Raw genomic sequence first — 144179 nt, forward strand, 5'->3', positions numbered from 1 at the left:
AAGGGGAGGAGCTGAGATTCCTCATGACGTCATGAGCACATATTTCCAAATCAGCGCGCTTGAGCCTCCGTTTTTTCAAAGGCGAGCAGAACAGCTAGTGCTCGTTTTACACCAAACGCAAGTTTTAGCCACTGGGGGACCATAGGCAGGCTAGGGGAACTCATATTTATGTTAGAAAACCTCATAAATTGAGATTTTCATGTCATGGGACCTTTAACTAATAATGTCAAGACAAAATGCAGAAAATCGAATTATGGCTTCTACAATCTCTCTCTCTCTCTCTCTCTCTCTCTCTCTCTCTCTCTCTCTCTCTCTCTCTCTCTCTCTCTCTCTCTCTCTCTCTCTCTCTCTCTCTCTCTCTCTCTCTCTCTCTCTCTCTCTCTCTCTCTCTCTCTCTCTCTCTCTCTCTCTCTCTCTCTCTCTCTCTCTCTGACCTGGACGATTACCTTTGGCTAAATACAGAAATAAGAGAGGAAGGACTGGTCTGATATGGCCCCCTCAAACTCAGCCTGGCGGCGGATGACCTGCGCAGACAATTATTATATTGTCATTTGGCTGGAGGGTCTTTATCTAATATCATGTATTATGGTTGAGGATTCTGTAAACGACTGGTTTGGGCTCAGGCCAAAGAGTATGACAGTAAAACGTGAGTCATAGACTACAAAAATAATGAACAGCTTCTGCTTTCTCCCTAAAACGTTTTTTTCTTCGTCCCCAAAGCAACACTGCAGGGCTCTAGTTAAGGATTCTACTACTGGATTTATTATGTTTTCGTTTAATTTCATTGCATGTATGTCACCACCATTGGTAAATTGTAAAAGCGTTATCCCTTTGTTTTTCATTGATTCTTTGGTAACTGTTCATTTCTTTCACAATATAATCTTGGTTGTTGGTTCATTAAAGTGAGCATTGTTTTTTATCAGGTTGTCCAATCGTTTTTTAAAATTTGCATGAATAAATACATTTGGTAACTCGCCTGGGCTATCTGAAACCCTGAAGCGGAACAAATTACACTCATGATGTTGTTCATGAATCTGTTTCTCTTATAGTTTTTCTCCACAGTATACACACACAAAATGGAACTATGCACACAATTCTGAAAACTTGAAGCTCATGTATCAACTACAAGACTCCAGACTGCTAAACTGGTTAGTGAGGTCCCCCCTTCACTTTAGGCGTCTTTGAGTGTTATTAATTATTATTATTCTTCATGTTTAACCTCTGTTTTCCTTTTATTCCTAGTCTGTTTTACATAGTTTTGAATGATGACTATATGCTCTGTAAGGTGACCTTGGGTGTCTTGAAAGGCGCCTCTAAATTAAATGTATTATTATTATTATTGTTAAACTCTAATCACAGATCCATTGTTTTAACTCGTATAGAAATTCGAAATCACATTTTTGCAAACTGTTGTCACTAATCTCATCATTTAGCACACTTTGTTCTCCCGGCAAACACTGGTCTTCAAAACGCCACACCCAATTACCCATTGGTCTCACTCACTTCTCACCTGTTCAAACTCGACTGGCAAAACACTTCAATCATGTGTGAGAGCATAAAAGAGGCCTCAGGTGAGCTCTACTGGGTTGTAGATGAGCTCCTCTGGCCAGTGGCGACCGCCCCCCCTTGTGCCTCCGTGGTTGAAAAAGTGCCCTCAAGAGTGGTGAATACGAGAGAAAGTGCCTTATTGGTTGCCCTTTACTTGTGATTTTTTTTATTGGGTGCCCCTTCATACAATAAATGATGATGATGAGCCCTCTAGATAAGAAAATTCGATAACGTGCCTCAATGAGTGCCCTCTTAATACCCTTACAGTGCCTCTATGGTTGAAAAAGTGCCTTCGAGAGTGGTGAATACGAGAGAAAGTGCCTTATTGGCTGCCCTTTACATGTGAAAAAAATGAATGGGTGCCCTCTGGTGCCCCTTCATACAATAAATTATGACGATGTGCCCTCTAGAGTAAGAATGGGCCCTTTTTACTTTTTTCGCCCCTGCCCTTCAAACACTCTGAGTCCGCCACTGCCTCTGGCCCTGATCAGGATCGGAGGTGGGATGCAGACTAATTGACATGTCGATCTGTTTCATTTATTTCCTTATTGTTATTCAGTTCAGCCAAATCGTACAGATAGACAGTGGCATCTGTCATATGGACGTTTTGACGGCTGTGTTCTGCATACACAGTACTCTAATCACTGAGAAGTAGAATTGATAAAAGTGTTTATGGTTAACAACAGCAGTGTTTATCTGGTTCTGACAGAATTAAGTCATTTGAAGCTTGTGTGTTTCATATGGTGAGAAAATATGATTTTGATCAATTTGTGCATAGTTTTGAGTTGTGTATTTCATTTTGCAAAGGGACTCTAAAGTGTTGTGCTGATTGTGTGTGTGGTTGTGCTAATTGTGTGTAGTGTTTTGAAAATCTTGCTTACAGTTTTTCTCGATTGTATACACACAAAATATGGAACTATGCACACCATTCTGAAAACTTGAAGCTCATTTATCAACTACAAGACTCCAGACTGCTAAACTAGATATGTTCCTCTGGCCTGATCAGGATCGGAGGTGGGATACAGACTGATTTACGTGTAGATCTGTCACCTCATTTATATTTTTTGTTGGTCTACATAAAGCTTTTTATGCAGTCAGTTCAGCTGAACATTTTACTGTATTACCGTAACAAATAAATATTTGCTTTGTTATCTTTTTGCACTTGTGCACTGATTTCATCATTACATCCCCTGAAAGACAGTCTAAACATTTTCTTACTGTAGTGTTTTTCATTTTACTTATCAGTGCAATTACTGTACTGTAATTTGCCAAAATAGGTGACATTGGTGTATTGTCAGAACAATGTTGCTGTATCAACTACAGGTGTACAATATAACTCTGGGAAGCTGGGATTGTGAGTTTAGCCAATTGGAGCTCATTGGATAGACAAATATGCATTGTATCCTATTCTGATACGATTGCTTCAATGCAATATTTATATGATAGATTCACAGTATTGTATTACAATATGGCAACAGTCTTTATACAATATGTACCACCTATTTGCAACTTTAAAAAAAGAAAGCTATTTCTAAACAATTTTATACATTGGAATATGTAACATGGCCTCATGAAGCCGAAACATATGTAAATAGTATTTTGATGGAAGTAGTTTCAGAAAACCTGTTTAAACGATTAAGAAAAACTATAGAAAAGCTGCAAACCTGTTACACATTGAGTAACAGTGCAGAGGTTAAACCAGCCATCACCACATACACTCAAAGAGGAATCTCCTACAAGGCAACATGGAGCACCAGGCCATGTATCATTCTGCGTCTTTGTCGGGAGGAGGCCATAGAAGCCAGCTAGGTGGAGTGTGGCAGCCACCTGGCTGGCCTAGACTCTTGAGCACAGGTACTGTAGATTAGCTTTTGACATGAACACAGCTGAGGTCCATGCACTTGACATGTACTTGCAAAATCTCCACATTGTTTCCACTTATATCCCCCCCTTAAATAATGTGGTTGAAAGCCTGTTGATCGCACTTTTGTAGCTATTGCTTGGCATCATTAGTATATGGCATCATTATGAATGTACTAAAAGACACTTTGCCAAATCAAACTTGCACAAAGAATATGTAGCAAATATGTGCAAACATTAAAAAAAACATGTAGGAGTAACGTCTTGTGTGCCAATGGAAACGTATGATTGAGGCAAGTGTGGGTTTGTGTGCGTGTGAGAGGGTGTGTGTGTGTGTGTGTGTGTGTGTGTGTGCGCGCGCGTGCGTGCGTGCGTGTGTGTGTGCGCGTGTGTGAGGGGGGTGAGAGGGTGTGCGTGTGTGTGCGTGTTTGTCTCTCTCTGTGTGTGTGTGTGTGTGTGTGTGTGTGTGTGTGTGTGTGTGTGTGTGTGTGTGTGTGTGTGTGTGTGTGTGTGTGTGTGTGTGTGTGTGTGTGTGTGTGTGTGTGTGTGTGTGTGTGTGTGTATATGTTTGTCTGTGTATCTGTTAATGTGTCTGTCTGTAGGACCAGACTCTCGTACTTCATTTTATTTGCACAGAGAGTCTGGACCCACTCAATTGACCAACGTTAACTCAAACAAACCAAACACCCTGCGTGAAGATGTCCGTCAACGAGAGCTGACTTTAACGTCATTATTCTCAGCCACTCCCTCTGTTCGCTGATTGGACGCAGAAAACCAGCTAACATACCGCGCAGACCCAGACCTACTATTGAAGGGAATTCAAAATTGAGCGGAAGTATTTGAAAGAGGGAGCGAAAATGAGATGCGATAATAATGTTTGCATGACCTAGTGTCCCCTTTTTCCATTTCCGTTACAAACACCATGTATTGTTAATCCTGTCTGCAGTGACTTTACCTACAGAACCCAAAGAACTGAGAATTGGAAGGCATTTGACCAATGGAGGATACCTTCAATGTGTACTGTCTCCTACCCGAGGAATAAAAATGCAAGCTGCTGTTTAACTCCCGTCATTATTTCTGTCGATTTCTTTTTCCTTCTGTTTTTCATTTGCTTTCGGCCCACAGTTCATTATTTTTGTTGCGGAAAGGTCAGTGGTGATGCAGCATGACAAGCAAATACAGCTCTATAGAGGTTGCTCGTAGCGTGGCCCAAGCACACTGTCGCTAATTCAAAATGGCCCCCAAAGGTCTATCATGTGAACTCATTAGCATTAGAAGACTGGTCCTCTGGGTACCGCTCCTCTTCTAATCATTTATATTAACATCCACTCAATCAATCCAAGCCAATTAAAATAATATAAACGATGATTCATAACGTGAAAGGGAAAAAAAACTTCAACACACAATTAAATTATTAGGAATAATTCCATTATACCTTGTTACAATATCAAGAAAATAGATAAAGGTTTCCTATAATATGGCTTGTTTTAAACAAACCTTGAACCTCTGTTTTATCACCCTGAAGGGCTATCCTTCAATATTTTTCGATGAACATAAAAATATGTTTAAGTTTTAAATTAATAAAAGTTTTCACAATTCTGAATAGTGTATTTAGGTGATGCCACGCTCAACTATTGTTCTTTTTAAGGTTTATTCATTCTTTCTTATTCTCTACAAACTTTGGGACCTATCTCCATGCTAAATTTTTCTCCTAGAGACTCCATTCCAATTTGTAAATGTTCATATTAGCTTGGAATCGCACGCTTCTATTTCGATTTTTTTAATATTTTATACTTTTTAATGTATTCTACTTTTAAAATACTATTTTTTGAAGTCAGTGCACTGTCCGCCCATTTGCTGAAATGTACTACTTCATAACTTCGTAACTTCAGACTTCGTAACAATAATCTGAAATTTTTTCTTATTCAAGCCGACAAGTTCCAGCTTGTTTTCAGTTGGTCTCATTTATTTACGCTGAGGTTAGAGCGTGAGGACGTGCAGGCAGTGTTGCCAGATTGGGCAGTTTTTCTAGCTCAATTGGACTACTTTTTACGACATTCCGGCAGCGTTGCCAAATTGGGCGATTCTCCCTGCCAATTAGACTTTTTTTTTTTTTTAATGAGCTTAAGGCGAGTAAATACAATTTCAGCTATTTCAGATTCTTCAGTTCAATTCCTTTTACATTTCTGCATTTTTAGCAATGCTTTGCTAAAAATCATTCAGCTGTCAGCTTTCATCCATTTGTTTCTAACCGTTTACATTTTTTAAATGGTGTGCATTTTGACATTGTTTACTCCATTTAGACTATTGAACTCTGTTCAAATCCCTTCACTTGATTTAAGCCATTTACCATTTCTTTATGTCTTAATCTATGTGGCTTTATTAAATAATATTTTTCAACCTCACTTTGTACTACAACACTCAACATTGTTGTGTAGCAGAGGTATATATGACATGTGCAGATGTGCATGAATGCACGGTTGTGTCTGGAATGATCCATCTCTCCTAACAAGTACTAAAATAATCATGAGAATGAGTGCAGAGAGAGAGAGAGAGAGAGAAAGAGAGGGGAGCTTGGGTGAGAGAGTAAATAATGCGGAGATGCCATAATGGAATCGAGAAACAAAATTGTTGGAAAAATTGTTCCGGTTTCATAGCACAATGGAATGGACGGTTCAATCCTCAGAGACCCAGAACAGTTTTCATCTTTCAGCTCCGACATAAAACATTTATCGAAAAATAAAGGAAAGAGAGAAATCAGAGAAAGCAATGTCTGAAAGCATTTTCTTTTTAAATCTCGATGGATGTTGTGTCCACCTGGTGCTGATCTCTGCTGAGCCGCAGAAATCACTCCTGCTTAATATTTTTCCCCCTTCTCTTTGCTCCGTGTCTCTTGTTCTGCTACCTGCAGATGTATGTGCGCTATGTTACACACGCACACACACACACACACACACACACACACACACACACATAGTAAAGCCCTTTAAGTGAAGCAGTAAGGGCCGCTGGAAGGAACGGCTGTGTGAAAGGTTCTCAGGGGCCCTTGATTGCGGTCAGTTAGCTCTCAGAAGGCTCGATGCTGTGGTGCCACCAGGAGCTCGAAGTGTTATTTCAAGAATGTTTCTTTTTATCTCGATCTCACATGTAAGTAAGTAAGTAAGTAAGTAAGCTTTATTTGTACAGCGCCTTTCACAGACCAGGGTCACAAAGCGCTTCACAGTTAAAACAAAAACAATAACAATACACAGTTAAGAAGTACATACAAATTTAAGTTTAAAAGGCCAAGACAACTAGGTGACAAACATAGCAGCCCCAAGACAGCTAAGCAAAAGCATGAGCAAACAAATAGGTCTTTAGTTGCTTTAGTTGCACATGTCAGCTTTTCATCACTGCTGTTGACACCTGCTTTTAGTTTGGATGTTTACAGTTTTTTTCAATTGCTTAAGGACAATTTTCAAAACAGGGCCCGTTTTTCAAAACACTCCACACAATTAGCACAACCACACGCACTATTAGCAGAACACCACAGATCCTTTGCAAAACTAAACACTTGTCAAAACTATACAGAAATTTATTAAAACCATATTTTGTCACCATATGAAACACACACTTCAAAGAACCAGTTAAACACTGCTGTTGTTAACCTTAAAAACTTTAGCAATTCTACCTCTCAGTGATTAGAGTATTGTTTATGTAATACACAGCTATCAAAACTTCCTTATGACAGATGCCACTGTATATCTGCTAAGATTTGGCTGATGTCTTCATCTAGCCTCTCTCAGCTTTTTTTAAAAGGGACAATGCACATCAATTTACATTTTTAGTTTACACTCAAAATGTAAATGTGCCAGAGTTATCAAAAAAGCTGTTGTCCCATGGCAGGTCAACACAACATCACATTAATAAGGAAAAATGCAAGAAGGACAGAAAGAAAATAAGAAGAGAGAGAGAGAGAGAGAGAGAGAGAGAGAGAGAGAGAGAGAGAGAGAGAGAGAGAGAGAGAGAGAGAGAGAGAGAGAGAGAGAGAGAGAGAGACATAAAGAATAAATAAATAAGTGCAGTTCTTAGGATGAGGTAGATCAGCTATTGATGATTGCAGTTTTGGTTGTTTTTAATTAATCTCTTAAATTTTGTTTTAAATGATAGGAAACTGGTGCTTTCTCTAAGTACAGTAGGAAGGCAGTTCCAGTCATTTGAAACCCATACTGAGAACTTGTTTGGCCAAACTTACTACCCCTATACAGTATAATACAGTCTCCTCTGCTGGCTGCCCTGTTGCCCTGCCACTGCTGTTTTTCTGCTGTATAAACTCACCCAGTGGTGGATGTGCAAGCCCATGTAACATTTTGAAAATGAGAATGAGGCATCTAGATAATGTAAAAAACTGTCCATATTGAATAAGTTGTACTTATTTATGATATGGCAGTGGTGATAGCTGATATGGTTTTGATCTAATGTTTTAAGGTTTGCTTATAAAGAGTTGCTATTGGTTTCAGAGTTGTCATGTTTGCTTGGGACCAGCTTGTGAAACAGTATGATAGTGAGAAAAGATCATGGAATTCATAAAGAGTTTGGCTGCCTCTGTTGTAACACATGGCCTTATGTGTTTACAATTAGCCAGATTAAATCTGATGGTATTAGGCATCATATTAAATAGAGGATGAACCAAGAATTTTTCGCCTTCAATAAAAACATCAGCTTGCTGTGCACTAGATCTGAGAGAAGATCATACAGACTGTTTTGTTAATGTTCAGATGTAGACATGATCTTTTTAGCCAATCTGAAATGTGGACAAGTGCTTCAGTCAGTTTAGTTGCAGCCTGCTCTTTGCTTTTTGCATGCACATAGAGAACTGTATCATCTGCATACATTTGCATATTCACAGATTGATAGACTGAAGGTAAGTCATTAATGTACCGGCTAAACAAGATAGGGCCGAATACTGACCCCTGTGGTGCACCAATATTATAGTCAAGGTATGAGGAGTTATAATTACCAATGCGAACACTTTGTTTCCCGTAAGTTAAGTATGACTCTAACGGCTGGCTGAGAAATTAAAATAAGATAATTTTGTTAAAAGTGATGATTGACAGTGTCAAAAGCCTTCTTAAGGTCCAAAAACAATGCACCTACTATACCACCACCATCTAATTTTGACCTAATGTTTTCATGGAGGAAGCAGTTCACTGTCTCTGTAGATTGGTTAGTGCGAAAACCTAATTGCATTGGGTGTAAATTTAGATGTCTTTTCAGTTGTTCTGCTACCAATTTTTCTGACACCTTGGATATCACTGATAGGATACTAATCTACAATTTGACACCATTGTTTTTTCACCAGATTTATGGATCAGAGATACCACTGCTATTTTCCAAGTGCTTGGAAAAGTACTTTGCCTGACTGATAGGTTGATCAAATGAGCAATAGGGCTGGCAAAGGGCGTCCCTATGAGATTTAAAAAAATGTGGTATCCAGTCCATATGAATCCTTTCCTTTTGAGTTCCACAGGCAGGTTATAATTTGTATCACCTCTGATTCAGATATTTCCTTAATTTCAAAGATAGGTTTAGCATCATCAATGGGGATAGATGGCACAGTTTCAGTCATGATTCCTTGAGTCCGTTCCTCAACTGACTTTATAAAGTAATTATTAAATATACTTGCCATCCTATCATTATCTTGTGTCAATATTCCATTCACTTTGAGTTCAGGTAAAGATGTTCTCTGTTCTTTACTCTTACCAGTTAATTTATTAAGATTTCTCCATATAAGTTTCCCATTTCTTGTGATTCATTGATGATTCTGATAGAAAAAAATCTGCTTTAGCCTTTCTTAAATTCATCAATACCTTATTTCGAAGAGTTGTAAAGGTAAGCCTATCGCTACTATGTCCTGATTTTGGAGCCCTCTTTAAAGCAGAGTGCCAGAGAGTGTCATTTAGCCGAGGTAAGGTGCTCTTTTGTCCATATTTATTTTTCACCTTCCGTGTGAAGGTTGCTCTTATTTCATTAATGGTAGTCAAAAAAGTGCTGCAGATATTCTCAGTGTCTTCGCTGGTTAGTAGATCAGACCAGTCAATTTGGTTTATAGAATTTTCAAAGTAGATTATTTAATTTTTAGGAATTTTATCATAGAATTGATTTGTTTTGGTAAAATTTGGAAATCGTTTTCTGGTAAGTTTCCTTACCAGCAATGTGATTGTCGGACAGACCAGTCAGCATGCTATGCAATGTAGTTAATTTCCCAGGTCTGTTTGTAAATATCAGATCAATTTGTGTCTGGGAAGAATTTGTTATTCTTGTTGGACCTTGTATCAGTTGGGAAAGATTCTACTTGTTTGGTATCTCTTTACGTTTTTTTCTCTCTGTTTTTTTTGCCCAGTTTATACTAAAGTCACCCATAGCTTATTTTTATCACCACACTGCTTAAGTAGACTATGGAGATGTTCATAAAATATGTTATTGGATGATGGTGGTCGATATAGGCATATTACAGTGAAGGACATTTGATGAGACAGTGACATATTCAACCCAACTCCATATCTATTTATTGTGACCATTCAATGAGGTTACATGTAGGCTAATTGTGTTTTTAACATATACTAGCAATCCCCCTTCCTTGCCCTTGTTTCTATCCCTTCTAAAGACGTTATACGTTATACGAGTTTTTGTTAAGCCATGTTTCAGAAAGAGCAAGGAAGTCGAAGTTAGAGTGAGACATACGTGTTCTAACTGATTGCTTAAGAGACAATGCTTCGTATATTTAGATGTCCGCAGAGTAATTCATTGGGTTTGAATCGTGGATCCAAGATCAGTTTTGAGTGATTGAGAGTTTAAAAAAAGTTCGTTCTTCGATGTTTCCTAATCCTCGGGTTTAGTCCCCAATGTTGCCGGCTGAGAGGGGTGTGTGTGACGGGATTCGCAGGTTGATTGGCCCTGTTCTCAAGTGAGGGTGGAGCAGTCAAAGTTTGGAACTCACCGCTACCAGGTGTTCGTGAATATGAGCGTTCTCCATACTGCACCCGAGGCGAATCCTTGACAGCTGCCGTCGTTGTAGTATCCAGAGCAGGGAGAGCGCACTGCGCGTCGGCACCAGGGAAAAGGGAAAGCGCAACATCCAGAACGCCGTCCCAATCCATGGTTCAGGACATGGACGACTAGTGTTGCGCAAATTTCATTTCATAAATTTGGGCCTTTGTATGTGTGTGCACGCAAGTTGGTTTGTAGCTCTTGGTGCGTTTTTTTAGTGCTTGAACCTGATTGGTGTGTCTACAATTAACGAAGCATGTGTTTGCGTACCTGACGGCTGATTTTAACCAATTGGCTCATAAGTGTGCTCATTTGAGCACACTTGTGTTGAGTGTTTTAATCTATGTTTAGTGTGTTTAGTGTTTTTCAAATCACTGTGTATTGTTTTGCAAGAAAGTTGAAGCTGACACTGTGCTTATAGATGTGCACATCTGGGCAATGTTTTGTTCCTTTTGTGTAATCATTTGATAATTATGTGATACTTTTGATTTTAGTCTTTATGCAATCGTAAAAAAAATTAATGTGAGGCATATCGAAAGGATAACCTCCACAATTGCTGTTTGGAGTTAGCCGTTTCATTGAAATTCAAGTTGAATAATATTCAGACAGGTTTTTAAGCTTTGCCAAGATATCACCCGCCCATTTAAGCATATTTTGGCAAGTTCAACATGTACAAATATTTTTGGAATATTGACCCTTGATGTTTTCTAATTCAGTGTTTTCTGAGGCCTCGTGTGATGAGCCTTGTGGTGATAGGCAACACTGGCGCACCCCAGGGAACACAAATTTCACATTTTCTTATCACCATCTACATCTGACTTCAGCTTCAAACCTGGAACGTGCCACCTACCGAAGTACTCAGATGACTCCTCCATCGTGGGCTGCATCAGTGAGGACAGGGAGGAAGAGTTCAGCGGTGTGGTGGAGGGCTTCGTCAGATGGTCCGAGGAGAACCACTTCCAGCTCAACATCGGCAAGACCAAGGAGCTGATGGTGGACTTCTGACAGAGCAGGAAGCCCCCAACCCCCATTACCATCCTGGGGTTGAGATAGAGACAGTGGACTTGTACAAGTTCCTTGGAGTGAGCATAAACAATAAACTGGACTGGATGGACAACAACGAGGCCCTCTATCGGAAGAATCTGAGCAGACTCTTCATCCCAAGGAGGCTCAGATCCTTTGACGTGTGTGGCAGGCTAGTACAGATGTTTCATCTGTCTGTGGTAGCCAGCACACTGTTCTTTGCTGGGGCGTGCTGGGGAGGTGGCATACAAGGCTGGGGAGTCCAACAGACTCAACAAGCTGGTGAAGAAGGCCAGCTCTGTTGTGGGGCTAGAACTGGAAAGTCTTGAGGTAGTGGTGGAGAGGAGGATGAAGGACAAATTGAAGTCCATCGTTGATAACCATCCCATCCCCTCTGAGCTGTGCCAGATGGGGAGCACCTTTAGCCACAAATAAATTTCCCCCAGCGGAGCGCTACAGGTGCAGACAGCCGATAGTCTGTACAACAGCGCCTGATGTATGTATGTATGTATGTATGTATGTGTGTGTGTGCGTGTGTGCGTGTGTGTGTGTGTGTGTGTGTGTGTGTGTGTGTGTGTGTGTGTGTGTGTGTGTGTGTGTGTGTGTGTGTGTGTGTGTGTGTGTGTGTGTGTGTGTGTGTGTGTGTGTGTGTGTGTGTGTGTTCTTCATCACTGGGCCACTTCTCTTTGTTTACATTTGCATTCATACACTTTAATATACAGTGAAGTACTATACTTAACCACTTTGTATTGTAGAATTTATATTACTTATACCGTTTTGTTTGCAGGGTTTGTCTTTACTTTAGAATTTACTTTAGCGTCTATTTTTGTTTTCATTAATACTTTTTGTTTTTATTGTATTGTATCTAAACTGTGTTTTCCACTGCTGCTGGGCTCTTGTAACGAAGGAATTTTCCCTCCGGCGGATTAATAAAGTTGTTTTCTATCTATCTCTAAAGCATACAACCAGTAATTGGTATGATACTTTCATTTTTGTAAATAAACTTAATGCACATGCTTTGAACAGATTGGAAAGATTCATGGCAGTTCAAGACATTATTTTAATACCATGCTGCACGATGTCAAGATATATTCATACAAAAAGACATGCAGCATTGTCAAAAGTGCAAAACGTTTTTGATCACCTTACAGACCCGGAACCGCGCATGCGTGATAGGAGCAAAACACTGTGATTGTGATTGGGTTAATAAAACTGCATCCCCCACATGCCACTGAGTACTACAGAAATAAGACTTTTTGTATGTAACTATAATCCACGTCCATTACGTCCAAAGACATCATCTTCCGAACGACCACAGCACAATGCTTACCATGCGTTTTGAGTTTATGAGCTAAAAACATTCAATAATCATCATTAGAAATTTACTAAAATAGTTTGAGGTAACATCTTGTAAACATGTTCGTTGCTTTGTTCAAGTTGGCCCTATGGTTATCAAAACATACAGACCAGCCGATGTGTAAACAATTTCTGGCTCAAACTTTACGCACACTGTCCTTGTAGATATTTTGTTGCAGATTTTATTTATTTTTTCCGGAAAGGGTTCCTACTATTTGCATATCAATATTTTCCTTACCAACACACCGAGAGCGCATTTTCAATGTGTGCATGCAGATTCGACATGCCGAGGCATTCATCTCTCCGCGCTAACATTTCTATGCTCTCTAGCTCAGTCCGATCATCACCGCTTCCACATCTTTGGAAGGTCTCCGGTCTTTCACCAGAAAGTTGATCATACTCTCCGACTTGATCATCAGGTTGCATCCCAGGAAAAAGATCCCAAACATCACCGTGAGCGAGAGCACGCACAGCACGGCTATCTGCACCACGCGCATGATAAACAGTTTCCTCTCGTCCTGCTGCAGCACCAGAGACCCGCCGTCGCTGGTCGCCACATCGGTGCCGTTACAGCAGCTCGCCAGGGTACCGGCAAGAGTTTGGCTGCCGTTGAACAGCGCACTTTGGGTAAGCTCGAAGAAAGTGCGGTTCATGGTTGTTCCTCCTCGCGGATGTTCAGAAACTCGGAACGGAGGAGTCGGACTCCAAACACTGACCGAGAACGGTCCCTTAGAAGCACAACTTTCCCGCTCGGCTTTCACGTTTTTTGAGGCTTGCTCTGGTGGGTGTCCTTAGGTGTAAAAACGCATCTCTCGAGGAGCCGATGTAACACGAGACAGTGCCTGTACACCTGTGGTCGCCTGTGAGCTTTTGTGCCAAGTCTCTGGTGCGTTTCGAAGTGATGATGAGATCCCCGAGGAGCACCACCGCTTTTATGAGGGGAGGTACTCGAATGGCTCTAAGTAGATGGGTCTTTCAGCTAGTAGTCCATTATGATAGCCTACATATTCTCTTTTCTCGAATCCAGCAACTTGGTTTCTTGGATTTCAACCAATTAAGGGATGAAACATGAAATTCCGATCATCCGTCACAATTTTAAGATTCTGTTTAATGGAGGGGGGGACTTCTATAAATATCACATTGGCTACTTTAACATAGACATAAAGTCTAACGCATGAATCACTTGTTAAACAACATTTAATACTTGACAACTTAAGTAGAATATAGGGTCTACATTCAAGAAAACCTAAGAAAGAAAGAAATGATCATGCGTATACCCCATAAACGTCTAGCTGTTTCGCTTTGCTCTGGGAACTGCTTCTTCTGTGACTTGGTTATCTCATAAGAGAGCAATAAATATAGAATTCAAGAATTGAAACGTAGAAACCAAGGCGCAACATTGATTTGAAATATTGGCTCCTTTTTCTATCTTCACTGTTTGGGTTCAGTGTTTAATTATGCCTTCAACAGATCAGCTCTGAATGTGCCGAAGGCCTATTAAAGTTATGAGTAGGTCTGCCATTTAAGGAGTAGATTGTCAACACTTAAGGCAAAACCTAAATAATGAACACTGGTAAATTATTCATCACTTTAAACGCATTTTCAATTGAACAAAAAAAAATATAATTTTCATTTCAGTTAGCCTATAGCTTCCTTATAATAAAGCAAAACCCACCATTGAAAGTTCTATGATACACTTTATTTTATTATTATATTATATTGTACTAACCCAATGAGAAAACTGTGCTTGTCACCCATGCACACAATCACACAACCTCCCAGAGACATGTGATAAATCACATTCTGATTGGTGATAGCTGATTGTACAACATCAAAGGTTATATAAAACATTACTGTTAGTGTTAAAACAGTGAGAAGCTTCACATACTATTATGTAATTTACACGTTGACATTTTATGCAGTGGAGGACGTCACAAATAACTTCCTAAACTTCCTATACTGCTAACATGTCTATAAAACAATTCACCATGAAAACGATACCAATGAAATACTTGATGAAAAAGCCTTTAAACAAAATAAACAAATAAAATGAGCCTTGTCATAATTATACGGCGTTCGTGCTGGAGAGCTTAGAAATGTATCAGTAACTTTTGCTCTCCAATAAAAGCATGACATCCAATCTATGAGGCTCCTGTTGTACTGTCAGCAGCTCCCAGGCCCCTGACTGACATGTGATTAAACAATGAATACGTCTACCCACAGAATCCTTCCATAAGGTTGGGGACTGGAGATTACTCATTTATCAGTGTGTTTCATGCTCAATAAGAGCGAATAATTGTGTTACATTTTTTATTTGGTATGCTGCCGCTAATTAATGTGTAAATCCAAAGTGTGAAATTTGCATTTGTTCCTTGGATTTTCCAGTCCACAGTGTGTGTGTGTGTGTTTGTGTATCTGTGTGTGTGTGTGTGTGTGTGTGTGTGTGTGTGTGTGTGTGTGTGTGTGTGTGTGTGTGTGTGTGTGTGTGTGTGTGTGTGTGTGTGTGTGTGTGTGTTTGTCTGTGTGTGTGTGTCTGTTTGTCTGTCTGTCTGTGTGTGTGCAGTGTCATTCTAAATATGTCAGAGGAGACAAATCGTTACATTTGTTTGGAAAAACCAAACACAGGAAAGGAAAATCTTGTTTTCAAAGTTCACACGTTCTCTGCTCATTCTACAGACGGCAATAAGCGTTCCATTATCTCTGCATCAACACATCAGCTCTGGCGGCTTGTGTTTGCAGTCTAGCGCTTCCTTCGGAAATGCTTGTGTCCAGCTGGGTCAACCTACCGATGGCATCTCTCCAACCACAGACCTTAATGAGTCTAACTGTACACAGAAGAATATAAATATATGAGACACACATATAGAATGCGTGTGTCTCTGACTTGTTCCTAAGCAACCGAAAGACCTTTGAGCATATTGACAGATGGTTGCTGAAGTTATTTTGGTTTAGTGGAAGATAGAGGGAGGGATAGAGGGAAAAAGGGAGGGAGGATGGGACGAGGGACAAGGGACGAGGGACAAAGGGAGGGAGCTTGGGTGGGTGGATGACAGTGAGGAGGTGCCCTGGAAGGAGGAGAGGAGAAAACGTTTCCACTTAGCGTAAGGGAATTGCCAGCCTAGCAACACAAACTAAGTGAAGACGTCCCTAGCAACAAGATGTTGGTATCTGTCGTACACACACACACACACACACACACACGCACACACACACACACACACACACACACACACACACACACACACACACACACACACACAGACACACACACACACACACACACACACACACACATCACACACACCTATGTACAAATACAGATAGACACACGCAAACAAAGCATACAAGCGAACAGTCAATCCTAGCTGAACTTTCTGCCTCTCCAGGGCGTGGCATTACCTGGCCCTTCAAGCCCACCTCCTCCGTCTCCAAGGAAACACACTTCCTCGGATGTGTGTTTCGTGTTTGTGTGTGCATGCCTGTGTGTGTGTGTGTGTCTTTGTATCTCTGTGTGTGTGTGTGTGTGTGTGTGTGTGTGTGTGTGTGTGTGTGTGTGTGTGTGTGTGTGTGTGTGTGTGTTGGTTATAAATGGCAACAAATTGTGTCATCTAAAATGCATCTCTTTGGAATGTGGATAATGTAAGCAGATAAGTAAAATAAATAGTATTACCAGATAACTACAGTATAACCAGATATGACCACAGTAAACCCAAATATTACAACCAGGTCACCCTAGTATAACCAGATAGCCACCGTATATAACCAGAGTTAAACCAGATAGTATATCCAGATAACAACAATATAACAAGATATTATAACCAGTATGACAAGATAGTATAATCAGAATAACAACTCTATAACTAGAGAGTAAATCCAGAGTTTTACCAGATCACCACTGTGTAACCAGATAGTATAACTAGATAACCATTTTTAACCGGTATGATACCTCTGCATTGAGACACAAAATGGGCGGAGGGCACTAGATGGATTTGAGTGATTGAAACGCCTGTTTTCTTAAGTCAGGCCACCTAGTCATGAAGAACACACTGACGCCCCATGCAGCACCACCTTCCAGCAGACCATTCTGACTGCATCTACTTTGTTTGATCGCAATCATTTATGCTCCCTCTCTCTCTCTCTCTGCTGTCTTTCAGTCTTGCTCACTCTGTGTCTCGGATTTTACGTGTCTGTGTATGTGTGTCTGGAGGGTGTCTGCATGTGTGTGTATGTCTGTTTGTGAGGATGAATTGCTGAAAAGCCAACCAATTAATCAATAAACCATCATGAGCAGAGCTCATCAGAGAGATAGAGAGAGAGAGAGAGGGTCATGGATGAATATGTCTCAGGAACCTAAACACCTTCCCATCCAAACCCTTTTCTACTGCCCACTTCTTCCTCTTCTTCCTTCAGCCACACTTTTAATTGTCTGGCTGTTTGACTGGCTCCGCCACTGGTTCCTTCGGCAGCCACTTCATGCACGTGAATGCCATTTTGCTCTCAGAGAGCCCGTGAACCCGAGAAAAAGGCTACAGGCGAAGTCGATGGAAGTAATTATTGCCAACGCCGTCGATGAATCTAGTCTCTCCTTTAACCTCTCCCCCAAGGGCCACGTCAATGAGCAACTGGAGTCTGACGGCACGACGAATTTTTCGACTATTTTACAGTGAGATGCCACTGTGTCTGTTTCTGTCACTTTCTCTACTTCCACCACTTGTGTCAGACAGTAGCTTAGCAACCAACGAGAGAGAAGGAGCTAAGGGTAAGGGGGAGAGGGTGAAAGTATTCAATAAATGGACAAGTGCTCCGAGAGATCAGAGGAATTGTCTAATTTATCCCCTCCCCCCCCCCCCCCCCCCCCCCCCCCCCCCCCTCAACATAACCACTCTATTACAGCTAGACCAGAAGTTGGCATATAAGAGTGCTGCATCTTATTCCTGATACTTCTTCCTATGAATATGAATGAATGATTTAAATGTATTTAAAAACAAGAGAAGAGATGTATTTAACATAATAAATGGCAGCATTGATTTACCCTCTACAACATTAAGGTTGCTCAAGACAGGACAGACTTGTGTGTTTTATAAGAAAAATGCCTCTCTAAAACTTGAAGTTGCACACACATTTTTCTTCCACTAGGGGCCATTGTACGGCAGGTATTCCTAACTCTTCATTTGGAGATGCCTGGAGCAGCTCACATTTATCGTAAGGAACGAAATATTGCAATCTTTTTTCTAAAAATGGATTCATGGACTGGACATAAAAAAGAATACACATGTCGGTTATTTAATTCATGAAGCCATCTCGATCATTTTAAAGTTCGAGCCGGCCTATTCATGCAAGCAGAACTAAACTCGGCCCATTTAGTCACTCGTCAACGCGTTCGGACGAGCGGAACCGTTTAATGTTATGAGGAAAGACTTTTGAGCAGTGGTGCAATCGAAGGGCTATAGGTTACAGCCAACCGTCAAGCTTGCAACTCAAGTCTTAGGTTAGCGACTTTCCAACCATGGGAACTTCATTACACCGTTTAATAATTGTATTCCTACTCATAATGGCCGTATTGTTTGTTAATGGTAAGTTTTTATTTTATTACATTTATTTTAAATAATATACGACGATTTATTCAAACGATCCTGTTTGCATATAGGACACGATTAGTCGTTTTCAATACAACATTCTTACATGCTATACTTTTGTTCAAGGATCTTATCTTATCATACAAATAATAACCTGATTTTGTTTAAGTTAATCGTTTACGAGGAAGTTAGGAGGACACTGCCATATAAGGCGATGAAAACATACGGGATACAATTGTATTCCCCGTGGGACACGCCTGTAATATGTTTATACAAACAGAATGGCACTGGAATGCCGTAACTGCTGTTTCTGTTTCTGTTTTAACATAGTTGTCATCTTCCAATAAAACCTAAATAGAAACATTTTATTTTTATATGCATATTGACATTTATTTTTAATTTTAACATTATCTTTTGTAATGGATGTTACTACTAATTTAAAATATTTGTAGAATGTCGTATCGGATGTTGAAGGGATCAAACTCTCTCAGACTTTCAGGACTGTTGGTGTCATGAATGTCAACAATTTGTATTGTCAAATGGCTTACCGTGACATATTCTGTGTTCTCCTATAGGATCCAACATCTGTACATCGCGAGGAGTCAGTACTTGTCGACAATGTTTGGCTATAAACCCTAAATGTGCTTGGTGTTTTCAGGAGGTGAGAATACTGTGCTACACACACACACACACACACACACACACACACACACACACACACACACACACACACACACACACACACACACACACACACACACACACACACACACACACACATCATCATGGCAGACAGACCTGGACACAAACAAATACACACAGTCACTCGACATCCACACACACACCAACAGAGACCAGCGCACACGTACATGTGTGCACACATACAAGTGCACGCATACACTCTGAATAAGTGCACTCTGATTGAAGAAATCAACCCACAACGCAGCCCTAAAAGCTTATTCTTAGTGGTATTCTTTGGCCAGGGGTTCGGGAGAGGGGGCTCTAGCGTGTCCCGCTGTGACCTGAGGGACCAGCTCCTGGCGTCGGGCTGTGATGAAGCGTCCATGGAGTTCCCGTCCAGCTCCCTGACCGTTGTAAAGGACACGCCCCTCAGCGACAAGGCCTCAGGAGTGGCCGACGACGTCACGCAGATAAAGCCTCAACGAATCCACATGAAGCTGAGACCAGGCGAGGACATGTTTAATGATTCCATATGGTGGTGGTGTTGATAGTGGCGGTGGTGATGGGGATGAGGATAATGTGATGATGGTGGTGGTGGTGATGGTGATGATGTGATGATGATGGTGGTGGTGGTGATGATGGTGATGATGTGATGATGGTGGTGGTGATGATGGTGATGATGTGATGGTGGTGGTGGTGATGATGGTGATGATGTGATGGTGGTGGTGATGATGATGGTGATGATGTGATGGTGGTGGTGGTGGTGATGGTGATGATGTGATGGTGGTGGTGGTGATGATGGTGATGATGTGATGGTGGTGGTGGTGGTGATGATGGCGATGATGTGATGGTGGTGGTGGTGATGATGGTGATGATGTGATGGTGGTGGTGGTGATGATGGCGATGTGATAATGTGTTGGTGGTGATGATGTTGATGGGATTGTGGTGGGGTTGATGATGGTGATGAGATTATGGTGATGGGATGATGGGGGTGGTGATGAAGAGACTTTAGATACACTGTAGAGCCCTAATAATGTTTTAGAATATGCTTTTATCTAAACTAAAGTGACTTCAAATTGTATTTCGTTAGACACATCAATGAGCAGGTAGGGGATAAGGCATCTTGTTCCACAGTCCCCAGGTATATACTGTTGCATTTGAACCCACAACCTTTTGCCTTGACCTCTAAAACTATAGTACCAACCTCAAATTGGATATGTTCTTGTAACTTTGCAATTAATATCCAATTCGCTATAAGACCGTGATCCAAATACATACATGCATTCCATTTTCTTATCGCTAATTTCTTCTTCTTCCTGCTCTTCCGTTTCCTCTTCATCCTCTCCTCCTCCTGCTCCTCTTCCTCTTCCTCTTCCTCGGCATTATGACCGGCCAGACGACACCCAGCGCTTCACCGTGTTAGTGAAGCAGGTGGAGGACTATCCCGTGGACCTCTACTACCTCATGGACCTGTCTTACTCCATGAAAGACGATTTGGCTAAACTTCGCTCCCTTGGCAACGATCTCGCCAAAGCTATTGGCGAAAAGACAAGCAACCTGCGCATGGGCTTTGGGGCCTTCGTGGACAAGCCCATGTCTCCGTACATGTACATCGCCCCGGAGAAGGCTCTGAAGAACCCTTGCTATGGGTAGGTGGAGTTTAGTGTTTTGCTACGTTTAGCAGACTTTACTTTAATTAGGTGAGAGCTGCATTTCTTCTTTCTTCTTGCTTCTTTATTATTCTCTACAAACTTCATACATTTTTTACTTAAGGACTCGATTCGGTAACACTTTGTAATAATTTGCCATAAATAGCAAACTAGTCATTACCTCACCCTTTTTTAATATTTGTTAATTGTTACTAAAATATCTATTTGGCACAAGGTAATCGTTTTTTTTCACTGACCACAGAGTGTCGCTCGTTAGGCTTAGGGTTAGGGTCGTGTGTTAGGGTTAGGGTTGTGTGTTAGGATTGGGTTAGGCTTATGCAAACAACTAACATTTAATTAATGATGAAAAAACGATTAACTTGTCCAGATTAGCTAGGGATCACGCGCTTCTTTTCAGATTTTTAAGATATTCTACTTTTAATATATATTTCTTTTCAATCTAATACAATGGGAGGTCGCCGGAGCCGTCCGCCCATTCTCTGACGCTTTATACTTCAGACTTCGTAACTTCATATTTTATCGTTAAACATGTAACAAAAACAGAATTTCAATTACCTTTATACTTTTTTTCAAAATCCCAGTTTAAGTTCCATGCTGGCTTGTTTTCAGTTGGTCTCATTGATTTACGCTGTGGTGAGCGCGCGAGGATGTGCAGGCAGTGTTTCCAGATTGGTCAATTTTTCACGCCCAATTGGACTGCTTTTAATAACGTCGTAATTAACATTAGGCGAGTACATACAATTTCGGCTGGTTTAAAAAGAAAAAGTGGCGGGATTATTAGTAATTGTTATTGTAATTGTAGTAATTCTTTCTACAAACATCAATCAATACCATACCTTTCATAAGGCATATCCTTTGTGCAGCTAGTACCACTATTACTTCAGCTACTATTACTACTGCTTCAGCGAATACTACTACTACGACTTCTGCTTCAGCTGCTACTTCTACTTCAGCTACTATTACTACTGCTTCAGCGAATACTACTACTACGACTTCTGCTTCAGCTGCTACTTCTACTTCAGCTACTATTACTACTGCTTCAGCGAATACTACTACTACGACTTCTACTTCAGCTACTACTTCTACTTCAGCTACTACTACTACTACTTTAGCTACGACTACTACTACTTCAGATACCACTACTACCACCTCAGCTACTACTACCAGTCCATTACTACTACTACCTCAGCTACTACTACCAGTCCATTACTACTACTACTACAGCTAGTACCACTACTACTACTCAGTAGCGTACCGTGGGGTTTAAGTCAGGGCCTTCAGTAATGAACTCCACCAACGGCCGACCCCCAAACACTCAGACATGCACACAAATTTCATATTAGGTGCCGATGCAGCCAACACAGCCACAATATGCGCTACTGCATAACATCCACAACAACACAGTTGATCTTCAGCAACAAAACCAGCGCACAAGCACACCACTTTGCATTACCGCAGAGCTAGAGTAATGCAGCATCAGCATCAGATCTTTCCATGTGTCACTGCGCAACCAGATTGCACATCACACACATGATACAAAAACAAGTGTAATTGTTATTTTCACCGGATGCTTTCACAACTTCAACGAATTCAATAAAGTAGCCTATAGCGACAATATTACAAGTGCAACGCCAGTTCATTAACAAAAATGAAACATACAAGTAGGCCTTTATGCCAGATATCAGCTATTCCAGACAGAATATTAAGCCCACAGGAATAGTAGTGAACGGGTTAATTTAATATGCTTATTAAGCGGCATCCACACAAAGCATTACCATTAAGCCTACTGCCCAAATTCCAGCAATATATTTGTGTTTCAAACCATAAAAAAAAATGCGTTATGAACTAAAGTACCACAAGAACATTATCGCTCCTACACAGCGCAAAGTATCACCCATCACCCATGGCCTGATGTTTTAAAGCTGCCTTGGTGAGGCTGTTAAGACTGCTAAATCCGGCGCTATTCCATGTCCCCTCACTGATGTTGAACAGCAAACACGGCGAGTAGAATAGGTTGTTCTGAACGGTGCTAGCCGTTAGCCAGTCATAGCGGCTGTAGTTGCACTCTGTAAAGTGCCGCACAAAACCTTTACCGGCCGGGGTCAGCCCATCAGGGTTCGGTGTAGGTCTTCCTCTTGAAATAAAAAATCTGTCTTCTCTCCAAACGATCGCCTTGAAAAAGGCAAACGAAGGAGATCAGAAACAGGTGCTGTGAAGGCGGTGGCCATATTAGTTCACTATCAACACTATACCGCCAACTAGGGCTGGGCGACATGGGCCAAAATTAATATCTCGATATTTTTTTACTATATCTCGATACACGATATATATCTCGATATATTTTGAATCTCCTCTAGAGCACATCATAAATGCTCGATTCAACCATGTCTGGCATAATGTTACGTCAGTAATAATTCTAGTATTCCTGAAATATAAGTCTGCATGTAGATTACATGAAACAACATATTGTTTAAACTCATTAGTGCTTTGTATTGGAACAATTTAGAACTTGCACATAAGAAAAGGAAAATCACAGCAAGTTAGATTTACCAACACAGCATTTATTCAAACCGTTAATTATTTATTAACTGTTTGCATAATAATTATTATATATACACTGCCAGATGACGGATCCAATGCTATTCTTTTTCAAAACCAAATCCTCAGTTTCCATCCTTTTTTCTCTCTCGCTGTTCTCACTCACCGGTCGGAGGTACACACACCTACAGCAGCACGCCGTCCAGACTACGTCACACACGCGCGTCCATGAGAATCTCGCGGACTCGCAACGGGCGGGGGGAGTGAGTGTGTTTGTGCCATTGCATGTCTTTACCTTTTGTGGAAGAGGGAGAGACGTCGGAGGCGCACAGAGCTTTTGGCCGTGATATTATACAATTATATTATATTATGTACTATTAACAATCACTTTCTCCTCCATGCTGCATGCGGCAACAATCACTTTCTCCTCCATGCTGCAGTTCACCCCGGACTGCACTGCACTGAGTTTGACGGTTGAACGCTGATTGGCTGTTTACGTTACACATGTCACTCAGTGGCCACGCTGTTGAACGCTGATTGGCTGTCATCACGAGAAATTAAAATACATTTCAACTCGAGCGAATTTGTCACGCCACAAATACTCGTGAACACGCTCGCCTGTGCACGGCGATAGTGTGGTGCGACAAATCAAAACTTGTTGCCGGTTTTCTCTCGCGAAGAATTCGCCCGATACGCGTCTACATTCACTTTATATGGGATTTTGTCGCCCCGTCGCGTTTGGTGTGAACGCACAATGAGTATGCCGGCGGCGGCAAAAATAAACAGATTACGTGCCAATTTGTATTCGATGTTCGCGACAGGGGCATTTTATACATCCCCTGGAGAACATCTCGCGATACATCGCATATATTAGATATATCGCCCAGCCCTACCGCCAACGATTCAAAATTCGCTGATCACCGGGGGCCAGCACCGGCATATTGCTGGGACCTGGGGTTGTTTTATTACTACACATCAACATTTGATTGGCTGATTACACACGTCAGTCTAATTTATTATCCAATGGGAGGTGGCAGCTTCAGCGAAAGGGTAGCAATACTTTTAGTGCTGGCCCCGCCGGTCCATGTAACTGTGATGTGTTATTCAGCTGAGCTCAGCCGTACAAAAAACAAACCGTTTTCCTTCTGGAATTATGTTGTAAGTACTGAAAAAAATATGGAATTAAGATGCGTTCAGACACAAATTAATGTAATTTTGAAAAAAATAATAAATATATATTATTTCGATTTGGACAGGGCCAGCAGAGAAGGCCCTACTGGCCCTGACGGCCCACCACTGCTACTACTATCTTCAAGCTTTGACAGTATTGCAGTTTAGCTTCCAGCTTTTGTAACAATGTATTTCAGCACTTTGCTTCTTCAGGTAATGTAATTCAGCGTCAGTCAGTTTTCGACTTCAGCTTCCAGGTGCACTGTGCACGGCAGTACATTTGACCTTTCAGATTTTTCAGCAGTGCAGGGCAATACATTTTACCTTTCAGATTCTACAGTTCAATTAATTTTACATTTCTGTAAAATTAAGAAGGACAATACAAATCAAATATAAGTTAATTTAATTTAATTATTGGTTAAGAACATGCCAAAAACATGATTATGAGGGTTGCATTAGTCATCAGGGTGAGATGGAGGGCTTCTGTAAATTCTGTAAAGCGGGATCTGTAAATCTTATTCCCTTAATACTATCTACTATCTATTCTGTTGCTACTCCACTGCAATACTCAGTGGGGAAGTCCCATCATATGTAGCCCATATAGTGTGTGTGTGTGTTATGGCCCGTTCAGACTACACGATTTCAGCCCGATTTTGCCCAGATTCTTTTGTCGCGGACAAATTTGCGAATCGTACACGATTTTGACGGGTCGGCGACGAGACGAGGTCTTGTAATGTGACATGCTTGCGATCTGCGATGCTTATGTTGGCATGAAAAGTTTGGCATGTCAGAATTTTTTGGGGAATCGCATGACGTATCCATTGTTGACATGAGGGAACCACGCCCCCAGTTGCGTGAGGGAAGCCCGCGAACAGTGTTTACCAACTGACTTCACTGCACTACGCTGAGTAGGAGTAACTATACTGCAAAAATGAATGCGATCAATAGCAAGAAGAATGCTAATAAAGAAAACGATAGAAAATGGAGCAATATAATGGAGACAACTTTGGTGTAAATGTGGCAGCAACGTCCCTGCATTTTCAACCCAAGAACGAGTCCACAATCTTTTCTTCTTTTTCTTCCTTTCCGTCTCTGTGCAGAGGACCGCCAGCATAATGCTTACTGCTAGGTACTCGGGATCCATTGTTGACGCTTTGTTGCTAGGCTACGTTGTTGCTGCGTCTACTTTGTATAGTTCATGTCACACGCAACACAACTACTGTGAGGAATTGCCGCATTGAGCAGATATAAAAACTACTGGAACCTTTGTGACAAAAATGTAAAAAGCATTTATGTTAGTTCTAAATCTTAGATTTTCAAAATATCTTGCAAACGTGAATGATACAAAGTAGAGAGCATCGCACCCTCGAATCTTGTAGTGTGGCCAGTCTTACGACGAGACAAGGCCCGATTTCCTGGCTCTGAGATCGTATTGTGTGACATGTTAAATCGTGGAGGAATGTCTGAGAATCTTGTAGTGTGGCCAGTCTTACGACGAGACAAGGCCCGATTTCCTGACTCTGTGATCGTATAGTGAGACATGGTAAATCGTGGAGGAATGTCTGAGAATCGTGTAGTCTGAACCGGCCATTAGGGCTGAACGATTAATCAAATTCAAATCGAAATCGCGATGTAATAGAACGCGGTATGCAAATCGCAAAGGCTGCGATATATATATTTTTTTAAGTAATTTGTTACCGTTACTGACTGGAAATCGGTAGGATTCATTTATTTATTTTTTTATTTTACAATTCAATGGTTAAATAAAGAAGTTTATAATCTAAATTAATCTCAACACATCGGCCTGGCCTAAAGGAAAGAGCAGTTTTTATGTTGACTGCCTCCAATGTTGTGTTAGTCATACTAAAGAATGATTTATTTATATTTGGTGAATAATACACAACATAAGGAACATAATAAATTATAAAAATCGCACATTAAATCGCAATCGCAAAATTGGTCAAAATAATCGCAATTAGATTATTTCCCCAAATCGTTCAGCCCTAGTGTGTGTGTGTGTGTGTGTGTGTGTGTGAAAAAATTAAAATGGTAACGAATAACAAACCTAACTGTGTGTTCACTTCCTCCTCTCCTCCGTTCCCCACATGCCATCGCTCCCCTTCATCGACCTGATGGGTGTGGCCAGGATAAAAACGAATTGCCTGGCTCAGTTTGGATACAAGAACGTGCTGTCTCTGACGGAGCAGGTGGCTCGGTTCACAGAGGAGGTGGGCAAGCAGCAGGTCTCCAGGAACAGAGACTCCCCTGAGGGGGGCTTCGACGCCATCATGCAGGCAGCAGTCTGCAAGGTATCAAAAAACATACAGTCACGTGCACGCATGCATACACTCACGCACACGCGTGTATACACACACCCACACACACATATGACATCCTCATCTCATACCCCCGGGCATCACCCTGCGGTTCATCTTGTGTAGGAGAAAATTGGCTGGCGGCCCGATGCCTCCCACCTCTTGGTGTTCACTACGGACGCCGAGACGCACATCGCTCTGGACGGACGTATCGCCGGCGTGGTCTCGCCCAACGACGGCCTCTGTCACCTGGACAGGAGTGACGTGTACGACATGTCCACACTGCTGGTAGGGAGGAATGACTGGCCAAGGAGCAGCATAAACTTTAGCGCAGACATTCAAGCGATAAAAGAGTGCTCTAAAATGGAATAAAAGCAGTATAGTATACCTACAAACATTCTTCGTTTAAACGTCAAATTTATGTCATCCAAGTTATACATTGTCTTTGTTTTCGATTAGTGATCCGGAAAAAAGAATGAAGCTGCTGCTACTAAATGTGTTCCCTTTCAAACATTTGCAGGCTGTAGCTATTAAAAAAAAAAAATCCAGGGTGAGTCAGTTAGATAGCCGTTACTTGGAAATGCCTGCTTCCTTTGTTTCCCCTCCTCCCCGCCTTCCACCAAAAGATAAGGAGCTGTCATATCCGTTTTATTTTAATGGAGAAGGAAACTTTTATGGTTAAGGACATTTTCATCTCAGCCGCCGTTATTATTAGGAACATAGACAGAAAATAAGCAACCATCAAAATTGACACAAACAACAAGACAAAAAAACAGACATGTCTTCTTAAGCTTCTTACTTACTTACCTCTACTTGCTTGCTGTTATACTCAAGCTGCCACCTGGTTAACTAATCAACAGAAACACACCACCACCACCACTACCAGCCAATCAAAACCATCCAATTAATCCTCACACAAGTACAAAAACAAACACAAAGACCTAGAAAATAAAGAAAAGAAGAGAGAGGCGGGATTACCTAGTGACCGTTCACCCTAGAACAGCACAATGTGTTTCAAATTAAAAGATAACAGTCAGTGAACCAATAGCCACAGCCTATAGTTTGACTGCTGTTAATGAGGGCCTGACATACAGACCATATTTATTTGAGAAAAAATACATGAACATCACAATTGCACAGAGAGAAGGAAACTGGACATATGTTATTTATGTTCCATGGCCCATTTGTCTTTTCTAGACAATTTAAATAACAATTTATACATTTGAGTCCCTCCAAGTTAGTAGGAAGTGTTCAGAAACAATAGTGTGACCCAAATTTGTGTAGCTTGACTGTGTGGGTGGCATGAGTGGGAGAGGTTTTGGTATTGTTGATACTAGGATTACTGTAAACAAAGAGAGAGGTACAGGCTGGCAAGGATTTAAATTTCTAGTAGATTATGCGGTTATATTATGTGACCTTTTGATAATATTGAATCAGTCTCGATCAGTTTTAACGACAGATTTCCTCCGATTCTTTTAAGGTACGAGCTAGTTGCAATGTTACGCATTACATGTTACACATCTTAAGTTGCAATGTTACACATTGGAATTTAAATATTTGAGTTGCCAGGAAGTCCAATTTTAGATGTTATTCTTGAGAAATGCATCACTCTTTCCTTTTTTGTTTTTAAGTAGAAACATTGAGTTTGCTGTTTCCTTTGTGTTTAAGGATTATCCCTCTTTGGCTCTTTTGACGGATAAAATGTCAGAAAACAACATCAACCTTGTCTTTGCTGTCACCGAGATTGTGCTTCCACTCTACAAGGTAATACCTCTAAACCATTGGTTCTGTAATATCCATTCATTCTAACATTATTAAACCATTACTTACCAAATCCATCCACCCCCCTCAGAACTACAGTCAGCTCATTCCAGGCACGACAGTGGGAATGCTGTCCAGTGACTCTGGGAACATTATTCGACTCATTCTCGAAGCTTATGCGGTGAGATATATCAGTTTACTAATTCAATTATTGTAGAGTAGTACTATCAAAACCTTTTCTATGTTTCTATCATCAATAACATACTGTTCGTCCTCTGGGCAATGTGGTTATATTGTGGAACCTAATGTCCTTTCTTCTAAAGTGGACTCTAAGGGCGCACTCACGTTAGGCAAGTTTGCTTGTTCCGTGCTGCAGGAAGATTCACCACGATTCCCCCCCTCCCCACTCCCCCCGCTGGCCCGTGGTCACACTGCTCCCAAAGGCCGTGGCCTGGGCACGATTGCTCCTTCATACATACGTCATCACGTCGTAATACGATAAATACGTCATCACCAAGCGTGGTGTCCAGCTGCGACTGAATGCTGTCGTCGGCCCTAATTTCAAGTAAACACTCGACTCCACTATCGCACCAACGTAAACCCTCTCGTGAACCGCTTGCCGCCATTGTTTAAAATGATTGTTGTGGGGAAGAAGGGCATGGACCTATAAAGAAAGAAGGGTCGCGCAGGGACTACGTCATCCAGCTCACGTTGCGTATCCGCGCGTGTGTGCGTGTCATCTCATTAGCATCTGTACTTTGGCCACGGCACACCTCTCCCAAGTGTGCCGTGGCCAAGGGGCTGTTCCGTGCTGGAATACGGATGGCGTGGTCACACTAGCCAAACGTTCTAGACTTTAGTATGCAAATGAACTCGGGCACGAGGCCGCGGCCCTAGTATGAGTGAAATGTCTAAGGTTCCTCGAACCCTTGATCGGAACTAAGGTTGTTGCATCTAAAAAATGTGTTACATTAATTAAATACTTCCTGTTGAGGATTGTGTGAATTATTAGACAGTTATATATAGGCCCAATCCCATTTCTACCCCTTACCCCTTCCCCCTCCCCCTTGTTTAGAAAGGGTAAGGGTAAGGGGTAAGGGGAAGGAGTAAGGGGTAGAAATGGGATTGGGCCTCGCCTCTTGCTGTTTTCACCCTCCCTGGCCCGAGCCCCGTCACTGAACCCCACTGTTAGTTGAAGACACCTTTGCCCTGCCCTCACAAACCCTCCCTGCCCCCACGAATCCTGCCCCTGACCCCCAGTTTTAGTTGAGTAGTATTCACCTTCAGCCTATCTTGCGTGAGCCCAAGAATAAAGCATTATCCAAGTATTGACTCCGCAGCCTTTTGGAAGCTTCGGGACTTGGAATCTTGCACTTGAATTTGGAACGAACTTCTACATTCCATCTAAGTGGAACCTCATGTTCTTCCATCTAAGGGGAACCTAACTTCTGTGTGTCCATCTGCTTTTGGAGCAGAATATCCGCTCCAAGGTAGAACTGGAGTTGCTGGACGTTCCGGAGGAGCTGGCTCTGTCCTTCGATGCAACCTGCCTCAACGGGGAGGTCATTCCCGGCTTCAAGTCCTGCAGCGGCCTCAAGATTGGTGACACGGTAACTTTTTGGCTAACTTTTATTTATTTTTTTTACCCACCGCCATCACCAGCAGCACCACCACCAGTACCACCATGACACCCAATCAACAGACACACTCCTCCTCTCTCCCCACCCTCACAGGTGTCCTTCAGTGTGGAGGCCCGTCTGCGGGGCTGCCCCAAGGAAAAGAGCCGCACGTTCACCATCAAACCCAGGGGCTTCAAGGACGCCCTGGAGATCAACGTGGACTTTGCCTGTGGATGCGCCTGCGAGGCCCAGGCCGAGCTGGACAGCCCCCTGTGCAACCAGGGCAACGGTACGCACGAGTGCGGCGTGTGCCAGTGCCACCCGGGGCGGCTGGGCCCGAACTGCGAGTGTTCTGAGGGAGACTACAGCCCGACTGATGATGAAAAATGCAGCCCCAATCCCGAGGCCCTGACCTGCAGCGGTCGAGGGGAATGCTTGTGTGGACAGTGCGCCTGTCGCAGAAATGACAATGGGCATGTCTGGGGCCAGTACTGCGAATGTGACGACTTCAGCTGCACGCACTTCAAAGGGAAACAGTGCTCTGGTGAGTAGATGGGTTTTTGAATGGTGGCTTTCATGGTTGGAATTCACTTGGTTTTTCATCTTCCCAATGGTACTATAAAATAATAATGTATCTTTATTTATGTAGCACAAATTATCTGTAAAAGGAAGTTCAGAGGGCTAAACAAAAATGCACACAAAGTAAATCTAATAAGAAGATATGACAAATTAGTTGTTAAATTGTGATAAAGAAACTAAATTAAAGTAAAATAGTGAAATCTTAGATATTAAATTCCAACCAGTATTTGTCATTGATAAAAACTTAAAAGGTGAGCAATTTAAGTGAAGTCACTTCAGTCGTTTTTGTTTGATCGTTCATAGGTAAGGTGTTCCTAGGATATAATTACTCATGGAATGCTCTAAAACACCATGATATTGTAGGACGAACAAGAGCCAGGAGATAACCTGAAATATTACTACAATTGTATTCTTTATTCTTGTAGGCCTGAGCAAACCCTAGTGGAATGCGCGCACGTAAACACATACAATCCGGTTTACTCAATTCCCTTGGACTTTGTGAAAACAAAAAAAGGCGACCCCAGAGTTCCTCAACAGATGTCCTCTTATGGTATCCCAGCTTAGAAGAGAAAATGCGTATTAATCAGGTTGTCACCTGGGTGTAAATTCAGAAAACACAAAGGTTTGTTCACTAGTCAAGACTGATGTGTGCGGTTTCTCTGTGCTCATTAAGTCGGTTGACGCATCTATTTTCAAATTTCTTAACTAATACCTAAACGTATTTACCAATGCCTAGACTTGACCATCTCTAAATCAATACCTAAATTTAACCACCCCTAACGCTGAACTTAACCGTTTCAAACTGTTTTCCTAAAATTGGAAATCCCTGATTTTAAACCTTCAATTTAATCGTTTGGATTAGCTAACTGTAAACCGAACATAAAAATGGCATTTAAATGATCGCAACCAAGGACAAAAGGTATTTTGTCATAGATAGGGCTCGACACTAGTCTATAAGAGCCTTGTAGGAGACGACCTGTTTGCACATCTCCATAAACCCAGGTGTGTCCGTTCAGTCACTCCCGTATTATGGACCGTTATCTTATAATCTGGTGCCTGATATGAGTCAATGCAGTACGCTAGACATGTTGCTCAAACACGGGTGTGTTTGTGTGTGTAAGAGGGGGGAGTAATGAGACTTCTCATTCTTACCACGTTAATGGATGCCATGCATCAGTCAGCCAGGATAGGCTGCTCTGAATTTACAGTGAACACAGCTGGTCACCAAAATCTCCATTTTTATTATCCATTTAGGACCTTCTGATAGAAGTTGTTTTTATCCTAAAAAGCTGATGTTTCGGTTTACACACACAAACACACACACACACACACACACACACACACACACACACACACACACACACACACACACACACACACACGCACACAGTCACAGTAACAGTGACTGCCTAAAATGATCTCCTGTGGGTGTTTATTTCATGCTGTCCGTTGTATGGAGCAGAGCATTGAAGGGCAGGTTAATGCAAGTATCCCCTCAGGGGCCGCATACGTGCTACCCCAGAGAATAGGAGAGTTAGCATTCCTCTGGACTGCTGCCTATTCCTCCCTCTCCACCTTCCTCCTCTCCCGCTCTCTCTCTGTCTCTCTCTCTCTCTTTCTATCTGTCTCACACTGTTTCCTCCATCCCTCCTGACCAGCTCCAACCCCCTACCACATGATCCACTTCCCTGTCTGGCTTTTTCTTTTTGCTCAATTGTTCCCTCAGTCGCTCTCTTTCTGAGTTCCTTTCACCAACCTCTGGCTTGTCTTCTCCAAAGCACAGATATGGGGTCGACTTAGCTCAGGAGGTAGAGCAGGTGTCTTGCAACCGAAAGGTTAGTTCGATCCCCAGCTCCTCCTATCTGAGTGTTGATGTGTCCCTGAGCAAGACACTTAACCCTAACTGCTCCTGACGAGCTGGCTGTCGCCTTGCATGGTTGACTCTGCCGTCGGTGTGTCAATGTGTGTATTAACTGATGTAAGTCGCTTTGGATAAAAGCGTCTGCTAAATGCCCTAAATGATATGTGATTAATAGCCAGGATTAATAGCCAAAAGAACATGCCAGACAAGAACAAGACGGCCATTCAGCATGTCAGATTCTTACTTGGAAAACAGCAAACACAAGTGCACCAATGGAAGCAGAAGAACGATAAGGATGTGGTTGAACGTGTCAAGTAGTTAATCATTGATTAAAGCCTGCATGACTACAAAAATAGTAGTCATGACCTGTAGCTCTCAGAACCACTTCCTCTCAAAGTTTATGAAAAAGCGATGGGTGACTTTGTGTAGTACAAGGGACATTTTCCCTGGAGACCTCTGGGGACCTTTGGAACCAGAATGATACTTGAAAGCCACTCTGATAAGCAAGTGACTGGTTTTGACTGACTAGTTCCTGCCTGTCATTATCAAAGCTTGTTCTCTAACCCTGTAAGCGTTTTTTTCTCCTTCAGTTTTACACGGTGTGTCAAGATGCCACCTGGACATGTTATTAGTTCAGTTGCTTGCTGTCAGCACACTGCTTTTTTGCAAGTAGAGAAAAACTGCTGTCAACTGTCAAGGCAAAAGTCTTGTTGTTGTTGTTGTTGCCGTCGTGAACGTAGGTGACCACTAGTTGTCTGGAGACACCAGACAAGCATAACAACATGCTTGGGTCGACTATCATGACCTAATTATGGTTTGTTATGAAGCAAGTCGTACAAATACCTGTCCAGTCATGCAACAAACAAAAGACTAATGCTAAAGTGGCTTAAGTCAGACACGTTGGCCAACTCCCAGACGCAGTCTCACAATCAACCACGGATGTAAACAGTGTTGAAACAATGATCCCTATAAACATCGGGAACATATGTTATCTTGTACTTTTATGATGTCCGTCTCACATGTCTAAAATGCATCTCATCTTTTAACTACGAACCAGGTCCCTAACAGTAAAATTTATAAATTATATTAATTGGAGTTGAACTGAACGGAGAATTCCTCTCTTAACAGGTCACGGGAAATGCGACTGCGGCATCTGCATATGCAACGCGGACTGGAAAGGAAGCAACTGTAACTGCTCTGAACGTGTGGACACCTGCATGTCCACCACCGGCATGCGGTGCAGTGGGCGCGGCCACTGCTTGTGCGGCAAGTGCGAGTGCACGCAGGTCGGGGCCTACGGAACCACCTGTGAGAAATGCCCCACTTGCCCTGACGCGTGCACCATCAAAAAGTAACGTCTTTAGATTACATTAATAGTTATTTTTTCTATTGAGTATGTTTTTAGCATTTGAATCATGTAGAATCAGAATGGTATTAAACCTAACTGATCAGGTTCTCCTTGCTACTTGGATATCGGTTGGGATTTACCATGGTAAGATGTTTGAATTGGACCTGTGTGTTATCATTGCGGTAACAGGGATTGTGTGGAATGCAAGCACTTCTTGCGAGGTCCCCTAAGCGACGACAGCGAGACCTGCGCAAGAATCTGCAAGGATGAGATCGAGCCGGTGGATAAAATAAGTCAGCAATTGTGTTTGTGAAAGTCGTACATGACATGATGTTTTGGATGCATGCAAAATTGTTGTTAAAGCTGTAATGTAAAAAAGTAATAGAATACTAAGCCTAGCTTGTGATTCCTACATGTATAGCCTTCACTTGTTGTTTTAAGTTGTTCATTATTTATTTGTTTCATTTGGGTGGTTGGGTTCACGACACAATACAATGACTCATTATGCTGTGATTACCTTGTTTCATTCACTGTCCATAATCTCTTGTTTGTTACAGTAAATAATTTGAATGCGGTAAACTGTTCGTACAAGGATGAAAATGACTGCGTGGAGTATTTTCAATATTTTGAAGATGCAAGTGGGAAATCCATCTTGTATGTGATGAAAGAGCCAGGTAAGGCAAGGCATGTGTGTGTGTGTGTGTGTGTGTGTGTGTGTGTGTGTGTGTGTGTGTGTGTGTGTGTGTGTGTGTGTGTGTGTGTGTGTGTGTGTGTGTGTGTGTGTGTGTGTGTGAGTGAGCTTCTATAATAATAATTATATGAATAATAATCATTGCTGGTACACCTGGACAGAACCTGGTAGACAGAAGAAGCTGATAATTAGTATGAAAAACATGGTTGTGTAAAGAGATTAGTGCAATATGATTCCATTACGGAATATTATTATGTAATAAACCTTTTTGGGGCATATGCTTACTTTATTCTTATTTTTATCCTCCCTTTAAATATGTTATTTGATAAGTCAGACGTTTCACTGTTTTCAAACGTTGTCACAGTAAATGCTAACATAGGCCGACTTCCTTGCATCTTTGACAGCGTTGTCATGGATACAGAGGGAAAAATGGCAACGGTAGAGGAGGTTGTCATAATGCAATTCGTAAGAAAGAGTTAAAAAGCTATGGCAGTTTGTGAGGCCTTTAAATACACAAACACTAATATACAAAACTTTTCACTAATATTGCCAATGCGAGAAATGATGACGGACGTCATTTTTTAAGTGTCTTCTTCGTGTCCTATGGTCGTGTCTTGTTTGTACTACACAGCCCAACTATTTTCGATGTTACTGCTGTGGTAGTGCTCCGTTTCGTCCGTAAACGTGAGCTTTCAGAATACGTCCACAAATACGGAAGATATGAACACAGAGTACAGAAAAAGGCTCCGCCCGTACGCGTATACATATCGAACGTTGAGCATCAATTTGTCTTTAATTAATGCCTCCTATCACAGATGTTGTCATTGTCCTCTTCATCCATCCTTCCTTCATTTTTTTTTTACCCCTACCACATCGTCTGTCTCCTCCCCCTTGCTTTCAGACTGTCCGCAGGGTACTGCCATCTGGGTCGTCCTGTTGGCAGTGGCCGTGGCAGTTTTGTTTTTAGGCCTAGCCACCCTCCTCATCTGGAAGCTGTGGGTCACCATCGTCGACCGGAGAGAGTTTGCCAAGTTCAACGACGAAAGGGCAAAGGCCAAGTGGGATACTGTGAGTTCAAATGTTGCCTACTATATGACACCATGGGATGTCCCATATGGGATCATTTATGAGATTTTATTTATTCCTCTAAAAAAATATTGTCTAGTTGTTAGTATAGTATCACTCACCCCTTTTAAAAACACAATATACTGCGATCTGATGTTAATGATAAAATAATGAATTATGAAAATCCTAATTTGAGGAAATACCACAAATAACGTTTTTCACTTCTGTGTCCCTTTCTCCAGGCTAACAATCCTTTGTACAAAGGAGCCACCTCCACGTTTACCAACGTGACATACAGAGGGAAATGAGCACAGCGACGATGTTGAAAAGAGAATAAAAATCTCAGGGGTATTTCTCTAGTCTGCCCAGCATGTGTTGTACTACCACAAGAATGTACAGGGAGGGAGCACCTTTGTTACACTGTTACGTGGCCACCTACTGTCGAATTTAATTGAGGGACTGTTTTCAATATGTTGTCATTGTGCAAAGAAGAATGACATTTATTTAACTGCTCCAAATGCGGTTGTGTTATTCACCCACTAGCTATAGTGAGCAAATAATGTCTGTCCTGTATAGGATGTAGCCTAAAGCTGAGCATGGGATCAAACATTAAATATGGACAATAAAACAAAACCAGATGCACAATCATGCAATCATTTGAGTTGTATTGTTTTGTAGGCCTAGCACCAACTGCTCAGAATGTTACCTTTTAATATATGCTGTAAAAACTGTCCTGTATTGTAAATGTGTTTCTATCTTTGTTAAATAGTTAATCAAATTATGCACCTCAGAAAATGAAAAACATGAGGTCTGTTGAGCTTGAAATTCTAGATTTTCCTGACTACCTTTTAAAATAAATAATAGTAATCAAAATAACAATGATGATGATGATAATAATAATAATAATAATAATAATACATGTTATTTGCTTAACTATAATTCCAGCTAAATATAATAATAAACCTTGGCCTGTCTCCTGCAAACCACTTTTAGCTGCTTCTATAAGCAAAATGTGTAAACCAACAAATCATCACTCTCACAATGCTTTGCAATTTTTACATTTATTTCAGATTTTGTGACGAATGTAAACAAATCGATAATATTATGCTTGATATGTAAACTGTTTTCTATTTGTATCTAGTTGTGTGAAAATGTTGAATTGTTACAAATCAAGTTTGATATTTTTGTTTTGTATTTTTGCTGTACACTGAAGACCGGATGAAAATGTATATGAATCTAAAATAGTGCTATTAATATTACATCAGTGGTCACCATAGGCTACTGCAATACAATCCAATAAAAGTTAATAAACCTGCATCATGATATGCAAAACATCTTGACTGCAATCCTCTGTTTTGTTCGTAAAGATAATATAGTGAAATGAAAATGTAATTAGAATTGATTTATCGATTTAATTGTTTTCCTCAGTTTACATGCGTTCTATTCAGTTATTGGATATCGAAACAAACCTCACAACAAATAGATTCTGTAACATTATTAAAATGTAGCCCTGTACAAAAACCATAAGTTACAGAGCATAAAAACCATAAGTTACAGAGCATAAAAAATTATGTGGAAAAAATATATATTTAGCAAAACAAAACTGTTACGCTTGTGAGCAGATGAACATAATAATTGTAATATGCCGCCCTCTTTTGTATGACGAGTGAATTACGTCAACTTCAGATTTGATTTTAAACCTAAAATTATCAATATATTTATACCTTCAATGATGCATACGGGAAATTATATGATTTTGTATAATTATTTAGACCGATTTTTTTCATAGCAATGCACTCAATTTATTGTGTATAAGTCCAAAAATTGGATGTGAACTTCTAGGCTACCGTGAGAGTCTACGCTGCGCGTCTTTCCGGCGCGCCAATCCAACATGGCAGCGCCCCATGCTATTGATGTAATGGACAGAGAAGGCATGGAAGCCGGGGAAATTCTCACCGATTCTTCGAATGGGGATGCAAAACGACCTCAGTTTGGCACACGTTTCTTGACAGATCCTCGACAAGTCTTCCAGCACAACGCGTGGTATGTAAAACATTCCCTGAGGCAATGGCAATTTGAATGGTCATCAACGTTTGAGCCATTTACGATAGCTAACTCATAATAATAATACCAATTATACTTGCCCAAGTGATGGGTGTGTAGATACTGCATCTGAGTGCATGTTATATCTTTAAAGGGACAATGTGGAGTGGACAGTGGAACAAGAGGCTGCTGCCAAGAAGAAGGTCCTAGAGAACAGCGAGCCGCTCCCCACAGAAAAGCAAGGTTGACTTTTGCATGTCCCATGATGTTTGTACATTAGAGTAACTCTAATACACTCCAAAAATATCACCTCCTTGTTTAAATTTGGCAATATATCATAACTTGGAAAGATATACTGTTCTGGAAAAACAATAACTTTGTAACTGTAAGGGCTATACAAATACAATTGAATTGATAAATCGTAGAACATCATAAAAATATCTGTTAACGCATGTTATTACTCTGGCCAGCTCGGTCTGCCTGATTTGTCAACATAATATAGTTGTGTTTGACCTGCTCACTATATAAGGAGGTTGGAAAGTAGGGTTTTACACAAGTAATCTGACAGTTGATTTTGATCTCAATGTATCACAAATATTTCAGAGATTCCATATTTTTCCCTCTCCCCTTTTACCCCCCATGTCAATGAATGTTTTTACTAGTGTTATTGTATTGGCTTGAGAAAAAGCTATGGTCTTATTTTTAAATCACTTTTTTTTCAATCGTTATCTTTTTGCAGATGAATTTGATTGCCGGGCAAACGAGTACTGGAATGACTTTTACACGATCCACGAGAATCGCTTTTTTAAAGACCGCCATTGGCTCTTCACTGAGTTCCCTGAGCTGGCCCCTAAGAGTTACCCCGGCCATGAATCCCTGTCTGAGTCAGCCAACGCCGAAGACATTCAGCCAGGGGTTCCCAAGCAGGAACACAACAATGAAGGCAGCGCTCTCCATAACATGGATGCTGAATTCCCCGGCTCCTCTGCCTCGTACCGAATATTAGAGGTAGTGATAAAATCTTTGAAAAGTACTTAATTCTTAAGCACTTAGAATTATTACTTGATCCATCTGCCATGCTCAAAATACTTTGATTATTCCATTCATGTACTGTTATCATTCATGTGTGTGTGTGTGTGTGTGTGTGTGTGTGTGTGTGTGTGTGTGTGTGTGTGTGTGTGTGCGTGTGCGTGCGTGCGTGCGTGTGTGTGAGGTGATGTCAATATTAAATTGAGATGGCAAATCGTAATGTGAATGTGATGTTTATCTAACAGGTGGGCTGTGGTGTGGGCAACACAGTGTTTCCTATCTTGAAAACCAATAAGTGAGTACAAACAAGAAAATATTTTTGCATTTATAATGCAAAACTTACTACTTTTCTCTCAAGTGTTTATATCGACTTAAAACATGTGCTATATGTTCTGTACATGATTTATTGTTTTGCAGTGACCCAGAACTCTTTGTTTACTGTTGTGATTTTTCGAGTACTGCGGTAGAGCTAGTCAAGGTAAGAGACATATGGTGATAGAAACCCTTCATACATCTCTGGTCTAAATAACTGAAACAATTCTGACAATCTTGTTCCCAAGGCTAATCCAGATTACGACCCTGACCGCTGCTTTGCATTTGTTCACGACTTGAGCAACGTGGAAGCAGATTTCCCTGTACCTGACGAAAGCCTTAATGTGTTAGTGCTTATATTTGTGCTGTCGGCTTTGCACCCAAACAAGTAAGGAATCCCTTTTTTTCCCCCTCTCCATTTCCTTTTCGCTGTCTGATATTAAATCCTGTGCCCCCCCCCCCACCATGCACCCTTGTCCCACGTCAGGATGCAGGCCTCTATCAGCAGATTGGCCCGCCTGCTCAAACCCGGAGGGGTGATGCTGCTCCGGGACTACGGCCGCTACGACATGGCACAGCTGCGCTTCAAAAAAGGTTTGCACGGCGAGTTTCGCAAACATCTGTTTTGTCATTCTTGGCTGAAGATTGTTGACTAATGACATAGTGACGAATCTCTGTTCTTGGTTTGTTGTAGGAAGATGTCTATCTGAAAACTTCTATGTAAGGGGTGATGGGACGCGGGTCTATTTCTTTACACAAGGTGATGTTAAACAGACCTGATTTGAGAGTGTTTATGTCAACATGGTACGGCTGGGTTTATATTATCTTTAAGCGTCTTTTATTATTGCTAAACATGATATTTCTCCCCCCAGATGAGCTCAATGAGATGTTCACATTGGCAGGCCTCGAGAAGGTGCAGAACCTGGTGGACAGGAGGCTGCAGGTGAACCGAGGAAAACAGTTGACCATGTACAGGGTGTGGATCCAGTGCAAATACCGCAAGGCTCACAGCCAGCTCCAGGACACGCAGGGTTGAGCCAGAAACAAGAAGGAGACCGTGTTCCCCGAAGAAAAACCGAGAACCAAAGAAATGTCGACAAACAAGCAGATATACACTTGGCAAAAAGGTGTTAGGATTTTTGTAAGGAGCATTTGGTTAAACATGAAAAGAAAGAAAACCTCTAAGGTAGCTAGGGTAAGGAGTCTGTCACCAGCGTCATGACTGTGCCTCTTTAAAGTTGCATCTTGTACTTAAAAGTGTTGGTGGTTCGTTGGGACCCTGGAGCCGGTGAATAGTTGATCTGAATATTGTATTAAAAAATGTTCATCAATCTAAAGGTTATTTGTAATGATTAGTATTTGAAATAAAATATTCCCTTTTCCAACTCGAGTCTTTATGAGCCTTTAATTGTGGCTAAACTTTAACTTATAACCTCAACAAAAAACAAATACATTTTAGCTTCATTACTACTTTATCTTCTCATTGATCCAAAAATAACAGAATAGAACAATTATGTGCATTGTTTGGTGTACAAATAGATTGAGCAGTAATTTGATGTAGAAAAATATTTAGCCTCAAACTACTTTTTTCCTCGAATGTATAGAAAAAAGTAAATTGTATGGTCATGCTCATGTCGGCTCTTTTCAAGTGATACATTTGAGGAAAGGTGGGCGCTGTTTGGTTTTGAGGAATGGGCATTACCCTAAACAAGAGATTTGGGGGACAGGCGTGGACAGAATGAGGTGAGGAGGAAAATACTTGAATAATCTCACGAGAAATTAGGAGATAGTGATTATTGTTTACATTGCAAAAACATGAGAACCAAACCGAATCGATCCGAATTCAAATTAAATGATAGCATTGGAACCGCCATAACATTTTTTGCATAGGATGAGGAACGCGCCAGGTATCGAACTTTATTTTGATCGACATTAAATTCGGGACTGAAATCATCTCGCACAAGAGAAAGTGCCTCGCTTGAAGAATTAATTTACAGCAGATAAAAAAAAAAACACGCCGGGGCCAGAGGGTGGCCATTCTTTTGTACAAGATACCCGCTATATGGATGTTGTGGTTCTCGAAGAAAGGAATGTGATTGTGTGGGGATCCCCGCGTACGGAGTGCTGAAAGGCGGGTTTGGGATACCCCCAGGTTTTCGAGGCCTCAAAGGGAAACCTCCGCTGTCTGCCGTGAAGCCCTGCTGCTTACCCGCGTCTTGATTTTGTAGAGTCAGTACGCGAGGGACGTGGTGGTGTATGAGGCCTGGCTTGGGAGTGTCTGCCTAGCACTGGGGAGAGACAACGGGGATATTTGTGGGCAGTAATTGGCTCTTCGGAGGACTACAGGCAATATTTATAAGAGTAAGTGTCTTACTGTGCTATTGGTTCCAAAGCAAATGTTGTAAACTGTCTGTGTCCCGAGTTTAAACATCGTGGCACAACACGTATTGAATGACAACACTGTATCTAGAATGTGTCTCTTTTTGACAGTCCAACGTTAGCATTTTAGCCAATTCATGCTAGGTAGCTGTGCAATTTTGCGAAAATGTACACGGCGATTAAAACTATATGTATTGTTCTACACTTCTGGACTATATATATTGCTATTAACAACCACTTAGACTGTTTTTCTTGGTTGATAACATGTCATTATCAATCAGTTAGCTTCCAATCTGTTAGCTTCATAAATTGCTTGCTAGCTTTTAGCAAATGTTGCACGTTAGCTAATCTCAGTAGCTATTTCTAATCAATGTACGATATTTTTCTCGTGGTAGATATTCTACATCCCTTATTGCTGGTCATTGCAACTTACAATACGCAGAGGCTATCTGTGTTAGGGATAAATCAAAACTAATCTCAGAATTCAAAGCAACAACATGCATATTATTGTATACCTACTCAAGATTTTGTCTGTGTAATTCAACTCAACATGTCATTAATATAAGGCGTTTATTAAGCTTGACTTTGTAATAGTTCCACCATAATGGTCCTCTTACTGTGACTCGAATTGAATAACATGAGTTGTGTTGTGTTATCACATTATAACACAACAATGTTATAATGTTGTTGCAAGGTATGTTCACATCTTGTTTGGAAACTACAATCTTACTGACAGCACTATACCGATATTGTGATATTACTGATATTGTGTCTTGAATGTTCTGTTCTGTCGTACAATTCTGTTTGGCAAGGTTTTTAAATAAACAATAATAGGGTATCATAAATAAATGCAAATGACACTGGGGAAAATATTTCGCCATGGTATCAGTGTCATAGTTGAGTCAGAGCTGAGTGTACCCTATTCATATAGATGGAACCAGCCATGACTTAACACAGCCAGTACTTTAAAAGTAGTAATCGGTCACGGCAATGTAAATATGACAGCCCTGTCCCTTCTCCATAACCTATAACCTCAATACTTTGTCATTGCAGCCATGATGGAAGAACTGCATAGCCTGGACCCCCGGCGGCAGGAGCTGCTGGAGGCGCGATTTACTGGCGTTGGTGTAGCTAAGGTTTGTGCACAAAGTGTGGGCTAGAGTAAGGTAGCCGACTCCTTTTTGTCACTTGTTCTTTGTGTCTATTTTTCTCTCTCTTTGTCTCAGTGAATTCACTGTTTGGCATCAGACAAGTTTGCACCCCCCCCCCCCGTCTTTCTGTCTCTCTGGAGAAGGTTCAGCCATGTCTGGTTTCTTTGGCTTGTGTATGGAGTCCCTCTGTTGATCGCAATACGGCTGTATATGTGACTGACTGTAACTGCCAAAAAAGGCCAGAGACGGGACAGGAGCAGTGGGAGGAGGTGGATCGGTGGAGACAGCGGGGGGAGGGGGGGGGATGGGTGTGACAGATTGGTTGACCAGGTGTGAGTGGAGCCAGCGTTTTAAGGCAGATGAGGCTGCCTCCTGTATGAAAGTGATCTTGGAACAGGGAGAGGAAGTGGGGCATCGGTGCCAGGGGTGGGCACCATGCCAGCCGTAGGCAGAACCAATCCGGGAACATGGCATGGCTGCTGCTGCAGAGAAAATGGCGGCTCCTAGGGCTGCTCGATTATGGGAAAAATCATAATCACGATTATTTTGGTCAATATTGATATCACGATTATTCAAACGATTATTTTTGAGTTTGAAAACATGCATTTATTGACACAATCAATTATGACATAGAAACATGCTCTCACACTCCCCCATCATGGAGGCAGGGGAAGTGCTTGCCTCCAGTCTCTTTCACAGCCGTTTTTATGTAAGGTCAGGCTCAGCCATTCTAAATAGGTTCTACACATACGTGAAATAATACATTCCCTATTTAATGTCTAGAGAACAACGGTCCCAGCATTTCTCCATAGCAAAGTTAAAAGTCACAAAGCCATAACAAACACATGGCCAGTGATGTTGATAGGTTTTCAATGTAGTGAGTCCCCGGGACCCACAGGTGGCGAGTTGGGTGGGTCCCTGAGAAATTCAATGGGTTCCGACTCCCCAGTTTAAAAAATGTGTTTCTTTTTTATTATTATTCTATTTCTTAAATTAAATTAATAGTGTTAAACTCCTTGATGGTGGTATGATATGGTTAGAGCTGGAGTACTCAACCGTTCATGTTTAACACTAGAAACCCCGGGCCGTTTTTACTTACTCCTAGCGCCGCAAGAGGGGTCAAATGACCCCTAAGTCATTTTAATGAGAGGCTGTGCATTTGCACATAATGATCACTAGGTGGCGCCAATGAGCTATTACCGCGCGAGCGCCACATTTGTGTGTGTGTGTGTGTGTGTGTGTGTGTGTGTGTGTGTGTGTGTGTGTGTGTGTGTGTGTGTGTGTGTGTGTGTGTGTGTGTGTGTGTGTGTGTGTGTGTGTGTGTGTGTGTGTGTGTGTGTGTGTGTGTGTGTGTGTGTGTGTGTGTGTGTGTGTGTGTGTGTGTGTGTGTGTGTGTGTGTGTGTGTGTGTGTGTCTCACAAGCCTAGTCCTCACGATTTTGTCATAAATGTACTTATATTCAATCAGAAGGATTGCAAAAAAATCCTGTTTGATTTGCTCATTCGACACGAATGAGCACAGCATCGAGCAGTGGAAACGTGGGTTTATTTACAATGAAGTTCGTATTTTTAATTGTTGAAATGAAATCAGCGGTGACGAGCTAGTTGTTTTGGTAGCGGCTAAATTAGCATGTCGCGATACTTTGTACAGGGGATCACGTCTGCGCCGAGTAGATGCGCAGAGGGTTGAAACAGCGCTTGTCCGATCTGCTCACAAGAAGGTTTCTTTGGCCAGTTACTGTGATTAAACACGAGTTGTTTAATGTTCACAATGTATCGTTTTTCATGGGGAAAATTAGATGCGTCCCCGGGACGCATGGATAGTGAGTTTAGTGCGTCCTTTCAGATTTTAATGCGTCAGGGACGCAGGACGCGTACCTAGCAACATCACTGGATGGCTAATAAAAATCATATTGTTGTTAAACAGAAATACATATACAAGATGTACTTGGCAGTTCTGCCTTAAAGAACTCTTAGTTAAAGTCTGCTATAGGAGCTTGTTATCGTTCATCAAACTGTAACGTTACTGAAACTTTAATATTCCACACGGTAGGTCTACTCCAACATGTCTGTCAACAGTCGATGCTGCTGATTGGCGGTTAACTGGCATGTCCCGCCTCCTGCCAACGGCATACTTCCTGATGCAGCACGCCTGTTAGATTGTACTCCCTCTCGCCGCGTTGAATGCTTTCGCATGCGCGTCTCTTTCATAAACTTTCATAAACTCTCTAGGCCTACTGTAAAACGGAAAATGTCAAATTAATCGTTTCAACTCGATTATACGAGTTTGGAGATCGTTTGACCCCAAAATCGATATCGCGATCGAAATTCGATTAATTGCACAGCCCTAGCGGCTCCCCTCTAAGACATCAGTGGCACAGGCTTCCACTTTGATGGGGCCGTGCTGTCGGTGTTGAGGGATGCGGAGAGTAATGCGTTAGCATAGGGCTTATACAAAGGGAGGGCGGGAGAGAGAGATGTCGGTTATCTAAAAACCCCTGATACTGTTGGAAAAAGGGAGAAGGTTTATTTTTCCTTGACCTTGAATAACACTATCACATGGTGACTTTCCATTGTCAGTAAGTAAGCATAGCAGTAGAACGTGTGTAGGGGTAGAAGTTTGATATCCTGTGAGGCTTAAGAGCCAGCATGACTACGGTTACAAGCATACAATACAATGTAACAATTTTTTTACAATTTGTTCCAAAGTCCCATTTCCCGTTAACCAAAGCAATGAAAAGGTTCAGAATTGTGTTTGCTGCATATAGCGTGGCATCTGTTTTCCTTCCTTATCGGGAGGGTGAAGAAGCTAACTGTAACGGGGAGGTGTGAAGAGCACACGGCTGGAGGAGGTATCGTAAGGTGACATGCGTATGAAGAAGCACACGGCTGTGCAACCATTTTAGGAAGGTTCAGCGAGGGAGCACTGGTGTGCTATGCTCTGAATGAATAAGTATCTCTCTCTGATTGGGCAGTGCCTGCTGAATTCTGATGGGATGACTGACAGGCATCACCTTGGGAACCGGCATAAGGACTGATAGGCCTACATGCAGTGGCAAAATAATAGTGCTCCGCGCTGCTTCTTCCTCTTGTTTTATTTTTTTCCTCTTTATCTCAGATATTCCCTACAATATATTCACTACAAAGTGACACAATATTCTTATACAACCCCTTAACCTCCATGTTTTTCTAAACAGGGTTCTGGACAAAATGAGTCATCGAATCAGAGTCTGTGCAGTGTGGGCTCTCTCAGTGATAGAGAGCTGGAGGTGAGTGTCCCACAGCCACATGCGTCACATGGGTGGTATATTGATTCATCAATCGTGGAAACTTGAATTGTGTAGCCCACTTTTTGTTGGATTATGGTTTCAAGATGTTTTATAGCATTACCTTTCAACACATAACCTTAGCTCTAATCAGGGGCAAGGAATATCTGTCTAAACCATTTGGGTAAAGGAAAATATTTTTGGGAGAAACAACACGTACAAGGGATCCTTGATTGCTAGGAATGTAATAAGATCGTATTGGGTTGACAGTCCCCATTTTTTTAATTTATTCATTGTGATTATAATGGCAAAAATAAAATAGGAATGTTGCGGAATGTAATGCAAAATGATGATGGAATAATGGAAAGGATATTTCTGTATTATGTAATTGTATGCATTGATTTGTCTTACTTTGTAACGGTTATTTCAACAGACTCCAGAAAAGAAAGTGAACGATCAGAGGTCAAGAAAACGGAAAGCAGACCCTTTCGACGGCACACAAGGTGAGATCGACTGTTCTCTGTGCGTGGTTCTCTCTGCCCCATCGTGTTCTCGACAAGATACAGCGTACAAACCCCCAATCCTTAACTGATTGTTGTCTCTGTTCCAGGCAAAGCAGGCGCAAGGGGACACAAGATTAGTGACTACTTTGAGGTGAGTTTGCTGCAAATTGTCCCCATTTTTCTATGTTTCCTATGTACTCTCTTCAAAAGCCCAGGACGCCGCATAACTTTCAGTCCTCATTTTTTCACGAAAATTTCGTTTCGGCTTCTGATCTCTTCGGCCTTGCTCACTGCACGTCCTCTCTTCCTGTAAGTTTGCGGGAGGCAGTGGCCCTGGTACCAGTCCTGCCAGGGGGGTTCCCCCAGTGGCTCGCTCTTCCCCCCAGCATTCCCACTCCAACCCCCCTGTCACGGTGAGCCTGCTTGCTTTTACATCTCTTCTTCTGGCCTTCTTTACCTTGCTGCAGCTTCTCATGACACCATGCACTCATGCAGTCTTGAAGGAAAATACTGGTCTGGGTGATAAAACCATTTTAGCCAGTACGACGTCACCGCATACCAATTCTGCAAGACATGATTTAGTGTACACAGCTTGGCCACAGAAAGTACATTTTATTTTAGTACTTCATGCATAGAGCGTGTATCAATCGGTTTGGAAGCGTTAATTTATTGAACAATATTAAACGTTTCAGAATAATAAGAATGGTATAACTGATTTAGAGTAATCAATTGTAGTAATTTGACCTAAAGTGAATGTTATCTTGTCATTTTTGGATGTTGTTTTTTTAGTTTACTGACTTGCTATTCATTACCAATACCACCTTTTAACAAACTATTTTTATGTGCTTGTGTATCTCTTAGGTGCAGCAAGGAAGTCCCTCATCTATTGGTTCAGCTAACACTGAGCAATTAACGTGTTCTCTGAAATCTGTCACTCTGCAGTTGTTTCACAAAGCCACACAGGTACCTCGAATCTCGCCCGAAAATATCATGCGATATAATACACATATGATAGATTAATATCCAAATGAGGATAATGATTTCATATGAATTCATAAGCCAATATAGTAATACATGTGTAAATTGTATGTGTTTTTTTTATGTGCAGATGTCTTGGAAGCTAATTAACAGTGTAGATGTTACAACTATTTTTGAATAAACAAAGCATTGAGAACACAAATCCCCATATGTATGAAAATTGCCAACCCTTCTCTTCCAGGACTAAAAAATAACAACATTGAATTATGTATCACTCTATCAAGGACAATTGCCCAGACCCATTTGAACTATGATTCAACAATAACAATATCACGACCAGTAGTTTTCAATTTGTCGCCTTCAGTGCTTTTCTGTAGCTTACAAACAAGTTTACATCAATAGTTACTGTGAAGTTGCCAAACTACATCTTAAATGAAAATAAGCAACTATTGTATCTATATTGGTTTTTTTGGGGGGGTATAAATTCAGTAGCATTATGTATTACCTTGCAAAAGTATTTTTGGTTTGTTTCATAACTTCTGTCTGTTCTGTTTTTCTCTGTCTTGTAGTCCGACCTTACGATAGAGAAGCTAACTGCAATGGAGAACAACAAGAACTCTGACCTTGAAAAGAAAGAGGGAAGAATTGATGATCTGTTGCGGGTACTAGTCTTTTCCTACAGTCTCTTAGATGTGCTTTGCCTTATGGGTGAGACTTAAGCTGTGTTCACACCAAAAGCGAAGCGATTTTTCAATTTGAGTTACTCGAAAGAACGTGTGAACCACAAGCATTTACTCACGTTAAGAACAAGGGGCTTACCTCGCATAAACGCCAACGTTTCTTTCCGCCAGTTCTGGCCGAGATAGCCACTGTACTTGTTGTTGGAAATAAGAGACGTCAGATAACCCAACGCCGAGAGTCTCGATGCAGACGGGCCTTCATGACACAGCCTCAGTACAATTTCACACCAAATTTCATTTTTTTTCTGGAGGCCACACATAAATTAGGTTTTTCATGAAATTTTGTTCTTCACGTGAGTATAAGCTCCAAAAAATTGCCAACTTTATCTTATTGACCCACCCCAAAAATCTGCTTTGCTTTTGGGGTGAATGCACTTTAAGTGGAGCTGCTAAGCGTGTATCCTGAAGTTTCCTTCTTGACAGTCTAAATCATCTTCTTCAAATGCCTCCGATTGTCACCGATGGGGTTGTCATCGCATGATGTTGTCGTATGGAGATGGTAACAAATGTCCTCTCTAACTATATCAACATTCAATGGCGATTGGAATCCCCATTGATTGTCACCAATACCAATAATGACTGGAAACTTTATCATATTTGGAATTAAACCCTCTTACACTGCCGATGTTGATGCCCCGTTCAGCTTCACAAGGCCTTCAAATATCTTGTTCCTTAATCACAGAGCTTGATGTGAAAGTATACAAATTGTACACTCACCAGTAACCAGTGAGTGTCCATTTGTTTACTCTGTACATGAACAGAGTACGTTTGATTCTGACCTTCCTGTAATTCTGCGTGTGTTGCGGCAGGCGAACTGTGACCTACGGCGGCAGATAGACGAGCAGCAGCGCATGCTGGAGCGATACAAGGAGCGTCTCAACAAGTGTGTGACTATGTCCAAGAAGCTGCTGATTGAGAAGGTATGTACCACCACCATTCATGCAATTCCCAATTGTGGGATTTTATTTATCAATTGTGTTCAATTGAGAACCCAGACTTGATAGTGTTGATAAGAAAAATTAAACCGATATTGCCAAAGTGACAAACTTGCCAGTCGTGCCCTTAATGGCAACAAACAGCCTGACCAATTCGCAAATGTCTATTAGTCAGGAGCCTCTCAGACTAATGTTTAAAAAGGCTGTTTTTCATAGGCGCAGTCAAAAATGCCTCTGGCCTGGAACACGTGACAAATCCACGTTAGCCATCTTGGTTGTTAATGATGCTTAACAATATACGATGCTTAATACGATGTCATCGTATTAAACCCTCCCCGTATTAGATAAAGAGTTGTGATTGGCCTGACCCCGGCCAGACCTGCTTTAAATCTGTCTGAACATGAGGGGGGCCTGACTTCTATGCGAGAGCAATCAAACATGAGTTTGCAGATTTGTATGGTTCCCAGGCTAGGCGTCATGATGGGGAGGAGAAACATGCCATTTATTGGTTGAGGGTGCATCGTTTTTTTTATATTTCTTATTTAATCAGCATCTTCAGATAATGGCACATATGCGCAGTTGCATTTGGACAGCCTGGCCCAGAGTGTTGAATATGGGAATAATAGGATGTCTGATAACATGACTATGTGATGTGTATTGATTTCTTTTTTTCCTTATTTTTGCATTGTTTCAGTCAAAGCAAGAGAAAATGGCCTGCCGAGACAAGAGCATGCAGGACCGGCTTCGGCTGGGCCACTTCACCACCGTCCGACATGGGGCCTCCTTCACAGAGCAGTGGACGGACGGATACGCCTTCCAGAACCTCATCAAGTGAAAACCTCATTAGCCTCTCTTCGGTCTCCTATTTATCTCCCATCTGCTTTGTCTCTCTGTCCCCCTCTCTTCCTCAATCTTATCCTCACCGACATATCAGCCATGTGTATTCGCTGCACTTGTTGTTCTAGGAATTTAATTGCGGCTATTTCTGACTTGTTTCTCTCTCCCCTTGCCGGTCCTTGTGCGTTCACAGGCAGCAGGAGAGGATCAACTCTCAGCGAGAGGACATCGAGAGGCAGCGGAAGCTCCTGGCCAAGCGCAAGCCGCCCTCTATGGCCCAGACTCCCCCCCTGAGCCTGGAGCCCAACAAACGCAAGAGCAAGGCCAACGGGGCAGAGAGCGAAGCGTACGGCGCCCTTCTCCCTTCTACTGTGTGTGTCTGTGTGTGTTTCTGTGTGTGTCTGTGTGTTTGTGTGTGTGTGTGTGTGTCTGTGTCATCAATGCCAAAAAACACACTGTGTTTTATATCCTCACAGGTTATCCCAGGCAGAGTACCACGAACAGGAGGAGATCTTTAAACTGAGATTAGGGCATCTTAAAAAGGTAGGTGTTTTTTACCTGTTCATTGTTCAAACGTCACGATGATGTCCGAATGTCCTTCTGGATGAGGGGACCTTTGTGTGACACCTGGCCTTCCCCTTGCAGGAGGAGGCTGAGATCCAGGCAGAGCTGGAGAGGCTGGAACGTGTCCGGAACCTGCACATTAGGGAGCTAAAGAGAATCCACAACGAAGACAACTCTCAGTGGGTTGCTTTCATTGTCTGCAGTTCACCACCTTGTTTAGACTTAATCTATGTTAATTAGCCGTCTCTTACTGATGTCTATAAGATCAGGTGTATATCAAACTTAAACTGTACTAGATCACTCTAATATAAATATAATATCAATCAAGTCCATAATAGACAGATATTATACTTAACTTGAATAACACTGGTATGACTGGTACTACACTAGATGGCTGCAGTGTTTAGAATACTATAGTAGGTGGTTATTTTTTCTTACGTTTCCCTTCAAGATTCAAAGATCATCCGACCCTCAACGACCGCTACCTGCTGCTCCACCTTCTCGGGCGAGGTGGCTTCAGTGAAGTTTATAAGGTGCTGTTGCCCTCTCAAAGATATCTTCCGTTCAGGATAACATGACGTCTGGATAGACATCTCCACTGATATGTTTGTGTAATCGGGCTTTTGATGGGGGGGGGGGGAAGCTGTACTTCTGGATAATATACTTTTTTGATATAATATAAACGCCTACTGATATGTCAAGAGTTGTATTGTTGTTATGTTATATGTTGTATATGTTATTCATAACTTTCCCTTATCACAAGAGATAAGCAACATTGGATGTTTTGTTTGCTAGATTAACAATGAACTTCCCAGCATGGTTAACATTCTGCCTGAGATTCCTCTGACTATTGTGCAATCATGTGAAGATTTCAACTTGTCCAATGTGACCCTTTCTGATAGTTGATGCGTTTCAAAAAAATGAAGTATCTATGGTCCAGTGCCTCTGGGTTATAAAAAATTCCCAACAAGCGAAGAAACCTTCGAATAATTAAGCATTTGTGTTGCAGGCATTTGACCTGACAGAACAGCGGTACGTCGCGGTCAAAATCCACCAGCTGAACAAGAACTGGAGGGACGAGAAGAAGGAGAACTATCACAAGTGTGTGATTTGTTTTCTATTAATGAGGGGCCATTCTCTGTCAAAAGTTACATTAACACACTGTCGAAGTTACATCAACACAGAAAGTTGTGCTATTAACTCTGTATTTTAAGATAATCTGGGCAAAAATATATCCAGTATTTTCCTCTCTGTTCCAGACATGCGTGCCGGGAGTATAGAATTCACAAAGAGCTTGATCACCCGCGGATAGTCCGCCTCTACGACTACTTTTCACTTGACACCGACTCGTAAGTCCTTCTCGTCTCTCGCGCTTGCAAAACATCCTCGGCCAGCTCTATCACGCATTCCTCAACCAATTACATTGGAACGTGGATCTAATGAATATTTCTGAGGCGGTTCCAAACCAGCCATGCCTCATCTAACCCTGCATTGTTTTTGTTTCCTCTTTCTGTCCCAGGTTCTGCACGGTTCTGGAGTACTGTGAGGGGAACGACCTTGACTTCTATCTGAAGCAGCACAAGCTCATGTCGGAGAAGGAGGGCCGCTCCATCATAATGCAGATTGTCAACGCCCTCAAGTATCTTAACGAGATCCGACCGCCCATCATCCACTATGACCTCAAACCAGGTCTGCCCCCGACCCAACCCCAACAGCCATACCCAAGCAAATTCTACCTCTGTTATTGTACATTAACCAGGATTGCAAATGAGACTTTGTTAAACCAAATCAAATGTTGGTCAAGTAGAATGGGTATGGAATTGTATTTTTGTATGAGGTAGATCCATTGGCCCGGTGCTCAACTGTTGGACATGGTAAGAAAGGAACACAAAATAGCCGTTTGTTGTTGTGATTGTGGTCCAGGTAACATCCTTCTGGTGAACGGAACGGCCTGTGGAGAGATCAAAATCACAGACTTCGGCCTGTCCAAGATCATGGATGATGACAGTTACAACTCTGTGGACGGCATGGAGCTGACGTCCCAAGGAGCAGGCACATACTGGTAAAAGATCCAAATATGTTTTTCAAGTTAATTGATTACATTATTTCACATCGCTGATGCACACTTTTTGTTAATTTGCAATATCCCCGAAGTATCATAAGCTTAAAATTTCCGCTGTTTAAGTTGATAAAACAACAATAACGTTATAGATTAAAGTAACTATCTCCATTTTTGGTGTTATAAGCACTCAAATTTGGAGTTGCAAGCAGTCGCATTACCACCCCCACCCCCTGATTTACATGATTTACATGATTTTCCAATTACAAGACACCCCGTCATGGTTTATTACTTGTACTTTGGAATGTTTAGTCATCTAGCAGACACTTTCAGCCAAAGACCCTTAGTATGGGGTCAGAACAGTCTCATTAATAATGAATGCACAGAGAAGGATTCACAAATGTATTTTGTGATTATATAAATGACCCTCCTCTCACAAATACATTTCAATGCATACACAAATGGATATCGGTATGTAAAATAAATCCATAAACAAAAATAAATTTAACAAACACATTTCTGATTCACATGCAAATCTGTCTTGTTTTGATTAAATGTATTATAAATTCATAAATATATGATTTTTTTTTGTTGCAATTTTCATAAAAAATGTATTTGGCTGTGGTTACATTTATACAAACTGTTCAACTTGAATTTACAAGACGCTTTTCATTTGTGAACTTTGTGTGTGGACTGTCTGTATTTATATGTGGATTTTTGAGACTCCTGACGTGGCTGGATTCACAAATGCATTTTTTTCAACAAGGAACTCTTAGCCAATCACTCTTAGTCCCGCCTCCGAGCCTGCCGGTTCCCTCAGTCAAATGTCTATGGGAAATAACATGGGGTTTTTGAATGATCGTACATAACAAACTCTTAAGGTGGCGAAGAAGTAAAAGCTGCGTCACGGTTTGAACTGAACACTTTTTCCTTCTAGTTTCGGCCGGGGTTTCGGATTGTCTGTGCCATTAAAGTAGTATATGATTATTAATAGTACTTTAACGGCAACGACATCCAAAAACGTCCAAGTCACTGCAGTCATGTGATAGGCTGAAAACGAGGGAGGCATCTGATTGGCTACAGAGAGTTCCTTGCTGAAAAAATGCATTTGTGAATCCAGCCACGTCAGGAGAGTCTCAAAAATCCACATATATATACAGACCAGTTCACACACAAATGCAAATAAATTCACAAATGAAAAGCGTCTTGTAAATTGAAGTCTAACATTTTGTATATAAATGTAACTGCATCCAAAATACATTTTGTATGAAAATTGTAAATGTATTTTTATTTCCTATATTTATGGATTTATATTACATTTATTTAACACAATACACATTTGTGTGTGCATTGAAATGTATTTGTGAGAAGAGTCATTTATATATAAATCACAAAATACATTTGTGAATCCTTCTCCTTCCCACTAGGGGACTTTTAAAGTTGAGGCCGATTTCAGCAAGTACACATTACAGGATGGGTCTGGACGAGCAGTCTTTGCTTGCTGTCGGGTCGGTGGTTCACACTAGGAGACTCAACATGCAGAGGCACACGCATGAAGACTCCACTGTCCAATTATCTGCTCATTTTCTGAAACTCGCTAAATCTCGCGGGAACACATCCATTCATATTAGTTGTGTTTGACTTCCCTAAACCTTAGCTGGCAGCACCGATTTCTAAATCGTGAATATAAACATTGCGGGGGAAAACCCAGAGACATGTACAGTCCATTTTCATGCCGTCTCCATAACTTCGTCCTGAGTTCCATAAGATGTTCGCCATGTTTGTTTCCACTGATGCAAATCACAATTGCTATCTCGCAATAAATTTCAAGTGTTTGGGTTTTGAAAATCAAAACTCGGTTGTTTGGGAATTGATTCGGTCAATGTTCTGTGTGGTCTTTGCAAACTCGTTTCCTTCAAACACTAAACTATCAAAAGTTGAATGTTTCTTCATTTTTGTTTAGGTATGTGTGGTCCTTCAGGTATTCAAAAAATGGCCTAGTCTGTGCCATACAATGGGAATGAGTTCCACGAGTGAGATTTGTGTAACAGAGACCCCTCTGTAAGAGCTGGGCGATTAATCGAATTTTGATCGCGATTTCGATTTTAGCGTAAAATGATCACAAAACTTTTGAATGGCTGGATACATATCTGTACATTATTTTACATTTAAACATTTTTCTTTTTGACTGTTATGTTTATTTTTTTAAGGCTAAATTTCAAAGTTCTCAGTTACAAAGTGTTTTTTGAACGGTTATTTTGACTGAAAAAAATGTTTCAAGCACCGTTACATGCCTGTTTTTCAGCAGGTTAGACAAAAGGACCGGTTGCTCTGGTAAATAGCTAGGCAGCCATTTAAGCCATTTCTAAAGTAAGAAAACTTGTCAACTGATTATCAGCATTTTAATCTAAGATATCCAAGCAATCCGTTACAAGTAATGGGGAGTTTGTTTCTTCCCAATTGCTACTGCCACTGTAAAAGCAGTTTTCTGTCATAGTCCCTGTAACAATACGCAAGTCAGACCTGATGATATCAAACCAGTGTGAAAAAATCGTTGCCCTCCCGACTCTACAGGGGGTTGGCAAAATCTGGTTTCTCAAGGCCGCCCACACCTCCGTACCATGACGGCACACTATGACGATCACCCTTTATTTTCTCCTTCATCATAATATGAAACTCTAAGCAATAATTTTGCTGTGGATAATTTAAGGCTTCAACTAATTGGAACCAATTTCTATTGCTTTACAGTTTTTTGTCTTCTTCTTCCTTTCAATGCAATATCAACTTTGATAATGACGTTAATAGGGGTGTAATGATTTACCGATGCGAATCGGTATCCGATTGGATCAATACTATGCGACTACATCGATAAGTGCGCCCCTGAATTAATAAAAAATGACCAAGAATCAGTCGATGCACCGATTTAAACGTTTCAAATCGGTTGAGTAAAGCTTTAGCCTGATATCAAGACGGCATTTTCATCTCATTTCATTCCGTTTCCAGGAAGGAAATGAATGTGAGGAAGTGGACAGATCAGTTTGGTTATTTTTGCGGGAGCGTCTCCACGTCTTGCTGAAAAAATAGCATTAAACAATACAACATGTCTGAAAATGGTGAAACGATTGACAAAAGGGGATTATTGACAAAAGCCTCACTATTTTTAAATTGTGTCTGACAGCAATCAAGTCTTTAAATATAATAGACATGTAGTTTTAAATTGATACATTTGTCTTCCATTTCCCCCCATGCCATAAAGAAACAAATATATAACCGTATGATTCCATGGTCCCTATACCATATATCTATTTGAAAGTAGGAAATGTCTCTTTTATAGAAGACTTATTTTAATGAATAGAAGATGAATATTAACTGTATCAGATTGAATCATATCTCATCGAATCACATCGAATCGTTCCGTATTAACATGTATCGTCCTTGAATCGTATCGTAGCGCATGTATCTACATGTGTATCAGATCGTCCTATACAGGAGAGATGCACACCCCTAGACGTTATTAATATTTTGCTTTTTCAGGTACCTGCCCCCAGAGTGCTTTGTGGTTGGCAAGGAGCCTCCTAAAATATCCAGCAAGGTGGATGTGTGGTCAGTGGGAGTCATATTCTACCAGTGCTTGTATGGTCGCAAGGTGAGACAAAGCATTAAGATCCCGAGATCCCCGTGTGAGCTGATCCTACCCTCTTCATCCCTCGCCTGGGAGCCATATTTGATGCGAGTGTGTTTCTTCCCGCAGCCTTTCGGTCACAACCAGTCCCAGCAGGACATCCTGCAGGAAAACACAATACTGAAGGCAACCGAGGTGCAATTCCCCCCAAAGCCAGTAGTCACACCTGAAGCAAAGGTAAAGAAATATCTGCTCGTACCATTCCTACCTCAGATGGGCCACAGAACTCACCACAACCCAGCTAATGTCTGTTACCAATGTGTAGAAGGGATATCACCCGATACAGTGTCCGTCAATCAGTGCACAGAATTTTTGTCCATCTTATGTTTTTAAGCTGTGCTCCCTGCGGTTAACTTCTCAACTGCTCACTCTATATTATAAGTATTCTCCTATTCACATGTACATCCGACCATCATTGACATTCTGCACTTGTACCCTCCCTGCCCAGGCCTTTATAAAGCGCTGCCTGGTCTACCGCAAAGAGGACCGCATCGACGTGCACCAGCTGGCCAGTGACCCCTTTCTCATGCCCCATATCCGCAAGTCGGTGGCCTCCTCGGGAGGCTCGGGCACCGCCATGGCGTCCACCTCCAGCTCCTCCAACAGCAGTGCTTCAAACTGAGCCCCCATCTCCATGACGTACTGACCTGAGCCGTGGTGGCGGTGGGGCCGAGAGTGAGAGGGAGGTGGAAGTATCAGCCTCGTCATCCCCTCCTCAGCGGTGTCCCACTTTGCCATGTTGCGATGAAGAGAAACGGCCCCGTTACTGGCAAAGGGGAGGGTCACGTGATGCGGGGGTCACGGATTGCGCTAGGGGTTGGCCTCTCCAACCCGCAACGCCTCTATCCCATGTGTCCGACCAACCCATCCCCCCTACACCCTCTCTCCCACCCAACAGATCAGGGTGGAGTTGGTCTGGGGGTCAAAGCCCTAGACTACCCGGCAGAGCAGGGGGGGGGACCGGGCGTGATGGCACGTTTGGTGAGAAGTTAGGGGTTCTGCTTTTGAGATTTTATATTGTTATGCTAATTATTTCCGGAGGAGCCTGAGAGCGAAAGAAAATACTTTTTAGAAATGCCTCAGCTTGAAAGAAGTTGACAAAGCCCTCCAATCTACATGTAAAGAGACAAACAGGCAAACCTAATACACACGCGTATGCATGAACTGCTCTGGACCCAGGTCCATTTGAGCCCCCCATTTATTTATTTATTTCAGTTTCCCAAAAAATTATTTGCTTCCTACACCCCTGAACCCAACCGGGAGTGCCAGTCTATATGCCTGTAAGTGTACAGAACCTAAAGCCTGGTCCTTGTTTTAATTCCAGAACCAGACTGCTTGTTAAGTGGGCCGGCAAAGAAGCTACACTTCTCCACCCATCCACCCCTTTCGCCCACACACCCCGCTCTCAAGTGTCCTCTCAAAACTCCTGTGACCAAAGCTTGCAACTTCCAGTTGGTGGCAGTGTTCCACTGGATCTTGAATGGTTTAAGAGTTCATGTTGCTTGATATCAAGCGGAAGATGTTGAATCATCCTTTTTTTTTTCGTTTCTTTTTTATTATTTTAAATCTTCGATTTTACCAGTTTCATGGACCCCATTTTTTTTTCAAGTTGCCTTCAATGAGAGCTGTTTTAATTGGTCTCTGTTCCATAAACACACTTATTTATTTAGTTATGTTTTATTTTTCGCCATTAAAATGCAAGGGACTGGTTTACCTTATAATAGTACTGTTTGGCGGGGGAGAGATTGGGCCTTAGCAAAGAATTGCATCAACCATTAAATCCTATTGGTTAAAATTTGTATTTTGTGGTCTTTGCTTTTATGTCTTTGCTTTTAATGCTGATTATGGCAACACATTCTGAGCTTGCCAAAAATAAAAAAGGACGTGTTGCATAAGTTTTATTAAATCTCCAAATGGTAATGATAACTTCAGAGCACACGGACACATTGCAGCTCGAACCGGGAACTTTTCCATCGGCGTTTAACTGTTACGTTTATTTATTTACATCATGTAGCCTATATAATATTCATCGAATATATTTCTTGTGTTTGATTTCATGTTTTTCCTTTTCGTTAGTTTATTACATTTTCCAACCCACCTTCTGGAGAAACAATTCAGGTTTATTATTGCCTGGTGTGTCTTATCGGCTAAAGTGGCGATTATAGGAAAAATAATAACGTAAGTATTACATAAGGCCAGTGGCGCAACTGCCTACTTTCTGGGGGGTATGCAGACACATAGCAGGCACCTAAAACACACTGATATCGAATCAAAAAATTCATTTTGAGTGCACCAGGACAGATATCCGGTGTTTTTTTAGAGGCAGCCTTTCGAAGATGCTCTGCCAGTGTAACATCATACCGTGCTATAAGAGATCAAGGATACCCAGACAATTTCCATTTCTAGGATGTCCTAACTGTGCATTTTGTCCCCCTCAGTGGCAGGTTTCTTTCTGCAAGGAAGAGTATGCAGTCGATCACTCTAGTCAACAGGCTCTCTGCAATTCGCTATTTTACCTAGGCATAAGCGGGATACCAATTCTTTCCACTCTTTCCAAAGCATTTATGTGGTAACCACTTGTTTCATGGTGCTTCAGTATCTTTGAAAGACACTGCCAGTTATTATACCCCACCACAAGGCGTGTGTCAGCAACTCTAGCTTCACCAAAAAGCTTACAAGCAAAACAATAGACTCTGTTAGAACTGTTGGAGTACAGTAACCAATAGGGGTGGGAAAAATAATCGATTCTTTGATGCATCGTAATACTGTGTAGAACGATTTAGTCTCGATTCAGATACGATAATAATCTTTATTTATTTTTTGGGATTATTAATTTATTAATTTTTGGATTATAAACGGAGTATTAAAGTATCAACTTTATAACTCCGTTTTTACTGGTTATATTGACATAAAACAAAGACTTGCATAGAGATTGAAGTAAAACAAAATAACCACAAACAAGTTCCAATCTTTTTCTTCCCCACACGGCGCCCACTGGAGCGCCGTGTGGGGAGGAGGGGGGGAGGGAGGCGAAGGAGCGGGGGGGCGCCTTATCAGTGACGTCCCTCTGTTATTGATCATCGCGATATTCCATCGCTTTGGCGCCCCCTCTGGTGCGGCACCCCTATGCGCCGCATATAGTGCATACCCACTTTTTGCGCCGATGCATAAGGCTTTATTTTAATAGTAACTGTTGAGCTGTATACCTGGGTCAACTTTGGAAGGCGGATAGAACTTTCTTCGCGGCAGAAGATTGAAGTAAAAGGAAAAGGCACGTTCGTGGATTTTGATGACGCAGCGGCCGCTCCATCCATTCGGCATGGGAGCTAGGCTGAGAGGATCCTGAATTGCAGCGTTATCCTGGTCTACTGCAAGGCAATTTCCGGTATTTTAATTTATGTTAGCGTTGTACATGATATTGTATGGCAGTTAACATTCCCCAGAAAAATAAGAATAAGGTCAAGAACGAAGTTAATTTCTTCCCGAACAATTTGAAAAAAAGTAATATCCGCAAAAATATAACGAAGATGTCCTTCCTTCTCGATCTCGCCTCTCAGCAGTTAACCCATGCAACTGAAAGTCCCGCCCTCTCTCGCCAATAACAGTAATTTGGAGTATCCCGTTCCAGGCGTTCCATCAGGAGAAGAAAACGCTTGTGAACGAGGTTAGCAGGGATTCTACTCATCAGGATCACTGAGCCCTATCCGTAGTCTCAGGCCACTAGTGGTCTGCTCACTGCTCTGCATTCTCGCCGCAATAATCCGTCCAGAACATTAAACAAGTTCAAACCGAGTTTTGAGCATGCAACATCACGACCGTCCCCGGAATGAGGTTTCACGCACGACATGGAACAAATACCAACTTTTCTACAAATGCACTTTATATTTATTGATATTTTGTCTGGAGCTCGAGAGGAGCGTGTCAGGTAAGAAAAATCAAGTTACACTTCTTGCTTTATTTACCTACAAATTGTAATTCATGGAACTTAATGCTAGCCTTCTTTAAATCACGGCAAACTATCGAACTATCCAAAAAGGGGAACTATTGTTACCCCTTTTTGGATGCTCGGTAACTTATGCCACGAACGAAAGTGCAAATTCTAAGTAGAACCAGATGTGAATAAAGGAGGGGGAGGGTCAGGGTCATTTTTATTCATTTATTTAGTGTTTATCTACTTTTATATCAAGTCTGCGGAGTCATATTAAAGTTTATATTTTTGTTTATTTGAGTCGTTTTGCCGGATGTTTATAACCTACTCCACATTTTGAAGTGCCGTAGACCGACGCCGTATTGGGCCCCCCACGGGCAGATGTGACCTTTGCATCCTGTTATAGACTGCAATTAGCTTCAGTGTTCCAGACCGTCCATGTCAGCTAAAGCTCACAATAAATATTTGCCCAATTATATACCTGCCTGCAAGTTGTTGTCAATTGCCTGGTGGTTACTTTGTACAAAGATATTCTTAAACTGAACAATTGTGTGTTGGCATACTTTGATCAATGATAATAGATAGACCATATCGTTTTTCATCAGGCTCAGTTTTATTCGGTATCCTTACCTAAATACGTTTTGTTTGGCAAGAATACAATTAAGTCATATTAAAATAGTGGTGGCTTGTAATTTCCCCTTAGACCTTGTGCAGTACTGCCTGCTGTTGTTGATGTGCACAATAATGTTCTGCCACTCAGTGGAGGGATTATCTGGCCCATCTGTGCTTTGGCAATTATCTCCTAATGAAATAAATTATTGGTGAGATGTGATTTAAGATAGTGAGGCAAGGTGGGTTTTTTTTACGCTGGTATTGGTATTCTTGAAAATGTCGTCCAATGAAACATTGCAAGTCCTATAACGTTTGCGATTAAAAATGTATTTGCATTGTGATAACATCAAAGTAAATCTTTGGCTTTCTTATATTAAGCCAAACCCATTCTGCCTTTCACTGGCCTTCCTACCCGATGTAAAACAGCTAGGATAGGATTGTCCTTTCCATTGTTTATTCCGATATTGACCACCAGTCGATATTGATGTGCAGTTCTAGGTCACACTGTCCGCGTTTCAATTGAATCTAAGTAGGCCTATAGCATGCCAAATATCCAACAAAAGTTTCCCCAAGGTAATCTATCAAATGCTATGTCAATGCTGACCAGTTTTATAAACGTAACAAATCAGCTACAAACCACACACTTTTTGTTATCTCAGAGAGGCTTGACTTGTCTTACTCAGAAGAGTAACAAAGTAAGCCGACTGCAAGGTCCTAGCTGTTTGCTAGTTGCTATTTTTTCTAAAAAATTCTAACGTCTGTCCAAATAACGAAAGTAGGACACCGTTTTGGGACATACCTTCTAAGTATTTCAGTCAATATGAAGAGAAAGAGAGTGAGAGAAATAGAAAGTTGATATGTAGGTATAAAGATAAATGGAAGGATGGATTGATAGAACTGAAGTAAATAGGACTTTAAACAGAATATGATTGGTCTAATTCTGCAGAGGGGATGAGGGCTTCGGGGAAACTCAGCCCCCTCTTGGCACGCTGGTGGTTCTTGGCTGCCGGCGTTAGCCTGAAAAACAGACTTTCGTGCACAAAAAAGAAAAGAAATTACAGGAAAGAAAGAATAACAAAAAGTGTGACAGGACAAGAAGAAGCAGGAGGGGGCAGAAACAGTTGAGCTCACAGCAAGGGGGGAGGTTAAGTTTCATACGGTAGACACCAAGGTTTAAAATCTGAATTCTGGAATTCGTACTTTGATGCTCCCGAGAGGCTTTTCCAGCCAGATCAAGGCCAAGCTGTTCCTTTCCTCTCAGGAGTTTCAAGCCACACTCTCCTTGCCTCTTTTGTATTCACCTGGCGGCCATCTTGGTTATGTACACAAGCTTGGGGATGGAACTGAAATTAGAATTTAGCATCCAGTTTCCTCACCCTGCTAGCGTTTGGCAAGATTGAACCAAGATGGCCGCTAGGTGAATAACCCTTTCTCTCTTGTTTGACTTTAAAAACAACAAAGTGACAGTAAAAGCTTTTTAAAAAAAAAACACAGGGTGCAGGAGACTATGGGACTCCGTAATTATGTCTGATTACACCATGGAAGGCTCTGTGTGATGCCTTCCAGCCATTGTCTTCTGCTGCTTCAATTTTAGACCCGAGAAGGCCGACATGGGTTGTTAGGGACGCACACATACTCACCACAGCTGTGGCATGTGTGGCAGTGAAGAGACTAGAGCGGGATTACTGGACATGTAATCACGCAGTAGGAGTTCTATTGCGCTCATTGTTTAAAACTGAAGGAAGCGCCAAATGTCACCAGTTTGAAATGTTAAAGTCGATCAAAGGAGCGTGGACTTCAAGGGCGGAAGGGGGGTTAGGGTGGGGGCCGGGGGGACTGTAGTTTGTAGTTCCCACGCCTGTGTGTGGGATTAAAGTGTTCCTATTCATTTTTAAAGTGCTATGCTGTCTTTGCACCTACCCCATCTCCAGGGCTTTTGCAGTCGCCCGGGGAGTCATGCATGCAAAGTGTTACCTTTCCAATCTAGTGATGGATTCAATGATTCTTTTCCTTGATTCAGTTTGCGTCGGTCAGTTCGCCAAGAAGAATCGTTCAGAATCGTTTGCTGGAGTTTCCGGTAGCGGTGAATCGAATCAAGGAATGCACGGTCAATCAGACTCAGCTCCAGACTTGATTTAGCTCTGATGACTCAGACTTGATTTAGCAATGATGGTGGGGGTCCCGGGTGGAGAACGAACCATGAAAGAGTGGGACAGATTGACGAGATATGCAAATATTTGATTAATCTGGCATGACACACAAAGTACAAAGACAGCATGCATTTACCATTTCACTGATATTGAATCGTATTATCGTACGCTCGCTCACTAAGCCTCTTCCCCCTTCACCACTCACAGTAATTGAACTAACAGTGAGTCAGCGACTAGTGGGTCCGGGAGGAGTTGAGTCTGAGAACAAACGAGACGACCGCGAGAGAAGAATCCGTTCGGTTCGTTCTTGTTAAAGATTTGTTAATTCGAACTGATTTGGTCGCAAACGACCCATCACTATTCCATTCTCCGATATCTGACCGCCAGATAGAGACACCAGTACAGGCCTGTGTACATTTTTCCCAGATCGCCTGGCCTGATCTATAGTCCTGTTTTAAGTACTAGTACAAGAACAACACGAGGGAGAGAAAACCACATATTTGAACGGAAGGGTGATGGTTTACTTTTCCCCAAATTCCACTGACTTTGGTGAGGGTCAGAGGTCCCTCTTTGTTATTATTCTGTCAATATTTTCCTTTCATTAATTGTTGTTATTTTTGTAAGCAGCAGCTCATGTTAAAAACAAAATGTTACAGTATATATATAAGATAAGAAATAAAGACAGAAAGAAAAGGAAATAAGAAAAGTGGCACATGAAGTTTCTGGTCTGGGGCCTCATTACAGAAAAAATCCTAACTTCTCATCCTAATTTAAATTAGGGACTCAAAGATAGGAAAAATCCTAACTTCCTATTACAGAAGCAGCCCCTAGCCTGTTGGCCGTTCACTATCTTATCTCCGCCCTCTATCTTATCTTAATTTAGGTAATCCTAACTGCTCTGTAAATCAGATTTTCGATCTGCAATCGTCAGTTTCTGCGCTCAGAATGTGCATGTGATTGATAGAACGAGTTACTTTTAACATTAACAGAGACTGTTGATAAAGGATCTTTGTTAATAACGGCAAGATAGTTGCACTGGTACGACGTCATGGCGGGTATTGATACAGGGAACAAGAAGAGGAGTTATAAAGTAGTAAAGTAATTCTTCCACCAAATTCAAAATGTAATGTCTTTGCAGGCGATAAAATGAAATTAAAATATGATCAGGAAAATTTAAGAAATCATACGCGGCCTCGGTAGCCTTTCAGACATCACGTTTCTGTTGTGTTGATCCTCATCTTCATTGTCAAGCAGACCTACTAGCAGTGCTGCTGCCATTTTTTTCAGTTAGGCCTAAAAAATTAAAATTGGCAAAAAAAATTGTTTGGTTCCGGTTTCCGACAGACCCTGTCAATTTATGTGTGACCCAAATTATTTGATGAGCTTTAAAAAAAAAAAAAAAAAGATTTATTTTTATTTTTATGCAAACTAAAATTACGTTTTGGTACAGCACCTCTTCATTCTGTACAAGGATGAGCGGATTTTCTGGTTTTTAAATGAAAACAACCTACCTATCATTCGCTGCCGCTGGAAAAAATAAAATAAAAAAATAAAATAAATTCCCTACCTACCCACTTTATTTTTTTTTAGGCCTTATTGACAGTTATTTTGAATTTAGGACAGGGTGTATGGCCACCTAACTTAGGGATCCTAACTTAAGAAATTCCTAACTTAGGATAGTTCTGTAATGGATAAATTCCTATCTTAAGATAAGATAGTATTTCTTCCTAAGTTATGTTAGGAAACCTCCTTCTGTAATACAAAAAAATGCCTTCCTAGTTCCTATCTCAAGATAGGATAGGATTTCAGAGTTAGGAAATTTCTGTAATGAGGCCCTGGTCTGGTTCCACAGGTCTTCAGCTCACAGTTGATAACTAACCCCACCTTTCTGATGCAGCACTACTTCTCGCCACCTGTTAAAACTTAAGAGTGACACTTTTTACATTTAAAAGATGCTTCTGTTTCCTCCTTAACCGCTAACCACTGCCGTCTCCGCACATTTAACCCTGCTCAACTGTAACCCACACACTGAAGGGTACATTGGGGGAAGACATTAAAGGTCACACTAGAATAGAATATGCAAATTAATAAGTCTAGGGTCTGGACTCTGTGCACAGGGGAATTATTCTGTGGTGATTGCCATCCTCAACACAATCAAACTTGTTTCACCGTTTACTTTAAATTAAAGTACAGTCACATAAATTCAGAGTGAGAGTGATTATCAAAACTGATGACCCCTGACCCCCCTCCACATTAGCCATCTATAACTGTGTCCTATGTTTTGCTGTTTCCTCCCCTTTCCACTGGGCAGAGAGTGTGGACTCTGATGTGTTTGCCTTCTACCACACGGGGGCCAAGGCCTGCTTGGGAGTGAGGGACCACTCCCTCTTCATGTCGCCATCCTGCGACGATGACACCCATCGCTGGAAGTGGGTGACCCGCCGTCGCCTCTTCAACCTTGGCTCCTCACTGTGCCTGGGCCTGACCACCGGCAATACCAGCGCGGAGGATGGGGTGAACCCCACACTGGGCGTGTACACCTGCAGCCGCGAGCCCCACATGGTGCGCTGGACCTGGCATTGCAGTCATGTGCTTGACCACCTCAACAGTAACCTGTCGATGAAGGTTTTATTGGCTGCGAGTAAAGATTCTGCTCTCACAACCACCGATGTCCCGGAGGTGGGGATGAAATGGCAGCTCCATGGGGAGGAACAGGACCTTTGCACTAAATCGTACCACGGTAAGTTAGCTAACGCACGTTTTTTCCCCATGTTAGGTTATTTGGGTCCTGTAGCATTGTTTGGTACCACGCAGTGTCACAATTTTTGTTGCAATGTGTACGATTGAGCCTCTCCCAATAGTAGGCTGAAGCCCCTCAGAATTCCAATTCTAGTTCTGTCCAGTCAAATTAGCTGTGCAACGGTATGACGCAAACTAGTGCATCTGCTGTATGTGTGGGTTTGGTTTTTCAGAGTTTCGATAGAAAGATTCCTCCTGTCAACAAAATATGTTTTTACACTGCCAAATATGCCCGTCTTATGCACGCCTTTTTTCCTGGCATGGTCCGTGCGTTTACACTACCCGAGGTCAATTGCCGGCTTGAGCTAGCACCCCAATAAACACATAAACCCTAAACACATTGGCGGTTTCAATCTGATGTAAATACAATTAGACGGCTCCGCGGGTCCAGGGGCGGGACTTGGGAAGAAGTGTTGCTGCGGTGAGAGGTGTGACAACAATAGGTCCAGGTTATTTTTAGCTATGAGCTAGTTGAACAACGCGGATCATCTGGGATATCTGCTTCAGTGTTGTTAGGTTGGGTGGGCTAGAAGAGGCTAGAAGCTTCTGTCATGAGATGATGCCACAGCTGCTCTGGAGCTCTGGAGGCAGCCAGCTGGCTTCCAGCTGCAGATACCAAACATTATATTTCAGAGTTGCTAAATTAACCTAAACATTTAAAGTATTCTTAGCCATCAACATATTTGTTTAGCATTTTCATCCCGAGATGAGTTCTTCTCCCAATAGCAGTTTACAACAAAGCTTTGTTTTCAAAGTAAATATAATTTATAAGAACACCATTTCAGGGAGGTTGCTGGAGAAATCTAAACTGCAAGGATCGTTCGCTTGTTCCCGAACCCGGGCCTGACTGCAATTAAAAACATGTCAACTGCAACTTTTCGAAACACAAAGATTTCCAACATTCTCAACAAATTCTCAATGCTTTCTCTGCGAATTGGAGGAATATGTCAGAATTTAGCCAGCCATTGGCCTTTCAAAGTAGCTGGTGTTTGCCCAGCCAGTGGTGGGGGAGTACAGGGAGGATTGAAAGATGGGGAGGGGCTTTTTATGAGGACTTCAGCCACTTGTTTTACACGTCTGCTGCCCTACTTTCTGTACTGCCCTCGGGTGGAGGGTCCACCTCTGTATATTTTGATAATGTTGTGTATCGCTCTAGAAAACTCTCTCTCTCTCTGTCTCTCCCTCTCTGTCTCTCTCTTGCTCTGTCTATCTCTGTCTTTATCTGTCTACACACCCGTCTCTCCTTCTGCCTCTGTCTGTCTCTCTCTGTCTCTTTCCCCCTTTGATGCTGTTTCTCTTTCTGCTCTCATCTCTCTCCCTCCCTCTCGCTCTCGCTCTCTCTCTCCCTCTCGCTCTCGCTCTCTCGCTCTCTCGCTCTCTCTTTACTACCCTTTTCTTCACACCCAAGTGGAATGCAGAGAGAAAATTGGCAACCTCTGGGCATTTAGCTCTGCTCACTGAGCCATTGGGAGTTAGTTCACCTCATCTGTGTGTGTGCATGTGGCCTCATGAAATGACCGCAATAGCAACCTTATCTCAGTCTGTAAATTTGTTTTCCTTACTGTTTTACAGGAAAATTATTTACTTTCCTTTAAGGGTTGTTTGAGGCAAATCTATTTTACTTTGTCGCTCATTGTACCTTCTGCTGATCAGAAGAGTCTGCAATTGATGTGGTTGGATTGTTTTTATGCAAAATGTTTTTTTGATTACACAAGGCAGGGAATAAACACATGTGGTCGTACAGTTCAGGAATGTTACGTTTCTGCTGCTAAATGCTGTGATTTGATGTCTTTATGCTGTTTTATTCCTAATTTTTTGTACTTTTCAGAGATTTTCACAATCCAGGGGAACACCCAAGGCCGTCCTTGCTACTTTCCCTTCCTGTACAATGGAGAGTGGTTCCACAGTTGTACTGCCGTTGGTCGGGAGGACGGACATCTTTGGTGCGCCACCACCTACGACTACGGCAAGGACGAACGCTGGGGCTTTTGTCCTGTCAAGAGTGAGTCAACGTTTCCCACCACCTGGTTTTCTACCTCTCTCTTAGCTCCAATCCCAAAAACCTCCCCTCCCTTTTTCTTTTTTTTTCTTTTGAATGTTCCTACCTACCCAGTGCTCAAGACTGAAGCCCTTTTCACACATGCAGTCCAGGTGTGGAAATGAACACCCGCCACATGCCATTTGCGGGTGGATTTGTATGGTGGTGGGTGAATTGTGTCACTTCCCCCGCTACTGTGTCGGGTAATACCAGAGAGTGTCTAATATGAGGAGAATAGGCACTCGCTGGTTAGTTCCGGTTTTCTGGACTGGTTGCAGTAATAATCTCTGTCCACGCGGGGTGCTCGCAGGCGAGTCCAGAATGAATGGGAGCCTATGGGGTTTTACCCTCAGAATCCACTTGTCTCACAATGTAATATTTTTTTCAAGTAATTTGAAAGTTGCGTTCAAAAGGTGGGGCTAAGATAATAAACTCAGCTGAATATTGCATTTTTTAAGGTCACGTATCTGTTAAAAAAAACGAAATGTCAGAGGTACTGCTTTACGGCAGTTTCTGAATCACTTCTGCGCCATTCCCTTTTCTCGTGGCATCCGCAACGATAACACCAGCTGTTGGAGGTAAGGCTTTTTTTTGCTTAATACACTAGTAAGAGAGTTTTAGTGAGCTAAAGTAAAAAAAAGAAATGCGCACATTTTTTACATATGTATGTTATTCACAGAGAGTGTTTTTTTTTAATCCTCACTAGTGCCGATGATAAAGCTTTTTTTTTAGTAACGACATCGCTGTTGATTTCTATCTAGTGCTAGCTGCTATCAGCTGGCTGGCTGCTGGCTGTCGGCTGAATATCTATCTTTCTCCTGAAATAGAAACCTGGATTTTAATCATAATTGTAAGAATGCATAAACTTAGTTTACATCAGTAAACAATCTCCTAGAGAGCACAGTGTTCGGTTGTACTCCTCATGCCTCTTCCTTTCTTGATCTCTACAGTTGGACCTTGATGCTGTCATAACGGACAAGCCTTCTTCCTCTGTCCTTTTTCCCTGCCTCTGTTCAGAATGTTCAGTGTTGTTAAATCATTTCTCATTTTTTTGTTTATTTACTATTAGTTACTGTTCTTATTGTGTTCCTGTTAGTGTGATGTTTGAATAAACTTGCCTGTTGCTATGTTGGTATAATGTTTGTATAATTACTGTTTCAATGTGACCTAGACCATGTTTCTCATTTAACAAACATGTGTAGCTTATAATGTGTTGCAGGGCAGAGAAATTAAATTCAATGGCTTAAAACAAACCCATCTGTAAAGATCAGTGAATGCATAGAAATAAATGACAAGTGGTGTAGATGCCTCTGTGCAAGGTCATTAGACCATGACCTAGTAAGTCCTACAAAAAAAACAACTACAGTAATAGCAGATGTTGAAGTTGTTAAATCGTTAACAAACAATTTGTATGGAACAATCGGTTAAGGTAAGTTAAGTGCTTGAGTCTCGACACTTTAGAGAATGTCTAGCGCGCAACTTGAATAAGCCATGTGCGATTTTACCCGGGCTCCAGCGCAACTTTCCCTACCAGGTGCAGCCTCAGGTAGCCTAGGACCATTCAGACAGGAAAAAAAGACAATGACAGATGAAATGATATTGAGCGAGACATTGACCGTACCATGTATATAACACATTGAACATTGAACACAAGAAATGGAAGAAATTCCATTTATACCCATGTACTATCACCATACATAACTATATAAAAAATAAAAGTGCCTGCAGGAAAATATAAATACAGTACGCAAAAATTAGCTTTGACGGAAAGTCCTCTGATTGTGCTTTAGCTTCAGATGCCATCAAGAGGGGTCTGGGGTCGTAATCAGTCGCAAGTCCGTCCCTGACCAATCAGCATTCATTAGCAGAATGCTAGCGTGTACGGCCAACAACGGCCCAAAATGTAAGAAATAGAAAGGACATAAGTACTCATTCATTTGACTTTTGAGCTATAATCTATATTGAAATTGCGGAATCTACAATAAAATTTGCGATATTTCAACGACAAGCAGGTGAAAGAGATATATTTAGCCGTCTAGCCCCATAGACTCCCATTCAATCTGGACTCGCCCGCGATCACCCCCAGTGGATGTCTGATGGAACTACAACCAAGATCGGTACAATGGGGCGTATAGGAAGTACCTAGGCTCTTCGTAGACGGGCCCTGGTAATACCAGAGCAGATACCTGTGTGTTGTTTATCATATGCGGTAAGAGTGTAACGTTTTAAACTCAGTTCCTTGGTAGAACCCACTTACAGTAAAAATCACTTCTGATGGAAAAAAAGATGCGTATGAAAAACACTTTTCTTATCTATTGTTACTATTATATTGTTTAAAATGTACGCATATATAAAAAATATATATAGCGTATAAAAAGTGGCTGGTAAAAAAAAGATGAGTGGCTGGTAGATTTTTTAATCTACCTGCCACAGTGGCTGGTGGGCAAAAAAGTTAATTTCAATCCCTGGTGCAGTCTTACCATGCAAAGTTCCGGAAGATTTCCTGCATGGGGTCATGTGCGAATTGGACCAGGAATCCATATTTTGGGAAATCTGCACAGGCAATTTGCTTGCCAAGGACCAAATAATATTTCCAGAACACTGCCTGTACAGCTGTGTTTTGAATGAAAGCAGCACTTAAAGGGTTATGTCCGTCCGACCTGAGGCGCTCACGTAGAGCGAGCAAAGCAATTATAAGACCCCGCTGAGGATGTACTTCAAATGGTGACTGTTTATCTGGACTCACAAATGCTTTCAGGTGATCCGATAACAATCGAAACTGGACAGGTTCCAAAATAAGCTTGATACTCTCAGTCTGCATGTTTAATTGCATTAATGGCATGGCAAGTGTTGCATGTATGTATATATATATACACATACATGAGCCCTTCAACCCTTTATCTTCAACCCTTTATCATTTTTATTTTTATGGTTCCCTTCTAACCACCCAAACACATACTTTACTCATATTTCCTCAAAATGTAGCTCATGATCTAACCAACATTTTTCATTTTTCTTTTACCAATGTCAGCCAACAACTGCGAGACTTTCTGGGATACAGACCCGTTGACCGACAGCTGCTACCAGTTCAACTTCCAGTCTACGCTGTCTTGGTACGAGGCGCGCGTCAGCTGCCAACAGCAGGGGGCAGACCTGCTGAGCATCACCAAGCTGCATGAGCAGACCTACATCAATGGTAAATGTCAGAGATGTATGATAGGATATTATGTGATATGCACGTTTAAAGGTCAGCAAAAGCCCCTGATCCCACTGGTAAAATAAGGGGTGAAACATGCAGTACCATGTGTTTAACCATTAAACCCTTATTTGGGCATGTTGATCTGAATTATGCACATGGAGGACAGGCTTGTACGGTTTAACTGCCTGTCCTTCCGAGATGCTAGTATTTCTGTCACATTGTGTGGCTTGTACGCTACATTTCACAAATGCAAAACATTATCCGAATACTCCTAATGAAGTATATAAAGAGGTAATTTTGCAGGAAAACAAACAGGCCAAGGCAATGACATTTTCTGGAATGTCTCGAATCATTTCCTGGAATTAATTTAAAATGGTTATTGTGTCACCATAACCAAGGTTTTTCTAAAGGAATAATATTTCAAAACTTGTCGGTTAACATAAAATAAATCATAATAAAGTCCCTGACATGTACTTATCTCCAAAGATGTTTCCTTTTGCCGTTGATAGGTTTACTGACTGGCTACAGCGCCGCTCTGTGGATGGGCCTGAACGACCTCGACACCAACGGAGGCTGGCAGTGGGCTGACTCTTCCCCCCTCAAGTATCTCAACTGGGAGTCTGGTGAGCCAGGCAACACCGCCTGTTTAGCTGTGCAGCTGAAACATAGATAGGTACCGCAACCACAAAGTTCAAAGTTTATCTGTCCACAATGGTTGTAGTCATTATAGGCTTGAAATCCAGGCTTTCGCATTTCTGCAACGTTATAAATAACAGTGTCACTACAATATCCGATAAAACAAGAACAAGGAAAAGTATCAATCAAATTTGAATATAAATGTAAGAGCTACTATGTAATGCTCTCCCAGATCAACCAAACCATGAGGAGGAGGAGAACTGCGCTGTGATCAGAACTGAGTCCTCGGGGCGCTGGCAGAACCGGGACTGTTCAAATGCCCTGCCCTACGTCTGTAAGAAGAAACCCAATGCCACCCTGGATCCTTTCACCACCGGTGAGGAGCAACCATGGAGTAACCAACATCTAACATTCACCTCGTTGTCTTTAGTACTATATCTACTATCTCTGTATTAGGTATATGCAATAGTTTTCTGTGCAATACATTGACAAAAGAAAGCTACATAGCATATTTCTTTAACGGTACTGAAGAACCTCTTCTTTCTTATTCCTATAGCTCCAATCAATTGTTTTTTTGAATGTTAAAGATATGAAGAACCTCTTCTTTCTTATTCCTATAGCTCCAATCAATTGTTTTTTTGAATGTTAAAGATACTGCTAGTGTTGGTCCAAGGGAGTTTTTTACTGTTGAATTGACTTCCAGATTCTAGGGTATTTATATGTTTTTTAATCTCCGCCCCGTCTTTACAGATTCATGGGCCGACGATGAGAAGTATGAGTGTGACGTGGGCTGGCAGGCATTCCAGGCGGGCTGCTACAAGCTAGTCGCAGAAAAGACCAACTGGGACATGGCGCAGAGGACCTGCCAGAAGAAAGAGGCTAACCTGGTCAGCGTTCACACTCTGCCAGAGCTGGAGTTCATCACAAACAACATGAAGAAAGGTCATTCACCATCAGAGTTATATTCACCATTACGGCTGGAAGGAACCCTTTATTAAAGAGGCCGATCATGAAACTAAAATGCTTTTCAAATCACAGCTTCAGTCAAACTATATTTAAGGAAAAGTAGTTGACCACCCGCATTATTAATTGCCATTAAAGCTTGATTCACCACTTAACAAAAGATACTGATCATTAAACAAGAATGCCTTCAAATACTTTTAGTCGTTAGGATTTCAGATGAGTTGCTACTTCAGTTGAACTGTTATTTTTTTGTGATTAACCCATTTGTGCGTTCAGACTCGTTATCACATTTGGGAAGCAAAAGCTTTGTATATTGGGCTTATTAGCGTAAATTCAGACTGACAGACCTCCATGTGTTGGCATACGGTACAGTGGTGTGCATTCCATACCTTCACTGTGTCTCGCGTGGGCGATAGATGGAAAAGGCAACATTACCATAATATTTCCATTTGTGTCTCTAACCACAATCAAACCTCTGCACACCGACGTCCATCTCCTTCCAGACATAGAGGAGCTCTGGATCGGACTGCACGACACCGACATGCAGATGGACTTCCAGTGGACGGACCACACGCCCGTCATCTTCACCTACTGGCACCCGTTTGAGCCCAACAACTTCCGCAACACCCAGGAAGACTGTGTCTCCATCTGGGGGCCGGTGAGCACACCCCTGAACCCCCCTCAGTCCGGACCCTGATCGTCTGACTTCATGTAGGGCAGTGGCGCAGCCAGGAATTTATTGAACAGGGATTTGCTTAATTATACATATTTTTGGCTTAGATTTAGCTGTTTTTTTTGTTCCTGTAAGCATTTGTGCAACGTCAGTTTTCAAGGCTTTAATTTAACGGCATTTGTTGCCAATGCAAAACATCAAAATCGTTGTTGAACACAATAATGAAGGTACATTTTGATTTCAATTGATACAGAAAAATCTGCAAAACGAAATACTAATATCAGACTATGTATGATTCATAAGACTATAAGATATTTCTGGGGCTTTGTCACTGGTCTTACGTTATTGAGCTGTCAAAAAATAATAATAATAATCCCAATCTGGGAGTGGTGGTTGTGTTTGTTTCTATTAAGCAGCTGTGCTTTTGCGCCTGTGTTTGCTCATGTGGACGTGTGCAGGAAGGCCGCTGGAACGACAGCCCCTGTAACCTGACCCTGCCCTCCATCTGCAAGAAACCTGGGACCAAGAGCGAAGGGAAGACTCAGCAGAAAATCTGCAAAAAAGTATGCAACGTTTTTACCTGCTCAAATATTAGTCCTGCTTGTGCAGGTGGTTTTCCTTCTGGCACTAAGTGGGCAGAGCTAGCCAATAGGCAATAGTGGGCCACTTATAATATCCCCTTGGGCCACTCAACCTCCAGACCCCCCCGACCATCAGCTTTCAAACTCACCCCATGACAGGCCTTGCTGTAGTCTTCTTGTTGTTTTGTGTATTGTTGTTTAAAAAAATTATAATGCACTCAGTTGTATTCGCGTAAATCTGCCCCATATGACATCACTAGTGGGCGTGTCCACCAAGATCTGTGCTGGATAGATCAGTCTACCAGCCTACCCAGTGGACTGAAGTAAACCTTGCTCATCTATGCAGCACAGATCTAGGTGGACACGCCCCCAAGTGATGTCATATGGGGCAGATATTCGAAACGGCTTGTAAGGCTAATCACACTCACACCTGGTGGTATAATATGTACCCTTTAAGTTTGTACAAACGAAAAGTGATTTACACATACAATCTATTATAATAATAATAAAACTATTATTTGTAGTAAATTGGATAGACTGGAGAATTCTGAGTTTAAAGTCAGAATACTTAGAATAAAGTCACTTTAAAGAACCCATTGGGGACCACCGAGTTAGAGCAACCAATCACATTTAGGAATACAATGGCCATGGCTGGCTCCGCCCACACCGCCCCAAAGGAAAACCACCCACGGAGAAGATATTTTTTTCGATCAAGCAGGAAACACACTTGACACTGGGGAAAACCCCCCCAGTGACACTTAACTGACACTTTGTGTTATACTTCACTTTAAGTGCATGCTCAATGACTGATTTTCTCCTAGCAGGCTTTATTATTGCTCTTTAGAGTCTATAAATACTGCACTGAAGTGCAGTAGAAGTGGTACAATTTGGGTTCACAAATGTTCGTTTTGCATGAGCGCAAAATCATTTATGAGTTTGCAGTGATATGCTGCCATACCTATCATTAATATGATTATATATCATATTAATACGTATATACACCAAAGGAGCATTTCACCAGTGGAAACATCAATCTGTATTGGAAGTGGGTCATATATGTAGTTAAATAGTACCATACATTTCTAATTTTGTGCCTCCTTGATCGAAAAAAGGCAGACAGTCACTTTTTGGCGCTTTTGCATTGAATACAACATCTCCCATAATGCACAGTTCCGCAGGCCTCTCCCACTGACCCAGAACGCCTATCACAGAGACATCGCTCAAAGGACTACTGATGGCGTAATCCATTTGTGTGGTACGCTTGTAATTGCTAGTCGTAAATTGTAAATCTCCCAGCTTTCTTGCGTCGTATCACGGAGGCACGCCCCCTTTTGGTCAGTCCCACTTGCTATTCTGAAAGAAGAGCCATGTCAGTGAGGCCGAACGTACGACTCGACAACAAAAATGGCTGCGCTCGTAAAGAGATTTATTTTCTATGTACTTGTACCACATTGGTCATTTTAATATCGATTTTAAATGTTTGTGTTTGTTTGTGTGTTCGGTCTGGCTTTTATGCTCATCGTCACACCATAGAGGTAAACTGGAATGGGATTTTGCGTGCGTACGTGCGTGTGTGTGTTTGTTTGGTCTAGCTTTATGCCATGGAAAAACATAATATCTTACTATTATAATAGCAGGCCTTTCCGACAAGTAACTCCTCCACACTTGGTCAAGTGTGCATGTGCCAAGCAGCCCGCAGCTCACACACACACACACACAGAACGCACACACACACCACCGAGCGACGTCAAAAGGCAATTGTACTATCCCCTTCCGCAGAACATCTTTTGCTCAAACTGCCTTTTCAATAAAAGGGTGAAAGTTATGGAATTCACTGCCAGACCACTTGAAATGTATCCCTATATTTTTTCACATTCAAAAGAAACACAAAATTGTGGCTAATTCAGCAAAAATCTTGCTCTCATATTTCGTTTTTACACACTGTGCTCTATCTGTATTTCTTATTTTCTCTTCCATTTCTCTCACTTTAATTTTCGTTGTCCTATTTTTGTTGTCTGTTAATCTCATCTCATCTCATCTCATCTTCGTTCGCTTATCCGGGGTCGGGTCGCGGGGGGAGCAGCTCAAGCAGGGGGCCCCAGACTTCCCTTTCCCGTGCCACATTGACCAGCTCTGATGGGGGGATCCCGAGGCGTTCCCAGGCCAGTGTTGAGATATAATCTCTCCACCTAGTCCTGGGTCTTCCCCGAGGTCTCCTCCCCACTGGACGTGCCTGAAACACCTCCCAAGGGAGGCGCCCAGTGGGCATCCTTACCAGATGCCCGAACCACCTCAGCTGACTCCTTTCTAAGTAAAGGAGCAGCGGCTCTAATCCGAGTTCCTGACGGATGGCTGAGCTTCTCACCCTATCCCTAAGGGAGACGCCAGCCACCCTTCTGAGAAAACTCATCTCGGCCGCTTGTACCCGCGATCTCGTCCTTTCGGTCATCACCCAACCCTCAAGACCATAGGTGAGGATAGGAACTAAGATCGACCGGTAGATCGAGAGCTTTGCCTTGCGGCTCACATCTCTTTTCATAACAACGGTGCAGTAAAGCGAACGCAATACCGCCCCCGCTGCTCCGATTCTCCGGCCAATCTCACGCTCCATAGTACCCTCACTCGCGAACAATACCCCGAGGTACTTGAACTCTTTCACTTGGGCTAAGGACTCATTTCCTACCCGGAGTAAGCAATCCACCAGTTTCCTGCTAAGAGTCATGGCCTCAGATTTAGTGGTGCTGATCCTCATCCCAGCCGCTTCACACTCGGCCGCCAGCCGATCCAGTGAGTGCTGAAGGTCACAGGCCGATGATCCAATGAGGACCACATCATCTGCAAAAAGCAATGACGAGATCCTCAGACCACCGAACTGCAACCCCTCCCCACCACGACTACGCCTCGATATCCTGTCCATGTATATCACAAACAGGATTGGTGACAAGGCGCAGCCCTGGCGGAGACCAGCACCCACTGAGAACGAAACTGACTGGCTGCCAAGACGCGAACACAGCTCTCGCTTTGGGAGTACAGAGATTGGATGGCCCTGAGGAGAGACCCCCTTACCCCATACTCCTGCAGCAACTCCCACAGTTTCTCCCGGGGGACCCGGACATACGCCTTCTCCAGATCCACAAAACACATGTAGACCGGATGGGCATACTCCCAGGCCCCCTCCAGGATCCTTGCGAGAGTGAAGAGCTGGTCCGTAGTTCCACGTCCGGGGCGAAAACCGCATTGTTCCTCTTCAATCTGAGGTTCGACGATAGGCCGAACCCTCCTTTCCAGCACCTTGGAGTAGACTTCACCAGGGAGGCTGAGAAGTGTGATACCCCGGTAATTGGCACACACTCTCTGGTCCCCCTTTTTGAACAGGGGAACCACCACCCCGGTTTGCCACTCCTTTGGCACTGTACCCGACTCCCACGCGATGTTGAATAGGCGTGTCAACCATGACAGCCCCCCAACACCCAGAGCCTTTAGCATTTCTGGCTGGATCTCATCAATCCCTGGGGCTTTGCCACTGCAGAGATGTTTGACTACCTCAGTGACCTCCACCAGGGAAATTGACGACAAAGCACCATCAACCTCGAGCTCTGCCTCCAACATAGAGGGCGTGTTATTCGGATTCAGGAGTTCCTCAAAGTGTTCCTTCCAACGTATGTTTTGGACACTCGGGTTAAGAGAGGGGCGGAACTGTCAACCGACCACCATCTGGTGGTGAGTTGGATCAGGGAATGGGGGAAATTTCCGGATAGACCTGGTAAGCCCAAACGAGTAGTGCGGGTGAATTGGGAACGTCTGGAGGAGGCCCCCGTCCTAGGTATCTTCAACTCACACCTCCGGCATTCCTGTGGAGGTTGGGGGCATTGAGCCGGAGTGGGCGGTGTTCAAAGCCTCCATTGCTGAAGCTGCGGTGGCTAGCTGTGGCCTCAGGGTCTAAGGCTCCTCAAGGGGCGGTAACCCTCGGACACCGTTGTGGACACCGGTGGTCAGGGAAGCCGTCCGATTGAAGAAGGAGGCCTTCCGGGACATGATATCCTGGAGGACTCCTGACTCGGTTGCAGGGTACCGACAGGCTCGAAGGGCTGCAGCTGCTGCCGTGTCGGAGGCTAAGCAGCGGGTGTGGGAGACGTTCGGAGAGGCCATGGAGAAGGACTTTCGGTCGGCACCAAAGTGTTTCTGGAAGACTGTGTTAATCATTATTATTATTTTTAACCAAAAGCCCCACTAGGGCCAAGTGTCGTGAATTAGCTTCGGCTACAAACACTGATGCATACATCAGATGTTCACCATTATCTATGTTTTTGTATCTGTCCCTATTCAAATAAAACCTAAATAATGCACAGCATGCACACAGCGCATACACCCAAGCACACGCGTGGGTGTATAAAAACAACTTAAAGGTCCCATGACATGCTATTTTATGTATTCTTTAATATAGGTATTAGTGGGCAACTAAAACAGTCTTCAAAGACGTTCCCTAAATTCAGCCGTGGTGCAGAGTTACAGCCACTCCGAGCCAGTCGCACATTGAGCTTCCCCCAAATGCGCTGTTTCGGTGGGCGTGTCAAGGAGGAGGGTGGGGGTGTGGCCCTGAGCAGCTTGCAGCCACCATGCGCTCTGTTTACAGTGGATGTATCGCAATGGCGAGCCGCACACAGCCTTTAGCCGTGTTCTGTAAATATTCTAGAACACACGGGAGTCCTGGAGCTCTATATCTAAATATTATCATATAGCCTACACAGATATCTATATCATATAATATATATTATCACGGCCAAAAGCTGTGTGAGCCGATATTATGAATCTCAAACGACCGCGTTGGGTTCTCCGACGTTCCTGGTTCTTCAACGTCCACATCAATGTGAATACACACACTGTAACGCAAGTGTTTCTTGTCGGTTCTTTGACGTGTCTTGTATTTCCACAACGAGACTGTCGTGGGGGTTATCTGAGCCATGGTTGAGAAGGAATTGGGGGAAAGGAACTTTGATTTGACTCGCTGAAGTACATGAACTGCGACATGCCGCCGGTTGCCGCGAGGCACCATCGCCCGGCAGCGGGCAGCCGGCAGCAGGCAGCGCGCGGTTCAGTCGACTTCAGGTTGATGTGAAAGTGGAAGAACCAGAGACGTCGCAGAACCCGACAAAGTCGTTTGTGATTCATAATATCGTCTGGAGGCGCACACAATATGTTATATGATATAGATATCTATGTATATGATATTATTTAGATATAGAGCTCCAGGACTGTAACGCAAGTGTTGTACACTTCCTTGTTATTTGGATAACCGTTCTGCTGTTGGTGTGATGGCGCTCTCGTATCTGGTATTTCTACAACGAGACTCGTATTGGGGGTTATCTCAGCCAAGGTTGAGAATGAATTGGGGGGAAGGAACTTTGGCTTTGACTCCCTCAAGAACATGAACCACGACATGGAGGAGAAAGGGATTGTTGGCGGCGAATGTCTCCCGCTTGAGCCCCGCTGAGGGACCACCGCCGGAGGCGGAGGTGCATAAGCGCTGCCCGGCAAAGATCCCTTTCTCCTCCTTGTCGTGGTTCATGTTCTTGAGGGAGTCAAAGCCAAAGTTCCATCCCCCCAATTCATTATCAACCTTGGCTGAGATAACCCCCAATACGAGTCTCGTTGTAGAAATACCAGATACGAGAGCGCCATCACACCAACAGCAGAACGGTTATCCAAATAACAAGGAAGTGTACAACACTTGCGTTACAGTCCTGGAGCTCTATATCGAAATAATATCATATAATACATAGATATCTATATCATATAACATATTGTGTGCGCCTCCAGACGATATTATGAATCACAAACGACTTTGTCGGGTTCTGCGACGTCTCTGGTTCTTCCACTTTCACATCAACCTGAAGTCGACTGAACCGCGCGCTGCCTGCGGCCGGCTGCCCGCTGCCGGGCGATGGTGCCTCGCGGCAACCGGCGGCATGTCGCAGTTCATGTACTTCAGCGAGTCAAACCAAAGTTCCTTTCCCCCAATTCCTTCTCAACCATGGCTTAGATAACCCCCACGACAGTCTCGTTGTGGAAATACAAGACACGTCAAAGAACCGACAAGAAACACTTGCGTTACAGTGTGTGTATTCACACACACACATGTGGCGCTCGCACGGTCGAGTCTCATTGGCGGGCCAACGTCTCTGGGCGGGCCAGGCAGAGTAAGGGGAGGAGCTGAGATTCCTCATGACGTCATGAGCACAGATTTCCAAATCAGCGCGCTTGAGCCTCCGTTTTTTCAAAGGCGAGCAGAACAGCTAGTGCTCGTTTTACACCAAACGCAAGTTTTAGCCACTTGGGGACCATAGGCAGGCTAGGGGAACTCATATTTATGTTAGAAAACCTCATAAATTGAGATTTTCATGTCATGGGACCTTTAAAGGACGGTGTTTTCCGTCCTTTAGTTAACAAAATATATGAGTTCCAGTAAACATGTTTTGAAGCTGTTTGCTGGAAATAGCTTTCAGGAAAAAGAAACGTGACTACCGCTATTCCTCTCTGTTTCAGTCCTTTCAGAATGTGCTGTTTCTGGTGTCTGTAGCTTTAATGCAAATGAGCTGCTGCCAATTGCATAGAAATGAGCTGTCAGAGTGAACCACAGCATGGAGGACAAGTGATGGTTGCTGTTTGTGGACTCCCGGAGCTCTATAACTATAGTATATAATATAATAATAATAATATAATATATAGGTATCTATACGATATAACATCTAATATCACAGCAAAAAGCTATGTGCACCTCGGATGATATTATGAATCATAAAGACTGCGTCTGACGTCTCTGGTACTTCCACCGGCAGTAAAGAATCGAATGGGGGGTTATCTCGGCCATGGTTGAGAAGAATTGGGGGAAAGGAACTTTGGCTTTGACTCTCTGAAGTCCAGATTGTACCGCGGCATGAACATGACATGACATGAAGCTCCCCCGCCAGAGCTCCGCCAGACTCCCTGTCACATGACAAATTGACAAATTAGTCATCTTTTTTGCATGGAATCTCCCTGCTTCTGAAATCCCCGAACATATCCACCCAGTGCTCGTCCGCTGGTCCACACAATCGGATCTATGCTCTGATTAGAGTGGGGTGGGGAAGTGGTGGCAAATGTGCCCCTTTCCTACGTAGGAGGGGGCGCTGAAACTGACTCCCTAGTTCTGTAACTGTAGGCGGGGTACTCAGAATTGCAAATCTCCCTCAAAAAATCATGTACAGACTTATTTCAAAGTTTGTATGCGTGTGGGAGCACCAGAGACCCAAAACAACTTCAGGTAGTCATAATATGTCACTTCAGGTAGCCAATGTACAATCTGCAATCTTGCCCTCGCAACCCGCTCCTCCCTCTCCCCCTCCTCCACACGAGCCCGTGCTTTATTTGACTATAGTTAGGTAGGTTGCTGCCTTAACTGTTGTTACACTTTTTTTTATTTTATATTTATTTCACTAAGGTGCTTCTGTAAATGAACACAATTTTCAGTTTCAGAATAAGCTGTTTGTTATTATTATTTTCAACTAACCAATAGTAGTTGCCATGTCGCTTGCCAGTCGCGTGTATGCATGTCATTGAGTGGCCCACTAAATGACAAAAAAAGCCTGTGGCCTTTTGTTTGTTAAATGGTCCAAAAATATTTAAAGGGGACATATTATGAAAACAGCACTTTTCCTGGGATTTGGGGTGTTTTTGTGGGTAGATGGTGCTCCCACACGCATACAAACTTTGAAATAAGTCTGTACATGATTTTTTGAGTGAGATACGCATTTCTGGAAGCAGCCCGCCTCCAGCTACCAAACGAGCGAGTCAGTTTCGGCGCCCCCTCCTACGTAGGAAGGGGGCACATTTGAATATTACCTCCCACTTCCCCACTCCCCTCCAATCAGAGCATCGCTAAGATTTTGTGGACCAGCGGACGAGCAGCTCCGGTGGGGGGAACTCGCCGCTTGCCCTGCAGCTAAGCTCCGGGAGTCCCTTTCTCTGGCGCCGAGCTCACCCCGCTGGAGCTGCCGCCGAAGGGAAGTCGGGAGGAGGAGACATGGAGTAGCAAGGGATTGTACTCCCGGTAGCTGAGCTGCCGGACTGCTGCCGAGCTACCCCAGCCGGGCTGCTCGTCCACCGGAGCTGCAAGTCCGCTAGCACCTACCTAGCTTCGGCGCCAGTTCAGCTCCCGGAGTACACGGCCGGACGGCATCGACGGCGGCCGGCAGCTCCGGCGCGGGGAGCTCGGAGGCAGTCCGGCAGCTCTGCTCCCGGAGTACAATCCTTTTCTTCTCCATGTCGCGGTTCATGGACTTCAGAGAGTCAATGCCAAAGTTCCTTCCCCCAAATTCTTCTCAATGGCCGAAATATCCCCCACTACGAGTCTTTACTTGTGGAAGTACCAGAGACGTCAGACACAGTCTTTATTATTCATAATATCATCCGAGGCGCACATAGCTTTTGGCCGTGATATTAGATAGATTATATAAATACCCGTATATAATATTATTATTATGTTATATTATATAATATAGATATAGAACTCCAGGAGTCAGCAAACTGCAACAATCCCTACTCCTCCATACTGTGGTTCAGTCTGACAGCTCATTGGTCAATGGGCAGCAGATCATTTGCATCAATGCTACAGACACCAGATACAGCACATTCTGAAGGGACTGAAACAGAGTGGTATAGCGGTAGACGATATTCTTTTTCCTAAAAGCTATTTCCAGCAAACAGCTTAAATTTTATTTTTTCTGGAACTCAAATAATATGTTTACTTGTTGGGAAAACACCATCATATGTCACCTTTAAATGTTGGCATTGCTTTTCAGAGTCATTCGTGAACGCTTAAAGATAGGTAATTCTAGGTAACTCTAGTAATTATAATACAACCATGACTTTAAATAAATCATTTGCAGGTAACTAATGCTCTGAATGGGATCTAAAGGAGGAACAGTTTTGATGGAGTAACGTTTAGGACAGATCTGAGCGCTGTGCACAGCAGCTGGACATTTTTTAGGTTTCTAACTTGCTGCCAAGCTTGGGGTCATCCAACACTTCTCAAGGGCTGACAGACAGACAGGCAGACAGGCAGGCAGGCAGGCAGGCAGGCAGGCAGGCAGGCAGGCAGGCAGGCAGGCAGACAGACAGACAGGCAGGCAGGCAGGCAGACAGACAGACAGGCAGGCAGACAGACAGGCAGGCAGGCAGACAGGCAGGCAGGCAGGCAGGCAGGCAGGCAGACAGACAGACAGACAGACAGACAGACAGACAGACAGACAGACCACAAACAGCACACTCTTAGTTGACTTTTTCGCTCCATGCTTCACTGCACAATCCTACCCTTCGTAACCTCTTCATGCTCCTTGTCCATACACGTCGACAGATAGAAGAAACAGACAGACGACTTTACATAAAAATATATAACGAACATGAAAATGTTCTGCCCATATAAGTGTGTTACACATTATAAAATATATATATATTTTTGTATTTTGAACGTATCTTACATTGCGTTCCCAAGATTGCGTTCAGCTCTTGTTTTACACCAAACACAAAATGAAATCTCTCTCTTTTATACATATATCCCACCATGTTCGCTCTCTCTCTCTCTCTCTCTCTCTCTCTCTCTCTCTCTCTCTCTCTCTCTCTCTCTCTCTCTCTCTCTCTCTCTCTCTCTCTCTCTCTCTCTCTCTCTCTCTCTCTCTCTCTCTCTCTCTCTCTCTCTCTCTCTCTCTCTCTGCACTAGGGGTGGAAGTGGCACAGCCCAGCCTGCTACTGGGTTGGCGAGGATTATCTCTCCTTCCAAGAAGCCAAGAAAGCCTGTGAGGACAGCGGGGCTGCGTTAGTCACCATCACCAACAGGTGGGCTCCACCATAGACACAAACCTCCCCCGGGTAGTGAACCAACACACACATCTAAGCCTCATGAGTAGTCTAACTTGAGAGTATCATCTGATGTGGCCCAGCACTCGTAAATTGTAAAAAAATATATATATATTTTATCGTTTCAAGTTAACACTGTGTAGTCTTGCTAGTGTTGAAATAAACATTTTGAAATACCTTCTGAAAGCTGCATACACATGAGTTTATCTACGGTAGAATATCTCGAAGCAGTAAAGAAGGCATCACTCTGCCTCAATGCTTTTGGTTTCCGGTCCAGTTTCTGTGACGTATGTTACAGCATAGTAAGACTGCTTGGTCCCGGACTACCTAATGGGTAATGGCTTCCCAAATTAAACCAACTGTGGTTCGAGGACTAATGTTGACAACCTACCTATTGAGTAAGGTGCCTGCTCCTTAATGACCTGTTTCAAAACTCCCTGCGAGTTAGATAAAAAGCATCTACTAAATTAAGGCAAAAGCGCCCAATAAGAGTAAGAATATGTCCGTCCCAATGTTTGTGTTTGTTATGCTTTGTAATGGTACTAGGTTTGAGCAGGCATTCGCCAACAGTCTGGTGTTCGGTCGTTCTGGAGACTTCTTCTGGATCGGGCTCCACAGCCAGGGCCATCCTGCGGTCTTCCATTGGCTCGGGGGAGACAAAGTGTCCTACACCAACTGGAACAGAGACCAGCCAGGTGAGGCTGCAAGATGATGAAAAGAAATATAAGTGGGATTATGTTGCCCGATATGTGGTTGTGATTATTTTTTTGATTTTATTTTATTAATATTCTGTCACGCTTACTGGATATAAAAAAAAATATTGCAATGAAACCTCAGTCTGAACAATCAGATTTGAATCCATGCGAATCCTGTCATACAATATCATTAAAACTTTACATGATTGTCGAGCCTATTTGCAGGCTACTCTCATACTGTGAAAGCTTTGTGTCATCAGAAACTTTTAGCTGCATTGAAGCATTGCCGTAACTCAAATCATTACATGTCTTGAGCAGTGGCATCAAATCAACTCGGACCGATTACGGATCCGAAAGACAACGAGGCTCACTCAGCAGTCCAATGATATTGTAGTATTGCTATTGCATTATTAAAATGAACGCATTGGTTTTAGGAATGAATCGCTTTATAAATGAAAATAAAACATTAAAAATATCTTCAGAAGAGAGTAGCCCATTTAAATACAAATTAAATCGAAAGCGTTCAGGGAAATCAAATGGACTAATCCCTTTTATGATGTTGTTATGATGTTATGATGATACATGATTTGATGCTTTGTCGGGGCCCAATGATGTGTCAGTCGACGGCGGCGCTTCATACCTACCGTATTCTTTACACGTGCGTCCCGCAGTGCATGGCGGCTGTGTTTCCATGGCGATGGGCCACGCCACAGGCCTATGGGAGGTGAGCGACTGTGCGGCGTCTCGCGCAAAGTTCCTCTGCCGCCAGAACCAAGACGCCTCCATGGGTCCCGAGCCCCCTGTGCCGGCCCGGCCCCCCTCCCCCGCGCCCCCCGCCCCCACGCCCAGCCTCACCGGCGCCTGCCCCAGCGGCTGGAAGAGCAACAGCAACCTGCGCCACTGCTACAAGGTGACACTCCTCGCTGTTATCTCACTGACACAGGAGGAGCGGTTGGGGCGTGGGGGTGTAGGCCAAACCCCTGCTGAAATATAGAAGGAACAATGTTATTTATTGTTGTGTTTGTTAGTATTATCATTAGGGTTCCTATGAAAAATGTAGGAACCCTTTTGTATTTGTTATAATGGTGGAAAAGCTAAAAGCATTCACAGCTATGAAATTCTATATATTTATTGGTGTGAATGCTGAGCATTCACAGCTATGAAATGCTATTTCATAGCATTACATTATTCCGCCACTTTATTCCATTCCCAACTCCTTCAACATTCTTCAACGTAGAAACATCATTCAAACATCAAAACGTTCAGCTCCGTTAGGACCATTATGCTTTTATTTTCTGTATTTATATCGTTCATACTTTCAGAGATATTCAAGGTTGTTCGTTCACCCAAAATTTCCCCATTCACTCCCAGAGAAAAATTCAGAAAAATTCAGCATTGGGCTACGTTTTGACATGACTTCAACTCATTCATACTTCTTCCTACAGACCTCATTCTACCTTCAAAATGTTCAGCAGATTTCTTAGAGTCATTGTACTATTCAACTTTAAAATCACATTCAGTGTTTTCGGGAGGCATGTCAAATTCATTATTTCAGGATTTATGGGAGTGGATGGGACGGAATGCTGTGGTCAGAGTGAGGAATTGGTGAAAAGATAAACCAAAACACTATTCAGCTCCCTCCCACTCCCACAAAGCATCTCAGCATCAGCATTCAAACCGCAATACCTTCAGGAATTGCATTTCTGGTTAACTAAGTAACTAGCTAACTCGTAAAATGAGTAAGGCCTGGAAGTTCAACATTTAAACAGGATGTCATTATCACTCGGAAAGTTCAATATGCATGAAACTTAGTACACATGCACCATTCGTCATGATGAACAACTTTCAAATCGCAACCCATATGGTCAGACCATTTAGAATTAATGCAATGACTACAACTTGACCAAACACCCACACATAAACTGCTTAGGTGCCAAAGGTGGTGATGTATTATATCTGGAAAAAGACAACATTTGTTTGAAGTTGCCTTTGTATCGACCAAATGTATTGATTGCTGTTGTTGTTTATGTCGAAGCAGAGTAAACCAGTGTGTAGTGGTCTGTGCTTACCAGAGGCCAAAGTGAGACTGTATATTCTTTGTTCTGTGTAGTATGCCTACTCATATTTGATCTTCAAACCGTTGATCTAGGAGCTGTTAAACGGTCGTGCTATTTTGAAAGTAGAAACATATTTAACCAAATCATAGCATTTCTAATGGGGGAAATATATTCTTCTATCCTAATAAAATGATGTAACATTGTATATTGCACATCGCTCCACACACCCTAAACACTGTGTCCAGGTGTTCCCCCGGTCCCAGCTGGAGGAGAAGCTGAGCTGGCTACAGGCCCACTTGTTCTGCCAGAAACACGGGGCCAACCTGCTCAGCCTCAGCAGCCAGGAAGAAGAGCACTACATCCTGAAGCTGCTCCATGACGACTATGGGTGCGACTGCTTGTGATCAGCATTTTGCTGTTCATTTTGTTAATGATACCGCCGTACATTTAATGTTTATGTAAACCAAACTGGGGAAGGCCACATTCATTTAGTTTTTGCGTAAAAACAAGTGGTAGGATGTATCAATAATGTATTTTCCCCAAAGGAATAACGGCGCCCAATGATGTATTTGCTCTTATTTCTCGTGTAAGGCTGTATTACTTAGCAATGACACATGCCTGCACTAGTGTTTAACTTACTTAGTATTTTTTTCCAATTACATCGCTCTATTGGCAACTTTAATTCATAGCACATTGATTGACAGCTTGCTTTGGTTTCTGATGGCCCTCACTTAACACAGCTGTAGCGAAGCTCTACCCTAGCCACCGCAACGAAAACCACAAAAATGCCATCTGAAATACGTTGGACATGGCCTTTAAGGATAAGAAGAACAATGGCTTTCGAGAAAGGCCAGCGGGAAGAGACAATGTGAATCCGCTACTGATTCATTGATAACAAGAGGCCATGGCATATTAACGGATATGGGTGTGCTCAACAGGGATTCTGAGGATCACGAGCAGCACTGGTTCTGGATTGGTCTGAACCGCAGGAACCCGATAGACAACGGCAGCTGGAAGTGGAGTGACGGACTGGCTGTGAGTTCCGATGGCATTTCATTCTAACTACCCCTGACATGAAGAGTCTATGCATTTACCTTCAGGGCTAAAAGATAAGAGTGAAGCAAAATAGACCCGTACACAGAACAGGAGCGCAGACGGATTAAATAAGAATGATAGATGATACATGCCCGACACAAATCCCAACAGATAGAGAGAAACCCTTGATATTAACAAGACATGTGAGTGACTTACATGCAAAGTGTCTTCTACAGAGGATGAAAATATTCAGAAAAGGACATTGATAATTTACATAATATTAAATGGCCCAACTCTCAACAGGTATAAAATAAAACATATTACATTCATACACAAATTAGTAACATATTGAATAAGAGGTGCAAATACTAGATGAAATGTCGACACACATGTACTGAAGTTACTTTTTGCCTGGTACTAAAAGCCGGCGCAAAGATGGCTGCTAGTGTAATCACATGCACCCGCCGACATAAGGAACCAGCATAACTTGAATGTCTTTGTTCCTCGCAGTATACCTACCAGAACTTTGGCCGCTACTACTACAACGTCCGGCAGTGTGCCGCGACAGACCTGGGCAGCAAGACTTGGCTGCCCATGCACTGTGAAAATGAGCTGCACTGGATCTGCAAGATCCCCAGAGGTAACCTAGCAAGCTACCATGCTTATTCTGATATTGATTCTAATGCAATGCTAATACTCACTCTAATGGTATGGTACCCATGTCAACAATAGCAATGTGTTTTTTTTGTGTTTTTCCCAGTTCCTACATCGTGTATTTCATGAATACATGCATTTTTATTTGTTTGATCAAATGTTGTTTTCAGGTACTGTTGCTAAGGATCCAGAAGATGATGAAGGTCAGTACCCTTTTCAGCTCACAAGTTAAGTTGACCAATAACATATTATTAAGCAATTTTATCTGAAGCAACTTACAGGCATCTCCCCCAAGATACCTACAGGTTAGGCTGCACTCATCAGAAATCAATCTCTGTAACTTGTACCCGGGAGTCGAACACCTTAGGCATAACAATCTCCTAATGCCCCTGCCCGGTAACTGTGTTCATGTTTCACGGTCTATGCCAGGCGCCAGTGCTCCAGAGTGGATGGGCTTCCAGGAGGCAGAGTACAAGTTTTTTGACCACCGCGCCACCTGGCCCCAGGCCCAGAGGGTCTGCTCCTGGTTCCAGGCCTCGTTGGCCTCTGTGCACTCGGAAAAAGAGGGCGTCTTCCTGTCAACTGTTTTAAACAAGGTAGCATTCGGCCAACACCAAAGTTTGGAATCAAATTGGTCCATGTGCTCATCTTTCTTTTGACAGAAATTAGATCGCAGTTATATTCCCTCAGTTTGCTTTCTTTCTCCTTCCTCTCCTTCTTTTCTTTTTAAGTACTCGTTTCCCCTTTCTTTGTGAAATACTTGACTGTCACATCAGCAGTCACTCTGCCCGGTGAGCTGTGGTTAGAGACCAATCCTAGTGAAAGGTCAGACTGAACCATTTTAAGCCTTTCCTGAGGGGTGAGAGGGGCGACAGAGAGCCTCCACACAAATTATACAAAAAAATGGACTCTCTGGACCGATTTAATGAGCCAATTTTTATCAAAACATTTATTGACCATTATAACTTAGCAATAAAGAAAGTCGTAGAAATCAAAACTTTTCATTCTAGGTTTTTCGGTTGTACTTCCGCATTTGGGCCAAGAACAACCAAAAGTTTTGCTGAAAAATATGTACTCTGCAGTGTAGCAACAGTTTACCCCGGCTAGCCATTATGTCATCATAGATTTCAGACTGCCATGCTTAGCCAGCCGAAACAGAAGAAAATAAAGAGAACATAATAAAAAAAATATATATATATATATATATATACATTTTGAAATTAAATTAATTGAAAAGTGTTCCTTGGTTCTCCCTCGACAGGAGGCTAGGCATAGAATGCTAAATGTTTTTGTTTCATCCCTCAGACAAAGGTAGAAAGCAACAACTGGTGGTTGGGACTCCACTCGTATGAAAACGACGGCCGCCTGCACTGGTCAGACCACTCTGTCCTCAACTACGTCTCCTGGGCGCCAGGCAGGCCGCAGCCACTCAGCCGAGACCGCAAGTGTGTGCACATGTCGCTCGACAAAGGTACGGAGACACGTTACTTCCTGTGCCCTCCGTCCTTTTGACTGGTCATTAAACCTATATGGAGGCGAGCAGTAGCAATCAGTGGTCAGGTAGGAGGAAAGTGACAGGACGGAAATGAGACAGCTGAGCTGATTCAGGGTCATTAATGTCCATCCAAACATCGCTCTTCATAGTGCTTGGTCCGAACCCCTGTCCTTAAGGCTGCTCCTCCTTCCTTCGTTTTGCGATGCCGGATGAAAATGGCAATCGAGGAGAACCTCTGCCGATTTAGTAAGCAAATGCGCATGGAATCCCTGTTGGAACTCTGACACGGTGGCCATTTTGTCTGGCGCTGCGTCTGGCCACTGTTTACCACCATTTCGGTGGCCATTTTGACAGTCAGGCTGGATCTTTTATATAATTTGTATAAATAGACTGTAACTGTCATGAACAACACCATAAATGACATTATCTTATTACATAACTGATTCACTGTGTTTTTTCCTACAGCCGGGTGGTTGGATCAGAAGTGCCACTCAGACCTGCCGTACATCTGTAAGAGGGTTAACGTTACTGGAACCATCCCGCCGACCCCGCCGTCACCTCTCCCCCCTTCAGGATGTCCCGAGGGCTGGTCCTCATACCAACACAAGGTGGGCCCAAAGCACAACGGCTGCCTCAACAGAAGATAGATGTAAACACTTTATGAGAGAACACAAGAGAGAGATACGATTTTATTTCAGTTGTAAGAAACCTTGGCTACGCCTCAGCGGAATCAAAACCCCCTTCGTACATTATTTTCCAATAACAGGACACATCGGAAGGGTTTATCCCATACAGCTGTTATTTACTATAGATCACACAGACAGCAATATATTAATTGTTCCAAAGTTTACCCAGGGGTATTGTTTTCCCCTGGCTTAGCGGAGATGCTAAGCCATGCAGTACAGTACAAATAAGATCATAATGAGGTAATAGCTATGTTAACAAGCTGGACTCAGGCTTTAACTGTTATACTAATTCAGTTATTATACCGTTATACTGATTCAGTTCTTATACTGTAATAGTGATTCAGTTCTTATACTGTAATAGTGATTCAGTTATTTTACTAATATACTGTTCTACTGATTCATTTCTTATACTGCTATACTGTCATACTGATTCAGTTCTTATACTGATGGCAAAGTGTTATGTTGGGTGGAAAATCCAAGTGCTTTAAATCCTGTCTGGGATCTAAAGCAGTTATACTAATAGTACATCTTATAGTTGTGGCATCCATTAGTCACAACAGATCACAGTAAAATCAGATTTCAAAAGAGTTGACTTGTCATTCAGAATAATTATCTACCGATAAAAGAATTCATACATCCTTGACAAACGCAAAATAAGCATAGTATATCAGTCTTTCTCAAAACATTCCACTGACTTATCTTCTAACTGTGACCACTCCCCCCAAAAATCTTGTTGAATATCTCCTTCTATAACTCACAGTGTCTTTCATATATGACCTCATGTCGTCTCCTCAGTGTTTCAAAGTGTTTGGCCAGGAGAAGTCATCCAAGGCTACCTGGTCTGCGGCAAAGCTCCTCTGTGAGACAAATTCTGCCATGTTGGCTGTCCTGCCAAACCATTTGGAACAAGGTAATTAGATACTCACGGCTGTAAGCAAAGCAATATCTTTCTCCGTCCAAGTTGTTTTCTGATGGTTATGTTTTCTGAAAGTATTTCTTCTCAGAATATACAAATGTTATACAAAAATACTGTTTTGTTATGATTCCGTGAAATGGAACTATAAAAATGCAGTTTTTTTCTAACTTCTCTGCCTGAGTTTGAAAGATCTAATTTTAGAACGTCTCCCTTATTGTCCCGCTGTCTCCGGGACATAATACTAGACTATCTCTCTCCCTTGTGCCAACCAGTGGCGAGAATGCTGATTGACTGTCAAACTTGGTAAACACCCGCACTAAAGAATCCCTAAATATTTCTACAGGAATGTGTCCTAACAACCGTCGAAGTTTTAATGTTATATATATATATATATATATATATATATATATACTTTAAAAGAAAAACATCTAAATCTGGTTTGCCCCATCTCATCCGGTCTCGTATCTTTTGTGTGAACCTGAGCTCTAAAGGCTGGCTTCCTCCGTAGCGTTTGTCACGACTCTGCTGTACAACGTCAGTGTGGATCTGTGGGTGGGGCTGACATCGGACTCAAAAGGCCACTTCAAGTGGGCCCAGCCAGGCATGCTCAGCTACACCAACTGGGGCCCCGGAGAGCCCCTGGACAACAGCGGGCCCCTCCACAACAAGACACCGGTACCACTAAAGCTAAAGCCTCTCTCACCTTCTCTCTCTCTTTCTCTCGTCTCCTCTCGCTCTCTCTCTCTCTAACTCAACACTTAAATGTGAGGTAATGTGATGTGTTTGTATGTAACGTGATATGTGCTGTGATGTGTGATAGAATGTGATATGGGATGTGAGATGTGTGTGTCTGATGTAATTTACTGTAGAGGGATGTTTGCTCGGATGTAGTGTATAGTGTGATGTAGAATGATGTGATGTAATGTGATGTGTGACGGAGAGTGACGTGGGATGTGTATGATGTGGGATGTATGATGCATGTGAAACGTGTGTGTTTGGCAGGGGAACTGTGTTGTGATGATCCATGGGAACCCAGGCAAGAACACAGGCATGTGGGCCTCCAGGCCCTGTGAGATGAGGAAGCATGCCTTTCTCTGCCAGCGGAAACAAGGTGCCTCATTCAACACATCCACAACCATGCAGCATATAATACAGTGACTATTCAGTCTTCACTCTTAGATACATCTTATTGCTGAGCCGTTCAAGGCCATGCATCTCTGTGGACGTTTGTGGTTTAATGCCCATAACCTTTCACCTAGGAGTCACCCCCTAAAACCCATAAATGCTAGACGACGCAACACAAACACATCTCTGTTCCTCTCTCTCTCTACCGGGATTGCCGCCGTCTTCCTCAGACCCCGACCTCCCCCAGGCCCCCGCCCTCATCCCCCCTTCCTTCTCGGGGCCCTTGAAGCTGGGCCGGTCTACCTACCGGGTGGTCCAGAAGCGCCTGGACTGGATGGGGGCTCTGCACGTGTGCGGATCTCTGAACGGGACCCTAGCCAGTGTGCGGGACCCCTACCAGCAGGCCTACCTCACCCTGCTAATGAGCAGCCTGCACCGGTCCGCCTGGATCGCCCTCTACAACAACGGGGTAAGGGAGGCATCTCTCAGGGCGACCAGTGGCCGGTTTTTTTAGTTTGTGGTGGTCCCTAGTAGCAATGAATGCCCTGTGAGTCGGTTTTGGTAAAGAAAAAGACCTGCCGTTCCTGTTTCACGAGGTTCTTGTGAAACAGTGTGGTGGAGGCGGTGGGCGGGGAGGTGGGCGGGGAGGAACGACAGGATTTGGGCTCTTACTCATGAATATTCATGACATGCGAATGTCTCGCCTCTGATTGGCTAACAGCACTGTCCGTCACTGTAATTAAACCAATTAAGAGAGAGAGAGAGAGAGAGAGAGAGCGAGAGAGAGAGAAGGAGAGATGGAGAAGGACAGAGGTACACAGAGAGAGGGAGAAGGAGAGAGAGACACAGAGAGATCTCTTGGCCAAGAAAGAAGAGTTGAGGAAGTAATGGTCGGGCACTCCCGTGACCCCCGGCCGCCACGACTCCTGTAGTGCCCGGGCCGCGGTGCCCTGCGGCCCGGGCAGGGAACGACATTTTCACGTTCAGCATGCATATGCAACGCTGGGAGACCTATCGTATTTCAAAAGGAATACGATTAAACGGTTTGTCAGGGAGTGGCACATACAAATCAGATTTAAGATTAATAATTTAAAGTCCAACTGCAGACGTGCTCAAATTTCTTTCATTTCATATTGCGGGAGGCAAGATGGCTGCCTATTGCAGGTGGCAGTGAACATAAACTCTACCAAACCTTTCTTGGTGGGAAGACATCCGAACATCCGGTTCGGAAACAACCGTTTTTGAAAAAGTGTCATAAATGTTTAAAATCATCCCTGTGTAGAAAATACACTTCGTAAACCCACTTCTTAAAGAGGCGTATATATTTAAATATACACTGCCTAATGATTGGTTCAGAGTACCTTTGAGCTGGTTCCCTCATTATTGTTTTCAGGGTAGTTAGAAGCTTTTGTATTATGTTTAATAGCTTGTTTATTTCCAATCAGGGACAGAGAGTCTTCACCTGGCTAGGTGAGGAGGACGTGGTGTATTCCAACTGGCAAGCAGGGGAGCCCAAACAGATGGCCGGATGTGGTCACATGACCAGCACAGGACAGTGGGTGATGAGTCCTTGCGATGATAAACTCGAGGCAGCTATTTGTGAGATTAGTGGTAAGGATAGTGTGTGTGTGTGTGTGTGTGTGTGTGCGTGTGTCCATTGTTCCATTGTAAATAACTGTTTCCATTTCCACACATGCACAGTGCCTTTTTGCTGTCTCTGAATATCTATCTGTTGATATTGATATTTTACTGTCAATGCAATGAGAATAAAGTGCAGTCTAATCTGACAGAGTGAATACATTACATGCTAGACCTTGTTATGCTTGTTCCTTCTCGTACCAGCGGAGCCAACGGCGCACCAGTGGGCGTACCCGGGCCAGTGCCCGACCTCACTGTCTCATGGGGCTTGGGTCCCCTTCAGGAACCACTGCTACGCCTTCAACCTGCAGACGCTCCGGCTGCAGAAGGACGCTCTGTCCTCTTGTAAGAAAGGTAAGCCCACTACATTTGGAGGAAAGGTTATACGCCTTTGAATACAATCTGGATCTGGATATCAACATATATTTCAAGTTGGTTGTTGTTGCCTCTATCTTAATCAATGATAAGATAGAAAGAAGATGGAATTGCAGTCTTGCTCAGGGTTTGCATCTAAAGGGCTATGGACCAGTTTTGCTCCAGGTTCACAACATGAGATTCGAAGATTCTGATTTAACATATTCGGTAAACCTGGTAATCCAGCTTCTTGCTTCTGAACAACTATGACTGTTTTTAAGAACATGCGGGAAACAGCAGCTTTTGGCGCTGGGTGGAAACACAAAGCTGCATGCATGGTTATGGCAAGTTATTCCAACCAGATATTTTCCACCCAGCAGCTACATTGCTTTGTAATCTCCTCCCTGCTGCCAATGTTGAGTTTAGGGTTGATAATGACTGCGTGAGAAGAACAGTGACAGCCCCTTGGAAGCATGAATATTACTGTTGGACTCACACTGTGACTCGTTTGATCCAGCTTAACCCTGGTTGTGGAACCATGCATCGATTGTATGTATTGAGCTTGCTTTGAAATGCACTGCACTCTTTGATTGCTATGTAAAAAAACAATCAATGTTTTATGTTTAAATTATTTTATTTGTTTCACCCTTGGTTTCTCTGCATGCATATGTCTATGCGTGTATGTGTGCGTTATGTGTCTGATTAAATCTCTGCCTCTGTTTTTTCTTTCAAACTTCCAGTGGGAGCTGATCTGCTCTCAGTGCTGGATGAGATGGAAAACGGGTTCGTGTGGGAACATATTCAGCAGTATTCCGAACAAGCTCATGGAGCTTGGTTGGGCATCACTCTCAAAGGTATAGCCATGTACATATGTATACATATGGACAATACCAACTGCTATTCATCTGTAAGAAGGAGATATTTCCATAGAATGTGCTTTCACTGGTGGTGTTTTTATGGAAAACATCCAAGCCTATGTTTGGATCCTTAAATCCCTACAGAGAATGATAAGATAAACTACTGAAGTGATGAGTGATGAGTAAAATGCTCCACTTTTGCGAGTTCTTTATGTTCAAACATTTCCATATTGTACATTTTCACTTGTACAATATGTACAACACATCACTTTTACCGACTCAGATCTTGCATGCTTTTGTTACATTCTTGATGTGTTTCGTGTATGGTTTGTGTGTGATTTTTCAATGCACATTTTGTTGTCTTTGGATACACGTTTCTCAGTGTTTGTTCTCCATGGGTCCCCACCTCTACAGGCAGTGCCCTGGTGTGGGACGAGACCACAGACATGTCCTACACCAACTGGGAGGCCCACGACGTGCTAAGCATGCTGTCGGCAAACAGCTGCTTCTGGATTGAGAGCAACACAGGCATTTGGAAGCCCGGCTCCTGCAGAAACCGCACACACGGAGTCATCTGCAAACGGCCACGCAGTGAGCACGCACACACACACACACACACACACACACACACACACACACACACACACACACACACACACACACACACACACACACACACACACACACACCTTGAATTAGTTCAGTTGTTATAATATCATGGACTCTGTTGAGCTGGATCCTGTGTTTTTGTTTACCCCTCAGGTATTGAGCCTTCAGCGGCAACTTGTAAGTATTACTATACTCCGCAATCTCTACTTCGGTCTGATGTGTTGAGTTGAGTTTAATGTTAAGGTACCAATAGCATTCATTCATCTATTAAAGTATCCGGTAACACTTTATTTGAAGGTATCTACATAAGAGATACATGTCATTTTCATAACTATGACATGACACCGCCATGAACTTGTCGTTAATGGTATAAACATGTCATAAACGCTTAGGACTTCTGTCATTAAGTGTCATTCATTTTTTGTTGTGACAAGTTGACCTTGTCTGGGTTGTCTTGATTATGACAAGTTGACATTAATGAAATTGACATTACTAGAAATTGTCTTGGTCATGACAAGTTGACGTTAGATTTGTTTGGGATGAGTTTATAATGTCAACTGGCTGTTCACATTTATTAAGATCTGCCTGAGGCAAAAGAAAAGTGACACTGAGCATCTAGTACAACATACACAGGTCAGCATATCCCTCCTCAGCTAGGTTAGCCTAGACCGCTCATATATAGAAATATATATTTAACTTTAACTTATATTAAAGTAGGAGTCACAGCATTCATTTGAGGTTAGCATGCATACTGCGATAGTCCATCCATTACCAGTTCACCACTCGTACCTTCCTCCTCAACCCCGAACAGCCGAAGTGGACCACTTGCCCACCCTGATCGTCATCATGGTGGCGGGCCTGGTCCTGGTGCTGTTGATCGTGGGGGTCATCTACTTGTACCAGCGGCGCGTCCTCGGCTCCGGGGGCTCCTACGACGGGGCCCGCTACAGCCGCACCAGCTCCAGCCCCGCCGAGGAGGCGGAGAAGAACATTCTGGTGTCGGACATGGAGCTGAACGAGCAGCCAGAGTGAAACCCTGTCCCGGACCCGCAACGCCCTGCTCTGCTGCGCTGCTTGGAGAACAGCCCTCGCTCTGTGACACTGATTCCTGATAGAGATTATGTTGTTTAGGATTAAGCTGCTTGTTCTTTCTATTATACAGTACATGAGAGAGAGAGAGAGAGAGAGAGAGAGAGAGAGAGAGAGAGAGAGAGAGAGAGAGAGAGAGAGAGAGAGAGAGAGAGAGAGAGAGAGAGAGAGAGAGAGAGAGAGAGAGAGAGAGAGAGAGAGAGAGAGAGAGAGAGAGAGAGAGAGAGAGAGAGAGAGAGAGAGAGAGAGAGAGAGAGAGAGAGAGAGAGAGAGAGAGAGAGAGAGAGAGAGGTTTTACGATGTTGGAAAGCTGCGTAGAGCGCAGCAGATGTCAATATGATTTAAAAAAAGATAAGCCCTCAAAGCTATTCTTCCTGCGTGTAGAAGTGTGGTTTCTGTCATTATTGAGTTATATTTGCTTTTCTGTTTTTCAAAAGCAGTTTTAAAAACACAAAAAAAATGTGGGACTGCCAAACATTTGGCAAAGTTTGACAATCAGATATACTGTAAGGTATGAATAGGAAAACCATGTCCGTCTCACGTTTTCTCCAATAACGTTTGTAAAGTAATCTGTGAACAAGACCATAGAAGGAACAAGGGACCAAGAATCAAACAAAAACATTCTCTTATGCCATTATCCAGACAATCTCTCCTGCAGCCGAATCATTTCCATCTTTGTCCCGACAGAATTTACCTGAAGTTCAGGTGTGCTAGTATTATTATTTGAGCTTTTATGCTGATTTCGTTTTTGTTCTTTTTTTCAGTTTAAGTTGAATTTCTTAGTATCTACAGCACCAACTGTATATACCGATGATGACGTTGCATGCATTGCTTTTGCCAAAGTATGTCACTCGCATATCCTGATTCTTACGTCTGCATGTCAGCCACAGCTTGGTGTGAAGCAGAAGAGACACCAGTCCAAATGTGAATGTGTAGAGGGGAAAAACGGACTGTTTACATTGGGGACGTCCAATATGGCCGAATGCAGTGGCCAAGCAAAGGTGTGTGTGTGTGTGTCTGTGTCTGTGTTTTTGGGTCTTTGGGATTATTTTATGCACATAAATAAATAGGACTTTGATTACAGTTGCTGCTCTTAAGTGGACTACTCGCATAGTAGTACATAAATGGACCTTCAAACATCAAATTGTCGGACTGACTTTTGCTTATAAGGCTTGGTTTGTATCTTTTGGCACTTTTTGACAGTTCACCTCGACTTTACTGGAATAACGGCATTTGCTGCCACTTTCTTGGTTTGGTTTGTCATATGTAGTCCCAGCAATTTATTGTTCTGGCTTTAACAACACAGTTCTGTTTATTCAATAATGAAAAAAAAAGTATAGATCAATAAACCTTCCTTGTCATATTGTTTGCCTGGCTGCGCCGTAACCTTGCATTACCCTGCAAAAAAGCATCTGCTATTGTAAATTAGTCTTATTTGGACATTTTCCCACTCGCATTTTGTTTACCTTTTACAAAAAAAATATTTTGTTGCTTCCAGGCGATATAGGGACCAGATGTCATCATGAAAAGGTAATTCGTGCATTTTCCCTCCCTCTCCAAACATTCCTTTGTGCTTCAGTCTTCAGCCTGTGCCATTTGTGTAATTTTGTGTACGACTGTACACCCGAATGCGTCGGGTCTGAGCTTCGTCTTGGTCTCACTAAACTGCTGTGGAAATACCAGAACCTTTTTATATCCTGTAAATTGGACGAAGATGGGGGAGAGTAGGAGTAGCCTACATCTGTGTGTGTGTGTGTGTGTGGGGGGGGGGTGAGTGAGTGTGTGTGTGTGTGTCTGTGTGTGTTTTTGTACGTGCGTGTGTGTCTTCGCGCGCTCAAGCCCTCTCCAGCTGCGGAATGTTGAGTCGGCAAGAAGAGCTCAGTTGCATGTCTGGAACCAATCAGAGAAGAGGAGGGCTCAGGGCCACGAGGGGTTAAGAAGAAATGTAGAGGAGGGAGCGACGACAACTACAGGCCAAAAGGAGAAGAGAGCGAGAGAGGTGTAGTGACATTAGCAGCGGGGGATGGAGAAGTACACGTCCTACACTCCGGCTGTCCCCTGCTGGTGGTTTGAGGAACAACCACACGTGAATCAGAAGAAAACGGGGATGTTACGCCACGTCCTTGAGATTGTTCTGCATTGAATGAAGCTTGTGGAGACTGGGGGTTGTGTCGTCCCTGTGAAGTTAACCCAGAGCAACCTTTTTGACTTTGTTTTGTATGTCTTTTATTTTTTATTTTATTTTCACAAATAAAGTTTATGTTGACAATCAGGCATATACGATTCACGGGTTTATTTAGGGTTTAAAAAATAAAACGATATGCTGTAAACTATATCCTACATTATGTAAAATGAAATGACTTAGTTCAAGTGAATTTTCCCCAAAGTATTGCATTAACATTTCTGAATTTATGTTATGGCGACCATTAAAATACATTCAAGGACATTTGCGGCATGTTAATGAAATACTTTGGGGGGAATTCACTTGAACTAAGTCATTTCATTTAACATAATGTAGGATACCCATCTCCGTTCAGTAGGACGCCCTCTTCACTTCTCCAGAAAGAAACGTATCCCGCGCTGGGTATGCTGCGATCTTTATAGCTCCATGACTGGCACGCAGTGGGTCCCAGTGTAATTTGAGAAATGCATCCCTGCCGGCGATTTTCATTGGATTAGGAAATTATGGGCGGGACTATTTTGTCCCGCTCACGGACGCTCTGTCATCTACGGATACGAATACTTTTGCTACACATTTACCACCTAGGGGTGTTGCAAAACAACCTGCAAAAAACCCCACAGCTGAGACTTGCAGGAGCAGATTCGAGCAGTTGTAAAATGGTTTTGTGCTCGCTCATTAAAATGCTGAATTAACATAGCGTTCACAGATGTGCAACTTCTGATGCATTTGTTCAAATTTGGGTTTACGAATGCACACCGTTTGGGCATGTTCTCAGATTATGAAACACGGGTGTGCGAATGTGTTTTGCACCAACTGCGCTGCAATAATTGTAGCAAAAGGATTTGTGCACCTGTAACACAGATTAGCGTACTCGTAGACCCTATTTTGTGTTTACAATGGTATAAAAAATATTTATTTATTTTTACGACTACAAATGTACTGTTACACATTTGTGACTTTAGAGTAGGCCTACACATGCAAAATAAATATATACGACTTCAAATTTACTGTGACTTTAGTGTACGCATTCAAATTCTGCAGTTACAGGTGCTAAAGACTTTTGCTACAATAATACCTTCATAGGAATGATCCGCTTTAATTCAGCGCTTTCAACAGAGTGTCACGGCCGCTGGCCAAGGTGCAGAAAATGGACCGCAATGCAGACACGATATACTTGAACAAAACATATAGGCCTAGTTTTATTTTAATCAGGGGTCGTAGGCGACGGTATTGGCTCAACAACTTTATTGCATTATTGACTATTTATTACGTTATTATAGCTTTATTACATTTAAATAATTACGTTATTGGCAGTTATTACGTTATTGGCCGTTATTACATTATTGGTTACTACACCCTTCCACTGTAAGACTGAAGGTACCCATGTCCATGCAACGGATTCACTCATCCTTCAATGTTTTGCAGTGGAGGCCAGTGTTCTCTAGTCCTCTCGCCCGCCCCCCTTGGACAACTGCTGCATGAAGGGTAAGTATTGATGAGTCTTGGATAAGGTGTACTCTTTCCGCCACTTTCTTTAGTCGCTATCTACAAACATTAACATAGAAGGACAAAAGACATATCTTATGATAGAGAGGGGCAGACAGAGAGAAGATAGAGAGAGAATCAGACACACAGACGTTGGATGCAGTGTGGCTCTTCAGGACTCTTGTGGTGCATCGACACTCAAGTCCAAAACGTTCTACAGAGGCTTTTGTAATATCTACAGTTATTACATTTTAGGAGCTCTCATTTCCTAGACTAGTTTGCAGTTAAACACAACATAAGATCAAAATAAAACGAGCCATTGCTAATTATTAATTACAACAATACTAATTATATTAATTTTGATTCTTTATTATCATTACTATTGGGGCCCCCAGCATGTTGTTGATCTTTAAAAGGACCCCTAGCTAAACTCATTGAAGACCCCTGCTCTATAAGCTGACTAAGGTGAATTTGATCGTGAAACTTTGGAAACAGTTTCATTGTTACGAACAATTATACATGTGTATAGTATATCATAGAATAACATATGAAAATACATTGAACAACTTGCTCAACTTGTGTGTTGAGCAAGTTGTTCAATGTATTTTCATATGTTATTCTATGATATACTATACACATGTATAATTGTGTGTGTGTGTGTGTGTGTGTGTGTGTGTGTGTGTGTGTGTGTGTGTGTGTGTGTGTGTGTGTGTGTGTGTGTGTGTGTGTGTGTGTGTGTGTGTTCAGCAAAAAAAAAAGAAGAAAGTGACTAAACTTAGATGTCAAGTAGGGGGGCCACAAAATATCGTCCGGCGGGCCGCAATTGGCCCGCGGGCCGCGAGTTTGAGACCCCTACTCTAACAGCTTCAACTGCTCATTATATTGCGGCTCGTAAAGGTAGCCACGAACATCTGATTCGAGCATCAGATCTTCGAAATCCACATCTTCTATATCAGATCCAGTACCTTCCGCCATTGTCGTTAATTCAGTTTTCTCCACAGCGTCTGTTAGCTTAGCTTCAGACGCTGTGGATGTTAGTTTCTGCTGGTGAAGTCCCAACCACTGGCACTGATCTAATAGGTCTGTAGCGTCAGTGGGTCCCACTGATAGACATATTAAAGTAACTAGTGCTTGTACGTAGTCTTACGAGAATCCTCCCCTCTTACACATCCTGTTTTAAATTACGCAAAAATCGTGCTATTGCGTCATTTAAAAAAGGAAGTGTTAGACATCGATACAGATCTCTCCGGTCTCAGGGGAAAATAATGGAATGATGCTCGACCACTGAAAAATATGAGTGGGTTTCTAACGATACAAAGCTTAATGGAAATGGGTGAAGTTTCCTTTAAGAGGTCAGGGAAGCTGTTGCCTTTGGGGAAGGGGAGTTTTTAGGGTAATTTTGGAGTGGGATTTTGGAGTTCTTCTGCCTATCTGTTGCATTATGGAGATTGAGATCAGCACTGTCACTTTAAGGAGTTTGGGGGAGACGTGGCTGTATCAGAAGTCAGCATTGTACTGCTGCAGAGGGAATCAGCAGAAAATCTTAAAAAAATGATCTGTTCAAATGTACACATTTATATTTTCACTGTTTAGAACCAGGCAGCCATTTTATTTTGCACTTCTTTTCAAGTGTAGTTCGGCCTTGTATTAACACGCCATCTTGTGTCGGTGCAGAGCAGCGAATCACTCATCAAATTAGCTGAGCTGAGTTAAAGAAGTTGATTTACGTAGTAATACATTGCCGAACCAAGCTTGGAAAAAAGTGCAAAAATAAACGGCACTCTCAGACAAACTAAAGCAGAGACAAAAACTTACATTTAGAGAACAATTGAATGGATTTTTATTTGTTAGGTAAGCATGTGGTGAAAAAGCCCTTTTCTGCTGGTCCTATCTGCAACAGCATAATCCTGACTTCTGATACAGTGACGTCTTCCCCTTACTACTCCTTATGACTTTGCTGATCTTCATCTCCATAAGCTAACAGATTCAATAAGTAATAGCACCTCATACAACCCCACTTCATTTTATATTGGATTCCCCACAAGAGAGATTTTTTTATTATTGTTTTATGGACGTTTTTTTGCTCTACTGTTGTAATAGTTTTGTTATTCTATGTTTTTACAATTGCACAAAATGTTGATCTCATTTTTTTTTTCCACTGTTCTGACGGTTTTAAAAGTAAAAATATATTTTTAAAAAGAGCCGTCTTAATGTGTTTTTATGCTTCACCATTATAACAATGTATTGACAGTATATGTCGTTTTTTAATTCACTTTTTATCAACCTTTACAACATATAGTACTCATTACTGTTAAGAAGTGTATATTAAAGGACTTATTAAAGGTCCCATGGCATGCTACTTTATGGATGCTTTAATATAGATATTAGTAGGCCCCAAACACAGCATTTGAAGACGTTCCCGAAATTCAGCCGTGGTGCAGAATTACAGCCACTACGAGCCAGTCGCACATTGAGCTTTCCCCAAATGCGCCGTTTTGGTGTCTGTAGCTTTAATGCAAATGAGGAGGAGAGAGGCAGGTCAAGGAGGAGGGTGGGGGTGTGGCCCTGAGCAGCTTGCAGCCACGGGACCATGCGCTCTGTTTACAGTGGATGTATCGCAATGGCGAGGCGCACAGAGCCTTTAGCCGTGTTCTGTAAATATTCTAGAACCCACGGGAGTCCTGGAGCTCTATATCTAAATAATATCATATTATACATAGATATCCATATCATATAATATACATTATCACGGCCAAAAGCTGTGTGAGCCTCCGGACGATATTATGAATCTCAAACGACTGCGTTCTCCGTTCTCCGCCGTCTCTGGTTCTTCCACGTCCACATCAATCTGAAGTAGACTGAACCACAACATGGAGGAGAAAGGGATTGTTGCCCGCGATTGTTGACCCCGGTTGTCTCCCGCCGGAGCCTCGCTGCCGAGGGACCACCGCCTCGGCAGCGGTCAGCGCTTAGGCACCACCGCCCTCTGCAGCGCCGAGGCGGTGGTCTCTCGGCAGCGGTCAGCGCTTAGGCACCACCGCCCTCTGCAGCGCCGAGGCGGTGGTCTCTCGGCAGCGGTCAGCGCTTAGGCACCACCGCCCTCTGCAGCGCCGAGGCGGTGGTCTCTCGGCAGCGGGAAGCGAGGCTCAAGCGGGAGACATTCGCGGCCAACAATCATGTACATCAGGGAGTCAAAGCCAAAGTTCCTTTCCCCCAATTCATTCTCAACCATGGCTGAGATAACCCCCACTACGAGTCTCGTTGTGGAAATAACCCGGGAGACGAGAGTCCGACGTGTTATGCGCCATAACACCAACAGCAGAACGGTAATCACACACACACACACATGTGGCGCTCGCATGGTCGTGTCTCATTGGCGGACCAAATTAACCCTAATTAATGTTAATAAGCATATAATAAGGTCTTATTACCGATTAACAAAGGCTTATTACAAGGACCTTAAAAGGACCGCACACCGGACGCGATCCGTGGCTCAGCAGCGTGCTTTGGTCTGTGTTCTTCAATCCTGTTCATGACGCCAATTATGCCATGGATAAAACCCACAGTCTAATACACTAACAAATACGAGAGGTTGAGAAGGACTAGGGTTGAATGATCAAGGCTTTATTGTAACAGAACCTGAGTTGGTTTGCAAAGAACTCCCGAGCGCGGCCCGGGCTCTGTGTGATAACCCCAAAAGCTGACCTAAACTACAGGCCCTCCCGTTCCACATTAACATTTATCTTCCCCCCCACGTTGCCCACAGTATATTCTATAAAGTAATTCCGCAAGAATTACGTACAAAAGGGTTACATATGTTACGTATTTTAAGCACATAAGCTGCCCCCACATAGCCACTACGAAGCAGGATCGAACACACAAGCTGCATTACCCTCACATAGCCACTAGGAAGCAGGATCGAACACATAAGCTGCAATAACTACTCCAGCCACAGATGGCAGCACCTTTAGACACATCCTCACCGGCCACGCCCACTTCACATGGGCCACGCCCACTGTACGATTTCAGATCGAGAGGCCAGAATCAATAGGAGCCCGGCCGAGAGTCCAGTGGCGTGTTCCAATACCCGTACTATCCGTACTTACTAGCCAAAATTTGAGTACGTCGTACGTTCCAATTCAGATCCGGCGAAAAGAAGTATACTTCAAGGACCCGGATGTCGTACTCAAAACGGGCTAATCGTGAAGTGTGGATCGAAGGACACTCCCCGTACTCAACGGCAGCCATCTTAGCTACGTAGCGGAAGAGGCGGAGCCAGTTTGAGCACTCAACTCGAAAAAATAATGGATACCGAAGGGACAGCGCCTGCAGCTCCTGCACCATACAAATGTAAGTTTTGTCGTGTTACATATTCATATTGATTGCATTTTACAATCGCCTCTTATCTTTTTTTCAATGTATTATGCACTTGTGGTTACAGTTGTTATCGTCCGATATAGCAAGCTTCAGCTTGTTATCCGTTAGGAGCAAGCTTGACATATAGCGAACAAGTTGTGATTTGCCTAGGTATTTATCTTGTGGATGCGTTACGTTTTTGTAAATGTTTTGATAGTAATTGAATGTGGCACTTCAAATGAAAGTCAATACGTTATTGCACTTGAACAGTGGTAACGCTTGTGGTCCAGAAGAGGTGTCACCGCGCCAGGGGTCTCATTTATAAAACTGTGCGTGGGATCGCTACTAAAAGTGTACGTACGCCCAAAAGCCAAGTTTTGTGTGCGCCAAAAAATATTCAGATTTATAAAACCCTGCGTACGCACACCGTAAGCAATCTTTTCTTTATAAATCACAGACTGCATACAAGTGTGCGCAGCTTCACGTTCCGCCCTGTACACGCCCCTTTTTGACCATAAATGGTCAATGCAAATGACCTCATGGATTCGATCTGCATATAAAACAGACTCAGATGCAAGTATTATGTCGTTGTCGGAAACAACGGCAGAAGTACTGAGAAAAGCAAAAAAGCCGACATTTCAAGGAGGTTGAAGTGGAGACACTTGTGGGTGAGATGGAGGCCCGAAAAGTAGTTTTGTTCGGCGGTCACGGGATTGGGATCGCCAACAACAAAAAGCAGAGTGAGTGGCAACATGTTGCTGCAGCAGTGAACTCTGTCAGTAGCACGGAGCGCACAGTCCCAGAATTAAAAAGAAGTGGTCTGACATAAAGTTACATATGTAGCCTAAGCCTACCTATAAATCGTTATGGTCCATAAAGACCCTCTCCCTCCGAATCCTGCCATTTGCATGGTCCGCCAGAAGTGCCCTATGGTGCAGCATTACCACGGCGCTCACCTCTGTATTTATAGGGTTACGGTAATAAGACAACAGAGAACATCTTGGATAATCAGTTTGTAATTACCCACGTAAAATGTTCTTGAACATAACCCCTTTTTAATGCCTGATTTGTCATGAAAAGCATCAAGAGTAACGGACAACGATTGTGATGAGGAGTGTGGCTTGGTTTTCCACACTTGGGATTTAATTGACATTTGATTACCTGTTTACAGTGTCACATAAAAATATTATGTTATTGACACATGTTGGACAGATGCTTTATTCCATGCAGTCGCGCCGTCAGTGGACAGTAGGCTATGGAGTGACGGGATTAAATATATAATTTTTTTAAATTTATATTCTAAGGAGATGTTTCTGGAGTTATAACTGAGAAATAACGCAGTTGACTTAAATTATTCTGATTACATAGATGTAACGCATGATACGGTTGAAATTAAATTAATGAAGGGCGATGAAACATAATCGTTATTCTCTTCGGTCTGACTTCAGTTCACCACCACACCATCTGTGTCGCCAATTCTCCTTTTCCTCTAAACTATGCGTACGCATGGGTCAGAGTTTGCTTAGGGCTCCGCACATTTTCCCGTCAAGTTGTTTTTTTATAGATCACAACCTTGGCGTGGAAAGTCACGTTTCGGCCCCGTTTTGTGCGTACGCAACGGTTATAAATGAGACCCCTGATGTGTTTTTGTGATCACGTTAGCACCAGCTATCCTGCGGTATGGAAACGTGAAACTTAAGTTTGGAGTTCCTTAGGTAGGTCACAAACCATTTTCTAATTGGCGTCGTTCTTGTTCTTCAAAAATAGGGACTGATGAGGACAAGGTCACTTTCTGCAGTGGCGTGTTGCCCACAATGACACCTTCTGTGGTGGGAAAACCACAAACGCGGCTGGATACAAGTGCAAACGTACAGAGTTTATCTATCAATAGCAATAGCAATATATTTATCAATTGTAAATCGCTTGTTGTCTGCTCAATCTGTAGACCGTTGTGTTGTACGAATACAATTGTGAAATGTGCCCCTATTGCATGTTAAATAGAGTGTTCCGAGAGGAGAGAGGACTGATGGGGAGGCTGACCACTGCATTCCTTAAAAAAATATGGGAAAACCTTAAGCAGAATTACAAGGTTGGTCTGTTTTCACATCATGCTTTACGTCCTTGTCAGCTTTACAGATTCTCTGAGCAGTCATTTCTATTTAGCAGTTGAATTGGAAAATAGAAAAGTATGAACAACCATTTTTTTCTTCATGAAATTGATCATAACCAAAACTATTTTTAGTTCCGTGGGATGAGCACAGAATCTCCACCAAGTGAATCTAATATATTATTTAAGATATTTGTACAACATCGGGTTTCAGAGCTTTTCAAGCTGTGTGTTTCGTTGTTGTTGTTCTTCTTACTAAATAGGATCTGAAGAACCCTCCGACTGGAGTAAGTACAGAGGGGGGTGAGACCACTGCCGCGTCCTGGAAATGGTTTGAGCTCATGCACGAGGCAATTGGGAACAGGCCGTCTGTGACGCCACCTGTCCTCATTGCCATGTGTGCCCAGGGCGCGGTGGTGTTCCCGGCCCCCTCTACGAGTACACCAGGAGGTAGGCAGGTTGAGGCAGCAGAGGAGACTGCCTTGGGCAGTCTGACGCCCACAACCACCGGAACCTCCACACAGCGTCCACCCCCAAAAGGCGGCGGGTGGACGTTGTGGAGGTGCTTAACGAGCTGAAGCAGCCAGGATGAGCAGGAGTGGAGGACGTTGCAGGCCGAAGAGAGGGAGAGAGAGGAGAGGAGAGAGGCAGAACAGGTCAGGCAGGCGGCCGAAAGAGAGCAGAGAGAAGAGAGGAGGTACAGGGAGCTGTGTGAGAGGCAGGAGAGGTGCCACCAGGAGGCAGTGGCGAAGGAGGAAAGGTGGAGAGAGGAGATGAGGAGGAGGGACCAGGAAGCTGCAGCCAGGGATGAGAGGAGGGACCAGGAAGCTGCAGCCAGGGACGAGCGCTTCCTGGCAATTCTGGAGAGGCTGGCTTCCAAATGGACTTTTTCTTGAATAATTACTTTATGTTCTAAATTTATTTAGACGAGAGAGGGAGTTTTGAAGTCCATGATGAGACAGAGCGGGAATCGGGTGCTCCCTCTTTTGTTACTAACTGTGGATGTTGCCAAGCTGTCACTCCGATCGAGACTGGCCAATAGAGACGTGTCTTACATCTTTCGGCGTAGGTCCCGCCCACGAGATTCAGCTCAACAGCAAGCAAAGCTTTTGGATTCGCAAGCAAAACTTTAGGATTCGCAAACAAAACTTTTTGATTCGCAAACAAAACTTTTGGATTTGCAAACAAAACTTTTGGATTTGCAAACAAAACTTTTGGATTCCCATTAATAATTGTTTTATCACATTAATTTATCTTGCAATAATTTTTTTTTTGATTGCAGTGTCAATAGTTTTGCTCTCAAATCTATTTTTTGATTGCAGTGTGGAAAGTTTTGCTCTCAAACATATTTTTTGATTGCAGTGTGCAAAGTTTTGCTCTCAAACCTATTATTTTTGATTGCATGATAAAGACACAAATCTACCTCCATACGTGACGTGAGCCAGACGTCTCTTTAAGGGGCCACTTATACCTGAATGAGGCGCCGGGGGTTCATCTTATGGCAACTGGTAAATGGTGTGAATGAGGGACACATTCAAAGATGTCCCCCAGAATGCAGGCATTTGTTGACCAATGAAGGCCAGGCAATATCAATACAATGTTTAACATTTGGCTCCATTGTATTAATATTTACCTTATATTATTGTATACTTTATGCTTAAAGTTAACCTTACTTATTATCTAAGTGAACTGAGAAATAGACTGATGTCATTGACTACAGGGGAATAAGTGGTAGCCGGTAAGCCCAGGGCCCTCTGAGGGGACAAAGGAACAGGGCCCGGAACAGGGGTCCCCCCCCCCATGTTGGCTGAGAAGCCAACATTATTTTCCACCAAACTAGCAAGTTCGCTAGCTAAAGCCATGCATACTAGTGATTTTTTGGTTACAGTTGTTATAAATAAAACGTCTGCAGCATTCTTGAAGAAAGTTGTCCAATCCCGGGTTGCTTTTAACTCACTTTATTTGTTATAAAGTAGGCATGTTTCGGTATGGTAAACTATGAAGCTTAAGGGAGGGAATTGTATCTAACGCGTGGAGAGGAAAATACTGTGATCTACTTCAAGCCCCCGGGCTTAGGCCCGGTGGCTCTCCGCCGTCTACCTAGTGATCTCTGGGCTCTTCACTTCAAATCATCTGAGAGAGGACGTCAAGTGGGCGTGGCCTATGCAGTGGGCGTGGCCGGGGTGACGTAATGGCTTCGACTTCTTCACCTATCTAAAGGTGCTGCCTTCTGTGGACGGAGCAGCCTTCAATAAGATCTTGCTCCCCTTGTGGCTATGTGAGGGTAATGCAGCTTCTTAAAATACTTAACACGTCAATGCTACATTGAAACGGCATAATGATAATGCATAATTTTTTTATGTTTATTAACGAATAAAACACTTAAATCTTGGCTGGTATTTTTCTTGATTTTCTATTTTCTCCCAAGGTATTGTGGGACTTTTCTCTGAACCCTAATTTTTGAGCGTGCCTTACGAAAATTATACTTTCAAGGGCTAGTTAGCCCTTCCCCTTAGCCCTACCCCTCAATAAAACGACTATTGGGACAGCCCTACCCCTACACGTGAACGTGCAACAGCGAGGGGTAGGGCCAAGGGGTGAATTGGGATTGGGCCTATGTGTGAGAGGGCAAATCCACGTGCGCTATTTGCATTTGACAGGCCGGTGAAAAGCAGTAATGCAAAATAACTTTAAGGGAGTGAACTAATTCTTGAGTTTTGGCTTGCGCTCCACAGCAGGGCTATGACTTGATGTGGATTTAACCTTCAATCCATTCAATCCACAGGGTCTTCAGTAGATTATTCACTTTGGTGTGTGTGTTTGTGTGCCTGTGTGTGTGTGCGTGATTGTGTGAGTGGGTCTCTGTTTGCGTGTGTGTCTCTGTTTGTGTGTGTGTGTGTGTGTGTGGATGTAATTATTGTTCGTGTTCATGCAAGCCTGCTCGTGATTTATTTTTGTTTGGGCTCAAAAAACACGGTTAGTATTGTGTGTGTATCGGTGTGCGTCAGTGTGTTTCATGACTCAATACTTCTGACAGGCTGCCTCATAATGAGCTCCCTGGGGCTGAACGCAGGCTGCCTGCTAAACAACAAACTGGACTGGACTCGCTCATGCTCATGCTCATGCTCATCTCCTCTCTCTGTCCTCAGTAGCTGAGAGGACTGTCACTCAGCTCGAGCAGAGGTCGTGAGATGGGCGGGGGCCAATGGGCATAGGTCAGGAGTTGGAAAGGGCTGGAATGAGGGAGTTCAACGACTGTGGGGTGGACTGTTATAGCAGCAGTTGCTGTTTGGTCTGGTGAGAAACATGCCAAAGGCCAAGAGTTTCAACACCAGATATGTGATGAAGATGATGATGTGGAAAATGATGAAGAAGATGATGAAGATAGCAAAGATGACAATGACATGACGAGGATGAGGGAGATGACAATGATGATGATCATGAAGATGGTGATGTTTAATGCAGAAGAGGATGATGATGCCAAATCGTGACAAGATGATGATGAAGATCATGATGGGGATGAAGATGACTAGGATGATTGATTTAAACTTCCATTCTTGCTACTACTGATGCCAGCACATTTCAAAAGCAAACTGGGAAATCTGACATTAATAAGCCATTTGGAGAAAACCAGCTTAGCCATGCCTCTAATTTAACCAGTTAATAATATCTGAAAAACCAGAGAGGTTGTCATGGCAGCAAGAAATGATGACGATGAACCGATTTATACATAGGATTGATGCATAGGATTCAACTGGAAAATTGCAGGTTTTATATAGTGGACCAGAATATGTACATGTTGACGTATAAACTAAGCTTAAAATATAGTACGTGCTCGTGTACTGAATGACACAATACATCTATACTTTATTAGCAGTCAACAAGACCAGTCCAGGATATGACACATGCTTCAACAGAGTCCAGAATAGTGGCACTGTAGGAAGAACAGAGACCATTTTCAATTACACAAACAGCTTTAAACACACACACACACACACACACACACACACACACACACACACACACACACACACACACACACACACACACACACACACACACACACACACACACACACGCGCACACACACACACGGGCGCGCGCGCACACACACACACACACACACACACACACACACACACACACACACACACACACACACACACACACCCCAAACAAGCACACACAGTCATAAACATACATGCACAAACAAACCATCACCTATATATATAGTAGCCAGCCACCCTCATGTCAACTGAAGCCCATTGTTCTGTTACTGTTTCCAAGGCACGCAACATGGAAGTTAACATCAATATCCCTGAAACACACGCACACAGATGTAAAGTGGTAGAAATAAATAAATTATGTTTGAATTCTACATCATGATCTGTAAACCAGTATGTATTTAGTATTTATGTTGATTGAAATGCTCATTGCCAGCTTCATATTAATGTCTGGTGTACCCCTACTGTCCACAAGCACCCTCCCCACTCCCCACATGGATATCGGGAATTGTTGCCACGCCCGAGTGGTGGTGGTGTCATTTATATGAAAGAGGGCTTTCAAATATACTACATTGATTAATTAGGAGGCCGAAGCCCTACACAGGAACTGATGCAATGAGTAGGTGACTTCAGAGTCAAGGACAGTAACAAGTAAACTATAAACCTGGGGAATTCTTTTAAATCAAAGAGGGTCTCAAAAGACCAATACGATTGTCATATTACTCACAAAGCCTCAGCAAATGCCCCATCTCGTTGCACCTCACCTAGCGCTAGATTTTGAGCTCAAATTCTTCCCAGAACTACACCCGAGCAATCTAACATGCATATCTGAGAATCAGGCCTCTGTTTCGTAATGACAAAAAGTTATGAGCGAAATGTGCTTCACTTTTTTTATTCTCGTAAGGGGCATAGTGCCGGTTCCTTTTCACCTTTTGACCCCAGACATGATTAACTTGTCCACAGGCCAGATGTGTCTGCACACCTTAAGGCACACATTTCCATCTCCATCCAACAAAAAACGGGGAACTTGAAACTACCCGCTGCTTTATGCCAATTTACTCTACTGTTGGAGGTCACACCCCTTTTCCCGCCCTTTCGAGATAGCTTGAGGTGAATAAATGCATCCACACGTTTCCCGGGTTGTCGGGAATGAGACATGAGATTTGGAGTTCTAGCGGATCAAAATGTGGTGTAAAGGGCAGTTTTGGAGATAGGAAGGTCCTAACACCCTGAAACGTGACACCCTTATTCTAGGGCCTGACTAGGACCCCCACACCAAACCTTGGCCCTCTCGGGGTAGGGCTCCCCCGCCAATCTACCCAAACACACAATAATGTGGTTGATAATTTTGATAATTCTAATAAATTACTCTTTCCATCTTTAGAAATTAAACAACTATTATTCTGGCTTTCTATTCCTTATTCCTATAAATATGCAGCTTGACATGATCATTGCACTCAACAACAGAAATAGTCAATACACACAGAGCATGAATAATAACTTCTCACATATGAGTGGGTAATTACCTGCGGCACTCGGGGAGGCGCTCTTCCGTCTGGTGCGACTTAGAATATCTATCTCCTAGCCAGCGCAAACTGGTTTGCATCCAAAATAACAACATTTACGGCAAGTCAGTTGCCCTACTTCGTTATGGCAACGAGTGAGCTGTGGTTTGGGGCAGAGCTGTTGCTTTGAGTAAAAGCCGGATCATTCATCTATTAATTGGTAAATGAGTGATTTGCACTTTTAACATGGTATATCTTCATCTAGGTTTGTATAAATTACACTTTTCCCGGAACTCATAATCTCGTTTGCAACGTGAACTGTGCTTATTTGTGTACATTAATGTTCCTCATCACAGCTTCCCGCTCCTATCACAGGAATCTAGAATCAATATGTTAGGATGTTGTTGAGAATATTGTGTTCATATAACATGTTCATGTATTAAATACTGATACAGAAAATGAACTAATGGCAATAGGTCGTAAAAAAGGGCATATGGATTTATATAAATACGATAACTGGGGGGGGACATAACAACCACCATACCAACCTTGAAAGTCCCTTGACGTGGATGCAGGCCCATTGAAAAGAATAGGCCAAAGAAATGTAGGCATGTTACATTTTTTAAAAGTCGGAGAAACGCTCTTATTCAAAGTGCATGGGTTTACACTTCGTTCTGTGTATCACGAAGAAAGTCGGACAATCGTGCTCTGCCACGATTCAATAGATCCATTTTCGTGAGCATGAGCACGTAATCTGGTGATACCGGGTTGGTCCCTGATGACAGTGTGCACAACAGCAACGCTAAAAATATAGCTGTGTGGAGGTACATTAAATGTATTGTTTTTGTTTGTAACAAATTCATTTTACATAAACAGATAAACTGTAAGAGTGTTTTGTATGTTTTGTATGGGTTTTGTATGTTCAAGTAAAAGACAGGTAGACAGGTGTTGCTTCCCGGAGAAGCACATCGTTTTTTGACAGCTTGCAAGACCGCTTCACTCCAGTACCTGGTGCATTCGTTTGATACGTTGATTGATGAAATTTATGTTTGTACTGCCGTTGGAATAATAATTACCCCAAGAGAAATGGACGAAGTTGGACATTGTTATTGGCAAAACAGTGAGCTACAGTGAGCTCGTCAGCAATATAACTTTATGTTTATAACCCGAGTAGCAGCCCCTCAGTGGCTTCAAGTTTTAGGCTTAGCCACTTAAATTAAGAAAAAAAACTCTGTTTTGACAATTAAGTCAAAAGTATGCTCAAGGGATTCTGGGAGGGGTCTTTCCTATTTGTTTAGACTTTTCTGGGCCCTTCTGGTCTTTGTGGCACAGACATTTAGTGGGGTTCATGGGTTGGGGTTGACCTATGTGGGGGTGTATTTGTGCCACTTGTGTTCATGTTGCGTTCATTGTACCATTTCCATAAGTGTTACGGTCGTTGAATGGTTGCGTGTGTTTCCATGTATTACTGGCTGGTTGGAATAAAGGCAGTCCGTAGTCGCGCGGTGTATGGGGCACAGAACTGTAGTGAATTCCTGAACCTGGGCTCCCGTCTCGTTCTTCCCGTGCTGCTCGCCACAGTATGTTTGTTTGCACACTAGCGTAAATCCAATGCTTTGGTGGTTGATCATAAACAATTGATTCTTGTTTGCTTTGAACTGAATTATGGATGAGCGTGATGATGTCAACACGCCTCTTGAGGCAACTTAAGCAAACATTTGCGGACATGACGTGTTAAACAAAAATACATAAATGTTAAGGTGCTGCGGGTGCAGGCAGGCAGGTAGGACCCAAACGCAGACGGTTTCTCGAAAACGGCACTTTATTCAAGCCTAAGCGCTAAGGCACAAGAATCAGGGAACTCGGGAGACAACTCGGAACTCGGGAGGGAACAAGGAACACGGAACACGCAAGACTAACCACCAACACTAACCACAGCAAACCACGATAAACCACAATGACAGCACAAGGAACAAAGGAAAGACGAGGGCTTAAATAACAAACACAACGAGCAACAGCTGAGACACATTAGGGGAGGGAACAGTAATCAACACAGGAGGGAAAACCAGGGAAACACACACACCCTGACAGTACCCCCCCCTTAAGGGTCGACTCCCAGGCGACCCACGACAAGCAAAAAAACAAAGAAAGTCCAACCCAAAACGGGTGGGTGGAGGGGCGCCAGGAGGGGGGAATCAAAAAAAATAAATGGACTGGGGCAGAGCCGAGGGACGTCAGGCGGGCGGCCAGAAAACTGCCCCAGGGCATGGCAGGGAGCCTCAGGCGGACGGCCTGGGGGGCAAGCAGAGGCAGAGTGAAGGCGGAACCCTTCCGGAGGCCGGCGGCAAGGACGATGAGGGCTCAGTCCCTCAGGAGACCTGCAGTGGCGCAGAACCCCCTCAGAAGGCCGGCAGCGGTGAAGGCGGAACCCTTCAGGAGGCCGGCGAAGGCGAGGTAGAGGGCGGGTCCCCTCAAGAGGAAGGCCAGGTAGAGGGCGGGTCCCCTCAGGAGGCAGGCCAGGTAGAGGGCGGGTCCCCTCAGGAGGCAGGCCAGGTAGAGGGCGGGTCCCCTCAGGAGGCGGGCCAGGTAGAGGGCGGGTCCCCTCAGGAGGCGGGCCAGGCAGAGGGCGGGTCCCCTCAGGAGGAGGGCCAGGCAGAGGGCGGGTCCCCTCAGGAGGAGGGCCAGGCAGAGGGCGGGTCCCCTCAGGAGGAGGGCCAGGTAGGACCCAAACGCAGACGGTTTCTCGAAAACAGCACTTTATTCAAGCCTAAGCGCTAAGGCACAAGAATCAGGGAACTCGGGAGACAACTCGGAACTCGGGAGGGAACAAGGAACACGGAACACGCAAGACTAACCACCAACACTAACCACAGCAAACCACGATAAACCACAATGACAGCACAAGGAACAAAGGAAAGACGAGGGCTTAAATAACAAACACAACGAGCAACAGCTGAGACACATTAGGGGAGGGAACAGTAATCAACACAGGAGGGAAAACCAGGGAAACACACACACCCTGACAATAAAAGACAAACGTGTTGTGAAATTAACTGTTAAAGCACAAAGTGAAAGGATGGAAAGGTAATTAAGGCTACTAATTGAAGGCAAAAGTTACAAGAGCTTATGCAAAAGGATACTACTAAAGATGTTCAATTGCTTTGAATGATCTACTCAACTTGCGCGATGAAGAAAAAGGGTTTCCTCTTTCATTAATGGTTTTGCTACCTCATGATGCAGTCGAAAAGCATGACACATGGTTTAGAGCAAAAATGATTGCTATCAATGAACTTATTTCTGTGGTCAAAATGTGGGTCAAAGGTTCTGAAAAGCATGCTTTTAACCGTGATGATGATGATGATGATGATGATGATGGTGTTTATCCAGAGGACAGTGTCAAATGTTGCCATCAAACGCAGCAAAAAGAGTGCTTGCAGTGTGAAGTCAAACACTACCTCCTCTGCTTGAGTCAAGGTCGAGGCAGACGGAGCTGGGCTGCTTGCTCGTGTTTCAACTTTATCAAAAATGCACGCTTTACAGGAGCAACAGCAAGACCTCAAACGGAAACAGGAACAACTGGAATTGGAAGGCTAATGCTCATGTCTAATGCCATACCGGAAAATCATCTTGGGAATATTTGCACAATAATGCAAAGGCAAAATACAATCAAAAGCCCTTTTTCAACAACAACGCTTAACATTATTGCCAGCCAGAGAAATCCCTATATTTGATGGGGATCCTCTACAATACATCTAATTTGCAAGAGCCTTTGCAAAAGGTGTGGAGGACAAGTTCTGTAAAGGGGATTGTTTATACTATTTGGAGCCATTAACAAGAGGGCAGCCAAGGGAGCTGGTATGCAGTTGCCAACATATGGAACCGGACCAGGGTTTTGCTCATGCAAAAAACTTGCTGCAAGAACACTTGCGGCAATGATTACAAGATCGCAGCTGCATAAATTGATAAGGTTTTGGCTTGGCACTCAATAAAACCAGAGGATTTGAAGGCAGTTCAAGATTATGCTCTGTTCTTTCGTTCATGTTGCAACGTCATGGATAAGCTGCAGTATGCAAGAGCTAGTCATTCTGAGCCACATGAGAGCAGTGTTTTCCAAGTTGCCATATTGGTTGAGAGAGTGATGAAGAAACGTTGCACATGACATCATGGAAAGGGCGAAACTCAGAGCCTTGTTCAAAGATTTGGTTTAATTTGTTGAAAAGCATGTCAGACTCTCTCAGACCCCCTTTTTCTGTGAAATTCGGGTCCCACAATCTGGAGCTCCCAGATCAAGATTTATCATTAGGCTGAATGCACAACAAGGGAACACAGTTAAGGGAAATATTTTCGCCACCACCATTGCACCTGTAAAAGCAGCAGGGAATTCCAGGGTCTCAAGTGTTGTCTCATATGGTCATGGCTCTACATTGAAGTCTACTTCTGTTTGTTGTTCGCAAAGTCACTCTTTGGAAGAATGTGAAAGGGTCAAAAGGATGAAGGACAGAGATATAATACACTGTCTGAAGGAGAAAGGGCTTTGCTTCGGCTGTTTATGTGCAGGGCACATGAGCCGCGACTGCAATAAGCGTTTAACCTGCAGGAGTTGTGGTCAAAGCCGTCCAAGTGTGCTTCAGATTGACAGGAGACACGAAGCCAACACACACACAACCAACACTAAGGAGCAGGCCACAGGTAACATCACTGCAGCGCATAAAACCTTTGGGCATACAGGGGCCGGTAGGTATCATTGTCTTCTTTCCATAGTACCAGTCCAGGTAAAATTTATGAAAGGAGACGTATAATCAACACCTATGCATTCTTGGATCCTGGCAATAGTGCCACATTTTGTTCGGAGAACCTCATGCAAAGTCTCAATATAGCTGGAAGAAAAGCTCACTTTCTCCTGCAAACCATGGGACAACAAAGAGTTGGGCCGGCATTTGAGTGTTAGGGTTGGGTTGGAGAGCAACCTCTTCTATAATCTTCCAGATCTCTTCATCCAAAATAAGATTCCTGTAATTGCAGACTTCATTGTGATTGAAGGGGATTTGGCAAAATTGCCAAATCTTTCAAACATTAGAATCCCCAGCATAAGGCTAATGTGGACCTGTTGATTAGAAGCAACGCACCTGAGATGTTGGAGCCTCGGGAGGTCCTTAATAGCTGAGGGAACGACCCATATGCTTAAAGGACAGCATTGGATTGGGTGATGAATGGACCTTTGAGAGGTGACATCTCTTCAGCATTGGTCAACAGGATTTCGGTGTCAAGATGGGAAGAAATGTTAAGTGAGCAGTAAAACCATGACTTCAATGGGAGTGCTACAGAAGATAAAGGCATATCAAGAGAATAAATCAATTTCATGGAAGTTGTGGGAAACGCTTGAAGATGGTCACTACAGCCTGAAATTTCACTTCAGGGAAGCCACCAAAACATTTCAAGGGCGACATGGAAAACCCAGCGGATGATGCATCCAGAGGAGTGAGGTTTGGAGATTTCATGCAGGGCCAATTGGGGGATTGTCGATCAGAGTTTTTGTATGGAACAGAAGAGGAATAGACACCAAATGTTGTGGAGACTGCAATAGTAGCAGATGACCTAAGGGTCAAAAAGGAAGTAACAGTGAAAGCTCTTATTGTGGACGGTTCGCCTGATGCCATTAATCTGCTAATAATTTACTTTTCAGATTGGAGGAAGCTAGGTAGCTGCGGCCTTGTTTCTAAAGATCAAAAAGAATTGGAGATGAGTCACAGGAGCCGTGAGCCAGATGCTCAAAGTCGAGCACCAAGAAGGCAGTCTTTTTCAAGTCTGGAGTCTGGCTCTGGGAGTCTGACTCTGGGAGTGGTTCAGAGGTCTGTCTTGTCAGGCTTTATTGAAACGATGGGCACGAGAATATCTCCCCTTGCTGCAGGAGAAGCAATAGTGGAATAAAAAATCTAAAATCCTGGAGATTTTGTCATCATAATGGATCCCTCTGCGCCACGTGGCTCCTGGCCACTTGGAAAAGTGTTGGAGGCGTTCCATGACAAAAATGGACTTGTGTGCTCAGTGTGTCTGCAGACAAAGACTGCACTCATTGCAAGGCCGGTGACTAAACTTTGCCTGGAACATGAGACTGCATGTTAGCAGCTCACTAAAAATGCATTAGCATTTGGGATATTTAGAAATAAAAAATAAAAAGGTGTCAAATTGGGTGTATAATTGTATCATGTTGATTATGTCTCTATACTTTTGTTAATATTGGAATTGTTTTGCCTGTAAGTCCTTACAATTAGGGGCCGGTGTGTAAGAGCCATTATCATGTATGTACGACGCAATTCGTCCACTAAGTGGCACACTTACGTTACAATTAAAATCTATTCAGGTAGGAACCTTTCACCAGCTGGATAGGTGTTGCTGCCCGAAGGAGCACATACAGTTTTTTGACAGCTCGCAAGATCGCTTCCCTCTAGTGATGGGAATTTCGGCTCTTTTCAGGGAGCCGGATCATTTGGATCAGCTCTTTCGGCTCCCCAACGGCTCTTCAAATTACCAGTTATACCTCTTATAATTCAGCCAAATGAAGCCTGTAGCACATCCCCGCCCCTTACTGCTTGCTCAATGGTATGTTCCTTATCAATCCACACTTTATCGGTTGTATGCATGCACGTGACAGTGATTTTACATTTCTTTGACTTGATATACTATTGTTGGCTGCACATCAACAGCACCTGAGAATCAAAAGGCTGTGCACAGGGACTTCGTTCTTTATGTATATAAAAGAAGTGGCTTGTGGTCGGGAGCCGACGCCCATCGTTCACTTGAAAGAACCGGCTCTTTGAACCGGCTCGTTCGCGACCGACCCATCCCTACTTCGCTCCACTACCTGGTGCATTTGTTTGATATGTTGATTGATAAAATTAAAGGACTTGATGCACTGCCTTTGGAATAAATACCCCAAAAGAAAGGGACAAAGTTGGACATTGTTATTGGCACAACAGGGAGCTACAGGGAGTGCGTCAGCTATATAAGCCACATAACTTTATTGTTGTAAGCCGAGTAGCAGCCCCTCAGTGGCTTTAAGTTTTGGGCTTAGCCACTTACGTATACCATCGTGTTTAACACAGTATGAAAAGCCATCAGTTAATTTAGCTGAATGTGTTTTAATAAATCTATATTGAAACACGTGATCCTACACTGCAACTGAACCCATTTATGTTGCTACAAAAAGGTTGTTGAATTGAGAAATAAACATAAAGTGACAGCTGGTTAATGCAAAATAAATAGTCTTCAGTGAAATGCATAATTGTTTTTTGTGTTGGTTAATTTTGAGCGCACACAATGAAACATCCGTTGACAAACACAAAAATAAAGCAAAATAACTAACAATGACCCATCGTTGAACCAATTTGTGGACCCATATCATGGTACCAGTAGGCTACCAGTACCACATATATAATGTACCAATGCCAGATTATCTATGCATTATTTTATCTATATCTACATAGTATTATTCACATTGTTTTTTATTAATGTCTCTGTATTAATATATATGTTTACCATTACATATTCTGCATGTTTGTTATGCCTGGAATGGCCTTCAAGCATTTTAAAGCAAGGGTAGGCCACCAAAAGAAACCAGCCAAAGTAAGTTACATTTTAATTATACAAACTAAAAAACATACATCCCTCCAAAGCCACAACTGAAAAATATGTGGTATTATACCTAAATAGCTTTTGCAATGAGTCTGCCTAGCCTTGTGGTCCAAAGTCATTCGCAATGAGTGCACATGCAGAGTGCCCACAGGTAGCCGAGTAGGAAGGTAGATAGACGTATTACAGGCATGTGACAGACACAGTAACAAGATGTCAGCACATTTTTTTAAATAATTGCTGTCAGGATGTTTATGTGATATGACAACAAATGCAAAGAAAAATTTGCATACGCTGGCTTTAAAAGCAATCACAACAACAAAATAAAACAAAAATAAATATAGTAACCTATTTGTTGTCACGACTTGACTCAGGGACAAGGACTCAGAAGCAAAACTCAGAAGACGGCAGTATGTTTAAACCAAAACGCTTTACTAGAAAAAGGTAACAAAAAACGCTCTCATGGAGGATACAAAACTATAACCAAAAGGTGCTCGCTTAGGAGTATACAAAACAGTTAAATACAGTAGTGTCTGCAAGTGTCAAAAACTAACTAATCCTGAGGCTTGACAATACGCTAGGGACGCAAGACGAACTGACATTAGACAAAGGAAAACAAGAGCTATTTATACATGAGGGAGGGGAACACAGGTGAGACGAATCAGAGACCGGGAAGGGAATCACAGTTGAGAAAGTCAAGTGCCTGAAACGAGAGGGAAAAGGGAACTACAAAATAAAACAGGAAGTGAATGACATGAGTGGTATTAACTTGGCTCAACAGAATTAACAAACTTTGCGTGACATGACAGTACCCCCCTTTCTAAGGACGGCTCCTGACGGCCCAGGCACCTGAAGATATTGCCTGTCAAAGTCCTCTATTAAGGACCGATCCACCACGAAACTGGATGGGATCCAAGACCTCTCCTCTGGGCCATAACCCTCCCAATCCACCAGGAACTGCCTCCCTCGTCCTCTCTTACGGACAGCCAAAAGCCTTTTGACAGTGTATGTTGGACCACCATCCACAATCCGGGGTGGGGGTGGGGGCTTGGAGGCGGGAACCAAGGTGCTCTCGGTGAGTGGTTTGACCTTGCTGACATGGAATGTGGGATGTACTTTCAGAGACCTGGGGAGTTTTAACCTCACAGACACAGGATTAACCACATTGGACACTGGGAATGGACCAATAAACTTGGGAGCTAGCTTACGTGACATGACATGGAGAGGCAAGTCCTTGGTGGCCAGCCAGACTTTCTGACCTGGCCTGTAGCATGGAGCAGGCCGACGTTGCCGATCTGCAACACTCTTCATCCTTGTGGCGCTACGCAGCAGGACCCTGCGAGCCGCAGCCCAGATGCGGTGGCAGCGACGTACCATGGCATGGGCAGAGGGGACTGTGACCTCACCCTCTGTCTCTTGAAACAATGGAGGCTGATATCCATAAGCACACTGAAAGGGTGAGAGCCCTGTAGCAGAGGTAGGAAGTGTGTTGTGGGCATATTCTACCCATGTGAGGTGCTTACTCCAGGAGGCCTGGTTCTGTGAGACTAAGCAGCGGAGGCAGGTCTCCAGCTCCTGGTTAAGCCTCTCAGTCTGACCATTAGACTGAGGATGATAACCGGAAGTGAGACTGACGGTGGCACCTAGGAGATGGCAGAACTCCTTCCAAAACTTGGAAATAAACTGCGGTCCACGATCCGATACAATGTCTCTGGGGAACCCATGGAGCCTGAAAACATTGTTCATCATAACGTCTGCTGTTTCTTTGGCTGAGGGGAGCTTGGGTAGAGCAATGAAATGAGCCATTTTAGAAAACCTTTTAGTCTACCACCGTCAGCACAGTGGTGTTACCTTCCGAGTAGGGGAGACCGGTGACGAAGTCCATGGATATATCTGACCAGGGGCGGTGTGGGACAGGGAGAGGCTGAAGCAGTCCCATCGGTGCTCTGGAAGAGAATTTGTTTTGTGCACAGATCGGACAAGCCCCCACGTACTCCTTGACTGCTCTTTCCATGGCCGGCCACCAGAACCTCTGCTTAATGAAAAACACAGTTCTTCTTACCCCTGGATGACAGGTGAGCACCGACGTGTGAGCCCAGTGGATAACCTGTGGACGGAGGGACACTGGGACAAACAACCGGTCTTGAGGACAACCACTAGGTGCCGGGCTCACCCCATTAGCACTCTTCACCTCTGATTCTATTTGCCATGTAACTCCTCCTACCACACTGTTAAGTGGTAGGATATGTTCAGGTTCCTTGGCAGCAGGCTCAGGATCATACAGACGGGACAGAGCATCAGGCTTGGTATTTTGGGACCCAGGTCTGTAAGAAAGTGAGAAGTTAAAGCGATTGAAAAAGAGGGACCACCTGGCCTGGCGAGAGTTAAGTCTCTTGGCATTCCTTAAGTACTCAAGATTTTTATGGTCCGTCCAGACCAAAAAAGGCTGCTCCGCCCCCTCCAACCAGTGCCTCCATTCCTCTAATGCAACTTTGACTGCTAAAAGTTCCTTGTTGCCTATGTCGTAGTTCTTCTCAGCTGGAGTCAATTTACGTGAGAAGAAGGCACAAGGGTGGAGTTTGTTGTCCTTGGCCGACTTCTGTGACAGAATGGCTCCAATGCCGACATTTGAGGCATCCACCTCCACCACAAACTGCCGTCGCGGGTCTGGAACCGTGAGTATGGGAGCCGTGGTGAACCTTTCCTTCAGCTGTTGGAAGGCTCGCTCCGCCTGAGGATTCCACACAAACGGAACCTTGGAAGAGGTGAGAGCATGCAAAGGGGACGCAATGGCACCGAAATTTCGAACAAACCTCCGGTAAAAGTTAGCGAACCCTAAGAACTGTTGCAACTTTTTGCAGCTGGTTGGAGTAGACCAATTGACCACAGCACTGACCTTGCTAGGGTCCATCTGGACCTTATTCTCTGAGATGATGAACCCTAGGAATGAGGTAGTGTTCACATGAAATTTGCATTTCTCAGCTTTCACAAACAATTGATTTTCCAGAAGCTTCTGGAGGACCTGTCGAACGTGCTGGACATGAGCCTCTTCATCAGGGGAAAATATCAAAATGTCATCCAGATATACAAAAACAAATCTGTTCAAATAATCTCTAAGCACATCATTTACAAAAGCTTGGAAGACACCAGGTGCATTAGTTAAGCCGAAAGGCATCACAAGATACTCATAATGTCCATGAGGTGTGTTGAAACCTGTTTTCCATTCGTCCCCCTCCCTGATTCGAACCAAATGGTAAGCATTACGGAGATCTAGCTTAGTGAATATTTTGGCGTCCTGTAAAAGTTCAAAAGCAGAGGAGATGAGTGGGAGGGGGTACCTGTTTTTAACAGTGATTTCATTCAATGGAGCATAGTCGATACAGGGCCTGAGAGACCCATCTTTCTTCCCTACAAAGAAGAATCCGGCTCCCGCCAGTGAGGAGGAAGGCCGAATCAACCCAGCCTTCACCGAGGATTTGATGTATTCAGTCATGGCCTCCTTCTCAGGACCTGAAAGAGAGTACAGTCTGCCCTTGGGGATGGGAGCCCCCGGGAACAAGTCTATGGCACAGTCATAGGGCCTATGTGGGGGAAGTGATGTGGCCTTAGCCTTGTTGAACGCCTCTTTAAGATCAAGATAACATGGCGGCACCTTGGTGAAATCTGGGAAGTCAGAGTCACAATCATGCTCGATTGGTTCAGTCTTGGTCTGGACATGATTGACAGTTAGACTAGTGTCGGTCTCGTGAACCTGGTCTATCTTGCCAGTATTGCCTCTAAAACACAACTCGCGGCAATCTAATCCCCACTCCTTGATCCTCCAGTCTATATGGGGGTTATGTCTGGTCAGCCATGGGAAGCCTAATATGAGTGGGTACAGTGCTGAGTTGAATAAATGGAACCTTATGTCTTCTGTGTGTTTATCGGCGAACGTAAGTGTGATGGTTCTGTGACATGGGTGACATTGAATAAGATTTTACCATCTAGAGCCCTGGCTGTGATGGGTCGAGGCAAGATCTCAGTCTTAATGCTAAGCCTTTTAACCATACCCCAGTCCAAGAGATCTACATCCGCTCCAGAGTCTACCAGCACCTTCCGAGTGAGAGTCTTGTAATGAGCAGATACCTGGACTTGAGTCAGGGGACGAGAAGGGAAGTTGAAGACAGGGGGTCAGCTCGCCAGCGCTCTCCTCCTCACCGGCGAGCCTGCCCTTTTGCTGGGCATGATGACCATTGATGGTCTGGTTGGCCGCAGTAGAAGCAGCAGCCCTCATGTTTACGACGCTGTCGCTCCTCGGGTGTGACCTTAGCCCTGCCCAACTGCATGGGCTCCTCAGGAACCTTAGTGAGCGCTGGTCTCCCCGGAGAAGGTTGAGGCTGGAGCTGTGGCGTCCAGGCCGTCCTGGGAAAGGGAGCAGAAGTGCGCAGTCTTTCTCTGCGCCTCTCTTGAAGACGGTTGTCTATGCGAGTGGCCATGGAGATTATTATATCCAGATCGGTGGGAAGCTCTAGGGGCGCCAACTGGTCTTTGATGGAGTCTGTGATTCCGCTCATGAAGGCATCAATTAAGGCAGGGTCGTTCCACCCACTGTCTGCAGCCAAAGTCCTGAATTCAATGGCATAGTCTGTGACTGGCCGATTGTGCCGTTTAATTTGCATTAGCACCCTGGACGCCTCCCTAGCTGGGGAGGAGTGATCAAAAACTCGGCTCATGGTGTCAGTGAACCTGGAGAGTGTTTGGCAAACAATTGAGTCTCTGGACCATTCTGCCGTTGCCCATGCTGCTGCTCTACCCGTCAAATGGGACATTTGACAGGTACCCCCACAAAATGTAAGTCACAGAGCACCAAAAATGGCCTACAGTCCCCTGAGTCTCCGGAAAACTTATCTGGAGCAGCCAGCCGAAGTCCAGTAGACGGGAACCGGGCATGGTCCAAAGCAGCAGTGTTCTCGGAAGCAGGCGTAGGCGTCATGGCAGGGAGTGAAGCTGAGGGATCAGCCTTAACGTGTCCAATGAGAAAACTGAGTTGATCTGTCAGGAGGTTTACTTGTTCGGTGACAGAAGACTGGAAATTCCCCTGTTGCTCGGTGAGAACCCGCAGTCCTTGGTTAATGGAGGACAGGTGTTGCTCGTGCTCATGTAGACGAGCACCCTGGGCTCGCATGGCTAGCTTCACCACTTCCGAGTCTGCTGAGTCCATATTTATGGTCAGTTCGTTCTGTCACGACTTGACTCAGGGACAAGGACTCAGAAGCAAAACTCAGAAGACGGCAGTATGTTTAAACCAAAACGCTTTACTAGAAAAAGGTAACAAAAAACGCTCTCATGGAGGATACAAAACTATAACCAAAAGGTGCTCGCTTAGGAGTATACAAAACAGTTAAATACAGTAGTGTCTGCAAGTGTCAAAAACTAACTAATCCTGAGGCTTGACAATACGCTAGGGACGCAAGACAAACTGACATTAGACAAAGGAAAACAAGAGCTATTTATACATGAGGGAGGGGAACACAGGTGAGACGAATCAGAGACCGGGGAGGCAATCACAGTTGAGAAAGTCAAGTGCCTGAAACGAGAGGGAAAAGGGAACTACAAAATAAAACAGGAAGTGAATGACATGAGTGGTATTAACTTGGCTCAACAGAATTAACAAACTTTGCGTGACATGACATTTGTTTTGCAAGTAAAACTGTCAAAACCCATTTGCTACTAATAACTAAAAATCATTCACTGCCAAACATAACTGTAAAAATAACAATTTCTACCAAATATTAGTATTAAAAACCTTTCACTGCCAAATAGAACGGTAACAAACATTCGCTGAAATCAGGGATGTCCCAATACCACTTTTTCAGCTTCTGATACCATATTTATGATATATATATGATATATAAAAAAAAAGTTAAGACTTATCTTTTTAAAAAAGCCTTTTGCTAATTTCCCTTTTACTGTTTAGGTATTATATGTTTTAACAACCCCTTTTTTTTTTTTTTCTCTCTCTTAAACTCTGTAGCACTTTGAGATTTCTGAATGTAAAGTGCTCTACAAATTAAATATATTATTATTATTATTATTATTATTATTATGATACTGTGGCTTTGGCTATCTGCCGATAACTATATCAGTCCGATATTTTGTTTTACTCTTGAACAAATAAAATTAATAATGAAATATATGGAAGCACTTTGTTCATGATTGCCAATTAGCCACCCTAAAACATCTTCCCTAAAGAAAAGTTGAATGGCAACTAAATAAAGTGAAAAGATTTGAACGGTTCAAACTTCTAAATGGGGTAAACAAAGTAAACATGCACAACATTTAGAAAATGTTAAATGGTTGGAAACATAAAGTGAAGAGTTAAACAAATAGCTAAAGTGATAAAGTTTGAATACATTTGAGATAAAATATAGAATAGCGGAGCTGTTAAAGCTGATACTTTTAAATGGTTAAATCAAATACGCCTGCACGGGAGGGTCATCACTTGTAGTGTCCAGGAAGTACTATTTGCATTATTCTTTCACATCTAGTTAATCGAGATAAGATCACAAAACGATGAGGCTTATATCGTTGGACTCCTTGGAGTCTCTTTCGTATTATTTATTGTTTGTGTAGATAGCATGACCTGAAAAAGATGGTTCACGTTAGCATTTAGCTTCTACTGGGACTAAACTGCATATGGAGCAAGCACCTAGCCTCTTGCCATATAAACGGGGGTCCCCACAGACAAACGGCCGATATATAACAATGGATTGGAAATAATAACAATATTATTTCCAATCAATTAATCATTTCAATCGATTGGACATCCACAAGGCTTTAATCTGCTCTAGCCCAAGCTGGAGCGCTTGAACCAACCCAGTCTCACGGAAATAAGTGACATTGTCACGTCATTTATTTATCTATTCATTCGTCATCTGGTCATTTCAATTTTTTCGTGCCAAAAAGCACAAATTTCAAATTCATGTACCTAATGTCCCTAGGCCTACAGATAATTTATTGTTTATTTTTCTCATTTGTTTCAAGATTTTTCAACACAAACACAGAAAATTTGTCTGTGATAACTAACAATATTCAGCTTTTGGCCACCCGTTTCTACTTTCACCTTTGATTCTGAGAAATTGTGACAATTCATAGATATATTTAATGCAGGTAAGCTGCTCTGTAGGCAAACTGCAACTGAAAAAATGGTAGCTGCTTCATCTCTTCTTTTTAAAATTGTAGGCCTTAATGTACGTGGGAAACAGTTTCCTATAACAAGCTGTTACCATTACTTTTTCTTGACACTAACATTAGATAAGATAACATAAGATATGCTTTGATTATATACAGAAATTAGTTCTGGACTCTGTCCTGCATTTCTACAGAAGATAAAATCATAAATATGACATCAAGATCTCAAATACACCAAGCATTCATGTAACAGTTTACACATACTGTCAATGACGACATACTGCACAACTCCCTTAGATGACTTCTCTCTCAGGTTCGAACTCATGAGGGCACTATCTTCTCGTGTCACTCATCTCCTTTCCTCTGCCCTCATCCCCGCTCCTCTCCTGTTGTCTCCTCTCCTCTCCTCATCCCCTGGAGAGAGCGAGCTGTGTGTGGGTGTTTAAAGTCTCTTGTTTGCAGAAGCAGGGCTATGATCTCTCTAGCCGGCCCCCGTTCTCCTCGGCTCTCTGCCACCACTCTGTGGTGCATAGGGAAGTAGAAATACACAAGGTTCAGTGGAAAGGGAGGAAGGGGCGATTTGGAAGGTAAAAAAATATTTATTTTTTTCACACATTTGAAAAACAAATGTGTTTTTTGTGGTCGCTCTGAATGGTATAATTTGCAGCTATCAAGAAGGAAACCGAGCCAACACACTAACATTTGCCTGCAACCAATGTACTCGACTGGTTGTAACTATAAATGGTATTAGCAATCCATCACCATTTCAAACACCAAATTACCATATACGTGAATTGCTGCTCAGCAGGCTGGGGGCCAAAGCACTCTGCAGATGGTAGCTTATGGAGAAATTAGTGCATTATACTGTCTGAAAGAGACAGAAAGACAGACACGTGACACAGTAAAAGATAGACGGACACATACACAGAGTCAGACAGACATGGGTGCAGAAAACTTAGATGACAGACACAGTTAGACAGACAGGTCGAATTAACTTACATCCAAGACACACAGACTGACAGAGAGATACAAATACCCTATCACAGACAAACAGAAAGACATCCAGACCGACTGGCAAATAGGCAGATAGAAAAAACAATCGAAGACAGACAGACGAAGCAGCATGCGTGTCTCCATCTTGGGGCTGCTTTGATTGATACGAAGCCAGCAGATCAGTGATATGCTGTGTGGATTTCATGGAGAGACCAAAACCTTATTCATAATCAACCGTGCGTGAACCATGCGAGCCAGCACCAACCAAAAAATGACATCATCACGGCCGATTGGCCGCGGCACTGGCCAGCTGTTCACGCATGGCGACCATAGATGAGAGACATATTGGTCCATCACTGCCTGTTTAGGATGAAGGGAAGAGTTCAGAGCCAATACATTTTTCTGGCCTCTCACCTTCGGTAGCCTACTAAGAGGCAGAGATGTAAACAATCACTCTGTGTTTCTTATTGATGCGGAAAAATTATTCATTCACATTTTCTATCTTCCTTCTTTGATGAGCCGGGCCCATGACTTTGTGCCAGCATTGTGTGGGAGCTTGTGTGTCTCTGTACTTTTATCCTGCCTTGCTTGCTGTTGTCAACGTCTCGCTGTTGTCTTATGACGCATACACGCTGCAGTTAAGTTTACATGCCTGTTAAGGGGTAAGTCAACCCCCAAATAAAAAAATGCATGGGGGGAATGTTATGTAAATTAGAAGAAGTCTGCAGCTTCAGCTGGGTTGGGTTGGGTTCTGCAGACTCAAACTCTCTGAAAATAAAAATCTTGGATTGTTGAGACTAGACACTACAGGGACCGTACATGCCCCTTTGCCAGTCAATGACATGTGCATACTGCTTGCAGTCCCTCCAGACCTTAGCAACGGTCTTCTCAGCATGGCTTCTCTGCAAGTAATCACTGTTTGATCATGTGGGGAACATTGGTACCGTTTTTTAGTTGTTTTTTTTTCAAGTCCTGGCCAAGGTCGGGGAAATCACTACCGTTTATCTAATATGGGGGGTTGATGCATTGATACATTTACATAAACATCCACGATGGCGACACGTTTCGTTGCTGTGATTAGTTGTAGGTCCATCCAATTGCATCCAGAGGCATTTTGGTCTGTGGAAGTTATAAACATAGGCAGCTCTGTAGAGGTCCGCTTTGGGTCTCTGAGTCTCAACGTGGATCTTCGCAAACATGGGGTCCGCAGAAGTGTGGATTCAGTTTTACCCTTTGATAAATAAATAAATAAATATATATTTTGCTTTAGGATTTACTAAGTCATTTTTATTTTCCGTCGTCTTACATGTGGTGGATCTGGTCCGGACCAATTGGCCGTGTGACAAGGCGCTTTGGGTGGCGAGCTGGCCCACGCTGGCGTGTTTCCACACTCAGGAGACAGCCGGCATGTGTTCACTCCCACCTGGCAGGGGAGGGAGATGGGCAAGAGAGATGAGGGGGGAAGTGTGAATGAGGGGCCTGTTGTGACATTGTATGGGAGACGGGTGGGCATATTGGAAAGCAGCAGGTGATTTGGCCAATCAGGAGGCTGCTTGCCTGGTTCATTGCCCACCCACCCTGAAACGAAAGCTTCGAGTGAGAGACAGGGAGGGGCGCACGGGGGGTGGAATGTGATTGGCTGAGGATCAAGAAAAAAGCGAATCGCAGAGCGCTGCAAAGGCACCAGTCAGAACTGCACCTGGTTTTGGGTCACATGACCGGTGATGTCTCAGACGGACACTGTGTGTGTGTGTCTGTCTAATGTGTGTGGCTTGTCGCTTTGAAGTTTCCATCTTCGTCTTTTTTTGTGACTGCATGGGAAGTAAAGCCCCCGAGACTTTTTCGTTATTCTGTACAAAATTGAGTCTGAAGAAATTAGAAATGTCAGGATGTTGTGTACATCGATCCACACTCAGAGGTTTGACCGTTTTGACTACACCATCCGGGTCCTTTCAGTACACTTCATTTCGCCCCGATGTTAATTGGAAACTCCCAGTTTCCTAATATACTTAGTGTGAGGTACTCACACTAAGTATATTAGGTACAGGAAGCATGGATGTTAGAACACACACATGTTTACACAAACATGGCTGATGCATACAAATCCATCCCCCTCCCATACCTAGGATAATCGGACCACGTCTCTTTGTTCCTACTACCAAAGTATGCACCACACATCATACGTGTGAAACCCAGAGAGAGGACAGTCAAGATCTGGCCAGAAGGGGCAAAGGCTAAACTATAGGGGTGTTTTAAAAACCATGACTGGAGTCAGCATTCCTCTGACGCCACCCTTGACTCCCACGCACCTCCTCTGTTCTGGACCATATGAACTCCAACACAGACTGTGTCAGCACATTGAAAAGGATCACTACATTTCCTAATCAGAAGCCATGGATGGAAAGGGAGGTCCGAGTCCTGCCCAAGGCACGCGACATCGCCTTCAGATCTGGGGATCCTATAGCTCATTCAGGGCTAATCTGAAGAGGGGCATCACTGAGGACAAGCAAAGCCACCATCTGAGGATCGAGGAGCACCACTACTCCGACCCCGAGCTGACTGAGGTCTTAACTGACATTTCACTAGCCAAAAGGAGTTGCCCCTGAGTGCCTTAAATCCACCACTGATGCTGGTGCCTAAACACTCCGCTGCAGTTAGCCTAAACTACTTCCCACGTCGTCATGAAGTGCTTTGAGAGGCTAGTCCTGGCACAGATCAAAATCTGTCATTGACCCCTGCCCTCCCCAATTCACCTGTTGCTAAGTCACACCCCCCGTTGTTAGACCTACCCTGATGAACATGGACAAATGAAAAAATGTCAGCTGACAGTATATCAAAGCAGGTTTTGGAGAAATTTTGGGTGGAAAATTATTTAATTTCCTCCAGAAGCAATCACAAGGGACTATTTTACGCTATGGAGGGGTATATTCAAAACTTTAAAATAGAGAAGGTAATTGACAAGCTTAAATTGGAGGCGAAAATACAGATCAATGTGCAAAAGGGAAAAACCTCATCTGACATACATCGAGATTTAAACGACATTCAAGGCCAGCATTGTTCATGTACAGCAGGGTAAGATCATTTTTATTCTGCTTTTCAAATGTGGAAACATGTTATGAATGATATCAGCCTGGCTCTGTGCCAAATTATAATGTTGGATGACAGTATTAGCATAGGTCACCGCTGATGTTAATGCTAGCTAGCTAGTGTAAGATTGGGACAGAGAAAGCCTACGTTAACATCTGATGTGTTAATAATATAGCAGTTGGCTAATGAGCATTTTCATCTTCATTGGGATTAAAACAGGGAACCTGGTTACTGTGCCCACGTTGTTGGCTTAGTACATAACGTCAAGCTGTTGCAAACCGAAGAGACGTACTGCACTGGTCTTTCCAAGATGTGGCACCGACCAAGAGGCAGACAGATTCAAGGCGAGTCCATAACATCGATTGTTGTTGCAAAGCCGAAAACGAACAGAAAAAGAAAGCCAGTCACTTGTTCCTATACTCCAAACAGGTAATTTAGCCTAAATGTATGACTATGTTGTGATGTTAGCGATGTCAGAGCCTTATCAAATAGACAACCTTTTTACTGTGTTGTTTCTAGGAGAGAGAAAAGTGAGACCAGAGATACAACCGTTTAAAAACAATATATGCCACCTTTTAAAAACAATGACAGGGACACCAGTAAGTGATATGGTCAATTGCATATCTACAACGTCAACTGTACAGGGAAACAAGTACCCAATTGGATGTGGTTTAAGCTACCAGGTAGGTAAATAACAGAAAAGGTACTTAAGTATGATAGAGATTATCCAGATAGCAGGGAAGCCATTTGGTAAACAAGATAATTGTATTTATATCAGCAAGATGTTACAGACCGCACATGAGCAAATAATGATACATGCATACATTAGTCCATTAATTAAAGTATGTGGGCTGGAAATTGGACAACATGCTTACAACAAACCATATTTGGTGTATGTTGCCCAGTCTGACATTGAAACAAGTACCCAATTGGAATTTTAAATTTCATTATTTTGGCTATTGCCCTTTCCACATGTACTCTGTGAGCTGCTATTTTTTTTTTGTATATTATCACTCGCTGAAAGTTTTTGTCGCCTGAGAAAGAGGTTCACGTCGATGCCAATTTTTTGCAATTCACTCTCAATAAGGAACCCTTTATCCACCCTTACACTAGCCTGGTTCTACTAGACTCTCGTACTTCACTTAATTTCATTTCATTTGTACAAGTACTGAAGGGATTTCAAATTGAGCGGAAGAACTTAGGCGGGCGGAGCCAGGCTACCCTTACACTATCTCCCACAGAAAAAGGTTAGATGTGAACATAATAGCACCCCGTGGATCACATGCAATCAATGCTTTCAAAGTATTGGTAGTGAACTACCGATACTTTGAAAGTATTAGTCGATCACTATCATCAACGTCGTCTTACCTTTGAACAAATGTAGACTTCCTTGTTGATCTTGTTAACGTTCAGTTGGTATTATGGCCTGCCACACAGTCTGATCAACATTACACAATGGCATTAGTTCATTGTTTATTTCATATTGCAGTAAAAAAAAAAAAACAGTGTGCATGTAACAAAAACATAAATAAAAGATAAGACCCCCCCCCCCCCCCTCACCTTGGTATTAAATGTGCTTAATAAATACATTTTATTTTAATTATTAGCATTTTACAGACCGATACAATGGATAGGGCGTTTAGTAAGGTCCACCACCGTTGCTTCTCTCCCCATAAAAACCTAGTCAGTGTTTAATGACGTTGATTCACCTTTGAGCATTTCCTATAGGCTACTGTGTAAAATGCTGTTTAGAATTAACGTTTGTATGAAGAAAGAAAGAACCAGCGAGTGACGCTCTCCTTGCTTGAGCGCGATCTAGCATCTAGGATGGATTGCTCTTCCTTGGGTCCCTGGATGTTAACACTGAAAGTTAAATTTTTTAACGTTGAATATTTGATTTTGAATTTTTTAACATTGAAAAATAACGGTGAAAATGATTTGTTGAAAGTTGTAAAATGTTAAATTTAGAGGCAAAAAATCCAGACACGTTATTTCAATGCATAAATATTGCTTGTAATTCAATGGCATTTTATTTTCAAAATCCGATGGCACAGATTTACTTCCTTACGTCACACAACATTTGGCCCAAAATACTACATTTTGAATTGGTCGAATTTACCAATATATTACCATTTATTTATTATTTATTACCATCAATTTATTACCATATTACCAACGAATTGGTCTGTAACCTAGCACATCTAATCTTACTAGTATAATAGCAGGCCTGTCGAACCCGTTACTCAAGTTAGTCATGTGCGCATGTGCCAAGCAACCTGCAGCTCATACACACACACACACACACACACACACACACAGCATACACTCCCCGCACACACGCACATAAGCAAACATTTACATTTTACATTTAGGGCATTTAGCAGACGCTTTTATCCAAAGCGACTTACAATAAGTACATTTGTCATAAGAAGTGCATCAATATATCGCTGTCGGTACAGAAAGGATGTTCATAGAACCAAGTGCAAGTAGGCCTACAACAATCGCTAGGCTAGCAAACATACACGGAAACGCACACACGCGTACACAAACACACACGCACGCGCACACACCGCACGTCAAGACAAAGGCAGTGACACACTCGCCGAGGTAAGACGTTATGATTTTAAACATAACGGCTTTGCCATCGACACATGTGCAGGTAAGAACACAGACACACGCGCACACACATGGGCGTCAGTTTGGTTTCAAATGTGCTGGGGACAGAGACGCATTCGGATGGGCATTTACAGAAGTGCTGGGTACAATGAGGAAGGATGCGCTCTTTTTTCTCTCTTCAGTGCAGGTAATGAAAGGTTCTGAAAGACGGCATACCCATGTAGCTAATTACTAAGGAATAAAATGTATACAAAATCTGTCTGGCACGTTTTATGAAGAAAACGTTTCCAAAAAGCATCGGACATATGACCCACTATGTTCTGTTCCATGTATCCAATGTTGACAACTTGACACGACATGGCTAAGCTACCAACATAAACAAGAGGAGCTAGGAAAGGAAATTAACTGCGTCTTTAAATTCAGAAGGGGCAAACGTGTGGCTACACACAGCACTGCAAAAGTCGTCAAGATTGAAAAAGAAAAAGATATTTTTTGTACGGCTGAACGCTGTATCACATCATGCATCAGGCTTTTCTCAATTCACAACACGCATTCCATCCAATCTAGCCTACATCAGGCATTCTGACCAAAATTCAGGCACTCCCCCGCACAATTATTTCAGAATTCAAGCAAAGCAAGAATGAACTAAAGTCACTTTGTGTCAACAAGAGACTGACTCCACCGACTATCAATTGCAAGTTAAAACAGCCGCACACTTGAGTGCAAAAGACCTTGCCGCAGCACCAGCAAATCTTAAGCAATAAATATCGCGTCTTACCTTTATTTATGTGGCAGTGGGCTGCAGATGCATCCCGTGGTGTAGCCTACCACATCCATTTACCGTAGTTCAACAGGTTATCGTTCTGATACTGTCCATGGTAACCTGCTCTGGTGCTTTTTACCTATGTATTCAGGCTAAAATGACTAGTATGGTGTCTCATCATTGCATCCCAGCCAAAGAGTAGGCTATTGGTATTATTAGTATTGGCTACTTGCCAAAACGAAAAAAAATAACTTCACACAGTTTGTCTTTTTACAATGTATTCGTAGTGTTGATCAGCAGAGAAATAGTTTGCCAAAGTCATTGATGTCGCTTAGCAACCAAATACGCTGGGGTCGATAAGTTACCAGAATACTTGCGGAGTGATACAGATGACGTGAATCAGAGGCAAAAAATCCACTTTCCTTGACAGCGGTCAAATATGATGGACGTGAGCATTCAACGGCATTGAGAAGAGCCGTGTAAGTAAGGAATAATCACAGAGAGGCCGGGCAATAAACAGTTTGATATGCCCGGCTCGTGGACGGCTTTTACGCCTAAGCGCACACACCGCAGTGACACTCGCCCAGGTAAGACGTTATATTTTCAAGCATAACGGCTCCGTCATCGACACACGAGCAGCTAAGAACATACACGCACGCGCACACACCGTAGCACTCGTCCAGGTAGACGTTATGTTTTTAAACATAACGGCTCTGCCGTCGACAAATTCTCCCAGGTAAGAAGTTCTGTCTATAGACTGTAGTAATTGCGATAAAAGAAGTGAAGAGACAATTACTCACCTCGACAAGCAACGGCAGGTAGTTCATTTTGTCATATCAACACGCAAGTGACTAGTTGGTTTTTGTCCTTCCAAATTTTCTGTGTCCTATCAGCGAACAGAGAGAGTGGCTGAGAACAATGAGGTTAAAGTCAGCTCTCGTTGACGGACATTTTCACGCACGGTGTTTTGTTTGTTTACAGCCTGCGCGCAACGTGATTCCCCGGCCAAAACCTTAGCTATGGCAGATCCAGAGTGGCACTGGGCAGATCCAATAGTTTTAAACTTCAACAGACACCCGCCTCAAGTGAGTTAACGTTTGTCAATTGAGTAGGTCCAGACTCTCTGTGCAAATGAAATGAAGTACGAGAGTCTGGTAGGACCAGGCTATAGTAGTTGCCTTGCATTTTAAAATGTTAATGCACTTTTCAGCCCTGAATAACAGTAAAAGCTATTTAATAATTGATTTGCTTGATAGTATACTACACTTTCCATTTAACAATTACCCCTGTTAATTACAACTAGAGGTTGAGAAAACTCTAGTTATAATAATGATTATGTAAAAATTTCATGAATTCAAAAAGAGGTGCATTTTCTATTTATGTCAAGTTGTTATGACAGAGACCTCGTCTGGTAATCCCATCCCGGTTAATGCAAATTTGTTATTATATCCTCCCAAGCCAATGTAATGTCAACTTGTCATGACCAAGACAACTTCTTGTAATGTCACTTTGATGAATGTCAACTTGTCATGAGCAAGACAACTTCTGGTAATGTCACTTTGATTAATGTTGTATTGTCATAATCAAGACAACCCAAACAATGTTAACTTGTCATAACAACATCCGAATGACACTTAATGACCAAAGTCATAAACATTTATGACATTTTCATAACGTTTATGACAATTTCATGACAGTGTCATGTCATAGTTATGAAAGTGTCATGTCACTCTTATGTAGACACCTTCAAATAAAGTGTTAGCGAATTTAGTTCCTTCGGTGTGTGTGTGTGTGTGTGTGTGTGTGTGTGTGTGTGTGTGTGTGTGTGTGTGTGTGTGTGTGTGTGTGTGTGTGAAGGTGAGCACATGCATGTTTGTGTGTGTATGTTTGTGTGAAGTGAGTGTGTAGGTGTAATGGTGTGTGTTTGTTCATTTGCATGTGTGTGGGTTTGTGTGTGTGCGCTGGCGTGTGCATGTATGTGTGTTTGTGTGTGTGTGTGTGTGTGTATTTATCTGTGCATGTGTGTATCTGCGTGCGCTGGTGGCGAGGATATTATGGGAATCTATGAATGAAAGCCATTCCCACACACACGTACACACAGGGGCTCTCAGCATTTGCACATCCTCTTGGAGTAGACGGAGATGTTTGTAGGCTCCACAACCGCCTTGATTCTTTTCTTTTCCCTGTTCTTAAGTGCTGAGGGTAGGAAAGGACATAGAAGAAGTAGGCAGTACTTCTTTACCTCTGAAGAAAACTATCCGCCAAGAATACAAAGGATACGACAGAGAGAGAGAACAAATGAATAGCACTGCCTACGATGCTGAGATTGCCACTTTTCTGTGTCAGGACAAAAGTAAGAACTAAAACAGATATTGATTGACGTGCATCAATGCAACTTTTGTTTACTTTGCTTGCTACATTCGTTCTGTTTCTCTTCTGTTTCTCTCCTTCTGCTCCATTTATAACTTTGTGACTCAATGCAGCATGGGGCATTTTGTGTGTGTGTGTCTCCATTTGTGTTGCGTTGATGCATGCATGAGAGAGAGAGAGAGAGAGAGAGAGAGAGAGAGAGAGAGAGAGAGAGAGAGAGAGAGAGAGAGAGAGAGAGTGAGAGTATCGGCACAATAAATCCACTACTTCTTCAGTCTAAAAAGGCTAGAAGCATTACACATGCGCTCATCTACACCCTCTGTGTTGTTTAAAGGCCCACTATGCAACTTCGGGAATTTCTTTGCTGTTTTCTTGGTTTTGGCACGCACATCTCTCTACACAGCGCCCCCTACAGCTTCGTAGTCGATATTTCACAACACTGTCGTAACAACTCGTTGACGACCCTTCCCCATGCACTTCTACGCGAGCCATGTGCATTTGTTTTCAAAGCCGGCGAATGCGTGAAGCCATGTCCGAAGTATATGTTCATAAAGTGTAGGCAAGGTTATACATTTTTAAAAGGGTGTATTTGTATTGCAATAAACATAAATCCATCCTTTTTTATAGTTGACGGGGAAAATTTATATCCTAGATTATAATTGTTTTATCTTAGGTTGAACAGAACAATCAGTGTAAGAGGTTTGGCCAACATAATAATCGAAATAAACAAGAACCTGCATTCGGGGATTCAGTCTGTATCTGGGGGACGAGACAGACGAACAGCAAAACACCCATGGAAACAAAGGTGTTTATATGGTTGCAACCAGGCAAGCTAGAAACATACAGGGCTCACAACAAAACGGTCGATAAAACAATTTTTACAGGGCTCACAACAAAATGGTTGAGCAAACACATTTGTACAGAGACTATCAACATCAAGAATACCACAAAGACAATTTTGCCGCTTTTCCACCGCACATGTAGCTCGACTCGACACGACTCGACACGACACGACTCGACACGGTAGCAGCACGGGTGCTTTTCCACCGCAAATAGTACCTCCTGGACGTGGGCGGGGTCGGCTGCGCGAAAGGGCCGTGACGTATTTGTGTACGCGACGCAAACAACACATACGCAACCCACACATGGACAGAACCCACATAACAACAATGGAGGACATCGATCGCATTACTATTATTAGCTGGCATGTTGAAGAAGTTGGAGAAGTGGAACATGTTGGCTGCGGCGCTGCTATGGATGTTACCAGCATGGTTGCCATGTCGCTCTCGTGACTTCGTCACACTCTCTGGCCAATCAGTCGCCGGCCGTCTGCCGACGTCACCTTTTAGCATCGGCTCAGCTCGCTTGGAACCTAGAGCGAGTAGGTAGGCTACTAGAAAAAGCAGCCACTTCAGGTACCAGATACCATGGTACCGCGGTGGAAACGCAAAAAATGCGAGCTGAGTCGAGTCGTGTCGAGTCGTGTCGAGCTGGTACCATGCAGTGGAAAAGCGGCAAAAGGGTACTTTCAATTTCAAAAGCAACACGGCCGAGTTGGCGTCTGATTTGCAGTCTTCTTTTTCTTTCAGTTCAAGCTATTCCTGAAAAGCTTGCCCAACGTTTACTCGTGTCTGGCCTCTCTGCCGGTCAGTCTCCCTTTTCTCTTCTTCTGTTCCTCCGACATTGGATTTCTCTGTCTCTTTTTAGTCAGCTGATCTATGATGAATATAACAATCCCTTAGTGACTTGTGTTGATATCGAGCCGGTTCCGTGTTTGGGGGTCTGTGCCGTAAAGCAATTCGTTACTTCGCGAGACCCGAGACTCCCGCGAGAGTGGGCGGCGGGTCGCCGGCAGAAACATATTCCTTTTCTCCGCCAAGATGCGCAAGGGTGAGTCGAAACAACGAACAATCTAACAAAAATGTATAATAGAACCATCGCAATGACTCTTAGCCTGTTATATTAAGGTAAATCAAGCCAAAAAAGTTGCATAGTTCCCCTTTCACTCGTGTCTGATCTCTTTTCTGGTCCATTCTTCTTTTGTTCCACCGATGGTCGCCTCTTGGGTCCCTTTCCCTTATCAGTCGATTGATCCATGATGAATGCAACAATTGCCTCGCAACTGGCTGTTTATATCTAGCCGGTGCCATGTTTGGGTGTGTGTCTGTGCCGTAAAGCATTTTCGAAACTACAATCTGACTACATTTTCGAGGATACTTCCGCTGCGTCACATCACATCCGGAATGTCCCGGTCCGAGCAGATCAAGTTGCATATGCGCTTTTTCACTGTAGAGGCGACATGGGAAAATGACACACCCACCAATCGACCCAGAAATGGATGCAGAACCATCAGCATAACTCTCAACCTGCATACTTAATGTAATTTTGGCTAAAAAAGTTGCATCGTGGGCCTTTAAGAGTACCCTCAACACTATGATGGTCGCCTTGTCATTCAACACATTCCTCTGCACATCTGCAGAACCCTTTGTTTTCAGGGTGACCTGCTCCTCTGTAAGACTCATTGACTGATGCTTTACTACAATGATATGCGTGTGTGTGTGTGTGTGTGTGTGTGTGTGTGTGTGTGTGTGTGTGTGTGTGTGTGTTTCTTGGTGTGTCTGTTAGGGTAAGTCTGTGGCAGCAGTATCATGCCCATCACTCAGCCTGGTAAATAATTAACCATACTATGACCGTGAGTATGTGTATGTGGGTGTGTTTCTGCCAGTTACTGTTTGAGTTGGGGTCCTCATGTCTCTCCAGCTGTAAGATGCTCTCTTGCCGTCTCTCTCTCTCTCTCTCTCTCTCTCTCTCTCTCTCTCTCTCTCTCTCTCTCTCTCTCTCTCCATATATTTCTTCCTCACTTGACCGCTCTCTGTCCATACCCCTCTCACACTCACTTACACACAATTATACCTGAAGGAAGAATGAACCTTGAGTTAACATGCTGAAACCAGCTGTTGACTCCTCTGATCGGGCCGTATCCAGGACACGCAGCAAGGTCAAGCTCTCAGTCTGCTACCATGATTACCTCCAAGACGAGAGCCCTGGTCTGGGTCGCTATACAACACACCTACTCTCAGTACTACACCGCTTGTGCATTAGCACACACACCTCAGATGATCACACACATATCTCTCCTTCTCCCTCTCTCCCTCTTTCTCTTGAGCAATTAAGTCTGAGCATCTGACATCTAATCACAAACAAAGGCTTATTTCCCTGGCAGCGGCAGAGTGAGCACATCTCTGTCTTTTCATAAGCAGCCGCTTAGAGCGAAGACGAGTGGCTGTGCTGGGAAAAGAAGCAATCAGCCAGTGATAAAGTATGCATTATAAATGAAGAGGACAGAGAGCGGTCAAGTGAGGAAGAAATATATGGAGAGAGAGAGAGAGAGAGAGAGAGAGAGAGAGAGAGAGAGAGAGAGAGAGAGAGAGAGAGAGAGAGAGAGAGAGAGAGAGAGAGAGAGAGAGAGAGGGAGAGGGGGGGGGGGGTGGCTGTGTGTTTGTTTTGTATTTGTATATAAAAATAGTGAGAACTGACTGTCATATGAATGGTTGCATAGAATAGTATTGAATAGAAAATTACTCTAAGATATAAAAGGGTATGTGTTTCAGTGGCAGCGCCAGCACTCTAAACTTAACCATCTCTAACCTCAGACCTATATCATTTGAAACCTTGTTCTTATGAAGAATACATGATTGCATGAAGAAATGTTATTTTAAATGTTGTTTTGCTTGTTTTTCCTCCCACATGCCAGAACTTATTATGCAGCATTGACACACACACACACACACACACACACACACACACACACACACACACACACCCTAATGGTTCCAATATTACACATCACAAAGCCTATTTCCAGTTTGATAATTAACAAAATGTTTTCCTGCTTATCAATTCATTGTCTGTGGACAATGTCATTCTGGTAAATGAATGAAGGAACAAATTTCTTTGTCTTATCAGGAAAACGCAGGCTTGGTGGGATGCTTCTTCTTAAACGAGTTGAACTGTGTGGTAAGCCACTGGAATGAAATGAAGACCTGGCTTCGCCTGGATGTGTGTTTAGACAAATGGCTTTATTTCTGCTATAGTTTCTAAAAAAAAGTGAACTTTTTTGCTGACTTAAGCTACTTTCTTACAACTTCCAAATCAATTTTAACTAACAATAGTTTATAGTAACTGGAATAATGAGCTCAACCTCAATAGGATTATATTTAGATGACCAGCGCTAGCCACACTGTCGGCGCTAATGTGGGGCATTTGGCGGCCGTGCCCCCGCTAGTGGGCATTAATGCCCCCCCTACCACAGGTCACGGCTCGGCCTAGGTCAGGCTAGGTTAGGCTTGGTCAATGCTCATTGGTTAACTTGGTCTATTTGATTTCAACATGACGTTTAGTTGCATCACGCAGAATCTTGGTTTGAATAGAAAATAACATGGTCAACAGTTTGTCCGCCTATATCATAGTTAGGCAGACAGACAGTTAAAAATGGATTTACGAATTTAGACCTTTCAGCCGCAGTACCCGTTGCCTGCAACTCTTCTGACGGTAAGCCGTTTGTTAATTTCACTTCTTGAAGCCAGCCCTGGCTTTTCATTATAAGGCCTACTAAGCAGGTCAATTGTTGATTAATGTTTGATGGGTCAATCTGCATTTGTGTTTTATAGGCCACGTGGCTGCCTGTATATGGCCTTGTGTCCTTTCTGCCTGGCGCGTGGCTTGTCCAATAGGCTACTTGCTGCCCCAATGCATGCCTTCCGTCAGCAGACCTGTTCTGTTACTTATGTTGTCCAGCAGTGTTTTTGATTTTGGAGGATTGATTGTGGAGGCTGTTGCCTAAGGTTCATAACCAGTGGCAGGCCTGCTTAATGTTTTTTTGAAGGTGCATAAAATGTTGAGAGGTGAATAAACTATTTCTGACATATCAGAGGTGGGTAAACTGCATTTATTTGCGTTTAGCCTCCACGACAGCACTCCGCCTTTTATTACCGTCTTCGTGTGTGGCTGCGTAAATAGTGTGCATAGGGCTACTATCACACAGCCTCAACAACAACAAGAACAACATAGTGTTGCTAATAATAATTAACAATCAGCCTATTAATAATAAAGAAAAATGTGTTAAGTTTTTGATAGCATTTCTGCTGTGTTTGACAATTAGGTCGCCACTGCGTTAAAGTATTTCTCAAACAGCAGGGCCCTCCCGCTGGTGACCCATGCCACTCCAGTAGATCTGCTCTGACGCCGATTTTGGCTAGAGTAACACATAGCACAACACAACGCTAACCCAGGTGCATTCACTGCAAGAGGCCAGCCTCTGGAGGCCCATCCAAGGGTTTCAAAAAATGGTTGCCTTTTAATGTTGAGGTATGTTTAATATACACCGGACTCTTTATTCAGTGCCATTGGTAGATGGACAGTGGAATTACTGAAATACAGGGACCTTTTTCCCAGTGGGAACAGCTGGAACCAGAGGGTGTCTGAGAAGCGGACCGCCGGGGGAACTCAGTGTTTGCTCGACGGCGGTGGAGAGTGTGATCAGACACGCAGGGCTCTTGTTAGGAATAACTCGATAGCTCTTCTGTACCAATAAATGACTCAGCTCCCTGTTCTCTCCCTCTATGTCCAGGTGATCTCTCTCTCCCTCTTTGTTATTTATATTTGATCTCTCTTTCTACCTCTATCTATCTCTCTCACCTCTCTGCTGAGATTCTGTCGCTACTCTTGCTTATTGGCTCAATCTCTCTGTCTCCCCCTACCTCTACCTCCTTCTAACTCGCTCTACCGCTCGTCTTGATGCCCCCTGCTTGCTTCTCCCTCCTGAGACTTCACCAGCTGCATGCACGGAGGTGCGTTCATTTGGTTTTGTATCTTTTTGGGTGAGTGACGGCAGATCTTGGACACTGCCAAGTTCGTTAACATTCTGCCGGCCTCCCCTCCATGGTCGCCAGGGCGTAATTGTTTTTGTGGAAACTCAAATGAGGAGGAGGCTTCCGTTCAACACGATTAATATTCATATTCATATTCATATTCATAAGGTGCTATGAATGATAGAAGCGGACGTCGTCTGCCTGATTTAACTTTTGCTTTAGCTAGATAAACACACTGTACTGTCTCTTCCCATCTATTTTGTAAAATCAACCAATTAGCAATCCTATCGGGAGAGCACGACCTGCTTTCTCTGACCGTACAGTTCATAAAGTCAGAATTTTATATTTGCAGTTGGATCGGTTATTAATTTAACTCTTGTATCATATATAAGGATAGATAGGTGTCACGACGGCATCAACAACAACAATAATAAATAAATGATCTTGCTATACCAAGCACCTGATTAGGCAGAAGCATGCTGTTATTAATGGGTTGAGATGCTTGGTGATGCATGGAAGGATAATAAGACGATTGCATTTTCAACCTCAGGGTCAGAGCAAGACGGTGACCGGGCCGTTGTCAGACAATGGTACGGATGAGACGTAACATATTTATCTTTGGTAGCAAATAGGTCGCCCTTGATCAAGGTCTCAAACCTTTGTCTGTTATACGTTGAAGCGAAATGAGTGTGAAGCATGCAGAAAGTTTGTTTTCTCCACCAATGTTTTGCCTCAGGTGGTCGTAGGCGAGGAGTTGGAGATTTAGTGGGTTTTCAATGAAACAGATTCTTTCAGGTGTGTATGACATTACCTCTTACCTCATCATAGTGCCGCATGCTCACATTATTCATATAATACCCCTCCCTGTTGGTGTCTCGCACTGCCCTGCTTATGATCCCAGATGAACAAACCCGCTGTTACGGTAGGCTAGCGTGTGCTTAGGGTTAGGGTCAGTACTGACGTCACACAGAGGGGGCGGTGTTGAGGTGCTCGTCACAGGTAAGTAGCAACAGCTGAGGGGGGCAGGACTCTCAACAAGAGGAGTTTGAGACTGAGGGGAGAGTCTCAGGAGTCAGCAAGTGGGAGTCGGGTAAAGGAAAATAAGCCGAGGGACACACGTTGGTCGGACATTTCATTAAGGGAATACTTTTGGATGTATATATGTATATATACGGTGATAAAAGACTGATTCAAG

The 144179-nt window shown here is 43.1% G+C and overlaps 5 protein-coding genes across 7 annotated transcripts; 4 read left to right on the forward strand and 1 right to left on the reverse strand.

Moving 5' to 3' along the window:
• Positions 1-12502: 12502 nt before the first annotated feature.
• On the reverse strand, positions 12503-13889 carry rprml (reprimo-like). The gene has a single exon (XM_060040406.1). The coding sequence runs from the start codon at positions 13467-13469 to the stop codon at positions 13143-13145; it is 327 nt and encodes a 108-aa protein (XP_059896389.1). The 5' UTR covers positions 13470-13889; the 3' UTR covers positions 12503-13142.
• Positions 13890-18038: 4149 nt separating this feature from the next.
• itgb3a (integrin beta 3a) lies at positions 18039-37024 on the forward strand. The gene is made up of 15 exons (XM_060040414.1): positions 18039-18389; positions 18968-19053; positions 19376-19580; positions 20470-20722; positions 26598-26760; positions 26893-27054; positions 28435-28530; positions 28619-28708; positions 30003-30137; positions 30261-30690; positions 33715-33937; positions 34124-34227; positions 34492-34608; positions 35527-35693; positions 35933-37024. The coding sequence occupies exons 1-15, from the start codon at positions 18323-18325 to the stop codon at positions 35996-35998; spliced, it is 2364 nt and encodes a 787-aa protein (XP_059896397.1). The 5' UTR covers positions 18039-18322; the 3' UTR covers positions 35999-37024.
• Positions 37025-37534: 510 nt separating this feature from the next.
• On the forward strand, positions 37535-40459 carry mettl2a (methyltransferase 2A, methylcytidine). Its single transcript, XM_060040441.1, has 9 exons — positions 37535-37733; positions 37888-37976; positions 38473-38741; positions 39008-39057; positions 39180-39240; positions 39323-39462; positions 39562-39668; positions 39769-39834; positions 39947-40459. Exons 1-9 carry the CDS (start codon positions 37582-37584, stop codon positions 40108-40110), a joined length of 1098 nt encoding a protein of 365 aa, XP_059896424.1. The 5' UTR covers positions 37535-37581; the 3' UTR covers positions 40111-40459.
• A 220-nt stretch (positions 40460-40679) lies between these two features.
• Positions 40680-57966, forward strand: tlk2 (tousled-like kinase 2). Of its 3 annotated transcripts, none has more exons than XM_060040425.1 (21): positions 40680-40817; positions 42507-42589; positions 45801-45872; positions 46303-46372; positions 46480-46523; positions 46687-46785; positions 47234-47335; positions 47920-48012; positions 48900-49010; positions 49720-49856; positions 50056-50208; positions 50339-50405; positions 50508-50605; positions 50878-50959; positions 51436-51527; positions 51686-51775; positions 51946-52115; positions 52350-52488; positions 56020-56131; positions 56237-56344; positions 56616-57966. In XM_060040425.1, the coding sequence occupies exons 2-21, from the start codon at positions 42509-42511 to the stop codon at positions 56787-56789; spliced, it is 2094 nt and encodes a 697-aa protein (XP_059896408.1). In that variant the 5' UTR covers positions 40680-40817; positions 42507-42508; the 3' UTR covers positions 56790-57966. The 3 variants fall into 3 exon arrangements, with proteins under 3 accessions (XP_059896408.1, XP_059896405.1, XP_059896415.1); XM_060040422.1 differs by having other exon boundaries at positions 40808-41435; XM_060040432.1 differs by lacking the exons at positions 40680-40817; positions 46687-46785 and adding an exon at positions 40834-41435.
• Positions 57967-59385: 1419 nt separating this feature from the next.
• On the forward strand, positions 59386-98215 carry mrc2 (mannose receptor, C type 2). Its single transcript, XM_060040451.1, has 29 exons — positions 59386-60092; positions 65169-65597; positions 67485-67658; positions 70726-70890; positions 71403-71516; positions 71762-71905; positions 72280-72471; positions 72996-73150; positions 73624-73728; positions 83501-83616; positions 84184-84332; positions 85004-85242; positions 86635-86777; positions 87328-87424; positions 87935-88064; positions 88249-88281; positions 88508-88674; positions 89384-89549; positions 90039-90181; positions 91055-91169; positions 91684-91850; positions 92178-92286; positions 92531-92769; positions 93746-93911; positions 94143-94292; positions 95033-95146; positions 95564-95740; positions 95912-95935; positions 96570-98215. The coding sequence occupies exons 1-29, from the start codon at positions 59969-59971 to the stop codon at positions 96788-96790; spliced, it is 4467 nt and encodes a 1488-aa protein (XP_059896434.1). The 5' UTR covers positions 59386-59968; the 3' UTR covers positions 96791-98215.
• Positions 98216-144179: the final 45964 nt, after the last annotated feature.

The sequence above is a fragment of the Gadus macrocephalus genome, chromosome 2 (genome assembly GCF_031168955.1).
Source record: "Gadus macrocephalus chromosome 2, ASM3116895v1".
NCBI lineage: Eukaryota > Metazoa > Chordata > Actinopteri > Gadiformes > Gadidae > Gadus > Gadus macrocephalus.

What these genes read in the sequence shown, in the direction of transcription:
- mrc2 (XM_060040451.1), top strand. Translation starts at nt 59,969, where the DNA reads ATGCAACATCACGACCGTCCCCGGAATGAGGTTTCACGCACGACATGG. An exon ending in TTAGTCACCATCACCAACAG is followed by an intron (nt 83,617 to 84,183) that starts GTGGGCTCCACC and finishes TAATGGTACTAG; the next exon opens with GTTTGAGCAGGCATTCGCCA. An exon ending in TCGCCCTCTACAACAACGGG is followed by an intron (nt 92,770 to 93,745) that starts GTAAGGGAGGCA and finishes ATTTCCAATCAG; the next exon opens with GGACAGAGAGTCTTCACCTG.
- mettl2a (XM_060040441.1), top strand. Translation starts at nt 37,582, where the DNA reads ATGGCAGCGCCCCATGCTATTGATGTAATGGACAGAGAAGGCATGGAA. An exon ending in GCTCCCCACAGAAAAGCAAG is followed by an intron (nt 37,977 to 38,472) that starts GTTGACTTTTGC and finishes ATCTTTTTGCAG; the next exon opens with ATGAATTTGATTGCCGGGCA. An exon ending in ACAGCTGCGCTTCAAAAAAG is followed by an intron (nt 39,669 to 39,768) that starts GTTTGCACGGCG and finishes GGTTTGTTGTAG; the next exon opens with GAAGATGTCTATCTGAAAAC.
- rprml (XM_060040406.1), bottom strand. Translation starts at nt 13,469, where the DNA reads ATGAACCGCACTTTCTTCGAGCTTACCCAAAGTGCGCTGTTCAACGGC.
- tlk2 (XM_060040425.1), top strand. Translation starts at nt 42,509, where the DNA reads ATGATGGAAGAACTGCATAGCCTGGACCCCCGGCGGCAGGAGCTGCTG. An exon ending in CCACTATGACCTCAAACCAG is followed by an intron (nt 52,116 to 52,349) that starts GTCTGCCCCCGA and finishes ATTGTGGTCCAG; the next exon opens with GTAACATCCTTCTGGTGAAC. An exon ending in TAGTCACACCTGAAGCAAAG is followed by an intron (nt 56,345 to 56,615) that starts GTAAAGAAATAT and finishes CTCCCTGCCCAG; the next exon opens with GCCTTTATAAAGCGCTGCCT.
- itgb3a (XM_060040414.1), top strand. Translation starts at nt 18,323, where the DNA reads ATGGGAACTTCATTACACCGTTTAATAATTGTATTCCTACTCATAATG. An exon ending in ACGACATGTCCACACTGCTG is followed by an intron (nt 27,055 to 28,434) that starts GTAGGGAGGAAT and finishes TTTGTGTTTAAG; the next exon opens with GATTATCCCTCTTTGGCTCT. An exon ending in GTATGTGATGAAAGAGCCAG is followed by an intron (nt 34,609 to 35,526) that starts GTAAGGCAAGGC and finishes CCTTGCTTTCAG; the next exon opens with ACTGTCCGCAGGGTACTGCC.